The sequence below is a fragment of the Heteronotia binoei genome, chromosome 1, assembly GCF_032191835.1.
Source record: "Heteronotia binoei isolate CCM8104 ecotype False Entrance Well chromosome 1, APGP_CSIRO_Hbin_v1, whole genome shotgun sequence".
Classification (NCBI taxonomy): domain Eukaryota; kingdom Metazoa; phylum Chordata; class Lepidosauria; order Squamata; family Gekkonidae; genus Heteronotia; species Heteronotia binoei.
The window spans coordinates 197,360,473-197,466,747 of NC_083223.1; the positions used below are offsets into that span (position 1 = coordinate 197,360,473).

Below are 106,275 nucleotides of genomic sequence, written 5' to 3' on the forward strand. Positions count from 1 at the left end.
ACATAATAAGCAATAAACCTAGCACTCTAATCAGTGAGTGGAAAATCAACTGAGCACGCAGCTAAAATTTACTTTCCAGAAAACACTAACAGATCAAATAACCCCTGCTCTATTGTCTCAATTTAAGGTTTTGTGTACACCAACCTTGTCATGTTTAAGTGTTTTGGGCTGCAACTGTAAATCCCTTTAGAAAGAAATCTCATTGAACTCAATGGTATTTACTTCCGTGTAAATACGATTCAGATTAGAAATCGGGAGCATTTGCCAGATTGGATTTCTTTTTCTAACTCTTTTAATAGATGAGTCCTTCCTCAATCATAACCTTTATATTTGAATTACTGGTGGTTGCAATCGGGTTATTAATACTGATTAATTGAGGTCACCTTCCCAGGGATGTTTATTAGGATAGAGGCTTTCTTCTATAAATACTCTATTTACATCTTTGTGATTATGAATCCGAAAGCACCCCCTCTCCTGCTGTCAAATAAAAGATCTGCTAGGCATTGTGATTTTGTCCGAAGCTGGGAGCGTTCCCACTTAAAACTTTTTTTAAAAAGTAGATTATAACAGCAACAGTCAGGGCAAATTATCGAAAGCAACTCTTGTAAGAAGGAAGTAGGGAAATATACAAAGCGCTGAATTTCAACGCAAACAGTGGAATCAATTTTGGCCTATCGAAATCAGTTCCGTTTACTCCAGTGATTGCATTTCAGTTTTGTTTTGTTTTTAAAGAGCTAGTAGCCTACAGGATTATAGAAACAAGTAATAGCCAGGAAATGGATCGCAACCTGCTCTATTGTCCGGACAAGAAAATGGCTTTCGGTGTGCGTGTGGTGAAACAGTCGGAATACGGACCAGATATCTGAGAATCAAGGCGGTGGTACCTAAGAAGGGACGAAACAAAAAGACCGGACTTTCCCCGTAAGGCAGCTCTCCCTTTCCCATGCACCCATCCTACGAAGTTGTAGACGCTTCTAAACGCTTAGATTTTAAAGGGATTAAGGGCGCTGTTGCCTACACCGGATAGGGACTGCCCGCTGACCTCCAAGGCGGTCCCGCCGAGTAAACATCCACCCAGCAAGATTGGGCTGTATCAGTGGAAACAAAAAGATCAGAGAGGAGGGCAGATGGCTCAGGAAGGAGCACCACACTTTCCTTCTCATGTCACATCCGGCTTTCACTTACCTGAGACGGAGTAGCCTCCCTCCACTCCAGAGATCCAAAAGTAAAGGATCGCGAAGATTATATTTCCCCTTCCGCGAGCACGGATACTCCCCTGGACAACAGTAAACCACGTCCGAACCCCTGAACAGTCCTAGACACAAGTCACATGACCTCCATCGCCCAAGCAAGGAACAGGCAAGGAGGCGGAAGTGTTTCGACCAATCATAGGAACTGAAACAGCTTTTGCTTCGGTAGCAACGGTGCTTGGCGTCCAATACCCCGATCTTTCACAGCCGCATCTGGCACATCGAAACACAGTAAAATAAGTGGTTTGCACCAAATACCGTGTAAAATCTCGGTTGAACGAAGCCGATATCGAGACCCCGACGAGATCAAACAGCAACATAAATATATCTCACTTCCTGTTTTTATTTGAATACAGGCGGGGCCAAGAGCGTGATGTAAATAGAGGCGCTCTCCTTCCATCTCTATGGTGCTTATCCTGTCGTTTCATCCTCAATGTCTTCTCTCGGGATCCGGAAGCGTTGCCATAGTTTCAGTGCGCTTGTGATGAAAAAGAAGGGAGGCGGGACTAGTACAACCTAACCTGATTCTAGGGCGGCCAAGGCGGGGTGTTGCGAGGCGGCCGCCAAGCTCGGTTGCGATGGCAGATGGGCTTGGTCGGTGACTAGTGGCGCTGTCGCTGGCTGGGCTGGGCAGGGCACAGCGGGGGGTGGGGGGGGTTGCCGGCGCGAGCCCTTGTCCCTCTCCTCTCCCTCCTCCCCCGTGGTGAGCATGGTGCCCTAGCAGCGCTGGGACCATGTCGGAAGCGGCCCGGAGTCACCTGCAGCGCTGGGGCGCCAGTTTCAAGAAGGGGACCGACTTCGACTCTTGGGGGCAGCTGGTGGAGGCGATAGATGAGTATCAGATGTGAGTGCGGGGCGGGAGGCGGCGGCCGGAGCGCCAAGGGCTGGGCCGGGGCTGGCTGAGGGGGAAGCCGCGAGGAGGCAGCAGGCAAAGGGCGTGGTGTGGAGCGAGAAGTTGAGCAGCTGAGGGCGCGCGGCGTGAGATGGGGGGGGGGTGCTCTAAGGGCGGGGTCGGAGGCTCTGGGCGGAGCCCAAGGGGGCGACCTCTGGGTGAGGCAGAGGGATGAAGCGCCAAAGGCTGAAAGTGAACTACGGTAGAGCCTTGTTGTAAACTGACTCTTTGTATTGGCTCCCTCCCACTTAGCTTTTTCTGTTGCAAATATAAAGCAAAACACGGACTTAATAGCTTTGCAACTCCATGTACCTGATGAAGTAAGCTCTGGCTCACGCAAGTTTCTACTGGAATAAATGTTCAGTCTTTAAGGTGCCCCTGAACTCTTGTTTTATTTTGGGCGGGCTTGGTTTGGGGAGGCTCTGAAGGCGTTTTATGCCTGTCTCTGGGGTCCTAGTAGGGGGAGGGGCGTCTGTTTGTGTCTTGGTGCTAACGTCATGGAGGGGCCAGGGCTGCAAGGCGCTCGGGGGTGCAGTAGGGAACCCTGGAGGGGGCGCCTGATGGGATAGTTTCGTCATCGCACCGTCTTGACTCCTCTTGTTTGGCGGGATCGGTGCAAAAAACACTCGTCCTCAACCTTCCCCATTGCACAAGGGAGTGTGTGTGGGTGCTTCAAACGAAAAGCAATAGGGATGAAGCAAAGGGAACTAGACAGTTTAACGCCATCTCGCTTCCCATACGTATAGCCCCACTTGACAGAGCTGTGATATCCTACAGAAGTTTGCCTTTGGGAACTACCTGTTATTCCCACATTGCAATCTGGATATGTTTCATTCTGTGGTTCTCAGGACTGGAAGCCTTTGTGTACAGCTCAGTTCCTATAGTTCCAGTGGCCTGAGTAGAACAGACCTTGACAAATTTTCTTTGGCTCTAGAAGCCAGCCCCAAAATTTTGAAGCCAGGCTCATTTTGCAGCCTTCAGGGTTTTGCATTTTAATGACGACGTTTTCTAATTTTTACTACCACAAAACATAATCCTGACCTTTGCATTGCTTCTGATAATTTTATTACAACTATGATCAAAGTATTGTAGCACATAAATATTACCACTGCAAAAAAAAAACCTAATCTCGAACCAGAGCCTAATCTTTCTAAATTTCTCACAATTTCATTATTGTTTCTTGCTAAAGATCTCCATTTAACTAAATATTGGAGCTAGTGTAAAAAGCAGATGGCTAAAAAATGAATTCAACCTTGTGCACAAATAAACAGTGATAAGAACTTCACACGCATTTATTTTTCTCATACAGTTAGCTCCTGAATCATCCTCCTTATTACAGACTGCTGTTCAGCATGGCTTTTGACTGTGCAGGTCCCAAGAACTCAAACATATTCTTTTTTTATCAGTCAAAATGGAAAGCATGGTTGGATCCATTCTTTGTGCTTCCACTGTGGATTGCTAAGAGATACTACAATAAAATCATTGCTGAAAGTAGCAAGCACCACAGTGTAATTTCTTGGTGCCATGATGACTTGGTGCCTGGTATTTGTTAAACCATGTAGAAGCAGAACAATTTAAAACAGTTGGTGTTAATAACATTTTGGTGTTATTCAGTTACGATGACGTCAGTATGTCCTGGATTCCTCCTGCTGTTATAGGTCTCAAAGGTCAGCTGAAAGCAAGCCGGAAAAGTATGGTCTTACAGGCCTTGCGGAACTGGGTGAGGTCCCGGAAGGCCCTAACCTCTTCTGGTAGCTGGTTCCACCAGTGGGGGGCTGCTACTGAGACGGCGCGATCCCTGGTCAGTCTTGCCTCTCCCATCCCGGGGATCACTAAAAGATGTTGAGTTCCTGATCTTAGTACCCTCTGTGGAACGTGTGAGGACAGATGGTCCCTCACGTAGGCAGGTCCTCGGCCATAAAGGGCTATAATGCCAGTAGCTCACAAAGTAGAATTTTTGCTCTCAAGACTCTGCAGCATAGAGGGAACATTGATTATAACTGCTCTTGTCTTGCAAAAGGCTGGAATTCAAAGAGCTGTTTAGGCTTGCACAAAAGACAAAGCACTGATTTGTAAGAATGCTTTGTAAATGTGAAATATATAACTATGGGGAAATCCATTCCACACCTGGATTTTTCCAGCCAATTTTGGCAAAATCAGATGTCTGCTTTTCAAAAACCAAATTATATATGCATGAGTATCAGCTGTTTTTCTTGCTGTTAAGTAGATACCTGTTACGCTCTGGAAAGGTACATAAATCACTGTGGGACATCTGATCTTTATCAAAATCAGGTTGTATACAGTACATTTAACATAAAGACAAATACTGTTATTTGTAGGTGTTCATGCAGCTAAGATCCCCAACAATATTTTTTCCTCAACTGCATATTTTTCCAAACTTCTAGAATCTTCTCCTCTTCACCTTCCTTTCTTGTCTCTTATTGTCTTGTACGCAAGGCTATCAAAAAGCTTTTTTTGGAGCTTGGGATCTATTTCCAAGCCTGCCAACCTCACCCAGTAAAAGTAGCACCCCAGGCCAACTCAGTCTATATGGAGAAGTGAATTAGTATTCTTAGTACTTCAAGGACATGAGCCCAGATACACCCATTGCGTCTCTTGGTCTGTGTGCAGTGCTGGAAGAAGTGCAGAAGTACCATACATATGAGATTCTTCATTTAGCCACGTTGGAGTATGGACTAATCTCATAGGTTACAAAATAACAAAAAAAGCAGAAAATACTGAGTTTTGCTTTGGGGGCACATGTTCTGCAGGTAAAAATTTGTCCTGCAATTTTAGAAGATTTCTATGGAGGCATGTGCAGGAGCTAGAAGAGGTACAAGGTCTTCCTGATGTGTTAAGCCCAGTTCCCATCTGCATAATTGCTCCAGGTGTTTCCCTCCATCCCATTTGTCTTCTCTTACTGCATTGAATCCCTCTGCTGGAAAAATCCAAAGCTAACTTTCTTGGGTTTCCTTACTTTGAACTGTGGGGGGAAGACAGTGAAAGTTTTGTTAATGATCTTCCTGGTTCATGGCTTGAGATAAACATGAATGCTCAAGGTTGTCTTTGTCACTATCAAGCAATGGCAAGAACAACTATGCTTGGAGAAAACATGGCAGCTTGACAACTCTCTATGTAACACAGTAGAGGAATAATACTCTTCTGTGGCAGCAGTTTTCAGACTTTCAGTGAACCCTTTACACTGATTTATCAGATCAGGAATTTTTTTTTGCTTTTGTGAAAGCTATGGAGGTTTGTGGGATTTTTTAAGCTTACAGGTTACAGAGGAGGTTTTCCTTCAGTTCCTTACTGTTGATTTTTACAAATGAAGAATGTATCATAAAGTGCATCCATTTCCTGTTTGCAGCTACACATTGCAAGAAGAGCTCAGTAACTGGAAAAACAGTTCTTTCTTCTTTCACAGAAGCTGCTCTTCCATAAGTTGTCTTTTGTTTTGTGAATATCCAAAACTTAAAAGAACCCCAGATAACAATTTGAAAACAATTTGCATTATTTTCATATTGTTTGACTTTTTGAGAAATTATGTTGGCAATAGGTGTAACTATAAACTCAGAGTATAGAAATAAACGGTCCCCCCTTGATTGTTTTTATAGTTTCCCACATACTTGTGTTGGTGAAGGCACAAATCCTGATGTACAGCAAATGCAGACTGGGCAGTCTCCAGCTGAACAGCTGAACTTCTCTCGCTCCACTGCTTCTTCCCATTGCTGGAAGATGTTTGTGGAGCTTCCTAGGTATGGGGCTAGGGGGTGGGGTTGCTTCTGGGACGAAGATAGCTGTTTGCATCCTAGCCCTGTTTCACATGCTTGCCATCTGTATGATCTTGGATGAAGTTACCCATGGTCTGAATTATAAAAGAAAGAAAAGATATTTCTGCAATTTATAATATAGTCTGTAACTTTGATGTTCTCTTAGAAGGTGCTTTGACAATTATGTAGCTGCTTCAAGCTCTTCGTTCTCACCAATCACAATAGTTAAGGGTGATGAGCCTTAACTGAAGAGAATGATAGGGCTAGAAAGACTTTGCTTTGCAAGGTTTTTTATTCCCTGGTCACACATACTTCTTGCAGTTGCAGTGTCTGATGCAGGTGCTACTACTCTGCAAATGTAACTTTTTCTGATACTTCTCAGAACTTGGGTAGGGGAAGGGTTGCCTTCATTCTTGAAGAGCAATCTCTGTGCAAGATGCAATTAATATTCTCCCTTCCAATAGATAATTGGAATATCTAATGGAAATAAAAGCTATTTGTTGGTGGAAACCCTTATATAAGGTAGAATCTCTTAAATATGTGGATTTGTATTTTTGTCCCAGGTTTTATTGCTATACATAACTTAGTAAATCTGCTGTCCCCTTTAAGGTAGAAGGCTGCTGCGAATGTGAAGTATACAGGTACCAATCTAAAAAAGTTTTCAGAACTCTTAGATCCTTCAGTTAATTTGCAGTGAAGTAGAGGACTTCCATCAGCAGAGCAAAACTTCCTTGCCTCTTGCTGAAGCCCAACATTCTGCTACTGGGTGGGGGCAGTATGGGTTGAATTAGTAGAAATTATACCTCTTTCTGTCAGCAGAATTTTTTTCCACTGGATTAAATTCATAATGAGTATTGTATTATCTTGTACAATTCAAAACTCCACAAAGCATTCAAGTCTTCTCTTTTTTCCTCCTCTGTTCAGTTTGGCAAGACACCTACAAAAGGAGGTTCAATCTCAACCCAACAACTCAGAGTTCACAGAAGATCAAAAGGTATGTGATGTGTATCCATTTTTGTGGAAGAACAGTCTTTAAATACAAGTACAGCGTCATTTTACTTGGATGTGTTGAGGTATAACAGAATGGTTAAAATGCATTTGTGCTCCCCAAATTCTGAGAAAATTTGTTTGCTTGGACATTTGGGTTGGTCCTAATAAGATCCCATTACTGATTTAGACTTTTTTTTTGCTAATAGACCCACACTGATGCCTGCAGTCATTGTCTTTAAAATTCACTGCCCTTGAAGTCACTAGAAGTTTTATCTGTATTCCATGGAACTGGGCACTGCCCTGGAAGTTTAGTGTAATGCAAAAAGAGAAAATATTGTTGGTTGGTGGTTCATCAGCAGTTTATAAGTATACATGTGGCAGTAAACATGCTAGATTAGACTGTTGATTTAAGATAAAATATTTGATAGTTTTATTTTAAAATTCTGAGAAATTGGGTCACGACTTTGAAAAAATCAAGATGCATGATATCAATATTTTGCCTGTTGCATCCTCTTATATTAAGTGCTGCGCTTTGCTTGGTGTGAGATTTCTGCAGTCCTAACTTTATTACACTGCTTATTGGATATCACATCCTCTTGGTTGTATTGACTTACTGTGTGCAATCCACCTTGAGTCTCAATGAGAAAGGCAGGCTATAAATAATGTAAATAAATAATTTCATTTTCTAGCCAGTACTTTAGGTGCTACTTTGTAACTGAACAAGGTTATTAACCATAATGTCACTTAATGAAAACTGTTTATATTAGGAAAGAACATTTTCTATACAGTACAATAAATGAATGTATGACCTGGCTAACTTATTGGCCCTTGATAATGTGGTCGGGCTTTTCTGCTTATGATGATGTGGTCATCATCATTCTGTATCCTTTCCTTACAGTTTTTTGTCCTTCAGGCTGAATGTCAAATGCTTCAGAGGATAAACAGCTGCAAGAGACAAAATTTTTACTTTTTCAGTTCTCCCCATCAAAAAATCCTTTCAACAATCCCCATTTCCTTTTTTGCCCAGCAATTCTGAGTATTATGCTGCTGCTTCATTTCAACAGGCTGCCTTACCTTTTAAGCTTTGACTTTGGTCTTAGTGGAAGATTTGTCAGAAAGAAGGAAAAACCTGCCAGAGTGTGCCTGAAAGAGGGGATGGAGAATAGGGTACCATAGCACTGTCGCAGTCAAGTTGTTAAACTTACATTTCTGCAGATGAATATATGGTGTACAGGCACCAGACATATGTCCTTTATCTGAGCCCAAAAAAGGCAAAACTTCAGTGACTGAAAGCAACTGTATTGCTGTAGCTATTGAGGAATTATTAGGATGACAACATTCCAGTGTAGAGATGGTGGACTGTTACGTGCAGGTTGTAGTTTGGGAACAGAGAGCCCAGCAGATGCTTAGCCAGCACTATGTGTTACATTCTCAGGGTGCAGGCAGTCAGGAGTCCAAAGCCAGTCCAAGGTCAAAGTCCAGGAAGTCAAGCAGGAGCCAACTCACCAATGCAGAATCACAAACCGGAATCAGAAGTCAATGTCCAAAAGCCACAAGGTCAGGGTGCCAAGGAAATCAAGCAGGTCAGGATCAGGAAGGAGCATGGATGCAAGCCAGAGAATAGACTTTTGCTTCGGCAGGGTTACCCGGTCCTGGGTGGGAGCTATATGGGAATCTCAATCAGCCTGCTCCCTGGGTGGCAGTGACTCTGCTAGAACTCAGGGCTGAGAGATTTGAAGCATTGGTGTGCCTCATGTCTTTGCTCTGAAAGTTCTTTCCGGAGCCTGCTTCAAACTCGTGAGATGGGAGGAGAAGAACCTGGAGGAGATTGATCGTCAACAGCTGACACTGGTGCCTGGAGAGTGATTAAGAACATAAGAGAAGCCATGTTAGATCAGGCCAATGGCCCATCCAGTCCAACACTCTGTGTCACACAGTGGCAAATTTTTTTTATATATATACACACACACTGTGGCTAATAACCACTGATGGACCTCTGCTCCATATTTTTATCTAAACCCCTCTTGAAGCTGGCTATGCTTGTGGCCGCCACCACCTCCTGTGGCAGTGAATTCCACATGTTAATCACCCTTTGGGTGAAGAAGTACTTCCTTTTATCCGTTTTAACCTGTCTGCTCTGCAATTTCATTGAATGCCCACGAGTCCTTGTATTGTGAGAAAGGGAGAAAAGTACTTCTTTCTCTACTTCCTCCATTGATGGGCCAGCAGCTGTTTGTTCAGCTGAGGAACTGGCTGGCAACTCTTCCAGGTCTGTTAACCCTTCCAGCTTCTCCTCGTCAAGGCTCATGACACTGTGTATTCTGCAAAAAGTGTGTTTCCTGTAACTAGAATAAATTATATTTTATGAGTAAGTGTCCATACATTGATCCTGAATTGGAATCTTTTGAAAAGGGCTGTGGATGGCCCAGGCTAGCCCAATCTAGTCAGATCACAGAAGTTAAGCAGAGTCAGCCCTGTTTAGTACTTGGATGAGAGACCACCAAGGAAATCCAGGGTTGTGAAGCAGAGGCAGGCAATGGTAAGCCACTTCTGAATATCTCTGATCATGAAAACATTATAGGGTGCCCATGAGTCAGCTGTGATGGCAACACTTCCACCACCATAGATCAAGGCAAGAATATGGAAATCTATGACTGGAACCATCAGGAGAAATGGTTACTAGAAGTCCCCCCCCCAAAAAAACTTCTGAAATTTTGTCAGACATTGCCCATATATTCTTATTAGTGATTCTAAATCAACATTGTTGATTACCTCTGCTAAAGATTTGTAACTTGAACTACAGGACTAGAAATTGTTAGACTGTTTACCTAACCAAATAATGCTAGTAGAATCATAGAGTTGGAAGGGACCACTAGGGTCATCTAGTCCAACCCCCTGCATAATGCAGGAAACTCACAAACACCTCCCCCTAAATTCACAGGATCTTCATTGCTGTCAGATGGCCATCTAGCCTCTGTTTAAAAACCTTCAAGGAAGGAGAGCCCACCACCTCCTGAGGAACCCTGTTCCACTGAGGAACCGCTCTAACGGTCTGGAAATTCTTCCTAATGTTGAACCAGAAACTCTTTTGATTTAATTTCAACCGATTGGTTCTGGTCCTACCTTCTGGGGCCACAGAAAACAATTCCATACCATCCTCTATATGACAGCCCTTCAGGTACTTGAAGATGGTGATCATATCACCTCTCAGCCACCTGCTCTCCAGGCTAAACATCCCCAGCTCCTTCAACCTTTCCTCATGGGACTTTGTCTCCAGACCCCTCACCATCTTCATCGCCCTCTTCTGGACCCTGTTCCAGCTTGTCTATATCCTTCTTAAAATGTGGTGCCCAAAACTGAACACAATACTCCAGGTGAGGTCTTACCAGAGCAGAGTAAAGCAATATCACATCACGTGATCTGGAAACTATACTTCTGTTGATACAGCCCAAAATTGCATTTGCCTTTTTAGCCACTGCATCACACTGTTGACTCATGTTCAGCGTATGATCCACTAAGACCCCTAGATCCTTTTCCCACATACTACTGCTAAGACAAGTCTCCCCCATCCTATAACCATGCATTGCATTTTTCCTACCTAAATGCAGAACTTTACATTTATCCCTGTTAAAATTCATTTTATTGATTTTAGCCCAGTTTTCCAGCCTGTCAAGATAATCTTGTATCCTGTTTCTGTCTTCTTCTGTGTTTGCAACCCCTCCCAATTTAGTATCATCTGCAAATTTAATAAGCATTCCCTCTATTCCTTCATCCAAATCATTTTTAAAGATGTTTAACAAAACAGGTCCCAGGACAGATCCTTGAAGCACTCCACTTGTCACTCCTCTCCAAGAGGATGAGGAACCATTCACAGGCACTCTTTGGGTGCGATCTGTCAACCAGTTACAGATCCACCTAACGGTAAAAGGATCCAAACCACATTTTACCAACTAGTCAACAAGCATAGTACGTGGAATCAAAAGCCTTACTGAAATCAAGATAAACGATGTCTACAGCATTCCCCTGATCCAGCAAGGTAGTCACTTTCTCAAAAAAAAAGAGATCAGGTTAGTTTGACATGACTTGTTCTTGAGAAACCCATCTGGCTCTTAGTAATCACATCCATTCTATCTAAATGTTCCAGGACCGACTGTTTGATTATTTGTTCTAAAACTTTTCCAGGTATAGACATCAAGCTGACGGGTCGGTAGTTACCCGGATCGTCTTTTTTCCCCTTCTTGAAGATGGGGACAACATTCGCCCTCCTCCAATCTTCTAGCACGTCTCCTGTTCTCCAAGAATTCTTAAAAATAATAGCCAGAGGCTCAGAAATTACATCCGCAAGCTCTTTTAGAACCCTTGGATGCTATTCATCTGGCCCTGAGGACTTAGTTTCATTTAAAGAAACTAGGTGTTTATGTACTACCCCTATGCTGATCCTAGGTTGGAACTTCATACCCTCTTTATATGTTCTGTTTTTGCCATGTTGAGCACCGTTTCCCTCAGACGAGAAGACTAAGGAAAAGTAGGAATTGAGCAGTTCCGCCGTCTCTTCATTACCTGTTACAATTTCACTTTCTTGCCCTCGCTCGCGATGGGCTTACCATGTCCTTGCTCTTTTTCTTACTCTGAACATAAGAAAAGAACCCTTTTTTGTTGTTTTTAGCATCTTTGGGCAGCCTAAGCTCATACTGAGCTTTAGCTTTCCTAACTTTTTCTCTACAAGCACTGGTGATTTGTTTATATTCATCCTTGGTTATAAGGCCCTCCTTCCAATTCCTAAAGGAGTCTTTTTTATTTCTCAAGTCTATAGAGAACTGTTTATGGAGCCAACTTGGCTTTTTTAGGCTTTTTCCATTTTTTCTTATAGGAATTGTCTGTGATTGCACTTTCAGTATTTCACTTTTAAGAAACTCCCACCTCTCCTGAACCCCCTTCTTCCTAAGTATTTCTGACCATGGGATTTTACCCAGCATAGTTCTAAGTTTATCGAAGTTTGCCTTTCTGAAGTCCGTCCTATAAGACTGACTACGTATAGCTTTCCCCTTCCCTAAGACTGTAAATTCCAAAATCACATGGTCACTACTGCCCAGGGTGCCCACTATTTCCACTTCTTCAATCAATTCTTCCTTGTTGGTGAGAATCACATCCAAGATAGCAGATCCCCTTGTTTCCTTTACTTTCTGGAAATGGAAGTTGTCAGCAAGACAAGTCAGGAATCTATTTGACTTTTCATTTTTAGCAGAGTTGGACTTTCAACAGATGTCCTGGTAATTGAAATCTCCCATGATCACTGTATCTCTTCTCTTGGAGAACTTTGCAATCAGTTGTAGAAGTATCTCATCCCTGCCTGGCTTGGTGGTCTATAGCAGACCCCCAGAATAATATCACTTTTATTTCTTACTCCTTTTGTTTTTACCCAGAGACTCTCAACTGAGCTGCCATGCTCAGATAATAATAAGTAATAAGATAGTAATAAGTAGGCTGAGTACTCCTGCTCCCTTGTTTATAGGAAACACCAGAAAATAGAAATAGCAGGCAGGAGGCTTGTATATTAAGTGTTTTAAGATAAGATGAACTCATTTTGCTTGTATGGCTTGACAGCAGCAGTGGTGGAAGGAGAGCAAGAGGGTTCATTTTCACAGACAATTCAGCCCACAAGCAGAGGATCCAGATGGCAATATTATGTGGTGGGCACGTGAAGGATCAGTTGATGGGAACATTGTCCACTGAGATGTAAAACTTCAATTCCTGAGTTATGTGGGTGGATAAGATGCCAACTGAGGTACTTTAGTCTTGATCTAGGGAGAAAATGTATGCTAAATCAGTTGCCTGGGCTGGCTTGCATTGTATTCTGGAGGAGTAGAGGGGGAACAGAGCCCTGTGGCGCAGAGTGGTAAAGCTGCAGTACTGCAGTCAGAGCCCTCTGCTCTTGACCTGAGTTCGATTCCAGTGGAAGCTGGTTCAGGTAGCCTGCTCCAGGTTGACTCAGCCTTCCATCCTTCCAAGGTTGGTAAAATGAGTACCCAGCTTGATGGGGGAAAAGTGTAGATGACTGGGGAAGGCAATGGCAAACCACCCCATAAAAAGTCTGCCATGAAAACGTGAAAGCAACGTCACCCCAAAGTCAAAAATGACTGGTGCTTGCACAGGGGACTATCTTTACCTTTTTCAGGGGGGGAACAGATTACCTTACATTGACAGGGTGCAGAGTCCCAGAAATTGACATACTGTTACCAAAAGCTACTCCTGTGCGTCTCACAGCAACTTGAGCTTTTTTTTGTTGTTCAGTCGCACAGTTGAGTCCAACTCTTTGCGACCCCATGGACAAAGTCACACCAGGCCCCTCTGTCTTCCACCATCCTCCGAAGTCTACTCAAATTCATGTTTGTTACATTAGTAACACTGTCCAGCCGTCTCATCTTTTGCCATCCCCTTCTTCTTTTGCCTTCTGCCTTTCCCAGCATCAGGATCTTCTCCAGTGAGTGCTCCCTTCTCAATTGGTGGCCAAAGTATCTGAGCTTCAGCATCTGACCTTCCAGGGAACAGCCTGGGTTGATTTCCCTTAGGACTGACTAATTTGATCTTCTTGCAGTCCAAGGGACTCTCAAGATTTTTAAGCCAGTAATAAGTGCTTGTTCTGTTTTGTCAGAATTTCCCTTGCTGATTTCTATAGTGCAGGCTGCCACTAAAGGCACAGGTGCAAGCCAACTCTCTCTCTCTTGGTCAGCTAGCAGCCTTATCTGGCACTCCCACTCCTTTTTAGACACTGATCTTTTAACTGCCTGGAAACTTTTTTGTCTCCAGCATCACAATGTGAGTTTTAACAACCCTGCCCTCTCTATCATACTTTTCACTGGGGCATGAGATAATTGAGGTTCTCTCTCCTCTTCACCTCTTCCACTGGTTCCACCTAGAAGCTCATTTACCATTTACATCTCTGTTCTTGTGGTAGAGAAGTGTATCTATTTAGCTCAGGAAATGGGACAGCAAAAGGCTTTTTGCAAGGCAGATCATGCAAGGAGGAGGACAGATGAGGGACTGGCTGATGCCATGCCAATCATCATACTCAGGAGAAGGAGCACCATGTGCTGCCTTCCCAGCACACAGAATGTGAGGTGCAGGAAGGGGGCAGGCAGAGGAAATTGAGAACTCCCAGCATCTGTCTGTCTCTTACTCTTGCTCAGTTGGGGGGGGGGGCGGGGAAAGGGAGAGAGAGATGGCAGTAGAAAAAGCAGAACAGAGGCATTCCAAGGGAAGCTAAATTCTACTGAGTTGGCTGTCAGAGAGCCCCAGCTGGGGCCCTTCAAGCTGACATTGAGGCCCCCCATTTTGTCCCCCTCTCTGGCAGCCCTGTGTAAATGTCCCTTTTTCCATTAAATGTGTGTACAAATATGCTATAACTAATATATATCATGGATATGCATCATTCTTATGCATTCCTCTCTATTTCATGTCTTTGCAAAATGCTGAAGTTCTGTGGTTCTGACTTCTAAATGTCAGCAATCTTTCGCTGAAAAGTAATTCTCTTCCATTGCAATGAAAGCTAGCTAGAATAGCAAATTGGTACACAGCAAATAAGAATATTCTCATTGCACTTGAGCTGCAGGGACAAAGGAAGTATTGAGATCCTGATGTTCTGAGAAGGAAGGGCCAAGCAACTAGCAGGGAAAACCTAAAGCAGTGGGCAGATAAGAAATTCAGGACAAACTGGGCTTTATGTGCATGAACTACAAGGAGTAACAGGAAAGTTCTTTGCCTTGATACAATGGAGTTGCATGTGGAATTAGCCTAAGAACTCCACTTCAGCTGTATCTCCGCCTGCTTTGCATGCAGAACTATGTTTAAAGGTGTAGAGCGCTTTGAGATACACAGTGGTCTCTTGGCAAATAACTGAAGCTGATCCTGTTTGTCTTATTACACTAGCTGAATTTCTTCAGTTGGTTGACTCCTTCTAGGTGGTCACACCTGCTTCTCCACACTAAGGCTGTGACCTCTTAACACACTGGCTCCTGTACATGCCTTTTCTATTATGATATTATGAAGTGCATACAGATAACAATAAATGTGCAATAAACTACCTTGAGTCTACTGGCTGAAAATAATAATAAATATATTCAAACAGTATGTACGATAGAAGGTAATGTCAATTATTACTGCTTTCACAGAACATAATGAAATTCTGCTTGGGCTGTTAATGGCATGCAGTGTGAAATTTCCATTAGCACAGTCAGTACTTCCACAGCAGAGCTGGTGGACAGTGTATCCAGTAGTTGTTTCTGTAAGATCTCTGTAAGATCCGGTTACCATAAACTTTGGGACAAAGTGTTCTTTCTTGGAGTTTAATAACATTGAAGTTGTAATAATGAGGTATTTGGTTCATAGTTGAAAATTGAAGTTTCATGTTGAGAAAGCAACAGTTGGGAAAACACTAGCTCTGTTTAGCTGCAGTGTTTTGTGTGTGTTTTGTTCTCTTTTTACTTTCGGGTTGGGTGTGGCTCCTGAGAAATAGTTTATGAATAATGCCTGCTGGTGTCTTGCCACAATTCAGTAGATTTTTTTTTAACATTCCTTGAGATTTTAAATCTCTCCTGAGCAAATTTGTTCTGACTGTGCTTTTATTCTTCAACTCTCAAGTGCATTTTAACACATGTCAAAGATTTCTGCAACAAAAGGGCAGCTGGCAAGTTCAAGCAGCTGTAATGCTCTTGTTCAAGGGAGAGGAAATACTGTTCTAAGCATAGCTGTTAATTCAGGAAAGGAAAACAAGCTTTCCCTGGCGCAGGCTTGTGGGGGGTGGGAAGGGATGTGGTTGAGAAGAGATAAGCATCTTTACCTCTCTTGTTTACATGCCACTGTATGAGGGATGCTTGATTGTTCTGTAATTTCAGACTTGTATTCATACAGACATGTATGAAATGTTACAGTTTGGTCTGGAAACTGACTGTCATTCTACTTGCAACCAGAAGGACTGTTCAGTTGTACTTGTGTGACAAAATGTATGTGTCTACATGCACAAAGGTGAGCTTGCATTCATTGAGTAGAAATATGGAAAGCATCCAGGGATGGGCATGGAATGGTAGTTCATGTTGGTTTGTGTTTCATTTGATTGCCTGGACTGGAAGTTTTGTTTTGTGATTTGTATGGTTGCCCGAACCAGTTTGTTGGTTTGGGAGGTGTAAAACTCTCAAGGAGTCTTCAGCAGGCTCTCCTCCACCCACCTTCCAAATTTAGCAAAGATTGGATTTGATATGTTCCCCAAAGCAGGCGCCCCCAGGAAAGCTCAGCTTCAGCTCCCAGAACAACTAACTCTTCTCTCTTTGTGCTGCAAAGTGGAAGCAGCAAGTCAGGGTGTCTGCTCCCATAAAGTAGAATGGGAGCTATGGACAACTGCTATGGATGTTTCTAGGGCTCCCAGAAGTTTACCCCCAGCATTCCCTTGGAATTGATTGAATCAGTATCAGGCTGTCTGGGAAAACAAACTGCAAAAATAAACCAAATGACCCACCAAGAAAAAAAGATGGTACGTTTTCTAGTGCAAGCAAACAAACCGGTTCAAAATGAACCATGAATTGGCCCAATTCATGCACTAATCATGATATGTGGATCAGTTCGTGCCCATATCTTGAAGCATATTGTGGACATAGAATCACATTTCCTGTTTGCTTCTGCTTCCATAGATAGCATTCAGACTTTGCTGTCTTTTGCATATTTCCCCTACCAGGCTGAATTGCAACCACCTCCGTGCACATGTTGCAAAAGGTTATTTTTGTTCAAATGTAAAACTTACTCTAATAACACAACATCACAGTAATTTTGCTCTTTTCTTTATAGAAAATCTTAGCTAAGATTGCAACATGCTTGGAACTAAGGAGTGCAGCTTTGCAGGTATTGTTGTTTGGTTTCTCCCATCTGATTGTGTTTCTTCATGGCTTTTAGTGGAAGGCAGTATTTTTGAAGTCTGTGTGTAGATGTGTTATATTGAACTCTAGTTCAGTCCTTGGAGTGGTTTATTGTACTTGAAAAGTGAAATGAAGAAAATAACAATGTCTAAAAGGGAAAGGCTGAAAGCCTGCCTACATTTGGTGTGAATAAAACAGTCTTCCAACGGCTCAAGAAACCTGGAGATGCTTGCACTGATATCCTGCTGAGAAGGGAATAGATGGTTTTGATTGGCAGGCTTATCTGTAGATATCAGACTTTGTTCAACAGGTAGGGGAAGAGACTGAAAGAGAGCTAGAGGTGCCAGCTGGCAGCCCTTCTTTATCTCTCTGTATGAAACTTGAGGGCACCAGTAAACTTCCTTGACAGTTTGGAAGGAAGCATATTGAGAGAACTGAGTAGTTCTTTCATGGCAGGTGTTATGACTAGTTAAGCTATCAGCCTAATTTTTGAAGTAGGATCAGAAGTAACTCAGCAGGTAGTCTAAGATACTCCTATCCAATTATTGCCTGCTTTTAAAGTTACCTAAAAAAGTAATTAATGTATATGCTCACGTACCACTATATTTACCTTCAGCTGCACCATAATGTCTCTTTGGTATATTTCCAGCAGTTTACAATGCAACATAAATAATTCTGTACAATGAGAGATTTGTAAGACGTTCATAGCTGTTGCAGCCCTGTGTGTTTCTTCCAACCTTCATTTTTGCAGTGAACCTTGTGGCATATGCTCTACTTCATCCCAGTGCTACCTTGATCATTCATCTAGGTACTGTCTTGCAAGGTCTGGGTTTTTTCCCACCTTCAGACTTAGTCTTGGATCACACTAACACTTTATAGCTTGACCATACAGGGGTTGTTTCAGAACTGTTGTTCTGGTTCTAAGCTTGTATACCTTGTCCTGAGTCTCAGGAGTTTGTCCCTTGGCAAATTCTAACTAAAAAAGCACATTATTTGTATATATATGCTGGAAAATTGATGTAAGGTAGAAAAAAGTGTAAGGTAGGACTTTGGTCAGTCTGTGATACTTCCTTAGAGATGTCTCTGTTGTTGTTGTTTTTCTTTTAGTTATGGTGCAGACATTCAGAGAGTGAATTTAAGATGTATTTATTATTCAACAGAAGAACTTGCTTTTCCAGGTTTTGGGGAAAAACAGTCTATATGAACAGCAACTTGATTTTGCATCTAAATATCCTTTCTCCTTTAGGAAAATAATACAATTCAGAGGGATCCAAAGAACTAAAGATTCTTTGGAATGCAAGGCTCATTCAGAAAAGAACTCAAGAGCTGCAAATGCATCTTATCTCTCCCCTTTTTATCACAAATGTGACACTAAATCCAATGGGAAAAAATACTAAAACTGTTTTCCTCTTAGTCTACACAGTCCCAAGAAGGATTTAAACTAGAGGATGTGAAGAAACTAGAACCAAGTAAGTATGCTGCTTTGGAAACACATCTGCAGTCACACACTTACCAGCAATGACACCATTTAAAACTATTATTTAAGAGCGATTAATGCCCATGGGAATGGTTGAAGATGAACCAGTGTGGTTGTGCTGTCCCACAGGGGAGGCTGCCTGCTGCAGCTCTGCATGATTTAGTGGGAAGGGTCAGTAAGATTATGCTGGAAATGAGCAGTTCTGCTGTGTTGTTGGTATAAAGTGTGTTAAGATGAGCCCCTCTGCATGTGAAGATGCAACAAGATTCTTGGAGGATGCTACTAATTGCTTCTACATAAGTCGCTGCTCTGGGGCTGTCACCCTCTCTTCTGGTGCATCAACCCTGACTGATATACTCCCCATCTCAATCTAGCTTCCATTTGCTGTGATACTGGAATGCAGCCTTATGCCACCAGCATCTCTCTACAAAAGTTGCCCCTGAACTTCCCAATGCCCGGATGCAGGAAGTGTGAAAAACCATCTTGTGAAGCAAGGAGTCTGATGTCTTTTTAATGGCATACTTAATAAGCATAGAAACATTTGTAGTTCTGAGTTTCAGAATGCTTGAAAAGTTTTATTTCCTGGTTTTAAGTGGTAGGCCATCTCCATCAGTTACCTGTAACCAGGGTTATAGAAGATTGTGCTCTTTGAAGGTATAGTAGTTTATGTTAGGCTGGAAGATCTGGATTCAAATCCCTGCTTTACCAAGGAGCTTATTGGGACATTTTGGGGCCCTGTTCCCTGAATCTAGCCTGCAGGATAGATTGGGGAGGAAACAGTCATTTATATCATCTGGAGCTTCTTATCCTGGAGGGATAAAAACAAAATGAATAAGCATGTTCACAGTTTCCCCAATAGTAGTAACAGGGCTTTTAAACTTGTTCTGGCTATTTCATCTAATTCTGAAAAAGTTCCATGTACACAGTACCTCTTCCCCTTTTGAACCTCCAGATGGATGGTAATCGTCCAACAATTGCCATAAGGGGTTTTATTCTGTGGGGCTAAATGGCAAAAGTATTAACCGTTGTTTGCTCCTTCTGCAGAATTATTATCTAAAGCTCTATTGGTAATGCAAATGAGTACTATCATTTGATTGAATTCCAGTATTTTGATGATTGATGTTTTTCTAGCAATAGGACATACCAGGATGGAGGGTGGGGGTGGACAAGGCTCTCATTTTGCTAATTTACAGAGTTTCCTGAAAAATTTTCTACATCAGTCTCCCTTTTTTCTTGGGTGAATGTCCTTGGCCTACAAACAAAAATCACTTAGTTGATAGTTGAGGACATACTTCATGGTATACAAATGCTAACTTGCAAAATACACTATTGGTCACTTACATTAAGCTTAAGCTTTCAGGTCAGAGGCTGCATTGCCTCGATTTTGGTGCTCTGTGAAGGAAATCTTTTCTTTTTACCAAACATAGTTGCTGTTTTCCCTAGCCCAGATCTAGTGCCTCAGGTCTGGTACATTTTTGCATAGTACATGGTGATCCTTGTAGCTGCTTCAGTATGGAATATTGGAAGTTCAGGGCCTTGAGAAAGCTAAACAAAGGTGGTAGCACAGCTTTTCTTGTGTCTACCACTTCTTTTTTATTCTTGGGTTGCGTATGTGTTTCATAAAAGAGAACCAGATGAGGAGCATTTAGTTTATAAAGACATAACAAAATTGCCAATAAACATGTTTGCTGTTTTTCAGAGCTGCACAGGTTTCACGTGTATGTTAGCACATGGTCTTGGTTCTATAATAGACATGGTTTTGGTATTGGTTACTTTGTTTGGGTGGAAATGATAATTAGTGACCCTGACCCTGTCCTTTTATAGGAATGAGTTGCAAGATGTATATGAGACACTTGTCATTTCCAGTGAAGGCAAAAGAATGGGACTGTCTGACCCTTTTTTATGTTTATACACTGTTTTGTAGTTGATGCTTATTCTCTTCCTTTTGCAGTCCTGAAGAATATTCTCACTTATAATAAAGAATTCCCCTTTGATATTCAGCCTGTTCCACCAAGGTAAGAAATCATTTAAACTAAATAACCTGTGTGAAAAGATTTTAAACATCCATGAGACACCGGAATGCATCCCCCAATGAAGAACTGTTGGAAGTCTGTTGCGTGGTCTCTCTGACAGAGGAAATTTCAAGGATATAGAAGCTATAATGTCTGGAAGCCTTTACCATATACGTTATGCTGTAATGGCAAGGAGACTTTTCACAATTTTCCATGACTCGCAGCATCCAGTCTCTTTTCTAGTGCATTAATTAAAGACTAATTTCCATTCAGTAGCATTCTGTAAACTTTGCAATGTGTATATAGAGAACTAAATAGGCATGCAGCACAAACAGAAGGAAACTGAGATGAAAAACAGTTATGACTAATAATGATATTTAGTTTGATATATAATTCCTTAGTCACCAATCTAAAACGGTACTAAAGTCCAAGTATGTATAACTGCATTTGGTCACATAACCTCAAGTTACTTTTGTATCTTCTCCATTACTGTAACTTAGATTGTAAAAGACTTCGGGCACAGATCTTCTCTGTTCAACTTGATTTGTAGTGGTGCTGAATATGATAATGATTGGCACAGGATATAATTCACTCTAAAGCATAATTGGTAGATCACTATACTTTTATGTTATCCACCTTCATGTATAAATTATGGTTGTCAGTTGCAGATGTTGGTACTCTTTAGTTTGCAGATTTATAATGACCAGAATCCTGTACATGTTTACTCAAAAACAAATCCTTCTGAGTTCATGGTGCTTGCTTCCAAATAAGTGGACAGGATTGTAGCTTCAGGGCAAGTGCTCACATGCATTTTCATTGCTCAGTAATCTCAGCATAAGTGATAAACGTGCATGTGTGAAACAGCCTCTTCAGGTTAACCAGTATGCAGCTTTCATGGTCACTGATATTGTCTCAAGCAATATTTCTCAGTGCAGTGTTTTCAATTGAACCGGTAAAGGATTAATTTATATCAGTGAGTCAATTTGCTGTTTGTATGCACTTCTTAAAAAGGAAGATCTTAGCTCCTGGTGAAGAAGAAGACTTGGAATTTGAGGAAGATGATGATGAAGGTGGAGCTGGAGCAGGCTCTCCAGACACATTTCCTGCCAGAGTTCCAGGTAGGGGAAATAGTTATTTACCACATGGGGAAATAACACTGGATATTTACTGCTGAGGGGTTTGGGTGGAGACATGTATAGGTGGACCAGCTGGATGCTCATTAGCTGAAATGTGATTGACGGGAATGCCAAAGTGCCACAGTGCTTTTGGCCATTTTAAGTTAATGTTTACCTTTCTGTTTTATGGATTAGCAAATCTGGTAAAATGGAGAAACCTAGCTAAACTGTAGCTTGCTAGAGAACAAAAAGAAGTTAATGAGATCTGCTAAATCTAGTGATCACTGATTCTTTACTGATTTTCAGATGAGGTATGGTTCAAAGAGATCAGTAGTACAGACTTCATATTGGACAGTGCCATAATAAATTAGCATGTTCTATTAGGACATTCCTGAAATAAACTAGCTTGCTATAGAGTTGTTTATGTTGACCAAGAGAAAATCAGATGGATGGATGTCAAAGGATCTGCATATTTAGCCACACTCAGAACAAAAAAGTTTGTAGCAGTGTTTGATGCAACAGCATTCTTTTTTGTTTTTGATACACTTAAGTTATTTAATAAAATAATATGTGCATCTTCTGTCTTGTGCTTCCTGTTTCCCCTCACACTCATCATTACATCTAAATTGGTTCTTAGATCTTTACATCTTTCTTAGATCATTACATCTAAATTGGTTGTAAACATCAGTTTACAACAGGCTCAGAGCCAGAATTTTTTTTATTTGGGGGGGGGCAAATGAGTACAGTGGAGGTGAGTACATCATTATTCATTTACTTTATTATGTATTTATATTTTATAATTTATTTACCAGTTTTCTACTGGACACTCAAGGTGGATTACATGGCATAAAACAATGTAATGGAATAGCATGAGAGACTAAATATGGAATAAGGACATCTCCCAGAATTACAAGTGATCACCAGACTAGAGAGATCACTTCCCCTGGTGAAAATAGCTTCTTTAGAGCAGAGGTCCCCAACCCCCAGTCTGTGGACCGGTCCCAGTCTGTGGTCTGTTAGCAACTGGGCAGCAGAGTGAGGCAGAGCAGTCCTGCCAACCCTTTCACCAAAAGAGGCAGAGCAGCCTTGTTGCCCATCTGGAACCGGAGCAGACTAAAGAGGCAGTGTGGCTAGCTCTGAAGCATCACTTATTTCATCTGCCTGGGTCCTGGGTGGGTGGAAGGGGTATCGTGGCAGCGACTTTTGCCTACCCCTCATTTAAAGACCCCCATGGAAGGCAGGGACAGGGGGGCAGCCTGGGGTGGCAAAACCCCCAGCATACCCTTCCCACCATCCATGGAAAAATTGTCTTCCACAAAACTGGTTTCTGGTGCCAGAAAGGTTGGGAACCACTGCTTTAGACTGTATGGTATTAGAGCTGATTAATGTCCCTCCCCCACTTTCCCCAGGCTCCATCTCCCAAATCTACAGGAATTTCCCAACATGGAGTTGGCAGCTCTAGCAAGCATGTCCACACACACTCTTTCGTTACAGCCTGCCTGGCATGCGGAGGAAAGGTGGCTTTTTTGCTTCACACAGATGGGAAAGGAAGCTGAGGATGCTCCCCTCTACAGATACAGAGAGTGATTTCCCTGTATTTCGCTGGGCCTGGCTAAAGGAGAAGGCAAAATCAGGGGGGGTGAGCAGGAATGTAGTTCCATCTGGCTTGGAATCAGGGGTTTGTGGCCTAAAATGCAAATGAGTTCCTGCTGGGCTATTTTTGTTGCCAGCACCAATTCATTATCACCATTATACACTGGTATTAAAATGCTGTGATGCCCTCAATCCACTGAGGGCTTGTGGTGCAGAGCTCTTTCCTCCACTCACCCACTCTCAAAGGTTTTCAAGAGCCAAAATATCTATGTAACACACTGTAAAATGGTCATGAGTCTGTTTGTGAAAGGCAGAATATAGAGGCGGTGGCTGCCACAGGCCCGTAGCCACGGCAGGGGGACAGCCCCCCCACTCAACCCCCCTTGGGCCTTTATGGCCCCTCCATTCCCCAGCCCCGTTCTCTCCGCTCTGGTTTGGCGGCCCCCACCTCACTCCGTGGGTGCCTTCCCCCTCCCTCCCAACTCGCCAACATGTAGAAACAGTGAAAAGCGAGCTTCAGGGGCTATTTCAAGGCGCCCGCCACTGCTGATCACGTGACCAGCAAGAAAAATCGCTCCGAGGCTGGCAGTTTGTAAGCCAGCTTTTCAACACGCTCACCAAGTTCAGCACTGGGGCGGCCAGCGCTGAACTTGCTGGACACTCCGGAAAGCTGGTGTACGAATCGCCAGCCTTGGAGTGGTTTTTCTTGTCGGTCACGTGATCGACAGGGGCGAGGAGCCATCTTGAAATAGCCCCTGAAGCTCACTTTTCACTGTTTCCCCACCTTGGTGAGTTGGGAGGGAGGGGGAAGGCACCCACGGAGTGGTGTGGGGGCGGGGAATGGAGGGGCCATAAAGGTCCAGGGGGGGTTGGGTGGGGGGGTGTTTTTTCCACTGGTCATGTGATCAGCAGGGGCAGCTGCCTTGAAATAGCCACTGAAGCTCTCTTTTCACTGTTTCCCCATGTTGGTGAGTTGGGAGGGAGGGAGGAGGTGCCGTGCAGAGGGGGGCGGGGCCACCAGAGCGGCGTGGAGAGCAGGGCCAGAGTGGGGGCTGCCAGAGGGGGACTTCCTCCATCCACATTTTCCCATGCCTCCCCCCCAATTTGGAATTTTCTGGCTACGGGCCTAGGCTGCCACCCACCCCTTTTGATCCCAACCACCTTTGAACACTTCCATGCTAAAACAGAACCAAAAATAGAAAAAGGCTCCTACATTATCCACTACAGTGCTGCTGATCAGAGAATCCTTGACAGACATGAGCTTGCAAGTTAAGGTGCAAAAAGGACTGTGTCACATGCTTCAGAGAACAGCAGGAGTAACTACTTTGTGCAGGAAGCAAATGCAAAGGGAAATCTGGGTAGGGAGGCAAGAGGAGAGAAGGAGAACCTCTCCCTCATTGGCAAAGCCTGGGACGGAGGCAGGAGAAGGTAAGGAGATACCCTCTCTCATTGGTAGAAGACTTGTGACAGATTTAACACCAATTCCTAGTGTTAATTGGAGGGGCATGACAAATGATTGGTGGGACCCTGCCCCTTTGTGTACCGCTATGGCTAAGGGCCTGCTTTACAATCTTGTTTTAGCTTTCTAAATGGTTTTCTGAACTTGTAAGATAATTCATGTCTGTCTTGCTTTTGTGTGAGTATGTAAAAATGTCAGAACTATATTACAGAGGAGCTTATGGGTAAAGGCAAGAGGTGGCTTGTGCTTACCACCAGATTTTTTAAAGCATCAGCTCCTGCTGCTTTTGGTTTGGAGAGTCAGTTTGGTGTTGGAGAGCCAGTTTGGTGTAGTGGTTAAGTGTGCGGACTCTTATCTGGGAGAACCGGGTTTGATTCTCAACTCCTCCACTTGCACCTGCTAGCATGGCCTTGGGTCAGCCATAGCTCTGGCAGAGGTTGTCCTTGAAAGGGCAGCTGCTGTGAGGCCTCTCCAGCCCCACCCACTTCACAGGGTGTCTGTTGTGGGGGAGGAAGGTAAAGGAGATTGTGAGCCGCTCTGAGACTCTTCGGAGTGGAGGGCGGGATATAAATCCAATATCACCATCTTCTTCTTACTGCTCTGCTGAATTTGTAATCTCTGTGTATCTTGTCTTGCCCATACATCTCCTTGTTTACTTGAATTCTATACTGTGTTTTTGTGCTGCCTAATTGTACAATGGTCTTGTCTTCTACATGCATGGCTCCATCGTGTAACAATGTGCTACATCATTCATCTAACCCAGGAGCCAATGAAGGTATGGTAACATTTGAACATGAACAACTGTTAATTGTGAATGTGTTGTACTGCTGTGGCCGCACTCTTTCGCTTTAGATATGTCAATTGTTATGTACTAAGCTTGATCAGAACCCTTTTTATGTTTAATAAATGCTAGTTAGTCTACCTTCCTTCTATCCACATAAGTAAGTCTTTATGCTGAGAACCTTCAAGTGTATGCATTGCTTTACAGAAGTGTGTGAAATAATTTCACCTTCAAAAAACACAAATGGGAAGGAGAGAACCTGCAAAGATTATCTGGATTTATCTGTACTGGCCTCTGAAGTATTAACCATTAACATTTAAAAATCATAATCTGTGGGGGAGCTATATAGAAACATAATACAGAGTTGGCTGCTTTTTTTTATCAGAGAAGGTAAAAGAAATTGGTCCAAAGTCAGGGAAAATGTGATTAAGACATATTTTTGAGGACAGTCTGCACTTGTATTCTGTCACCTCTATCCAATTGCCACAAGTATATAATGATAAACACATATTCCATATTCCAACAAATGACATCAACTTGTAAAACAGCATTATTTTATGGAGTAGCTAACTGGCTTCTTGCAAATGTTTTGTATTAAAAAAAAACTGGAAACAGTTTCAGTTGATTTGAAGACAGGATAATTTGACAGGTCAATAAATTGTACATTATCTTAAGATGATGGAGAACTGATACAAACTCAGTGGTAAAATGTGTTTTTATAATGATGTGTGGAACCAAAAAAAGGGTAAAAATAGGACCATAGGAAGCTGTTTGGGACCCAAAGAAACAGATTCAGGGTGGCACTCTGAGTCAACCTGACTCAGTCTGGGACTTATTAAGAACATTCACTAGCTGCAGCACAAGACAATTACACAATTGCATGAACACAGAAATGAAGCTGCCTTATACTGAATCAGACCATTGACCCATCAAGGTCAGTATTGTCTACTCAGACTGGCAGCAGCTCTCCAGGGTCACAGGTAGAGGTCTTTCACATCACCTGCTGCCTGTCTTTGAACTGGAGATGCTAGGGATTGAACCTGAGATCTGCATGCAAAGCAGAGACTCTTCCACTGAGCCACAGGTGGGGCCTAGACATCCAAAGAGGTGGCTTGCTATTTATTGCCTTTCCTTGCATCCCAACCCTGGTATTCCTTGGAGGTCTCCCATCCAGGTATTTGCCAGGGTCAGCCCTGCTTAGCTTCCAAGATCTAATGAAACCAGGCTTGCCTGGGCTAGTGTTTTTGACAATGCCAAGAAGTACGTGGAAGAAGTAAAGCTCCCTAACAGTAAGCCTGGACGTTGCATAAAATCTGCAGTGTAAGATCCAAATTAGCTTTGTAGCAAAGAAGGTCTGAAAAAAAAACAAAACTAAGTGAATATCAAGAGGCCAAGTTTTACCCAAAATATTGAAACATGGTAGTAGCTGTTGTTGAAAAGTTGGCTTAGAGGAGGCCTTTGAAGTTCAAGATGGTTTGTGGTTTATCAACATTAGATCCCATTATTATTATATGCAAACCAAATGTTGGAACCACCAAAATAAGGTTGGTTATTGAACTTCTACATGTAGCAGATGAATCGAATGACTCAGCAACTGAAAATTCAAAGCAACAGTACTCCATTTTAACTGCAGCTACCCATAATGAATTCAGGGCTCAGTTTCAAGCATATATATGGTAAAACAAGATTATGAAGTTGGATTAGACACATTTTACATTGGTATTTTGGTGGCCAACAGCATTTCTTAGACCTGTGGGATGTTGTCAGGATGCGTTTTATCCTGTCTCATGGTAGTGCTTTAGCTGAAAGTGGATTTTTGGTTAATAATTCAATGTTAATAGAGAATTTGCATGAAGAAACTGTTGTCTATCAACACCAGGTTTATGGTGCTGTCATGAAGTTTGGAGGACTTTGCTATCGTTGATAGGATTATGTTGCAGTTGGTCAGACAGGCTCACACATGTTGCATGGAATACATGAAGGCTAACCACCGTAAACAACAAGAAGCAGCTCTGGGGGGAAAAAGAATTTCAGAAAAATTAAACACTTTGAAAATGCTAAAGGAAAGGCTGAGAAAAAAGCCAAAATGGAAAAAAACAGTTGAAAAACTAAGGGTGCTATAAAGCAAAACCAGGAAACTGTGTAAGCAATAAGTGTATATAGTTTTAATTTTTTTAAAAAGAATACTCTGATTTCTAACTCTAATTGTAATTTTATACTATAGCTTGTTAAGCCATTTTAAGCTTATATTGAAATTTATTTAATTTATTGAAATTTCTTTTATATTAACATTTAAAGAAGTTAGGCAAGCCTAACACAACAAATGGCAAACTAGAGAATCCATTGCAAACAAACTTGAGCAAAGAACACAGTGTTGCAACATGTAAGACCAGCACAATCAGTGAAAGACCAGCATAGAATCCAAGGCAAACCAAGCTGAGAGCTGATACCAAGCCCTGGCAAGAAGACAATAATATGGACCCACAATCAAATTAAAGAAAAAAACAATCCTGAGAGCCATAAAACACTGCCCCCAATATTCCCAGGACCCTAGATGCTATCTGAACACTTGAAATATACCAAGAAAATACTGATAAGCAGCGGTCATTATGTAGAAAAATAGGTGGTGGAGCTCATCAAGGGATTGTTATGCACCTGCACATACTATTCAATGGACAAGGAGGTGGAACTCTCAGAAAGGTGCAGGAGCTGCACTCCTGTGAGTTCTCACTGAATCTGAGGCCTGCTGATAAGGCATTTTTTAGATATATATTTGGACCAGACATATCTGAATGCACATCCTTACTTCTCTTTGCACAGTCAATGGAAGTTAATGTGTGTATTACTGAAAAATTGGCCTCCATTTTGTGACCTTTTTGCAAGTTTGGGGTGAACTAAATTAAAGACCAGAAGTCAGCAGAGCAGGAGCAGGCTCTAATTTAATTCAGTATAATCTCATCACACTTATGAAGAACAAAAGCAGCCCCCCAAAAGAAATCCTTCCCTTTACCTAGTCCCAGGCAATTAGTTGAAAGTAATCAAAACTGCAAGACTAATGCTGCAGCGTTAGCATCCAGCATAGGTCTTTAAGGCTAATATTAGGCATTGTCAGGTAACAAAATTTCCCTTTCACAGGGATCCAGTATGGGTGAGCTGGGATTTCATCTGAATGAAGCACACTTCATCCCCACACACTTTGCTTTGTTTACTCATCTGAATATACTCTCAGGTCCTGGAAGCTCTGTACTCCCTTCATTACTTGTTAGTGAACCTGGATCCTCCTTCCATATTTGAAACATATTTCTGTAGCTGCCATTTTCCAAAAAGGTGGTTTGGATCTATACCTCATCCTTCAATTGGAGTCTCAGAGTGGCTTACAATCTCCTTCTCTTTCTCTACCCACAACAAACACCCTGTGAGGTAGGTGGGGCTGAGAGAGCTCTGAGAGAACAGTGACTGACCCAAGGTCATCCAGCTGCTGCATGTGGAGGACTGGAGAATCAAACCTGGTTCTTCAGATTAGAGTCTGTCACTCAACCACTACACCAAACTGAAGACAGATACTGTTATTGTGATATTTAAAATTCATGTAGGATCAGCTCCGTAGTCAGGATGTGATGAATCAGGGGGCCATGAAATTTTTCAGGGGGCACATAGTGACCCCAACCCTCCCTCCCTCCCTCCTGATCACTCGAGGAGGAGTGGGCCATTGCCGCAGCAGAGCAGGGGCCCGGGAGGTGGGGAAAGCAGAAGGAAGCAGCAGCCAGGAACCCTCTGCCTCACGCCCTTTGGAGGTGCAGCTGAGAGCTGGGGCGAGGGGAAGGAGACAGCCTGGCCTGGCCAGTGAGCCAGGGGGAGTTGTGGTGGGGAGCCACTTCACAGCAGAGGGAGGGTGGCTGGGAGCTGGGTTCCTCCCCTGTGCAGGGCAGATGGGGCTTTCCAAGCAGTGGAGCTGGTGGCGCAGCCCCAGCAATGGGCCAGGCTGGCGGGGCAGCACAAAAGGTGGAGGGCTGCAAGGGGCTTGGCTGGGGTGAGAGGTGAGGCAAGGGGTGGAATGGTGAGGCGACGTACAGACATTGGGGGCGGTGGGGGAGTGAAGGGGTCTGTTGCGAGGCTTCCCCTCCACCCCCAAACCGGCAGGCTGGTGCTGGCAAGGCATGGTCCCGGCAGCCATGGGCACTGGGGATCGATAGGCAGTTGAGGCCTGTGGGGTTCTTCTGCCCTGGCCTGGGAGGTCACCCTCCATGTGTGATTTGAAGGCCCTGCCGACCAGCTGGAGATCGGCAGGCAGTTGAGGCCTGCGGGGTTCTTCTGCCCTGGCTTGGGTGGCCGCCTTCCATGTGCGATTTAAAGGCCCCACTGACCAACTGGGTATTGGTAGGCAGTTGAGTCTTGCAGGGTTCTTCTGCCCTGACCTGGGTGGCTGCCCTCCAAGTGCAATTTAAAGGCCCCATCAACCAGCTGATTGGCGGGCCCTTTAAATGGCGCAGGGAGGCTGGCAGCTCTTCCTGCTGCTTCTCCAGGCCAGATTTTAATGGGATGAAGGAGGATGCAGCAGAGGCCCTGGGGGCTAGTTGGGGGCCCAGAATCAGGGGGCCCACCCAGAAGTCTGGGGCTTTCCCCCCACAGGCCTCTTTGTAGCTAAGGGCCTGTATAGGATGTTCATCTTGGTGTCAAAGTAAGTTTTTGAGGCCAGTAAAGCCAAACACATTATTATATAAGTTGTAGAGATAGCCATTTTTCCTGTAGCGATAGCCTAATTTTTGCAAGATAGCATAATTTTTCTGGTTTTTGTAGGAAACTCTTATTGGTTTTAAGCCATATGTTTTTAGGGTCAGTACAACCAAAATATACTACTTATTTTGCTGTAAAAATAAAATAAAATATTATTTTGTAAATTGGTAATATTTGAGGGGGGGGGAGATAGAAGGCAAAAGATGAGATGGCTGGGCAGCATTACTGATAAAACGTATGAGCGGACTTCGGAGGATGGTGGAAGCCAGTAGGGCCTGGTGTGACTTAGTCCATGGGGTCACAAAGCATCGGACTCAACTGTGCAACAGAACAACAGCAACATAACTCTAGACAAGCTGTTATTTTTTTAATGTTTAATATGGAGACAAAATGTAGCAAGAGAATTGTTAAGGTGACAACTCAAAAAAGCACAGGGAATGATTTATTCTACTGCTTTTTAAAAAACAAGTGCAATGTCTTGTATGGGTGGAATCTCCTGTGGATAGTCTGTATTTTAGAGCTTCTTTTACAACAAGCCACTTGCACTCAAGTTTCTCATTCTATATTGCATGTCTTTCTGGCCTTTCTTGGCATTTAATGTATTTAAACTCAATATTAATTGCTGTGTGAAATTAATTAAATTTACATCTTGTATAGAGGTTACTGTGCTGGACTATAACCTTGGAGCTGTGAGTTCTGATTTCCACCCTGCCATGAAGCTTTTAGGGTTACGTTAGGGACAAAAGAAAAGCCCTGCTTGATCCAACGATTTTGGATAGCGAGTGACAACTGCAACCTTCGCTACAGGCTGGCAAATCACCATATGGTCAAAACAGTCTCTAAATTCCTAATGATTGAATCACCTAGTATCAAAAGCCTATCTTCCTCCAACCCCAAAGGGATGTAGTGTGTGGTATGAGACGTATCAGTTCGTCATACAAGGAAAGATGCCCACCTTCCTGAGTCTGATGCATTTGAACCCAGAGACCCTCAATTTCCATTAAAACTACTATTAAAACCATTAAAGTGCCCATTAAAATCATCTGACTTCTCCTGCTGCAGCTGGGGCTACCATCACTTCAGGCCCATATTTGCTTAAATCTTATGCAGTGGCACCAGAAAAACATGCTGTTTATTTTAATTGTGCTGTTTTAATGTGGGTTTTATTTAATTGTATCCATTTGTTGTTTTTAACTTGGTTGTAATCCACCCTGAGCCTGTTTGGGAAGGACGAAATATAAATTCAAATAATAAAATATGATTGTAGAGGAGCTCTCAGCACAGGAGTAGAACCATTCTAGCAGATCCTTAAAGGTTTTTTACTTTCCTACCTCTGCCTCTTAGCTTCTCCAGTTCTGCAGCCCGAGCCTCAAGGGGGAATGTACCTGTATTCTGAGAGCCAACAGAATAGAACAATTTCTGTTCAGTGGGCAGATCATCATACAAGTGGCACTGGATAGTCCACACACCCTGGTAGCTTTTTGCCTTCATGGCTAGTTTGACTGTTTAAAGGTGATAAGAGCTAAGAAAGGGTACTCAACTGAAACTATGTGGAATGCTGTACCAGTGAGGATAATGTAACCTCTAACCTGACCAAAATGCTGAACTTGCTCAGAAGTTTTATCCATGTGTCCTTGTTTAGGGAAACCTCCTCTCTTTTTTTGGTTGTCTTTTGCTCCCCTGCTTTAACTCCCATTATAGCAGTTCTGCTCCTGTGCTCTGGTCTGGTCACATGCTCCAGGAGCGGCTGTCTGACTTCTTAGAGCCTTGACCTCTTAAGGACTATCCTGCTGGTTTTGTTTGAATGCAGATAGCCAAACTGGAGCTATTGAATCCTAATTATACTACTGATCTATAATCATACAGTCATGCTTGCTTTCACACTAATGTTATTTCCAGAATTTTCATTGACTTAAAACTTTTCTAGCTTGGAAGGCTTTTCCTTCATCTTGGGTAATTCACACTTCCATTATCTGAAATGTTTTGATCCATGTGCTACTATGCTGTAAATTCTTGCTGTCATGACCTTGAAGCTATGACTTTTGTTACTCCAGAACTCAGTAATGACAGTTTTAAATGATAGCAACTAAAATGGGGTATTCATGTACCTTGTTCTTTGTGGTGTTTATACAATCATGCAGTGCATCTTATACTTGCAATCCAGGTGTGTGTTTTATCTATAGATGCTCACTATACATTTACTGATCCTATATGTGTGAATATTAGGAGTCCAAGCTTTGATGTGATATAAAGAAAGGCAGTCCTCCCTTTGAAACAGCCAGTAATGGTGGACTGAATTTTCCAGTCCCAGAATGCAAACAGAAGCTAGAAGCAGTCATGAAAACAGTGTCAAAGGTCTATGATTCCACATTTGACTTTCTGGTCTATTTTCTTGCCAGGTACTTTATTACCCAGATTGCCATCTGAACCTGGGATGACATTGCTTACTATCAAAATAGAGAAAATTGGTCTTAAGGATGCTGGACAGTGCATTGATCCCTATATTACAGTTAGTGTGAAAGGTAACATTTTCTATACTAATTGACGGGGCATTTCAGATTACTCTGTTATTAGCAAAGACAACTGTTTAATACAGTACCACCAAATATGGTCCTTGTCTCCCACCATACAAATATTTGCTGAAATTTTTCACATTTGTATTCTGATTTTCCTTACAAGTTAAGGGGTTCTGTGGCATGGTACAGACACGTGTACCAGTTACCCATGATGCTGAGCTAATATTGTTTTCTGCTTGAAAAAGATAAGGAAGTTCATCCTGTCTGAAGGATAACCCTTGGATCATTCACAAAACATAAACTACTTTGTGAGCAGTATACATTGTAGTTTTATTCAGTACCTAAAAATAATATTTTAATGAAATAAAGTTTTATGAAATGCAGTGTAGTTTACAGCTTTTCCCCCCTTAGATTAAACAATTAATTCTTCTCCCCACAGATCTGAATGGAATAGACCTTACTCCTGTGCAAGACACACCTGTTGCTTCAAGGAAGGAGGACACATATATTCATTTTAATGTAGATATTGAGATTCAGAAACATGTTGAAAAATTAACAAAAGGTGATTCTCATTGTAAAATCATACCAAAGTGTAACTAGATCAGTGTTTGAGGGTGGCAGGGCTTTTTTTGAGCAGGAACGCAGAGGAATGCAGTTCTGGTTGGCTTGGTGTCAGAGGGTGTGGCCTAATATGCACATGAGTTCCTGCTGGGCTTCTTCTGGTTTTTTTACACCTCCCCTCCCCGGAGGGTAGTTCACCAAGTGTACACTAAACAAAATGCCAGAATATGGATTGGTGATATTCTTTTGTTTTAATACGTCTTTCAACCTACCAGACTTTTCCTAGAATGCAGTGAAACAGCAGAAAAAGTTGCTTCCACAAATGACTTTCAGTCATCTTTCAAAGACCTCCAAAAACCTAATGTTGGAGAGTCACATGGCTTAGAGTTAGAAGGCCCACTGTGCAGAGTCTCCTCACATCATTCTTGTGGCTAGGGAAGCATCAGTGGAAGCTGAAAAAACAACCCAGTTGTTTGTTTATTTATTTATTTTTATTTATTTATTTATTTATTATTTATTTATATTTCGATTTATATCCCACCCTTCCCACCGAAGTGGCTCAGTTGTTCCTTTCATAAAGTAGGAAGGATCTGCTTTTTTTTTTGGTGTGTGTGTGTGTGAATAATATCAATTCCCTGTACATCAATCTCATTTATCTATACAACAAGTGATATAAGAGAAATGTGGGTGATACTAGAGAGATCTTTTGACAAATAGTTCTGCATATTATATATTTTTTCTATATACCAGTACCATGTGTTGTTTAGACTTTTTTTCCCACTTCAGGTGCAGCTATTTTCTTTGAATTCAAACACTATAAGCCTAAGAAAAGATTCACTAGCACCAAGTGTTTTGCCTTCATGGAAATGGATGAAATTAAACCTGGGCCAATGGTCATAGAACTGTAAGTGCATGTGCTACACACAATTTAAATGTGAGAACAAACAATGGAGGATGGGGGCACCTTCTTCTGGGGCCCATACAATTGGACCCCCTGGTCCAATCTTTTTGAAACAGGGGAGAGGGGGTTGAAGAGAGGCACCAGCAGCTATGCTGCATATTTGCTGCCTCTACCTCAGAAAGCAGCCCCCCCCCCCAGAGCCCCAGATATCCCTGGATCAATTATCCATTATAGCCTATGGGGACTATTGACTATAATAATATCAATAGGTTATAATGGAGTTGAAAATTTTTTGCAGTCCTGAATATCTCCTGAATCTCAATACTATAGCAATATTGCGATTCAGGAATATTAGTAAGTATAGATTTTTTTAGGTTCAGTATATGCGAACCCAAAAAATACTTATATTTTTGTGCACACCTTTAGTGAAGATCCTTGTGCTGTGGTGGCAACTGCTACCAAAGCAACAGATTAAAAAATCCACACAGTCAGAAGTTTTGCTGGGCAAAAACCCCAACTGGCCCTTCCCACTTCCTATAAAGATTTGACTTATGCCATGAAAGCTGTTGGTAGGCACCATGATACTATAACCAGTATTATGTGTATGTGGGATGGGTATGCCTGCAGTAGCTGCTCAGGGAGAGATGAACAACTGATAGAACATTAACTAGAAATAGTCTTGGCTCTGAACACAGATAAAAGATTGGCTAAATGCAACTAGTGTAGTTAATAAATTGGAGTTCACTTAGTTCCAATTGAATGTTCAGTTTTGTAACTTGATATCTCAGATGTTTAAATACACAGGTATTAAACAGACCTGATGTCAGAAGATGTAATGTGTTATTGGTATCAGTGTTTTTATATATGAGAGTGCTATCTCATATATAAGAAATGGCTATGTATTAAGGCATTTTCTTAGTAATAGTATAGGGTTCTAAATCTGAACTAGCTGTAAACTGTGATAAGACAGTTGTCACTGTTCTCTTTGGTTACAGGTACAAAAAACCCACTGACTTCAAAAGAAAGAAACTTCAGTTGTTGACCAAGAAGCAACTGTATCTTCACCTTCATCAAACACTACACAAAGAGTGACTCTCATGAACTGAACCACTTGCCACAAAACCACGGTAGCTGCCTGCATTCATCCTTCAGCAGGCAGGAAGAATTGGTGTGTTTTATCCTGCTGGCCCTATGTGCACATCATATGCTGCATGGCAATGCAACAGGATCAACAGCCCAGTCCTACCATCCAGGAAGTCCCAGGTCCTTTGGAACATATATTTTTATCACAGATATTCCAAAGTGTGTTGTGAGTTTGCTTCTGATTGGACTGGTTGTGTGTGTTCAGTTTTGTAACTTGGTTTCTGTACCTATACAAGAACTCTAAAGCTGGTGAAAAGTCCTCATCTGCTAAACCTGATACAGCAATAAAGATGTGCCAGTATCAACAAAATGTTACAATAATTGGTGCAAGTGTTCCAATCTGCATTACTCTTCTATCTGTGGATTAATTTGAGATGGCTAATCAAGAATGCCAAAGCTTAAATTATACAAGCTTGAATGGTCTGAAGATTTGTTGTTCAGTCACACAGTAGAGTCCTTACCTTAGTAACCCTACACTTAGCTGAAGTGGCAAAAAAATGACTAGGCTGTTCCTAGCATAACTGCACTGAATCCAGATAAATTGTATTATATCTCATTAGCGGTATGAGAACACTTAGCTGACGAAAAACGGGGACTTTCTATTCCGCTTTTAGAAGTTATTAGTTTAATGACTGCTTGGTGAGTTCTCTATTAAGGGAAATAAACAGGCTACTGGGGCATTAAAAGTTAACAGCTTTATTCCAACATAGGATTCTGTGGATTACTGCCCATTTAAGATGCAGTGAACTCTAGTTTAGAGTAGAGTAAAATTTAGTCTTTAACATGGTGCTAGATTCCTTTTTTAAATTACAACATGCATTCGTTAAGAGGAATGAAGCCATTATTGATTCTCATTAAGGGAATACTGGCCTTTAGGACAAAGTTACTGGTTTGTAAACAATGACTAGATCTTTTTTGTGGTCTCTGTGCTTCACACTCATGGGATGAAGCGCCAGAGCCAATCCCCAATCAGTAACTCCGAAGTCCAGGATTTTTTGCAGCCCGACCCCGGTAGGCATGCGCGACAGCCCCAGTGCACATGCTCACCCAGCGGGCGTGAATATCCCACCAGTTCCTTCTTTACTGTCGCGTCGGATAGACTCCAGTCGGTAGTTACTTACCCTTTTTCCTTCTCCAGGTTTCTTTTCATTTTTTTCCCTCATTCCTGTTATAAAAAAAGAGACTGTTAGTTTAGTTGTTTCAACCCTTTGGGGTTCCCCCTCCCCGCCCACCCTTCTCCCACCATCCCTGTCTGTGGAAAAGCGTTGAGGGTTTTTCAAACGGTGCCTTAAGTGCGGGAGCAAGATTCCTCCTCCAGACGGACATTCTCTTTGTCTGCTGTTCCTTGGAGAAGGTCATCAAGTGGAATCCTGTCATCACTGCTCAAAATTTTCCAAACAGACGAGGAAAAACCAAGCTGCAAGGCTTTCGGCGGCGCTGGTAAAATCGGCTTTCGCACCACAGATGTCGACATTGGCATCAATCAGCGCTTCGATGGCCACCCAGGCATCGACGTCGGTTCCAGCCTCATTATCGAGCCAACTGACCCAACCACTCCAGGGAGCCGACTGCCCCTACAAGCATGTGGGCTCGGCATCCTAGTCAGAACCATCGACCCCGGTCAAGAAGGCCAAAGGAGCCCGGGACTCTCGCTCTGCTGAGCCCAGGAAACATAAGGAGAAAAAGAGGCACCAAGATCGGCAGACCCCTTCTCCGCCACCGAAGGACCCGGCGATCGTTTCAGGGGAGCCTCCAGAAAAAATCCTTGCTTCACCAATTCGACCGAAGAGCCCCTCGGGTCCAATGGATGTTCCGCATACTCCCTTTCCAGCTCTGACCAGGAGGTTGACCCTACAGAACAGTTGGCAGACTTGAAGGCGGGTGGCGATCCTAGTTCAGCATCGAACGTAGATGTTTCGCAGCTGAGGAACCGCTCGACACTGAAGATGCCCTTGATGCTCCAGCCTGAGTGATTTGGGAAGCCTTCGGACCTTTTTAGACGTCCTCATCCTCTGCCCAACTGGGACCCGTGACCGTGAGCTTATCCGTTTGGGGGCTATCCCTATCATTCACCATACTCTTGGTACCCTCCTTAGAACCCAGACTGGGATCAGCGCTCTGAGACCTCACACCACTCCAGAGTCTCAGCACAATCTCCACCAGGTCACCGAGATTCATCGATGCCGACTTCAACCTAGAAGTTGGTCAGGAAGCCGGCACGTTCCAGTGGTCCCAACATCGAGCAAACCTCCTCGACTAGGATTGCCGTTGACGCCCCAGGCTTACCATCAGCTGAGAGCGCATCTTCATTGCCATCAACCTCCGATGACGATGAGAAGTCGGGCCATCAGCAGGAAGGATCGTCACCAGAACCCAGGATAGCTGAGGATCTTCCAATCTCTCCTTCCGAGGATTTGAAATCCTACGGGGAGCTAATTAAAAGAATGGCGCATTCCTTGTCTCTGCCAGTGGTCCAGCCTCAACCAGTCATTGACGACACAGTCTTTGACATTATGCGGAAGGACACTTCGACAGCTGTAGCCCTTCCCATAACTAAGGTCATCTTGCAAGCCATTAAAGATCCTTGGTCCAAGCCTGCCTCAACCCCTATCTCTTCCAAGCATATGGATCACATGTACAGAATCCAGGAACAAGGCGCAGAGTTTCTCTTTAACCATCCATGCCCAAACTCTGTGGTAGTGTCGTCCTCGTCCAAGGCTAAGAAGACCCACGCCTCACCTCCAGATAAAGAGGGGAAGAGGATTGATACTTTTGGCAGAGTTTTTATTCTGCGGGCACACTTGGAATTAAAATTTCTAATTATTCTGCCTGCATGGCAAGATACCGGTACTCCCTCTGGGAACAACTCTCACCGCTGCTAGCCTCTCTGCCTGAGGATTAACGCACTTTGGCCAAAAAGGCTCAGAGGAAGGGGATGCTCCTGGGAAAACAACAGTTGCAGGCTTCAGAACACATGGTGGACGCTGCAGCTAAGACACTTACCTCGGCCATTACGCTGCATTGTCACTCCTGGCTTCGTGCCACCGCTCTCCAGTTAGACACCAGATCCTGGATTGAGGATTTCCCCTTTGAAGGTGAGGGTCTATTCAGCTCCACTACGGATGCAGTCCTATAAGAAATGGACAAGAGCATTAAGACGTCACGTAATCTTCATTTTCCTCTTGCCCTGGCAAGCCTCGTCCATGGTCCAAGCAATGGCCTAAGAAGCCCTATCACACCAAATCCCCTGAGAGTTCGTGGAAGCCGTGCACGAGGCCAAGAGTTCCTTCGCTGCAGGAGGGAAAGCCAAGTTTTCTTCTTTGTCCTCTCACATGGAAAAGTCTAAGACTAGCAGGAATCCCAAGCAGGGACTTTGATTTTGGCATCCCCTCTTCTCCCCCCCCCCCTCCTCTGGGCCCAACCGCCTCCACAGATTTCTGCAAGCATGGCAGCAGATCACCACTGACAAGTGGGTCTTGACCATCATGCAGGAGGGTTATGCGATAGAATTTGTTCAGCCCCCTTCTCATCCCAGATTGGTGATCACACACCCTACAGCTGTTCTGCTGGAGGAAGTTCAAAATCTTCTCAGCAAGCAAGCAATAGAGCCTGTTCCCGATCATCTCAAGGGTCAGGGGTTCTACTCCAGATACTTCACGGTTCCCAAGCGGGATGGTGGACTTCGTCCAATCATGGATCTGAGGGGCCTGAACAAATTCATCGCTTATCAGAAGTTCAGAATGCTGACTCTACAAAGCATCCTTCCATTCATCAACAAGGGAGATTGGATGGCTACCTTGGACTTGAAGGATGCCTATTTCCACAGCAGCATCCTCCCCAGTCACAGGAGGTTTCTTCGTTTTGCCATTGGTTCGCACCATTTCCAATACCAGGTGCTCCCTTTTGGGCCCTCCACGGCCCCCAGGGTCTTCACAAAGACCATGGTTGTTGTGATGGCTTACCTTCATCTCCAGGGTATCATCCTTTTTCTCTACATAGACAATTGGTTGGTGATTGCTGTGTCCAAAGCTTCTCTCAGAGCGCATCTGCAAGTGATTCTCAGCCTTTTGAGCACACTAAGACTTCTGGTGAATGTGACAAAATCTCACCTGGTCCCAACGCAAAGAGTTCAGTTTATAGGAGCGATTTTGGACACCATGCAGCACCTAGCATTTCTTCCAGATTCCCGAGCATTGGATATCATCTCCCTGGTTCAACTTCTTCAGGCGGTGAGATGCGCTTCTGTTCTGCAGGTCCAACGTCTCTTGGGCCTCATGGTGGCTACTACCAATGTTCTGTGTTTCGCGAGGTTGAGGATGTGAATCCTTCAGCTCTGGTTCATCAGGAATTACAATCCGGTGAGAGATCTCCCGTCCAAGATTCTGCAAGTTCCTTCGCTGGTGCTATGCTCTCTAGATTGGTGGAGGATGAAGTCCAATCTTTGCGGAGGAGCTCCATTTCATCTCTCACTCCCCTCGGTCATGGTAACAACGGATGCCTCACTGTGGGGATGGGGAGCACACCTAGGAGATCTTTGCATAGGCGGCCCATGGCCCCTGTCAATGGCTCACCATCACATCAATTTCTTAAAGCTCATGGCAGTTCATCTGGCTTTAAGGTTGTTCCTACCCCTGATCAACGGTCAGACTGTAGCTGTGATGTCAGACAACATGACAGCTGTGAGTTATATAAATCATCAAGGGAGGACTGTGTCCAGAAAGCTATGTGCGTTGGTGATGCAGCTTTGGGAGACCTTCATAGCCTCCCAGACCTTTGTTGTAGCCACCTACCTTCCAGGGGAGCACAGTGTTCAAGCGGACTCCCTGAGCAGGGGGGACGTTTCCCATCACGAATGGGAGATGAATTGGAGATACCTCGAACCTTTGTTCCGGGATTGGGGTCATCCCAGAATAGACGTATTTGCCACGGCAAACAATTGAAAATGCGAACAATTCTGCTCCAGAGGAGGGATGGACCCAAGGTCCGTAGGGGATGATCTTCTACTTCCGTGGGCAGACAAGGTCCTCTACCTGTTTCCACCCTTGCCTCTTCTCACCAGAGTGCTTCACAAATTGGCCCAGGAGCATCCGGAGTGCATCCTAGTTGCTCCGTGGTGGCTGAGACAGAGCTGGTTTCCTGTCCTCCTAGCCATGGCAGGGGGGTGTCACAAGTTTCCGTCGGAACCGGACCTCCTTTTGGCTCAAGGAGGTCGCCTGTTTCACCACGACAACCCTCATCTCAAACTGACAGCTTGGAGGGTCAGCTTCTAGAATTCTCTGACACAGTGAAACGTGATGTTGAACAGTAGAAAGCTGTCAACTCGCCGCTCCTATGCGGGAAAGTGGTCTAAGTTCCTGTCCTTTCTGTGGGACAAGGGTATCAGTGCACGTTCTGCTGGTCGAGTTTGTGTTTGAGTTCTTATTGACTCTTGTTGATGCTGGGCTTAATCATTCCTCGATTCGAGTATATCTGGCTGCCATCTCGGCTCATCATGACCCTGTGGATGGCACATCGGTTTTCACACACCAGCATACAAAATGTTTTTGAAGGGTCTTCTACGGCTTCACCCACCATCTAAAGTTCCTTCTCCTGCTTGGGATCTGCCACTGGTCCTGGAACGGCTCTGAAGGCAGCCCTCTGAACCCTTGGCTACCTGCCCATTGCATCTTCCCGCCTGGAAGACTGCCTTCTTAGTGGCCAGGAGGGCAGGTGAGTTAGTGGCTCTGCAGTGTGATGCTCCATACATCTCTTTTCAGGACGATGGGGTGTCCTTGGCCCCGGACATCTCGTTCCTCCCTAAGGTGGTGTCTAGTTTCTACCTAAATTTGGAAGTGTTTCTGCGTACATTTTACCCTTCTCCTCCTTCTGCAGAAGAAAGATGTCTGCATGCCCTGGATGTTAAGAGGGCATTGTTGTTTTTTGTGCATCACACCAAGCCGTTTAAGAAGGATCCCAATCTATTCGTCTCCTATGTGGTCCCTAGGTTGGGTTTCAAGATCTCTGCACAGAGGCTTTCTAAGTGGATCACGGAAGCCATTAAACTTTGCTACCAGTTGGCTAAGTGTCTCTTGCCAGGGCCGCTCTGTGCGCATTCCACTAGGGCTATGGCTACTTCCACAGCGTTTCTGAAGGGTGCTTCCTTGGCGGACATCTGTTTGGCTGCAACCTGGGCATCTCATGTCTTCATGCGACATTATGCCCTGGATGTCTAGAAGCGTCACAGAGCACAGCTGGGTACCCTGGTATTTTAAGCTGCTACTTCTACATAACTGCCAGCTCCCTCCTAGCTTGCTAATCTCCCATGAGTGTGAAGCACAGAGACCATGAAGAAGATAAACAGGTTTCCTCCCTGTAACTGATGATCTTCGAGTGGTCATCTGTGCATTAGGGTTTGTAGAATCTTTCGGGCTCAAGTGCTGTGTTCTACTGGAGAAAGTTTTCCTTCCAGACGTTTCGTTCTCAGCTCATCTGTGCATTCACACTACCTGCCCTCCTTCCCCTCTGCTGCTCGATGGGTGGCGACGGGAAGGAACTGACAGGATATTTGCGCCCGCCAGGTGGGCATGCACACTGGGGCTGTCGCACATGCCTACCTGGGTCGGGCTGCAAAAAATCCCAGACTTTGGAGTTACTGATCGAGGATCGGCGCTGGCGCTTCATCCCATGAGTGTGAATGCACAGATGACCACTCGAAGATCATCAGTTACAGGTAGGAAACCTGTTTTTTTTTTTCAGTTTTTATATACATATGAAAATAAAGAGTCAATTTAGATAGGATTGTCACCTTTTAGAAGAGAGAATGGTAAAAGATTGAATGTGTTACTTAAAGACAGAAATCTAAAATTCTTTCCTGTACTAGAAAAGGATCAGATGAAAACTTTTGTTGAAACATCTGCTACAGTATATAGTAATAATACCTCTAATAATGTTCTCCTGTAGTACTCTGAATGCTTTATACACTATAGAAAGGGGACAGAGGGGTCTGGGCAGCAGTGCCACGACTTGTTAGGGGCAGTCAGAAAGTGAGCCAGAATCACTACTAGCGGGATGGCAATCTGTCCACTGAGGAACAGGGCTTCAGTAGGAGCTGTGGGGCTGACAGATGGGCCACCACAGCTCTCTCCCACAAGAGGAAGCCCTGTTGTGGAAGGTGACTTCAAGAAGCTTCCTGGGATGTTCCAGCACAGGAGCCTAAAGAGGCAGTCAGCTGGTGGTTGCCATCTCATAAGAAATGGCATTATAAAGGCATACCTATGAGAACTGGTCAGCATAACTGTAGAGTGAAAGAAGTTACTACCAGCTTCAGACGACCTTGAGCTGAATCGATTCCTGTTAACTTTAATAATAGTGGTGGGATATTGTACATAATGGTTTGTGATTAAAAGGTTGTGACTTGTAACTACAGTAAGATGCTTGATGTTGCCCACTATGATGGCTTCTGTAAAACAGAAGCAGAGCTTAGTTTAGTCACAATAACTCATCTGGTGTTTTTGTAGCTTTAGAATGCAAGAGCACTTTTTATTTATGAATTGGGTGGAATTATTATCAATATAACCTATACTACCAGCCAATTGCTTAGAATGCCTGACTTCTGAAGAGGGTGGGATTACTTCACTGATCCTGTTGACTTTCTAAACACTTTAGCATACCTGAAAGAATGGTTCATAGGCAGTCCCACGTGGGTTCATTCCTCATAAATGCTCAGTCAGACTTCTTGGTTTCTGGAAGTTTTATGTTCTATAACACTTCTTTATAATAGTACAATGATTATTCTCAATATTCCAAATGCAGCAGTGACAAATTCTTATAAAGATGTTAGGATACTGTCTGTTTTATTTTCAGTCCCTTTCCTGAAATTTGTTTTTTCACTGTGGCTACATTTAACATTAGAATTTCCACTGAGTTCTTATTCTTCTCCTCCATATTACTGATCCTCCCTGTCTTATCAGTGCAAGCAGAAGGCACTCACTAACAGGGATCTTTCCCAGCAACCCTCAAGATCTCTGAAGAGCTGAACCAGCCAGAACCATCCTCACCTTGCTGTTGTGCAAGTGAGCACCATTAGCGGAAGTGGAACATAGACCCAGTAGAGAAACAAGTTAAAAAGTACCTTATAAGCCCTGCTACTATTGGATTTATCCAAGGAGAAGGTATGAGCTATTAAAAGAGATGGTTGGAGTTATTGAACTATAAGCATAACACAGATTCATGCTGCCCTTTCCCCAAGAGGCTACAACTGGAGCTTCTGGGATACACCTCAACAAAACAAACAGTAGTAGTAAGCCAGTTATTCTTTAATTAGCTACTTATCCGTAAGATTTGCTCCCCTGTGTGCTGTTTACTGGGGATTCTTTGGTGAATGACTTGCACTCAGCATAGGGTTGCCAAGTAACACCAGAAATCATGCATGTCTCCTACAGAAGGAAGCTACAGCTGCATTGTCTTTCATTGTCATGGATGTGATCTTAGTCCCTGCTAACCCCAACCTAAGCCTGAAGGTCAGAAACCATTCTTGCTTCTTCAAAGCAGCTGCTGTTTTACTTACTTACGCTACTATAAACTATGCGTAAAAATAGTATCTCTCCCATCCCAATGGCTTGGGGGCTACAGTTCAGTGGTAAAGCATTTGCTTTGCATGTAAGACGCTCTTCCAGTTACTGTTCCTAGTATATCTGGCTAAAAGAATAAGGTAATAGGTGATACAACAGATTTCCATTCAGGAGCTGCTGCCAGTCAAACAGTACTGGCATTGGCAGATCAGTGGTCTGTCTCCTGAAAGTCTTTTCAGCTGATGTACTGTGCAAACATTCCAGTAGCCTTGCCCCAGTTACATGACATGCATCAAGGCATTAAAATGATCACATGGAAAAACTGCTGTTAAGCAATAACTTATACAACGACTCAGTTGCAAATAGCTCTATTTCAGCTTGTGGGTTTTTTGAGCATGGAAGTGAAAGAAACAAGCTTTTCAGTCTCTGCTTTGGTTATGGGGTCTTCCAAATTAACTTTGGCATGTTTTTAAATACCTGGTTTGCATTTCCCTGGGTAGTGAGGACTCTAAAGAGCTTTTTCTGCTTGGTGGAGGCATACCATGTGTTGATCCACCCTCCACTTAAAGAGACAGATTGCCCTGGCACACTAACACATTCCTTGATTAATCTGAAGTTATACATCTGTGGCCATAGAAGAAAATGTGTTACTGAACAGAATTCATTCTTCCAATTTAGCAAAAGGGACCTTGCTCTCTTTATTATTAGAATTGTCCTTCCAGTACAGTGTAGTTTGTGCCTCTGGTCTTTTACACCAGATGTTTTTAAAAGCTTAGAGTTAGAATTCACATGTAAACAACTGGTCTACAGTCACTGTAGGCTATAGCTGAAAGGGTAGCATTTCTTACATACAGTATTTCCACAGGAAATGTTCAGATTATATTTTGAATTATGAAATCATCCACCAGTTTGTTATATAGGCTACATTAATTAAAAACTAACCACACAGGTACTTTTCATATATTGCACGTCGAGAGCTGTGAGCCGACCACAGCTGTAAGAAGCAGGCTTCAGGTTCATCACAGAAAAATTACGTTTGCATCCCAGGAGGATGGACAAGTCCTCATTAAAGGTGATCAAAATGCACAATGCTAGAGATTGGAGACAACTTATTCTTCCATTTTTTAAAAAGCTACATTGAAACCAAATCTAAAAGTCAAAAGAGTTGGTTGTGCTGAAGCCACTGAAATTCTCACCACAAGAAACGTGGCAGAGTTCAGTCCAGAAATCTCAAATCATGGTTTCTGTTCAAGATGATGTGCTGAGTCCTGTGAGCTAGTTGGGGATGGAGGACGCTGAGGACCTTGGTAGTTATTGGGTCCTGAAGGCGGCAAGTCTCTGATTGGAGGAGGAGGATAGTCCCTTAATCCTTGTAGGGGTAGCCGTGGAGGATAATCTCTGGGGGTTGGAGGTCGGAAAGGAGGCGGTCCATGGAGATATCCTCTGTGCTCTGGGGGTGGCAGTGGGCCAGGTGGAAAGTCTCTCATTCCAAAGGGAGGACCAGGTGGATAGTCTCTTGGAATGGGTGGCGGAGGACCACCACGCACTGAAAGGAAAGGAAGAACCCTTTACGAACAATTTTGCTTTCAACAGCACTTTAGCAACACATATATGAGTAAATGTGACTTATCTCAACCTGACAGTGAACACAGAATCCCAAGACATCTGTGCTTTCACTTTAAGCAAGTATACTCCTGGTTTGCAAACCCACTCAAGGTCAGGGGGGAAAACCCCAGATCTTGTACATACATGATGGTGCATTTTGTGCCCTTCACAGCCTCCTTTCACTTCTCTGCTTTGTGGTGGAAAAAGATTTTTAAAGCCTAGGATCCCTTGCTAAACTGGCCTGGAGAAGAATTGCTGACTGATCCCCAAAGTGTCAATCAGCATCTCCCTGGGCACATAAGAAAAAGCCAGAAGAACAAAGCACTGATGCAACCCTTCCTGCCCTCCTCCTCATGACCTGCCTAATTCACAATCAGCATTGCTGTCAGATGGCCATCTAGCCTCTGTTTAAAAACCTCCAAGGAAGGACAGTCCACCACCTCCCGAGGAAGCCTGTTCCACTGAGGAACAGCTCTGTGTTTAGCAGGAAACTGTGATTTCATTTCAACCTATTGCTGGTCTGACCTGGGGCAAAAGAAAACTATTCTGCACCATCCTCTATATGACAGCCCTTCAACGTATTTAAGGATGATGGTCATATCACTTCTCAGCCGCCCTGAGCCACTTGGTGGGAAGGGCGGGATATAAATCATAAATAAACTAAAAACTGTCCAGGCTAAACATACTCAGTTCCTTCAACCTTTCCACAAAGGACTTGGTCTTCAGACCCCTCACCATCTTTGTTGCCCTCCTCTGGACACGTTCCAGCTTGTCTATATCCTTCTTGAATAGTAGTGGCCAGAACTGAACTGAACACATCACTTTAGCACTTCTGTTCAAACACTATACTTCAGCCCAAAATCACATTTGCCTTTTTAGCCACAACATCACATTGTTGACTGATGTTCAGTGTATGGTTCAGTAAGACCCTTAGATCCTTTTCACACATATTACTGCCCAGTCAAATCTTCCTTATCCTTTAATTATGCATTGGATTTTTCTTACCTAAATGCAGAACTTTACATTTATCCCCATTAAAATTCATTTTATTTGTTTTAGCCCAGTTTTCCAGCCTGTTAAGATCATCCTGTGTCCTGACTGTCTTCTACTGTATTGCGACCCCTCCCAATTTAGAATCATCTGCAAATTTAATAAGCATTCCCTCCATTCTGGCAAAAGATGCAATGGCTGGACAGCATTACTGATACAACCAACATGAATTTGAGCGGACTTTGGAGGGTGGTGGGGGACAGGAGGCCTGGCATGACTTCATCCATGGGGTCACAAAGAGTCAGACTCGATTGTGAGACTGAACAACTATTCCTTCATCCAAATCACTGATAAAGATATTAAACAAACAGGCCTCAAGACAGATCCTTGAGGCACTCCACTTGTCACTCCTCCAACAGGATGAGGAACCATTCACAAGCACTCTTTGGGTGCAATCTGTCAACATACAATGAGTATTACATCTTTTGGTTTCTGAAAAAGAAGACTGCATAAGAGGCATAACAGCCCTAGCCATGGCCATTTACACACTAATAGGTAGAAATGGACTACTCAATATGATTTATAGCCATGAAGGCACAATTGCTAGCTTCATGCATATGAGCCAGAAAGGTGAATTCTGGCAACAAAGGGACCTCCCCAACAGATATTGATTCAATCGCTCACTAAAGGCTGACTACTGTACTAGATGTATTTGGATTCTATCAAGGCATTTCTAAAATACAGTACTCTATTAGAAAGGAATACAAGACAAGAAAGAACTCCCAGTAAAACCAAGCCACAATAGATACAACCTTCTAACTGATACAATATGGCTATGCCACAGTACTGTGATGTCAGAAAGACTGTCTTTAACAAACCTACCTGCCTCAAAGTCTCTTTTCTTCCTCCTTTAGTTTCTTGACCAACTCGGCCTGCTCCATGGATTCCACTGTGTATCCTGGCCTGGTTTACTGGCTCACTTGCTATACCTAGTCCTACTCCATGTTCATCCTTCTCCAGATCTCCTTTAGATTACTGACAATCTCTGTTCAGATCCCCACTTGACTCCCCTACCCCAGCCTCTCTTCCTGGAACACCAAATCTGAACTGTGCAGGCCCAAGGCCCTCTTGGAATATCAGCTGTCTAGATCAGGGGTGACCAACGGTAGCTCTCCAGATGTTTTTTGCCTATAACTCCCATCAACCCCAGCCATTGGCCATGCTGGCTGGGGCTGATGGGAGTTGTAGGCAAAAAAAAACATCTGGAGAGCTACCATTGGCCACCCTTGGTCTAGAGACAGTTTGGTGAGTGGTTAAGTGTGCGGACTCTTATCTGGGAGAACCAGGTTTGATTCCCCACTCCTCCACTTGCACCTGCTGGAATGGCCTTGGGTCAGCCATAGTTCTGGCAGAGGTTGTCCTTGAAAGGGCAGCTGCTGTGAGAGCCCTCTCCAGCCCCACCCACCTCACAGGGTGTCTGTTGTGAGGGGAGAAGACATAGGAGATTGTAAGCCGCTCTGAGTCTCTGATTCAGGGAGAAGGGTGGGATATAAATCTGCAATTCTTCTTCTTCTAGATGCATGTTGTCTCTAGGTAATGCATTCCTTAGCTCTTTTTGTCATCTTACCTCTTCACCACAGCATTCTCCTTGAGTTAGACACTGCCCAGTGATTATGTATGAACATTTGGGACTATTTACCTATTCCGGACATTTTAGTGATTGATGCCACTCAATGCTTTTTTTGTAGCAGGAACTCCTTTGTATATTAGGCCGCACCCACCCTGATGTAGCCAATCCTCCTGGAGCTTACAATAGACCCTGTAACTAAGAGCCCTGTAAGCTCTTGGAGGATTGGCTACATCAGCGGTGTGTGGCCTAATATGCTAATGAGTTCCTGCTACAAAAAAAGCCCTGGTGCCATTGATAAATATTACTCTGAAGCATGAATTATTTTTTGTTCCTGCTCAGGCTGTTTGTGATTATCAGTATATTTGATTCTCAACATGGCCAAATCTACAGATACTTAAAGTGAGAGACTGAAGCCAGGAACAAACAAGAAGGATCTTTCTATGAAGTTCGCAGAAAAATCTGAAATCTAAAAAAGTATACTTTGGGGTTGAATGGCCCTCTGTGAACAGAAGTAGTGCCTGTAACTTTATGAAATCAGTTCCCTCATTGGCTGGTGCTAGGAAATTATTCCAGGCTCGGTTTCCATCAGTAAAGTGGGGCAGGGACCTTTCCAGGACTGTTTTGAGGCCAGGCCTCACAACAACCACCTTGATACCACATGACCTGCATTACTTTCCCAGGACTGGCTGCTCACTACCATTGAGCAGCTGCCAGCACAAGAAAGCCAGTGTACTAATAATGGCTCAAGTTTCAGACTAGTATTTGGGAGATCCAGGCTTGAATCCCCACTCTGGCATGAAATCTTGCTGGGTGACCTAGGAATAGTCATATTCTCACCATAATCTACCTCACAGAGTTGCTTGTGAAGATGAAAGGGAAGATAATAAGGTAAACTGCTTTGGTTTCACATTGTGAGAAAGCTGCACTATACATGTAGTAGATGAAGGGGGAGATAAAATGTAGGTTGGTTAGTTGATCGGGAAGAAAAGAAATTAGCATGGACAGGTGAGGATACAGAGGTTGCTGGGAGGAGGTAAAGAGGAAATACTGCAGGAATAGGACAGGGAAACGTGAACTGCCACTCACAAGTCTGTGTGGTTTCCCTATGGTGCAACTGGATGTGGCCCAGCAGCTGGCACAGTGCAACTCAGGCAGACTGTTCCCAGGTAAAAGAAAGGAGGAAAAACTGAAGACTGGGGGAAGGGGCAGATAAAAGCAGGTTGGCTGATGGGTGGAAAGAAGAGAAAGAAGAGGATAATGTAAGAGTCTATATGACTTTCAGGGAAGCAAAATAAAAAGGGGAGGGCAGGGAAAATGTTCTACTAAATTCCAAGCCTGCCACAGAACATTACCCATTTGTTTTAAAGATCACATAACAATGCGTGTCATTCCCCTCACAAACATACCCCCCCAACAAGAGAATAGAAGTGAGAGGAGACAGAAAAGATGCTTCTCTCTTATTTGGCTTTCCAGAATAAATACAGACCTATGTGGGAAATGGACGTCATTCACAGAGAACAATTCTCCACTAGCGTTATGCCGCTCTTACTCTCCTCTCCGTGGGGCTTCCGTCAGATTTCACACTAGCTACCCCAAGGCTGCAACTCACTTTGCCTCTTTCGTGCAGCAAACAAGATCCTCTAAAAACCAGTTTCTGTTTGCTGTTCAAAAGAGGCAAAGCAAGTTGCAGCCCCAGAACAGCTAGTGTAAAATCCAAGGGAAGCCCCACGGAGAAGAGGAGCATGAGAGTGGCATAAGGTCAGAGACTCTTGTCTAACCTACACACGCATTTCTGAGCACATGAAGTAAAAGAAGTATTCTTCTGCCAATGCATCATTTAACTTTAAGTATACACAGAAATGCCTGCCAAACACTTGTTATAAATGCTAGCGCAACCATGGCTGTGAATAGAAATCCATTATGTCAAAATAATATTCTGTACTTGAAGTATTTTAGTTACTGGTAATTAGCTCTCCAACTGGTATAACTATACCGGCTAGGCCCTGCCAATTCTGCACAAGACAGAACTGAATGCTCTTTTAAGTTGCATGTTGATAAGAGTTCCTGTTCTGCAACATGATGATAAAAATCAAATACATAAATAAATTCTGGAATTCATAAGGCTGTTCAATTTTAAGTAATCATTTCAGCACAACATACATCACAGCAAACATACCTAAAGAGAGAGGAAGAGGACGAGGTCCATAGGGCGCTCGTGGTGGAGGTCCAAATCGAACAGGAGGTGGCAAAGGTCCAGTTGTTGAAGGTGCCATAATGGGAGGACCAGGAAAAGGTGGTTGTCCTTTAGAACTTACGTTAACCTGTAAAAAATCACAATGTTAACCTTCTAGTAGATGGCCAATAAAATGGAAAACTGAGCTGCTCACCAAACAGTATTTTGAGACAGAGTCATGTAGCGGCAGGGTTTTTGAACTCCATTTATCTCCATATTGAGATTTTCTTTCTCTTAACAAACATATTCCAAAGAATGGACTCCCAATCATGTTCATGCTGTCTAAATCTCCTTCATGTGCAAATGACAGCAAGGCCAAACAGATTCCATTCTAACATAAAAATCTAGACACAAGGTTTATAAAAGCCTTAAGTATCAGGAACCACCACATCAGAAAGATTTCTGCAGAATAAGAGTTATGTTGTCCTTAAGAAGATTAAAAAACTTGGCTTTTCCAAATTCAATGTTAAAATGATATTAGTTGCTCCGAAGATGCAAGTAAGCTTAACACATCAAAAAGCCTACTAAGAGATGCAGCTCATGAGTGAGTTGAACTGAGTTCTGCAAAGAACCATTGTGTTATTCCACTACATAAAACAGCATGCTCCTATTCCATCTTTTCCATCAAAGCAACGGAAGCAACAGCACCATACCCAGCTTCTCAGTACTCACTGCAGTTGTTTCAGCAGATGAAGGTGGAACAGCATCAGCAGAGGGGGCTTCCTGCTCTTTGAGAGGATTTTGCTTTATTTTCCCCCAACAAAACAATGACAGTGAGAGGACAGACAAAATAGATGATACATAAGTAAGAAGCAATGCAACCTATATAACAGAGTAAGAACTAAGATTCTGCCTTGAGTGTCTCCAAAGCAGCAGAAAAAAAGACTCATCCCCATTTACTCACCATTCCATCCACTAGTGTAGAAGATGGAGAGGATGTTCTTGGCCCACAATTGATGAGGGGTGCTACAGCAGGACCAAGATCTGGAAAGAGGAGAAAAGATCGCCATACATTTATACTGCTTCTGAAAAAGATTACATAATTATTTAGCTGACTAGTAGTTGCATAGCTGCAGCCTCACCTGGAGCAGATATTCTTCCTGACAGCTCAGAATGCCTTCTTGGGACTGGAGGACCATCAGGAATAGGAGCACCTGCAGAAGATTGAACTCACAGGTCATCCATTTGCATGGTAAAACAGCTGCTCCTGCCATGGTATTCTTAGTGCTCTCCACTTAGACACACTTTTTCCCATTGTACATGGTACTAGTGCAATGATTAACACATTGCAAGCTCATCCTCCCAATCTTAAGAAGAAATAAGGGATACACTGGCACAGGAGTTCTAAAAAGTAAAACTAACCAGGCTCCCTGCTTTTAAAGCTAAATAATAATCCTTACTAAGTGGGGAACCTTATTAGTTTCAAGTGCAGTTAAAATTGGTGCCAACGTATCCCCTAACTATGGTAAGGTGGGAGGGGAAGCACATGATCCACTCTTGATCCGTTTAACCATGGTTGAGAGGCCCTTGCACTGTCTGAAATTGGAACAAGACATCTGAGACAAAGTATTTAATGAGAACTATCACAATTAACTTTTAGATAGCCTGGAATGTTCAAATACAATCACCACTGTTAACAACTGAATTAGAACAGTTATTCCCAAATCAAATACACAACTACCAGGAAGTACATTCTACTCATTTTAAATGGAACTATCTTAAGTTCATTGATTTATGTAGTGTGTGTGAGGCACGTGCAGCAGAGCTTTTTAGCATCCAGGATTATTCATTTGCAAGACTAAAGGCATACAAGCCAGCCAAAGGTAAACTATTTGAGTTCTACTGAGTTTAATAGAAGGAAATTTAAGCACATGGTTGGTTCACCAATTGGAATCAATCAGTCAAGAAGTGTTTAGCATGGGCTGGACTGTAGCCTAAATGCTTTAAAATATGGTGTTACAGAATACCATTATCCTGTTTAACTAGAAGCCATTTGTTACTTTCACTATTTTTTTTTTTTTGTTCTTAACATACATAAGACAGAAACCAGAAATTAGCTGCAAATCTAGTCATTTAGTAGTTGGATTTCAGTCTCAAAATAATTGGGAGGCTGCAGACCAATGCGTATCTTAAATGGGTTAACCCTTTTACTTTAAGGCTCATACTTCTGAATAAATTCAGGGCTGCCTTCCTGGATAAGAACAGTTGGCAAATCCTTAAACGACAAGGAAGAAGAGATTTTCCTAGCACTAACTGAAGTATGAGTTGTAAAGTCTTAATCACAAGCAGCTTGCATAGATTCTTCTGGCTGTTAGGAGCAGCCAATTTCCATTTCCATTCAACACTGATAAGACTCTAATAGGCTACTGAGAAAATGACAATGAGTTAAAAAGGCATGATGGCCATTTGGCATTAACACAAGATACAGAAAGTGTGATGTAGCAGTTAATAAGCAGTAACTCTTTAAAACAATTCGTTTACCAAAGTAACTTGAGGGGAAAAAAATGTGATTTCTTACTATGTTCACTTCTGGAGCCTTCCCTTGGATTGGCAGAAAGGGGCCGCACAGGAGGTTCCATCATTAGTGGTGGCGAAGGAGCCCCCCCACTCACAGGTGAAGGCCCAAAGGATCCATCTCGACTCACTGGACCTGTAATATGGTAGGAGTAATGTACTATCACTGGTGCAGAATATTTATCTGTTTTCAGAAGAGTGGCACTTCAGTTTACTGGCAACTGATAAGTGAAAAGGATATTTACCTCTGCGGGGAGGGACTTGATGGTCTGGTCGACCTGGAGTTGGTTTCACAATTAATGGTCTCTGAAGTGCAGCTATTTTTTTATTTACCTCTATTAACCTAGTAAAAATAAACTTAATTATTAAAAAGACACTTTCATAAAGAAGCTGCAGCCGGATGTGTATCAGCATTGTCTAATCCAGTGACAGACTGAGCTGACTTGTTTGTGTAGGAACATGCAGAGAACATGCTTACTTTTGCCTCAGGTTGGCAGCTTCCCTTTTCTCTTCAGCCAATAATCTCTCTGCAGAACGTGCTGTAAGCTATAAGGGAACAAATTGTGGAAATACATTTAATGAGCCAGGTACAAACAACAGTTTAGAATTCTAATATCATCCATTGTTTGTAAACCATGGATTAATAAACTCTGAATGTGAGATATGTGGGCATCTCACATTCAGAGTTTATTAATCCATGGTTTACAAACTATGGCTCAAAATGAAGCCTGAATGCAGGCAATATGTAATGCAGCAGCATTAAGTTTCTTACTTGGTGGAATAGAGTTTGCGATGAACCAATTTAATAATGATTTTGTAGGAGGGAAAAACCTTACCCAGTTGTCATGGGCTTTCTTCTCATGACTAGCAATCTGAAAACATTAAAAAAAATTAAATTAAATTGCACACTTCCCCAACATATTCCACATTCACATTCTCAAAATCCTCTCAGGACAGCATCATACCTGATTTTTGTAAGATCGCTCTGTTTTCTGCAATTCCTCTTCCATTTCCTGAATTCTCTGCCTAGCAAAAAAAAGTTAAAAGCTTAATTTTGTTCACCATTCTAAACCACAGGACATTAATACTTCAAATGTCTGGGAAGGGGCTGTGGCTCTCTGGAGTAGCCTCTGCTTTGCATACATAAGGTTCCAGGTTCAATCCCCAGCACCTCCAGTTAAAAGGGCCAGGTCTCTGCCTGAGACCTTGGAGAGCTACTGCCAGTCTGAATAGACAATACGGATTCTGATGGGCCAATGGTCAGATTCACTATAAAGCAGCTTCATGTGTTAATGTGTTCAATTACTTGTAAATTTTCACTTCCTCAACAGCCAAGATAGCTTTTTCATCTGCAGCAGAGAGCTTCTGCTCCTTCTCTTGTCGCTCATACTCTTCTTGTGTCAGCTTTCTGGGAGAGAATAGAAGAAAGCAAATTAAGCAAGACATAGATCTGCCCCACCTGGCAACAGTCACTTGAGCAGCCACATCAAAAGCAAGGACAGTTAAGGAACACCAGAAGACATAGGGCTCACAAAGTCAAAGTAGGTGAAAGGGAAATCAGAGCTCTGGCATCTAGGACTGCTAATAAAGATAGTGAGGTAAACACTCTCTGTTCATGGTTACAAAGTAGGTTGGGCATTCTGCCTCTACCTCAAACTATTAATGGATAAGGAAGGATCCCTCACCACACATGGATATCCCTGGAGGGAGCAGGGGGGGGGGGTTGCTTCTCTTGTCCCCACAAAAAAACATATATTCAAACGTATGTCCCTTCTCACCAACAAAGATCTAAGATGTCAAAGAATCTTTCTAGTCACATACACTGTTTTCCATGTGGACTGCTGCTATGGAAGATCAGGACCAGTTTACATGCAACTGCAAGCCTATGGAACTCCGTAGGGGCTTTTTTTCCTTCCAAAATGTCCAGCTGAAACCAGACTTCAGCTTTTAAGAGTAAAATGTAGACTGATAAACATAAATATGAAATTGCTGAGTATGCAAACCCAGGTGTCATGGCTGCGGTCAGATACAAATGATCATGTCACCCTCTCAGTGGCAAAATTCATAGGCACAATAATGAAGTTCAAGAGAAATAATACTAAGGTCTTTAAAAATAATTTTAACTTCTACTTAAAGCAATAACCATATAAGCACTACTTGATAGACTAACAAATTGACCACAAACGCTGCCTCTTCACAACTCAACAATTATTTTCTCTTTATAACAAAAGAATGGGTTTGTGTGTAATCAACATATACTAAAAATAGCAGAGGAAGAGTTGGGCTTTTAATTTGAAAGGTTTTCAAGCAAATATCCATGTGGTAGTATAATGTAAAAACATGAGGAAAGATGCTTACATTAAGAACTACTTTCCTTTAGTAGAAGAGAGGGGTGTAAATACTTTAAATAGAAATTCCTTTACAAAACTTCCAAATTTTAAAAATACGTCATGTTGTATCGAAAAGTTGCATTCCGCTAATGGCTGAGCCTCTTCCATTAGTACAGGAGACACCACTATTAGGGGAAAGGAACTTGGATCCAACACAAGAAAAAGATCCACCTTTGTGACAACCGGCCAGTTTTGTGGTGGTTTACTTGAGAATTTCTATGAGATGTTTTCATTCATGTAAGTATGTTTGGTGATAATATTCTTAACGAAACTTTCTGCCTCTCAGCCTAGCCCAATTCTGATATAAGAGCCAGACTGGGAGAAAAATTCTTCAAAGCACTGGCACAACAGCAAAGGTGAAGCATAAGGAGAAGTACAGTTTAGCTTATTTTGCTTAATTAGCCTTTTTTTGTTTAAAAATGCTAACCCCCCTACTTTATTTACATGAATCTACCTCTCCCCTTCACTCACAAATATACATGTCTCCCAGTCACCATTAGTTTGGCGGCCTTTTTCTCCTACTGGAGCTAACAGCAGCTTGAGAAAGGGGCAATAGAGAGAGGCATTTACTGCTCAGATTAGGGTACTTCAAACGAAATGTGTAGCACAGTGGTCCCTAACCACCGGGCCCCGGACTGATACTGGTCCGTGGCCCATCAGCAACCGGGCCGCCAGCTGAGCTGCCCACCCCCCCGCGGTGCCCCACAGCCTCCTGCCCCCCCCCCCCGTGCCGCCTCCTCCTCCTCCCGTGTCGCCTCCTCCTCCCTCTGTGTTTGTTATGTTAAGCTAGGGAAAGTGCCTTTCCGGCTCTTTAAAAGCTCACCTCTCTCCCCGCAGCAGCAGCTGATCCGCAGGAGAAACTGGCAGCAGTGGCGAGCAACCGCTGAACAAGCTGCCCTTGCCTCCGGAGGCAAAGGCAGCGCCGCTTGTTTAGCAGATTGCTCACCGCTGCCACGGGGGCGGGACACAGAGGCAAGCTTTTAAAGAACTGGGAAGATGCAGGAGGAGGAGGCGGGGCGGCTGCGCAGCACAGGGGACCAAATTCAGTCCCCAACCCCCCCTCCCCCCCCATGGTTCCCACACCCTGTCGGTCCTGGTGCCAAAAAGGTACTGACTAAAAATGAAGGCACTGCAGACTCACTGCTGAAGCTAAGAAGGGCAAAGGCCTGGCTTGAATAATGGATAAGAAACCACAAGGGAAACTCACACATGCTGCCAACAAGAGCTTTGAGGGAAGGAAAATTTTAAGATCTGACGTATCTAGTAAACAGACATCTACACCTCCCATCTTACTTATAATATATTTTAGATTTCTCTTTACTTTAAATTCCAGTACGTACTTTTGAAGTGCCATCTCCTTCTGTTGGTAAAGCTCAGTAAGAATCTCTACTTTCTGTTGCAGAGTTTTACACTCATTTTCTAGCTGAGATTTTGTTGTCTGCAAGGAACAGGAATCATGTTCCAGCTTCTTGATTTGCTCTGCAATAAAACATACATACATATAATAATAATAGATTTTATTTATATGTATGTTATATAGTATATCTGTGATGGTGAAGACTTCAATACAGATTAGCTGAGTTGGTGTGGCATCACAAAATGATTACATGCTTTGGGGGGAAATAGTCTGAAGTCCAGTTTCTCTGATGAAAAGGAACATGTCAGTTTGGTTGAGCCAACCTCACATAAGGGAAACCTGGCAGTACCGGAATGAGGACACTGTGATTCAGAAGTAGTTAAGGAACAAGGTGCCCAAAGAAGGACAGGTGGATAATGAGCATTTAAGGAAAGGAAGAGAAATGGCACACTGAAGCAAGATCAGCTATACGCATTGCAGGACTGTACAGAAATTTCTTAGCACTTAAGCTCAGGACTGATCAGTGCATTCTGGGGTAAGAGAAAAGTCAAAAGACAGGCTACCTAACAGAAATGGGGCAGATCAAGCAGTGTCCTGAAAAGCAGCCCCGATGGCATAGTAGGTTCTGATGCATTGTTAAAGGGTTGCATCCAGACAACATTTTCCAGTGACAAAATAAAACCTTCATGGTTCTCCCTCTCCCACACACAGTAGCTCATTGATTTCCACAAAATGCTGCTTATTGAGAATAGGAAACCCTGGGGAATGACATGAGGGCCATCTGCAGTGGGAAGGGGAAATAGTTAGAAATGGTCAATTTAGTCCAGATACAACCTGAAGGGAGGAGCCATGGACAATACACACTCTGGGGCAAACTACAAATGGAGGACGGTGTGTTAGTGGAAGGAAGGAAAACAGCAGTCAAAGGAGATCTTGCAAGTGTGGACAAAGATGTCAAGGGGCACATAGACCCATTTGACAGGGCAATTCTGAAAACATTGCTTCCACAGTCACTGAAACAATGTCACCTACCGTCCCTAAGGACGTCACTATTTACCAGGTGCTTTATTAGGTTTTAGGCACCAGGTGGAAACATTTTTTTATTTTTCCCGGCACTTCATAATTACTTTTTTTGTGTGTGTATGGAATCTGGCTGGACTTTTGCATTTTGCTTTAAAGCTATTCTGAAAACATTGCTTCCACAGTTTTATTAATATTGTTTTATTTCTTTTCTTATAGCTATATATATATAAATAATCCAATGTCTCTATTTGCTGCCAAAGCAAACTGCTTCTAAAAGAATTTTAACTGTTATTTTTATATTGGTTTAATACTGTTTCTGGTGTGTGGATATTTTAAATGATGATGATTTCATCATGCATACTGCCTTCAAGGTAGCATACATTTAAATAAACATGTAAATAAGTGAGCTGAAAAATCAGAGGATTGGGGAAGAGCGAGAACTTCATACTGATCTGAATTAGCCAGACAGTTTGGCTGCAGGTTTTTCATATACTAGTGGGAATGAGAATTACCTTGCTAGCTGAACTACTGCTGAAGTTTTTATTGAACACAATTACATGATCAACTGTTTGTTATACACACCTTCTAATTCATGTCTTGCTGTAATTTCATCATTTAGTTTGGACCGTAAGAGATCTCTGTCTTCTTCAATGATTGATAATGTCGTTTTTACCTGCAAAGGGTAACAAAATTACACATAAATTTCTGCTGCAATAGAAGCATAGATTAGGAAATATTGACTAGACAATGCTTCATACCCGTGAAACATCCATCATCTGCTTAATCTGATTCTTCATCATTTCATTTCTGGAATCTAGAAAGAAAAATAATTTTATTCCATTGTGTCAAATATTTAAGTAAAAATTTCCAAATTTAACATATTTTGGTGTATTTACTTGTATCCTTAAATACTTTTAAAAAATTTTATTTTAAGTGTAGGGCTCAATTAATCATTGATGGGATGTGTACTGAAAACATTTATAAACCCACTATGCACATCGACTTGAGACAGGAAAACATTACCGTATCAGTCATTTAAATCATTCTTAATGCATGACTGATGCTAGAAAGGAAGTGCCAGAACAGTCCAAACAAGTTATCTTGTGAACTGCCCACATTACTTACAATTCAGATTTTTAAAAGTTAATCTCTTACTAAGATATTTAGCATAACTTTTGAATGTGCCATTCTACTACTATCAACCCCAATTTTTAGAAAGCCCTACACTTTCAGTCAACAAAATGTCATTTCATGCCCTGACCTGGATAGCCCAGGCAAGTCTGATCTCATCAGATCTCAAAAGCTTAAGCAGGACCAACCCTGGCAAGTACTTGAATGGAAGACCACCTTGGAATACCAGGACCAGGAGGCAGAGGCAGGCTCTGTCAAGCCACTCCTCTAAACATCCTCCATGCCCAGTAGAGGTCATCAGAAATTTCCATGACATCCGAGCATGCGCGTGCGCACACACACAAAATACAAAGAAAAAAACAAAATGTTGATTTATGAAGTTAAACTATACTACTGTGCACTTCTCATTAAACTCATGATTACCATCGAATGCTTGAATCTCTTCCAACTTCTGCATCCTCAAAAGAGTATATATGAGGAGTTATTGCATTCACAAATCAGTCAGGTTATCTAATGCTTTAATACCTGAGTGTTCCCCATTAGCCACATCATTTCCTTCATCCTTCTTTCCATCCAGTTCAGAATCTGCATCAAGCTGTTTCAGCTGCATAATGCAGTTAGTCAAAACCTAAAGCAGTAGTGAAAAAAATCAATCCAATCAAAGGATCACAACATCTGATGCAGCAACTCAGTCACACAGCACATGGAATGCATAAGAAAGTTGTTCCTCAAGAGTTCTTACTTCAATTTCATTTTCCTTGTAGGCAAGTGTTTCTTCAATGTCTTTTTGAGACTTCTGATATGTCTTGATCTGTTCACTGAGCTCAGCATGCCTCTCAGTCCAGCCTTCTGCTTCTTGGAGCAGCTAAGAACACCAGAACAATAATATCAGTATTACTGGTACATGAAGAGCACCAGACCTGCTATACTCCAGGTTTTGAAATAATTCAGTCTAGCAGCTAAAGAATAAAAGGCTATTAAAGCTGTGCTCTGAATCACTACTGCTGTTTCCTTTTTGCTTACAATGGTTTCAAAATTGCAATTTATTTACTACTCTGGAGAGACACTTTGTAAAGACAATACTTTTGCTGCAGCAACTGATAACATGACCTACTTTCATGCACTGCTGCCATTCCTAGAGAAAAGAAGCCAAGCAAGAAGATGCAGACAGCACCAAGTATTACATGGAGACAAGAGAAAGGTAGTCAACAAACAAGCAAGGAATCCCTGCAGCAGTCTTTCTACTGCAAATTATTCCATTATAGTGCTCCAACTGTGCCAGCTTAGAGAAGAAACCTAGGAATAGATCAGTTTTGACAAAAGCTCACAAAGATAAAGAACATAAGCTCCTCCTATATTAGCTATGCATCTCCTCAAGCTCTCTATTTATATTCTAAATCTACTGCAAATTCCATCTTGTTCCAGTGTGATCAGTACCACTGATTCCCTCATTCTCCCTACTTCCATTCGAGGTGAGAACAGTCATGGCAAGGGTAATCACATGGCACCACAATTTGGGAACACCTTCATGGGCCTCTTACAAGTCTTCCTCAGCTCCTTCCCTCTTGTACTTTAGAGTCACCAACAGCTTTTTTCATCATCAGAACACATGGAAATGAAGCTCTCAAAAATTCTACCAGCATTTCAACAGTTTTCACCCTACCATCAAGCTGACCATGGAGCAATAAGTACATTGTCAGGACACCACTGCAGAACTATGCAAATGGCAAAAAAAATACCATAACAAAAAACCACCATCTGCCAAACACTCATATATTTCCAGTCACCATGACAAATACATAGAAAATCTGCAATCTAAAGGCAATCATTATGTTATAACTTTATTTGCTCCAATCTCTCAGAAAGGGATTCTCATCTAACCTAAGGCATTATAAACCCTACTTTCCACTGAATGAAGTAAATAAACTGATAAAGCCAGATTGTGTTTACCAGACATGAGCAGGATGAGGGGCACTGCACTCTCAGTTCTCTCCATACCATCACCAGAGACCTCAATAAACTGAAGTTTCAGAGAGATTACAGTGGGACAGGAGGGAAGGATGTGTGCCTGCACAGAAGACCACTCAATGAACAACAGCTACAGGTAAGTACAATCTTGTTTTCACTGTGGCTTCTGTCCAGTCCCAAACTTGGAGATTAACAAGTTCACTGAGTAGAGGAGGTGGGTGTGAAGTTCTCCAAGAAAGAGACCACGGAGGACTGTCTTCCCAACAGTTGTTTAACATTTCATATTGATCTTCACTCAGAATTGCCTTCTAAAGCAGCAGGGAACTCTCTACAAGTATACTACCCAAAATACAAGCAAGAATGTGGCAAAGAAAAACAGCATTCTTCTGGAGAGAGCAATGATACATAAAGTGGTATTGAACTGCCATGAACTCAAGACAGAGTATAATAGCTTTTGCCAACCCACAAGGATAGGTTGCGTGAGGACGCTGACCAATCCTTCTTGGAGCCTGACAGACCAACACAAAGTAGTGCTGGGTGCCTTGCAGACCAAAACCCAAGAAGTCACATTCAAAGAATGTAAGAAGTACACAAATGTCTGGAATCAGAAAACAGTGTAAGGATCGCATTGTGTGACATGAAAACTGATAGGTAATCTGGGGTAGGGGATCCTGGACAGGCCATCAGACATCCTAACTTTGTGAAATTTCATTAATGGAGAGGGCACAACAAGTTAGAATGCAGAATGTCCTCATTCCGCAGTTGAAACTGCTGCATATTAAAAAAATTATATTCTAAATGAAGCACCAGTGAAGGGCAAAATAAATTGAGCTAGGAGTTATGCCTTCATTTTGTAACATCTTTAAAAATCCAATAAAGATGACCTATAGCTCACAGTTCAAATCGACCTGTAGCCTCTCCTGCATAACAACATTTTTTACACAGGCCTTTTTTGCTTATAGACAGCCTAACTTAAGACAGCTTTTCATCACAAAAAAATGCCCAACAGACACACACAGGAACCAAACTCTGCAACAAACCTAGATGCCAAATTATGTCCCAATATAAAATGAAACAATACTATTATAGAGCCTAAGAACATCATCTTGAGCCTAACCACTTACTCATCATCCAATTTAATGTATGCAATCATGTGGCACGCCCTTCTACTATCTACACTGGACAAACAGGTCTCTATGTAAAAGAATAAATAGACACAAAATATGGCATCAAAAATCACAACATTCAGAAACTGGTGGTGAGAATATTTTAATTTTTCTGGACATATTACTGAAGATTTTATTCTTTATATATTACCCTCCTGGATTAGTCTTGACTTATCTCTAACTGCAACCAGTGTTCCTTCTGAGCTGAGTTAGTGTGAGCTAGCTCACAGTTTTTTAGCCTCTGGCTCACACATTTTTGTCTTAGCTCAGGAAGGACGGTCCCAAATCAAACTGATTTATGCAGTAGCCAAATCACAACTTTAATGCCAGTAGCTCATGAAACAGAATTTTTGCTCACAAGACTCCACAGCTTAGAGGGAGCACTGACTGCAACCCATGGAAGACTGGAACTTCTTACCTCTCTCATCATTCATTATGTGTAACAACCATGTTCATTCTAATCCCCTTACATCGGCACTCAAACTTGAATGATTTACATCTCTCTGCTGTAACTTTTCCTCTAACCCCCTCCCCCTTTGTGTGAGTTTATAAAAACTGTAAAATCGTTAACTGGCTAAGAGAGGGCAAACCAAAACTAAATCCTGAAAAGACAGAGGTAATGCTGATTTGGCAGATGGAAATCTTGAAGGATGTTGTTCTCCCCATTTTGATGGATTTCAGCTGACCATTACTGGATCAAACTTTATTAGAAGAAAGTTGATGCAGTTGCAAAAAACCAACACTTCCTACCAACTCAACCTAGCCTGTAAGATGGCACCTTACCTTGATACGAATCTGGATGGATATCATCTGTATCCACCCCACAACAACTTCAGGACTAGACTACTATAACACACTGTACATCAGTCTCCCCTCAGCCAATTCAAAAACTCCACCTGGTCCAGAATGCCCCATTAGCTATTATCAGGAGCTGAATGGAGCATACATATTACTCCTATTCTGCAGACACACTGCCTATCTGTCACCAGGCTCAGTTTAAGGTATTGGATATCACATATAAAATCCTTCAGGCCCTTGGTCTCTCTTATCTATGAAAACATCTCTCTGCTTATGCTCCACCATATCAGCTTCACACTTGTCAGGAGGGCCTTCTGTGGGTGCCAACCTGCAAATGGGCAATATAAACAGCTGTGCATACATGTGCTTTCTCCACTGTGACTCCCATGGAACATGTCTCATACAATAAACTCCTGTTTCATTTCAATACAATTTTGGGATATGAGAAATGCTGCAGGATATTGAGGACTGGGACTGAACAGAAATTGACCAGTGCTAAGAAAAGAAGTTAAGCAGTGCATGTTCCAAAGCTAAACATTTACTTTAGGAATAACAATATATAGCTGCTTCAAAAACCTGCTTAAGATGTGGCATGGAAATGCTTCAGATAATAAGTTCAATTTCATGAGCACTATACTCACCTGTTCCTTGCTCTTTTTCAATCTTGCATTCTCTTCTTGAACATGATGCAACTCAGATTTCACCTTTTCTTCACTTAGTTTAGCTTCATTGAGAGCTATCTGCACCTAAAATTGCCATGAATTATTTCCAGGTTGAGGCCACAGTCATATGAATTTAACAGATTATACCAAAACAAAGAATTGAAAAGAGAGAAAGCCCAGATCTCTGAAAATTTGCTAATTCTGAGGTGCAGGGATGCCATGCACTGGGGATCCACCTCCTCCTAGAAATTGAAGTATTCTGCAAAAACTTCAATGCAACCATGCCTGGCTTTCATCTGTTCTATAAGTTTATGGCTGGGGTAAGAGGACAATCCCGTTCACAAATACCCTCCCCTCCACTGGCAAGGCTTTTGGAATTCAGAGTCAGAGCGGTTTGTAAGCAATTTTTAGATGGTTTACCTCTGAAAGCTCTACAGAATGCAGCACAATGACTTCTTCAAGTTTCTCCAAAGATTTCTGGGTTTCTGTGATCTATGACAATAAGTATCAACACATGTGTTAGGTAGAAAATTGTGAAATTTCAGTTATTCCAACAACATACTCTACAAAGATTTCTTTAGGTGCTTTCACAGAAGGTCTCTAGAAAGGTAGCATATACATTTTCTGTGTTTTGCTACAATTATACAGTGATCAAATTCAGTTACAAGCTGCAAATGTAGCTTGCTTCAGAAGTCTGTTCCTTATAACCCAAAATGAACGAATTAGCTCACTGTTGATGATACTGAAACAAGCTACTTTCTCTCAGTTACCCCACCACAATTTAGGGATAAGACTGATTACCTTAGATTATTATTGTAAGGACTGAACTGAGTACACTCTATCGCTACTATGCTTCAAAATAAGTAGTTTTTGAACAGAATCATTGTACCTATGCACTATGCAAGGAAAGTAAGATCCAGATTCAGTTTATCTACTAACTTCCCCTGTAAAATTAAGATAGTTTACAGTGATTCAGTGAATGAACAAACCACTATAAAAGAGAATCAAACAATACTAACACACAAATTTCTCATGAACTGCAACAAACATTTCCCAATTAAGAGAAAAACGCAACAAAGTCACTTTGCCCCCCATCTGATCCTGAAATAAAGATGGCTTAGGTTCATTTTGGAGAAAATTCTAATGAAGTGGGATAACAACCAAAGAAGTCAAAGTCACTTCCCAAGAAGTGAAGACATTCATTACATAAAACGTGGTAAAACCCCACATTCAGTTGAAACTGAAGTTTCTTAAATGTTTGCTTACTTGTTCTTGTTTCTTCAGGTTCTGCTCTTTCTCCATTTCTAGCATAGCTTGTAAGTTTTTCACTTTATCATCCAAAAAGCTGTTTGTTTCTTTAAGCTTCTTGAGTGTGTCCTATAACAAAAAATCACAATTAGTAAATATATTCTGTTTGCATACTTTTAACATACCATGAATAAATAGTGTTTGTTTTTTACCTTAAGCCCTGCAGCTTCATCAGAGAGATGTATATTCTGTTTTTGGGTCTCTTTCACAGATTCCTTTGCTTCCCTTATCTAGTTACAAAGTAAAAAAAAAATAAACACAGGAAGTAGTTATTGACATTTATTACTCATGTTTAAATCAGAATCCCTGTCTTTATTACATTAACAGAAATAGAATAAAAAACAGACATACTTTACACTGTGTAAACAGTAAGTTTTTAAATTACAAAATAAGATGCATACATATAGCATAATACCTTTTGATCATATTGTGACATCTTTTCTAAGATTTCTGCCTTTTCTTTTACAAGAGTTTTAATTTTTTCAACAAGCTGATTTTCTGTCACTAGGAAAAAGAAAAATAAGAGTTAATGTGGACTGATTTACTACAGAGCTAAACTACAAAAACTAACTTTTGATAACTTTTGTAACTTTACAATTATAAGTCAAGAATGTCCAATGTGACCCCAGTGAAGAAGGATAAGTAACTTAGGTACTCAAGTCTGTATGCTACAGAAAGAGGTCAAATCAATGCCAGTTCTGATGCATGCAGGGTAAGAATGGGAGATAGTTTAAATAAAGGGCTTCAGGGCAGGAAAACAGCTATTTAAGACTCCTGAACGCATCATCTTCATAATGATACCACACCATGAGATGTCTGTTTGAGATAAGAAAGGCATTCGTTTTCTTGAAAGACACCTCCAGAGACTCCAGCAAAATGTATATTCAGGACCTGCCTAGGAAACTGTGAATCAGGCAGCACAACTAGAACTTAAGAGCTGGCTTTTGGAAGCTGCAAAGATACAAAGATTTGCACACACCCTAGCATTTTCAGGCTTCACTTTTCCATTGCAGCCCTAGAAAACCCTCTGCTGAAGGCAGGGAATAGTTCAGAGCTGGATCTAACAACACACAAAGTCCAACCTGCAGCTGGAAAGGACACCTAATTGCGTGCATGGATACACTTTAGGCCTGCACACAGGACTATCTGACTCTCAACCCTCATATGAATGTTAACACATCTGAAACTCACTATGTATAAAAGACTAAAAACTCACAAGAAAGAAAACCCCATTCCCCCACTGGCTCCCCCATCCCATAGTGCAAGCGGTTGACAGCACTGCCTTGAAGTCAGTTGTCATATCAAGGACCTATGGCAACCCAAAATACCCCCTGAAATTCATCTTTCCCCCCATGCCTGCACACGCATAGCAGCACTGTTAATGTTTCTTTAGCCTGTCCCTTAAACAAGGTAGATTTTTCTGCATGTGCATGCATGCGCACACAGACACACCACTCCAGATCTGCAGAATCACACAATGTAGTTAGCCAGCCCTCAGGTGGATAGCTGAAAGGTCTGAAGCAGCAAAACAAAGTTTGATTCCAGTAGCACCTTTAAGACCAATGAAGTTTTATTCTAGGTATAAGCTTCCATGTGCAATCACACTTCTGCATGCATACAAAAGCTTATACCCAGAATAAAACTTAGTTGGTCTTAAAGATGTCACTGGACTCTAACTTTGTCCTGTAGTTAAGCCCTGTTTTGCACATTTTTTGATTTTCACAGTGACTGGTCGTTAGATATCAAACACAAGAATGACATAGGAATACCATTTATTACGTACTTTATACCAAGCCCATTCTAAGAAACCTGAAAAATCAAAGCAGTTCACAGTAAAGGACAGAAAAGAGTCCTACCTTGATACATTCTACTCTTCACCTACAAATGTAAATGAAAAAGAACAGTGTTATGACAAATATTTAACCATTTATTGATGTCATTCAACAATGAAAAATAAGTATTTCTGGTAACAGAACAGCAACTTCTTTAGTTTCACTTCACACAAATATTCACACTTGTATTGCTTCCAATGTAAGTGTCAAATGACATTGCACAAGCAAGCTTAAAGCATATTCTAAAAACAGCTTCCAGGTCAATGGCTTACTTCAAAGTCAGGCTAAAGGTCTGATTACTCAACTGCTCTATGGCTGTAATTAAGTTAATTACATTTTATTTCAAATCTGTAAACAAAATTATAAGCATGTAAACTGAAATGAGATCAAAATTTATGCTTAATGTAATATTGCAGAAAAGTGTCGCTCCTCAATATACAAAGATTCCATATATGACTGATAGTTCTCCTTCCCTCTCACTCTGAGGTACAGCTGATCCTCAAATCATTATATTTCAGATTTTCATTTTCAGATTAAGTAGTGAACTCAATTACTTAAAAGGTAGGCTATATAGCGACTGCATTTAGCGAATTAGACCATTCCTACAGCTCATGTTTGTTTTATCAGCTGCTAGAGCAATCACTTATATTAAGTGACATTTTTTGTTTCAAGTGATGCCATACTCAATTTTCTATGCAACTAGTTCAATATATTTTAGATCTCTGGTTGGGATGCAGAATCCAGTTTATTTACAAGATGGCTAAATTAAGATGAGTACATGATACAAGATTACAGCTATGGAAGGAAGGGAACATGAAAAAAGCATACTGAGAAAGTAGCACACAACAACAACAACAACAAGAGGAGGAGATTGGATTTATATCCTGCCCTTCACTACCTGAAGGAGTCTCAGAGCGGCTTACAGTCTCCTCTCCCTTCCCATAACAGACACCCTATGAGCAGTGTTTCCTCTAAGCTAAGTTAGTGTGAGCTAGCTCACAGTTTTTTTGCCTCCAGCTTTCTGTAAACCAGCCTGTCAGATAATTCCCCAGAGCTTGCAACTGTGAACATTTTCTGATGCTTCATAAATTGATAGAACAACATTACTATGACATATTGTGAAAAGAGAGGGCTCTGGACATATATGTCTTATAAATGTCCAGCCCCCTCTCTTTTCAAAATAACACACCCCAGCAAGGTTTGAACTTCTTGCATTAATGAGAAAGGCCATTTTATCTGACCTGGCAGATAAAAAGAGGGAAAATGGCCCCAGAGCAAACTAATTTATGCACCAGTAACGCCAGTAACTTTAATGCCAGTAACTCATGATGCAGAATTTTTGCTCACAAGACTCCACAGCTTAGAGGGAACATTGGCTGTGAGGTAGGTGGTGTTGAGAGAGCTCTAACAAAAACTGCTCTTGAAAGGAACAGCTGTGAGAACTTGTGACTGACTCAAGGTCACATCAGCAGGTGCAGGAATGGGAAATCAAACTTGGTTCTCCCAGATAAGAGTCTGCATATATAACCACTACATCAAACTGGTTCTCAAGCAACATTCAATTCAATCAGACGAGGTTTGCCAAGTAAGACAGGACATAGTACAGTACAAAAAACAGAACTTGGAAGGGCACTGGCCTTTGTAGAATTGTACTTTGTCTCCTCATTCTAAAAAAATTCAGCATCAAGGAAATTATCTCAGTAGTCCTAGTGTTATTTATGTATTTTATCCTAGTTATTCTGAGAGATATCAATAATTTTACAGGATGACTTGGACAAACAGGGTGCATTTGTGTTGGGTATAGTGCAACTGGTGGATTCAGCTGTTTAAGGCACTTGCCACTGGATTTACCAATGTAAGTCCTTACACAGGTACCACACTTCCTCTGCCTTAAAAGTACTGTTTTCTATTACAGGTAAGCCTCAAAGTATGTTTCACAGCAGATCAGTAATAAACCCATGTGTATTATTAACAGCAAGATGTACTTTGAAAATACATTGTGCTATTCTACTTTCATATCTGAAGAACTCAAACAAGGCTTCAGCGTTCTAATTAATGTACAACCCAACCCAAACACTGAGGGTAGTTGTTGCAGCACAAGGCAATACCAGGCCACAGAGCGATGTAATGGGACAGCTCTCCAGCTTTGCATTGTTCTCTTAAGTAAAATACACTGAAAGCCACTGCATCCTTTATTTGTACGCTACAAATGTGCACTGAAATAAAGGATAGAAAGACAGGAACTGGTTGGCCCCTGTAAGAGAAAGGATTTTGGACCAGGTGGACTACTGGTCACACCCAGCAGCACTCTTCTTATATTCTTAATACAATAGCCCTAAAAAACATGCCTTTGCAGTGATATGGGCCCTGCAGCTTCCTGCATAAGAGTCCTGTACTTTCTATGGCTTTTTCATGACCAGAATAGCAGCATATCTGACTTCCAGTTCCAGAGCAAAAGGTTGAAGCGCTAGGAGTTTTCTGCCCAATACTGTGTTCATTTCTACTATGTAACAGGAGTCTGCAAGAATACAAAGATGACAACGTTCTTCACTATTTGTAATACAAGTATTTGAAATCAACAAATCTGCAAAGATTTCATCACCTGTGTTCAAGAGGAAACAACCAAATAATCAGTGTATATGAACATGGAAGTTAACTTACAGATAAGCAGGTTCTCCAGAAAAAAATAGCAATTGTAGCAATTCCCACCAAAGCAGTTAGGACAACTGGCTCCCAAGGAAGCCCATGGAAATCAGGTCCAGGCCGCATGTCTTCAGGAAGTGTTGAAACCAGCTAAGACAAAAAGATCACAAACATTTTTTTAAAACATTCTGGAGCCGACAGTTAAAGGGTCTCCCTAATCCTATACAAGCTTGAGACTTTTCTCAAGAGTCCACTGAACTCAACAAAGCTTCCAAGAGTGTTTAGGACTGCATCTGGCTAATGTATAGATCTATTCTGATCAAAAGGCAAGATAAAAATATTTTAATAACCAATATTTCTTTCCATTAAGCAAAAGCTCATAAATCAATCAAGTATGATCCTGAGCCTAACATGCACACAAAGAACATAATATCCAAAATAACAATCAATCTTACTGAAGAAAGATGTACAGCTAACGTAAATTAAACAGGAAGATTTCAATCAAATATTTTATAATTGCCATTTATACTGCTAAATCAAAATTCTTCAATTCAGTTCTTTCAACATTCTCAATGAGTTTTTTCCTAAACTGTAACACTTTGAATTTGGGAATATTATACTAATAGTAATATTTTGCGCTTTTTAAATTCCTGTTGACCCATTTTAATTTAAGTACACCTCAAATTATAATTTCAAAACAAAAATGAGATAATGTTTGAAATCAAGAAAATCAATCCTGGGTTCTGAAATATTTATTTTGCACAGAACTTTGGTTTCTCTGCAAAACCACTGCAACACTCAAGGCCGCTTTAAATATTTGATAGCTACTAACGTACTATGTATATGTTCACATTTCAATCAAAATAATACTATGACCAAGAACTTTTTTTCTACTCAATATAGAGAAAAGGCAAGCAGACATTAAAACTAACATTCTTTTCTATCAAGCAAGATACACAACTTATCTATAATAACCACCTATCTATAAGTTATGCCTTTATTCTGCTCTCCTCCAAAAAACATTAGATAGTGTACGTGTTTCTCCCCTCTCCACTTTATCCCATACAATCCTGTAAGGCAAGTTAGTCTGAGATACTGACTGACCAAGACAATTGAGTCAGCTTCATGGCTGACCTAGTCCCAGCACTCGAACCATTACACCAAGCTGACTATCTGACTTTCACAAACTATAGAAATGATTTATTTATTACCTTAAATTTCTATCCCGCCCTCTCTGCAAACGGACTCAGGGCAGCTGTTCAGATGCTTATATTTACAGCTTAAAGTCCTTTTTTTTACAGTATAAAGTCCTTTAGGACAAATAATGCATAGTTTTGGAGTTAACTGAAATCAATATGCTGACAACACCCAGCTCTATATATCTTTATCCAAACTTACAGATGATGTGGCAGAGATCCTAAATCACTGTCTGTTTGGTGCAGTTAAATAACTAAGTGTGAAAAAAATGAAACTGATTTTTAACAAGAAAAAGGTGATGCTGACTGGAAAGATCTTGAAGGACCCTGAGCTTCCCAAGTTCCCACCCTTTGGATAGGGTTCTGTTATCCCTTACTGACTTGATTAAGCTTCAATATTACTGCTGGAGAATCCAGCTGCAAAGAACATAAGAGAAGCCATGTTGGATCAGGCCAATGACCCATCCAGTCCAACACTCTGTGTCACACACTGGCCAAAAAAAAAAAGGAGGTTCACAAGTGGGGCTAGAAGCCCTTCCACTTTGCCCTCTCCCCAAGCACCAAGAATACAGAGCATCACTGCCCCAGACAGTATAAGAACATAAGAGAATGTGTTCTTCCTGCTAAGTAGTTTGGAAGAATGCCTTACTAACCTGATGTGGCTGATCTCACACTTGGATCCACGTCAGAGTAATATCAAGACTGGATTATTGTAATGCACTCAACATACGTCTCCCCTGGAAGTCAACTCAGAGACTCCACTTGCTACAGAATGCTGCAGCTCAGAAGCTAGGCACGCATGCATGTTACTCCCATTCTGCAGTCGCTCCACTAGCTTCCCATCCGTTACCAGGTTCAGCTTAAGGTATTGCTGTCACAACCAAAGCCCTTCATGGCCCTGGACTCTCATATCTGCAGAAGCACCTCACCTCCTATTTCTCACCATGACACACCATCACTCATCTGATCAGGGCATTCTGCAGATGCCACCCTGCAAATGGGCAAAATCAATAACTCCCTGTATATGCACATTCTCTGTGGCTCACACCATATGGAATGGCCTGCCTGATAAGGTCAGGAAGGTTCTGGTTCTCTTGACTTTCTGGAAACTGTACAAAACTGAATTATTCAGGAGAACTTTTTAACACAGGTCTGCAGTGTAACAAAACAGTTCAGGCCAAACATGGTTTAGTAAAGGAACAGAGGCGGTGGACATTACTACTAGTGCCCATTGTTGTGTAATCCTACTATGTAATTTCTGCACCATTCAACATGTCATATTAACATTTATGCTTTGTTTCCACTTATTTTTTCAGATTTCTGCAATCCAAATCCTGTTGCATTGTTTATTGGATGTCCTATCTGATTGACTGTATTGGCTTACACTATGTAATCCACCTTAAGTCTCAGTGAGTAAGGTGGACTATAAATAACACAAATAATAATTTTGGGCAAAACAACAACAAATGCAAGATGCAACACAGATTTCTAAATAAATCTGCCTTTGAATGAATAGCATTATTGAATCTTATGTATGTCAGTATCACCAAAGAGGAACTATTTCTCCTTTTTCCATTGCTCTATTTCATCGTTCCCAGACAGAATGTCATGCAGTATTAAAGTTTGCAGTATTGTGAAAATCAATAAAGCCCTGACAAGACAGTTTTACAGGAGGAAAAATACAAAAACCTGTTGTTCAAGTCAACACAGACACTTCCATTAATTGGACTACCATTCAGAAAACAATACTCCAAGCCTAGATGATCCCCCCAAAATGAAACCACCAACATAACTTTTCTAGAACTCTATCAGTATCTTGTTTCTAGTTTGTTTACAGGAGGCTTCTGGGGGGGGGGGGGGAGTATCCCTGAACTTCCCAGAAAATCTGCTTGCATAACAGAGAAACCAGAGACCAAAGACATAACAAATATTTACTTATATGAAGCAGCACCATAAGAACTCAATTAAAAAAACCTTTCTGCCTCTCGATTCAATACAGTCCACAAAACCTCCTTCAGTGTCCTTTAATTTTCCTTGCTCAAAAAGCTTTCGCCCCTTTCCCAGCACCATCAGAACAAGCCAACTATTTCCTAAATCTTGCTGCAGGTATCCTGAAGGGGGAGGGGCGGAGAAAACCAGAGAAAGGAAGGCTGAGACTCAAAATTGTTCCTCTGTGACGGAAGGGGGAGAAAGATCTCTCATTTCTACATTATAACCTAGTTTCTCCTCACAACTTCTCTATAGGCCTACCCGGAAAATCTCGCCCCTAGCCCCAGCTCTTTTGAGGGGGTGCTGTGGGGCCCGAAGGACAACTACTTCCTTTTAAATGTGCAATCTGGAGCCCTGGGAAGACAAGCCAGAGAAAGAAAGAAAGAACAGGGCTGCGAGCTCCCTGAAAAAGCACACATACGCGGCAGCTGAAGCTCCGGCGACTTTCCCAGCACCATCAGAACAAGCCAACTATTTCCTAAATCTTGTGGCAGGTATCCTGAAGGGGGCGGGGCAGAGAAAACCAGAGAAAGGAAGGCTGAGACTCAAAATTGTTCCTCTGTGACGGAAGGGGGAGAAAGATCTCTCATCTCTCTCATTTCTACATTATAACCTAGTTTCTCCTCACAACTTCTCTATAGGCCTACCCGGAAAATCTCGCCCCTAGCCCCAGCTCTTTTGAGGGGGTGCTGTGGGGCCCGAAGGACAACTACTTCCTTTTAAATGTGCAATCTGGAGCCCTGGGAAGACAAGCCAGAGAAAGAAAGAAAGAACAGGGCTGCGAGCTCCCTGAAAAAGCACACATATGCGGCAGCTGAAGCTCCGGCGACCGGGAATTTCCTCGCTTCGTTGTCCCCCTCCCCCACCTTTTTCTCACCTGCAAAAGGTGGCCCGTGAGAGAAGTGTAGCCCCGGGAGAGCGGGCCCAGGAATAGCGCCGTAGCGCCGGTGGGGCTGGAGGAAACGGCGGGCTCCATAGGGCGGCGGGGGGCGGGGGAGAGGGGCGAAAAGGCGACAGCGGTGAACTTTTGTCTCTTTCTTGACACCCGCTGCCCGCCCTCCCCCGCCTGCTCCCGCAAGGCCACGTCACCTCGCGCTGACACCTCGTGACATCAACGTCATCGCACCGTGCCGGCACTTCGGAGGCAGGATGCGGAATCCGGAAGAGAACTGGCCGTCGTGGTTCTTACGGGAAGCGGGGAGGGACATTTCGCTAGCGATTGAAGCCCGCTTGGAAAGGCTGGCCCCAGAAGCATCACGGTTTGCTTTTACCACGACCACCCTTAAATCCTTGAGAAACTCCAGTGAATGCAGGATAGTTTGTAGGTAGGAACCGGCACAACTGCTGCTCTATGGCAATACTATTATTAGATTAGATTTTTTTAAACTGCCTTTCCCTGCTTGTGTGGGACTTAGGGCTGTTTACAACAATCCAGTTAAATACAACATAAAACAAGTTAATTATAGCCTGCTGAAGTCCCTCCCCTTCCCAAATCCTGCCTTCCCCAGGCCCCAGCCTTCATATCTCCAGGAATTTCTCAACCTGGAACTGGCAACCCTAGCTGCAGTACACTGGACACATGTCCCCTTAATTTAATTGGTAGGCTGCATATTACAAGCAAGTGTGTTTAAGAAAATCTTACAGCAATCTCAGCAGGCTGCACTTCTCAATACATGTGTGAGTTTAAACCTTACCAAACACTCACATAACTTACTTCAAAAGTCAGGCTGCCATCCTGAGCATGCTTACTTATAAGTAAATGCTACTGAAATGTTTTGAATTTAACTACTCTGAAATTGAGCTATATATGTACCTGAGAATGCAGTTTAATCCTGTGAACATTTCCTTCGGAGTAAAATGTTATTGAACACTGCTGGATTTTTTTATACAAAGCTGATTTTGGAACACACAAACAAAAATTAGATAAAAAGTTTAAACAGATGAAATACTTACAATCTCTGTGATGGGTCGCATATTTTCTTTGGCTAAAAGGATTGCACCATCCAAGGCAGCTAGAATTTGTGGAGCAGCAGAGTCTGCTTCTGATGGATTACTGTGCTCTTCCATGACATTACTTTTAGCACTAGGTGTACCTTAGATTTAAAATAATTAATTCATTAATTATTTTGATAAAATTTTTGTATTTTGGCAGTGTGTTCTGAAGATCTGTCTAAGTTATTTTGATCAAACTCTTATTCCACTGCTAAGAGAAAAACCATACTTTCATTCTAGATCTAAAGAGGCATGTGAAGCAGAGGTCTTTCATCTGTAGAGGGTCCAGGTCTTTGAAAGTCTTTGGATGCACTGATTGGTTGATTTTGAGGAAGTAATGTAAAATCATCTTAGCTTGGCTTGTACTGCAGGATGCAGGGGCTTGATTTCTAGACACCAGTATGACTCAGTTCACAACCCTATGCATACTTCTGTGTGCATCTGTTATACATACATGCCTATGAAGAGATGCACTTTAAACAATCTCTTTCAGAAAAATGAAAGTGTACGAAACTGCTGGATTGGGATTTTAGCTTTTATCCCTTCATTAATAAGAATACTCAAAAATGTTTGCATATGTTTCCAACAATCACGACAATAATGCTGTTACCAAAAGATACAATTTTGAATATTGTGTGAATAATTTTTAGAAAATTAATTCTCCTTAACTATTTCAGTTGTCAGCCACCTTGATTTTAATTTTTTTAAAAAACTAAATAAGCAAGGACAAAAGTACCAGGAAAGTTACCTGTAATAAAATCTTCTTTAGTGTTTGACCTTAAATCTGTTGGTTCAGAAGTTGCATCCATGTGGGACAATTTCTTCCCACTGCCAAAAATATCCTTGCCTTCTGTTTCATCCTCAGTTCCAGACTCTGCCAAAGCATTCACATCTTCTTTTGGTTCATCTAGCTGAAGAACAGCTTGCTCTTTTGACATCTGCTCTGTATATGGTGGGAGGTTTTGATCTGTGTTCTCTGCTGAGCTTTGAATAACATGCCTGTCATCTTCAGTTTGTTTTGCATTAGCTGCAATGAATAGAAAAATTAGCTCTCATTTTAGTTTCTCAACTGGAACCTATGATTGTTAAAAAGTGTTAGCAAGTATTACCCTACAAGGTTACATAACAGCTTACCCTGCTGCCTACTTTGCTTGAAAATAGCTTAGGCCCACTTCACAGATACTAAATTAAGTATTTTTAGCAAAATGATCTAAAACATAAAATATTAGTAGTGTGAGACACTAACAGTACAGTCCTAAATAAATTTACACACTTCTAAGCCCAGTGACCTCAATGGACTCTGAATGGTCCAACGGTTTAGGATTGTCTTGGAAGTTTCTCTGCAAGTATGTAAAACAGCACCTGCAAGGCCCTGAGCCATCTTTGTGGGAAGGGCGGGATACAAATCATAAAATAAATAAATAAATAAGACTTGGGATCTTCTTAAAAGTAAAAGAATTCTTGTTTCTGTTTTAAAGAAAATAAGCTGCTAGTCCTTATCACTACAGAGAAGGATTTGAAAATATGGTTTGCTTACAGTACTGTTTTCAAGAGAAAATGTTTGTTAGTTTGTGTAAAGACTTTGAGTAGCTATCTTTTTTAAAAAAAATAATAACTGTTTCAGAATACATTTCCATTAGCAGGGAATTAACAATCAGAACCTTATGAAAATGATTTGGAAATTATGCAACTGAAAAGATGCCCATTCTTGTTTTATTAGAAAAACACAAAACATGATTGTCTGTCTACCTGGTGTCAACAGTCAGTTCTATCAAATTTATTCAATTTATGGTCATTTTCCCCCACTATCATAGTTAAGGAGAAAGGTTTTCATGGTGTACTAGATTTCAATACCCCACATTTTAATATTGTATTGTTGTTCTGATTTTACATGTAACAGGTATATAATAGATACATATACATATTATAATACTGTGCCTGAGAGCATATATTCTGTAATTGTGAAGCCCTTCCTGCCAGACAATGCTAACTAATCACACCCATAAAAGGATTCAGCTTGTCAGTAAAATATACTTCCAGATAATTTATGAAGGTCCATAGAGGACCACTGTCTGCCCTCAAGAACACTGAAGCTGGCAATCCTTATATAACCTTTTGAGGGGGTTTGAATGGCAGGCAAATGTTAAATTGGGGAGGGGGAAGAGATTTTGGGTTTCATATTTTTGGTTTTAACTGAAAATGTTTTAACTATTATTGTAACCCTCCTTGAACTATGAGGAAATGCTGTATATAAATGTTTTAATAAATAAACCTTATTACCATTTTGTACTGAACATCAATGAGGCTTTCAGTTCTTATATAAACAGGGTATTCTCAGACTTGGCCTTAATATGCTTTTTAAATAGGAGAAAAGTAGGTTATACTAGCTTTCTGTGGGTTCTGGAGGAGTATCCAGTAATGTAAACATATGCAACCTCCAGTTTGAAATATCTTAGGCAAATTATCCCAGTGAAAATGAAGGCCTAGGCCTCAACTACACCATTGGTCAACAAATGCCAGGTCACCATGCGACTAGAAATTTCATTGTGGTACCTAATATTGGCAGCAATTATTTTATGGGTCTGGGTAAAAGTCAGATCTACACGGATCTTCATGAATTCATATGATTTTTACATTGAAATGAAATCAAACCACTGTAATTCTATAGATCCTGTCTTAGACTATAGGCAGGACCACAAAAATCATGCCTCCACGAATTCGTGGAGCCTCAGCAGTGCAAAAACTGGGTTCCAAAGCACGGATCCTCATGAATTCATATGATTGTTATGGTGAAATGAAATCAAACCACCATCATGTTGTAGATCCTCTCTTAGACTATAGGCAGCACCAGAAAAATCATGCCTCCACGAATTCGTGTGCACCTCAGCAGTGAAAAAACATGTTTCCAAACCACGGATTCTCATGGATCCTCATGATTTTTACTTTGGGCCACCCCAAGATGACCAGCCAATCACATATCATGTCCATGGGCAGATGTTGCACCACAGAAATCGTGGATTCACGGCTTCGTGGCAGCGCCGGGGACTAAAAACTTGCTTTTGGATCATGGATCCACGTGATCTTTGCCTTGGATCCCCCCAAGCCTTCCATCCAATCACATATCATGTCCATGGGCAGAGTCTGCACCACAGAAATCGTCGATCCACAGCTTCGTGGCAGCGCCAGGGACCAAAAACTTGCTTTTGGACCACGGATCCTCATGGATCCACATCATTTTTGCTTCGGATCTCCCCAAGTCCTACATCCAGACACATATCATGTCCATGGGCAGAGTTTGCACCAAAGAAATCATGGACCCATGGCTTTGTGGCAGCGCCAGGGACCAAAAACTTGCTTTTGGACCACGGATCCTCATGGATCCATGTGGTTTTTGCCTTGGATCCCCTCAAACGCTCCATACAGTCACATATCATGTCCATGGGCAGAGTTTCCACCACAGAAATCATGAATCCACGGTTTCGTGGCAGCGCCAGAAATAAAAAACTTGGTTATGAACCACGGATCCTCATGGATCCACGTGATGTCTGCTTCAGATCCCCCCAAGCCCTACATCCAATCACATATCATGTCCATGGGCAAAGTTTGCACCACAGAAATCGTGGATCCACGGCTTTGTGGCAGCTTTAGGAACCAAAAACTTGCTTTTGGACACGGATCCTCATGGATCCACGTGATTTTTGCCTTGGATCCCCCCAAGCCCTCCATCCAATCACATATCATGTCCATGGGCAGAGTTTGCACCACAGAAATCGTGGATCCACGGCTTCGTGGCAGCGCCAGGGACCAAAAACTTGCTTTTGGACCATGGATCCTCATGGATCCACATGATTTTTGCTTCGGATCCCCCCAAGCCCTCCATACAGCCACATATCATGTCCATGGGCACAGTTTACACCACATAAATCATGGACCCACAGTTTTGTGGCAGTGCCAGGGACCAAAAACGTGGTTTTGAACCATGGATCCACATGATTTCTGCTTCGGATCCCCTCAAGCACTCAATCGAATCACATATCATGTCCATGAGCAGATGTTGCACCACAGAAATAGTGGATCCACGACTGCGTGGCAGCGCCAGGGACCAAAAACTTGCTTTTGGACCACGGATCCTCATGGATCCACGTGATTTCTGCTTCAGATCCCCCCAAGCCCTCCATACAGCCACATATCATGTCCATGAGCACAGTTTGCACTAAAGAAATCTTGGATCCACAGCTTCATGGCAGCGCCAGGAAACAAAAACTTGGTTTTCAACCGCGGATCCTCATGCATCCACATGATTTCTGCTTCGGATCCCCCCGAGCCCTCAATCGAATCACATATCATGTCCATGAGCAGAGTCTGCACCACAGAAATCGTGGATCCACGGCTTCGTGGCAGCGCCAGGGACCAAAAACTTGCTTTTGGACTACGGATCCTCATGAATCCTCATGATTTTTACTTTGGGCCATCCCAAGCTCACTATTTAATCACATGTCCATGGGTAGAGCTTGCACCACAGAAATCATAGATACACAGCTTCGTGGAAGCGCCAAAGATGACCTTGGAGGTCCTTTCCAACGCTATGATTCTATACAATTCTATGATTTTATTGTAGAAAAGGGGTGGCCAACGGTAGCTCTCCAGAAGTTTTTTGCCTACAACTCCCATCAGCCCAGCAAGCATGGCTGATGGCTGGGGCTGATGGGAGTTGTAGGCAAAAAACTTCTGGAGAGCTATCGTTGGCCACCCCTGGTGTAGAATGTCAGTTTGGGGACACTGCTAAACCAGGAATAAAGGTCTACTGTGAAATTGTTTTCCAAGATTCCTATCTTCTCATAAGAGGACCCATGAGGATCCGGGCCTCAAAATCATGTTCTGGATCCATGGTGCTGCCACGAAACCGTGGATCCATTATATCAGTGGAGCAAGCTCTTTCCATGGACGCAACATGAGATTGGATGGTGAGCTTGGGATGAGCCAATGCAGATATCATGAGGATCCATGAGGATATGTGCTTCAAAGCCATGTTTTCGCTCCATGATGTTGCCACGATGCCAAGGATCCATGATTTCTGGGGTGTAAACTCATGAGGATCCATGGTGCAAAACCAAGTTCTTCTTCCATGGTGCTGCCACGAAGCCGTGGATCCATGATTTTTGTGGTAGAAGCTCTGCCCATGGACATGATATGCGATTGTATGGTGAGGTTGGGGAGATCCGAAGCAAAAATCACGTGGATCCATGAGGATCCGTGGTCCAAAAGCAAGTTTTTGGTCCCTGGCGTTGCCACGAAGCTGTGAATCCATGATTTCTGTGCTGCAAACTCTGCCCATGGGGATGATATGTGACTGGATGGACGGCTTGGGGGGATCCAAAGCAAAAATCATGTGGAACCATGAGGATCCGTGGTCCAAAACCAAGTTTTTGCTCTTTGGCGCTTCCACGAAGCTGTGTATCTGATTTCTGTGGTGCAAGCTCTACCCATGGACATGATATGTGATTAAATAGTGAGCTTGGGGTGGCCCAAAGTAAAAATCATGAGGATTCATGAGGATCTGTAGTCCAAAACCAAGTTTTTGGTCCCTGGCGCTGCCACGAAGCCGTGGATCCACAATTTCTGTGGTGCGTACTCTGCCCATGGACAGGATATGTGACTGGATGGAGGGCTTGGGGAGATCCGAAGCAAAAATCACGTGGATCCATGAGGATCCGTGGTCCAAAAGCAAGTTTTTGGTCCCTGGCGCTGCCACGAAGCTGTGAATCCATGATTTCTGTGGTGCAGACTCTGCCCATGGACATGATATGTGATTGGATGTAGGGCTTGGGGGGATCCGAAGCAGAAATCATGTGGATCCATGAGGATACGTGGTTCAAAACCAAGTTTTTTATTTCTGGCGCTGCCACCAAACCATGGATCCATGATTTCTGTGGTGTAAACTGTGCCCATGGACATGATATGTGGCTATATGGAAGGCTTGGGGGGATCCGGAGCAAAAATCACGTGGATCCATGAGGATCCGTGGTCCAAAAGCAGGTTTTTGGTCCCTGGCGCTGCCATGAAGTTGTGGATCCACGATTTCTGTGGTGCAACATCTGCCCATGGACATATGTGATTCGATTCAGGGCTTGGGGGGATTCGAAGCAGAAATCATGTGGATCCATGAGGATCCGTGGTTCAAAACCAAGTTTTTGGTCCCTGGCGCTGCCACGAAACGTGGATCCATGATTTATGTGATGTAAACTGCGCCCATGGACAGGATATGTGACTGGATGGAGGGCTTGGGGGGATCCGAAGCAAAAATCACGTGGATCCATGAGGATCCGTGGTCCAAAAGCAAGTTTTTGGTCCCTGGCGCTGCCACGAAGCCATGGATCCACGATTTCTGTGGTGCAGACTCTGCCCATGGACATGTTATATGATTGGATTGAGGGCTTGGGGGGATCCGAAGAACAAATCATGTGGATCCATGAGGATCCGTGGTCCAAAAGGAAGTTTTTGGTCCCTGGCACTGCCACGAAACCGTGGATCCATGATTTATGTGGTGTAAACTGTGCCCATGGACATGATATGTGACTGTATGGAGGGCTTGGGGGGATCCGAAGAAAAAATCACATGGATCCATGGGGATCCGTGGTCCAAAAGCAAGTTTTTGGTCCCTGGCGCTGCCACGAAGCCGTGGATCCACGATTTCTGTGGTGCAGACTCTGCCCATGGACATGTTATATGATTGGATTGAGGGCTTGGGGGGATCCGAAGCAGAAATCATGTGGATCCATGAGGATCCGTGGTCCAAAGGCAAGTTTTTAGTCCCTGACGCTGCCACAAAGCCGTGGCTCCACGATTTCTGTGGTGCAACATCTGCCCATGGACATGATATGTGATTCGATTGAGGGCTTGGGGGGATTCGAAGCAGAAATCATGTGGATCCATGGTTCAAAACCAAGTTTTTGGTCCCTGGCGCTGCTATGAAGCCGTGGATCCACGATTTCTGTGGTGCAACATCTGCCCATGGACATGATATGTGATTGGCTGGTTATCTTGGGGTGGCTCAAAGCAAAAATCACGAGGATCCACGAGGATCCGTGGTTTGGAAACATGTTTTTTCAGTGCTGTAGCGCCACAAATTCGTGGAGGCATGATTTTTCTGGTGCTGCCTATAGTCTAAGAGAGGATCTACAACATGATGGTGGTTTGATTTCATTTCACCATAAAAATCATATGAATTCATGAGGATCCGTGCTTTGGAAGCCAGTTTTTGCATTGCTGAGGCGCCACGAATTCGTGGAGGCATGATTTTTGTGGTCCTGCCTATAGTCTAAGACAGGATCTATAGGATTAAAGTGATTTGCTTTCATTGCAATGTAAAAATCATATGAATTCATGAAGATCCGTGTAGATCCGACTTTTACCCTTTTCCTTATTTTACTGTAGTATGTTTCCATACCTGGTGGAAGTACAAAGCTCATTTATTGTGCATCTGAACATTGTGTTGTAAAAATAAATGTGCATTCCTGTCATTACATTTATGGGGAAAATTAACTTTATACTATTCAGTGGTGTTGAATGAATTAACTTCTTAACTGATTGCTTTCCCGATGACCTTCAAATACTCAATTATTTTGTAAGCAATGATGGAATTATTGAAAACTGGGAAGTTAGGTTTGGGTTTAGAGGTGAGCTTTTAGTTGTGGTGAAGACAACCAGGGATTACTCCAATATTTATTTATATATAACACTTCTGTCATAGCTTTAATAAAATTATAAGAAACAGTGAAGGGGCTAAAATTAGGTACTATGGCAGTAATAATTAGAAAATATGGTCATTAAAGTATAAAACCTTGAAGGTTAAAAAATTAATTTGGCTCCTAAAGGCACAGAGAGTTTATTAAGGCCTGAACTACATATTTATTTTTATTTATTTTATTTAGATTTATAGTCCGCCCTCTCCCACATAGGCGCAGGGCAGATTACAGGCATAAAAACAGTTAAAATACAACAATAAAATTAATACTCTACAATTAAACAACACCTCATAACTCAATAAAATGTAATACAGGTGGGATGGGCACATTTTGCAGATTAAACACCGTTATAGGCCCAAATATAATAGTTCAGGTGGTAAATCATTGCGGGCAAAGGCAGTAGATGGTTTGGACAATAAGAGAGGACTCCTGCCTGCCTCAACCAAAAGCCTGGTGGAACAGTTCCGTCTTATAGGCCCTATGGAATAGTAGCAGGTCCATTAGGGCCTGGCTTTCCATGGGGAGCTGATTCCACCAGTTCGGGGCCAGGGCTGAAAAAGCCCTGGCCCTGGTTGAGGCAAGATGGACATCCTTTGGGCCAGAGATGGCAAGATGTTGACTGGCAGATCGAAATAGTCTTCGGGGATCGTACGGGGAGAGGCAGTCCCACAGGTATGTTGGTCCCGGGCTGCGTAAGGCTTTAAATGTCAGTACTAGAACCTTGAAGCGGATCCGGTACTCAATTGGTAACCAGTGCAATTTGCACAGCATCAGCCGACCGCTTGCCCATACAGGCAATCCAGTTAACAGCCGTGCTGCCACATTTTGCACCAGTTGGAGTTTCCGCATGAACCCCAAGGGCAAGCCTACATAGAGCAAGTTACAGTAGTCCACCCTGGAAGTGACCATTGCATGGATTGCTGTAGCTAAGTCTTGGGGGGTCAGATAGGGTGCTAGTTGTTTGACTTGCTGAAGTTAGTAAAAGACAGATTGAGCAACTGCTGTGACCTGGGCCTCCATGGAAAGGGAGGCATCCAGTATCACTCCCAGACTTCTTATTTTAAACATATTTTCTTTCACAAATGTAGATCAGTTTGTACAGGAGGGGAGGCTTTCATTCCCTACCATTTTCTTGCTGGAAAAAGGCCACTCTGAGCATCCTTTACTTTGGCTGAAAAAAACTTTCATTAACCTGTACTTTTTCACCAGCAGAAGTAAAAGCAGCTTGAGGATAAGAATAAAAACAGCTTGAGTGAGAAAAAAGCACAGGAGGGCAGGGAGAAGGCTTATCATTTTCTTTGCTAAAGTAATCTCAGAGGCTGCATTTGCAAATGAAGTGCAACAGTAGGACTTCTGAAGGAAAGTATCATTATGTGGAATGATCTCATAGTCTTATTTTCCCCTCATTTTCAACACTGGGGATAATTGTGCTCTATGTGAAGTACTATGATCAAAGTGCAGTTCAGCAATAATAGCAGTGAGCAGCAAGGAAAGAATCACCTGAAATTTGGAGGTGGGAAGCTGAAGAAGCTAGAACGCTGGACTGAAGCACAAAAATGAGGTGGAGTTCTCTTCCCATGTTTTCAATCAGGAATTAGGGAATTAGTTGAAAGCACTAACTGGTTTATGCTTTCATTGTGATTTGGCATCCATCAGTTTCCTGAAAATGCCCCACCTGCAACTGTCCTAGACCAGTGTTTGAATTTGGAAAATCCTTTCCAGATGTCAGTGTTAGATTTGTAGAGTCCTATCTGACTACATATCTGGCCTTTTTAAAAAGCCGTGTTGTTAATTCGTTTTAAGATCTTACCTGTAATAAGCACACTGGAATCCATCTCTGATTCTAGGGTGGATGCAAGTGGAACACTCTCATTCAAGGGAGAATATTTGTGTCTTAGCGAATACATTAGTTCCTGAATATCATCCATTAAGGCAGCTTCTTCATCAAACAAATCAATTTCTTTCCCCACTTCTTCTTTATTTTCTGTTTCCCTTGAATCTAAAATCTTGTCCACAGCATCCAGAATATTTGATTCTGAAGATTCCAGGATCTGGTCCAAAGCATCTTCAATCTCCTCATGGTGGTTATTCTGTTTCTGAGCAAGCATTAACTCCAGCTCCATGTCATGAAACAAGGATTCTATCATGAAAACATGTTGCTGTCCAAGATATTTTTGTAAGCGTGCAACACGTTTTTCATCAAGAAATTCCTTCATTATAGTGAGTTCTCTCACTGACTCACTGTACTCTGGCTCTACAGCTTCCTTTTTGTTTTCTGAGATACTGCTAGGCATGGAGGGATCATGAGAATGCCGGTGTTTGTCTGCAAGTTCATTTTGTAGAATATTCTCAGCAAGATGTTCCTGTGTTTCATTAAAATCATCCTTGTCGTCTACTTCGGAAATATTTAAATGGCTTGACATATTGTCCTCTGTGTCCTGGAATAGATTTTTTTCTTCAACCACAGAATTTTCCACTTTGCATAACGTTGATTGCTCTACCTCTTTTTGCTCTTCTTTTTGGTCTTCTATCATTTCAGTCATTTGAGAAACTTCATGTAATTGCATGCTTTCATACTCTTCGTGCAAATGTTGCATGCTGTCATCCTTTTCACCCTGCTCAAGTGTTGTCATTGCTTCTTCTCCCATTTCATCAACAGGATTAGTAGCTCTTGAAATAGCATCATTTGGCATTTCCACTTGGGAGCTGCTACTTTGAACATCTAGTGAAAAACTCTGTTCCTCTGCAAGTCTCTCTTTAGATAGTTTTGCACTAATAGCATTTTCATCCTGTAACAGTTCCTCTTCCAATTCTTCTAAGTTATCTTCTTCAGCATCAGTCTCCACATACTGGACTGCTGGTATAGAGGATTTCTCTCTACCTGTATTTATACCAATAACTTTGTTCGTGCGTTCATCTTCACTGTGAACAGTTTTTTGCTGAGTAAAATTTCCATGCTGTGTGGAGCTGGATTTTTCAATAACAGATGTTTTCTCTTTTGTTTGCTTCTTAATATTTCCTGTAATGTCCTCATGGTCATTTAAATACTGGTCTTCAGTTTCCTGTTTGGATTGTTTGATAGTCAAGTCAGTATTTCCCTCAGTGGGAATATTTTCCACAGCAGAGGCATTTGTTTGTTTCTCCTTACTAATGATCTCTGTTAGTTCAAAATCTTCTTCACCTTGCTGTGTGTCATGGTTTGTTTTACCTGTGAAGAGACTGGTATCCTGGTCATGTTGATATTCATGCGTAAGTTCTTCCAGCACCTGCAGTACTGTATTCTTAGATTCTACATTCTCATCATCTTTTTCATCTAATTCTTCCCATACTATTTTGTGTTCTGTATCATTTTCCAAGCCATCCTCCAAAATGCTCTCACTTTCTTCATCTTGTATTATTTTATGAAGAGAAAGGCCTTCTGGATCATCTTTGATGTCACCCATAGGTGGTTTTACAGTTTCTTCCTTTGTTTCCATAGATACTTTAGATTCCAGGCCATCTCTGTAATTAGAAAAGGCACCAAAATTATGCATAGGTGTACTTTGCAATTGTTTCTGCATATCAGGTTCTGCCTCACTTTTTGAATGCTCTTCCTCATAGTCCTGGGTTTTATACCTTTGTTCCTTAGGATCTTGGACATCTCCATTTTGTATTTCCTTTGTAATGTGATTATGTGATGTCAAGGGGTCATTTTTTGATGAAGTCTCCTCTGAATGAATCTGCATATTTTCTTTCTTGTTGATTAGGACCACTTCATCATCCTCCTCCTCATCTTCCTCCTCCTCTAAATCAGCCCTCTTCCCATTTGTTTCATCAGTTGTTCTTTCACCTCCACTGACAATTGCAAAAATTGTATCCCCTAGATTTATTAATAAACCAGAGTCATCTTTTTTCTCAATAGATTTTTTGACAGCTTCCCCAGCGACATCAAGATCACTCATTTCTGAGCTATGGATGCCCTCAGGCAACATCTTTCCAGCCTTTGGGTCCTCAGAAGATGTAACTTCTTCTGTGAAAGATAGCAAAGGAATTTCTTCTGACTGCTCCTCAGATTCTTTCAGTTTCTCTGCATCATAAGAGTCATCCACGTCTTCCATCAGATTGCCATCAAGTGATGTAACAAGGCTAGTTGTCTCATCATCAGACACAAGCGCATCTGCAGTTGAGCCAAATTTTGTTTTCAGCTCCTCTGATACTTCTTGTGGTAGAAGTGTAAAAGCACCATCATCTTTGCTTCCATAATCTAATTGTTTAGCTTCACCCTGAGAAATACTAGAGGTTTTGGCACTTTCATGTTCTGGCACTTTTAAAGTTTCCTGCATTTCTTCCGAAAGTTGATGTGCACTTTGGTCTCCCTGAGGATTGTCTGTATTACTATTTACAGCAAGGTTCTCACTCTTGGAATCAAGAGCTCCCTCTACATTCTCATCCTTTTCAAAAAGAAGATTGTCCTGCTCATCCATTCTGACATGGTTGTCACTGCTTTCTTCTGAGTCCATGTCAATATCATCAGTCTGTGGATCAATGGATTCCACAGGATCAGCCCCTTCAGTCTCCTCTTCCTTTTCAGTTTCTAGCTTAGTTTCAGCATCACTAGCTATCATGTCCTCTGATAATATTAAAAGTTCATCAGCATTATAATTCTCAAAATCGTCTTTGCCTCCATCAAAACAAACAAAATCTGTTTCCTGCAAGAGGGAAAAATGACACTTTTAATTACATAAGGGATTTTTAAGGAATACATTTTTGTACCTTAGTTTTCTTTTAATATAGCTGAAATTATAGTCATTCCTATGAAAATCTGTAGATAGTTTATTAAATTAAAGGGGCCAATAAGAACCACCATAGAAATTTTCTAAGATTTACTGTGCTATTCAAGCAGATTTCCATCCTTCTAAGTCCACTAACTTTGATGGACTCAGAAGGGTATACCTCTGTTTAGGATTGTGCTGCCAGTCTGCAATCCTGTGTGTATTTAACTAACAATAAGCCCCACTGAACACAGATCAAATGGCCATAACATTGGCAGACTGAACGTCAAGATTTTTGTATTCTTCATATGACAATGCAATACAGGTTTCCAGTTACAATTTGGAAAATTTGCCTCCATACTCCAGAAACTGTAGAAATCAAAACTAACAGTTCCATGAAATAACCTGTATTTGTTCTAGCTGAGAACATTTTGCGAAAATCATAGACTATGTTCATAGTAAGTGGATAGGCTATCTATTAACTTACTAGGACTTGTGTATAGTGAATCATGAGTATTCATCAGTCTTGATTTTTTTCTGTTTTTTATTTTGCACCTCCCATACATCATCTGTACAAGGCACAACTGGTATAACTCTCCCGGAACTGAAATTATGCTGCTTCAGTATTACACCACATCCTAATGGTGTAGCCAACGGTAGCTCTCCAGATGTTTTTTGCCTACAGCTCCCATCAGCCCCAGCCAGCATGGCCAATGGCTGGGGCTGATGGGAGTTGTAGGCAAAAAAACATCTGGAGAGCTACCGTTGGCCACCCCTGGTGTAGACAAATGTTACACATGAAGAATTAGGAGGAATCTGGAGGAGACACCAAGGACACCACTGCATCCCTGCCCCATCAAGTTTCTACATCCCTGCCCTACCAAAACAGCCTTATAACTGCCCTATATAAAGTGACTTAGGCATACAGCATCTCCAACAGGCTTGTACATTGCAAACCATTAAAAAAAAATGCCTCCTGCCAACCATATTTTATCCTGTAAGGTATTTGACTGCCTATTTTAGAAGTCCCAGGCAAAAGCAGAAGGCTTATGAAGTCCCTCATGAACAGCTGATGGGATGCTTCTAGCTTGGTGATATCCCAGATTATGCAGGTTTGATATATAAGGTTTTGATTTTTATCTGATCAGCAGCTGCCTCATCTGCTGCTCCCCCATCCCCCTAATGTTGAAATGATACAGTTGTTTTCACATTTCCTCCCCCTCCCCCCTTTCCTGGTTGGGGTCATTTATACTTGTTTTTATTGTAAGCCCTTTAAGAGCCATGGACCTATAAAGTAGTAAATAGAATAAACTAAAAACTTACATCTGTTGGTAATTCTAGCTCATCATGGGTATAAATATGGTTTATTTCAAGTAAATCCTTTGGAAAATATCCAAATTCACTTCCGACCTGCCAGGAAAACAAAACAATATAAATACAACTTTTGAAGTCATATTTCTACTGCTGTTAATTGAGAGCTAGCAGTGACAGCAAAATGTACAGAAATGGTAAAATCCCTGTCAAGCAATGTTCCGTCTAAGCTGCGTTAGTGTGAGCTAGCTCACAGTTTTTTAGCCTCCGGCTCACATGTTTTTGTTTCAGCTCAAGAAAAATGGCCCCAAAGCAAACTAATTTATGCAGTAGCTCACAACTTGAATGCCAGTAGCTCATGAAGTAGAATGTTGCTCACAAGACTCCGCAGCTTAGGAGTATTGCTGTCAAGAGCACTTACATAGCATGTGTTTTAACTCACTTGATACTTCCTGCCAAGTGCGTTGTGTCAAATTACACAACATGTTTGGCAATGGTCACAAGTTGGACTGGTCCCAAGGCAATTTCTCTGCAGCCACATGGCAGCAAATGGGTCCAGTTTAGATGGCAAGTATAGTTTGGGAATGGGAAGAAAAAGCTTCATCCTTCCCCTGTGCCATTTTTCTCACTCAGAATAGCCCCAGGGAGTATTCTGCCCCATTGCAGGGCTGCATGTAGAATATTCAGTGCATGTGCAGCCCTGCAATGGGGCAAATAATTTCCTTTTAGCTGGGAACAAAAGGCGCAGGGTGAGGAGAAATTAGAGCCTCTCCTCCTCTACTGCAGTGGTCCTACTCAGAATCAAGTTCTTTGGGAATTCGACAAGTTCATTATGTGGCTGCAGGGAAAGCAAGCTGGATCAAGAGAACCCTGACCCAACTCGTAGCCGGGGTGGAATTCTAGCAGGAGCTCCTTTGAATATTAGGCCACACACCCCTGATGTAGCCAATCCTCCAAGAGCTTACCAAAAAGAGCTCCTGCTAGAATTCCACCCCTGCTCGTAGCTAAACATAACTCACACTTTGGGCTTTTAGTGCAAAGTTTAAACCTATTGTGTGACTCAAGAATGCCCAACTTCAACAAAACTACACTCTGCTCTCCAATATATTGTGTTTAATTTTGCATTTTTAGCAGCCATAGTCTTCACAATATAAAATGAAATATAAAGCCAGAAGGCAATACCAGAAATAAGGCAATTGCTCTTTTTTGCCTGAGTGACTGGCACAGATGAATTTAGTGAAGTAGTTTTTAATTTATTTCCCCCATGACAGTTTCAACATTTAAGGCAGTTGGCCTTTCCATTTTATTTTGCTATTTCCCTCCATTTTTTTTAGTGCTGCTTGCACAGAGTTTAATAATACAATTTTTGCAGTGTTTTTAAACTGACATATTTTCTATCAATTTTCTATCTAGGACTAGACCTAAATCTTTATAAAGTTTTATTTTCAGTGGAAGTTGACTTCATATTCCAATACTCCTCCTGTAAAATCTGTATTTTCATTCCTGATATATCAACAACACAGTACTATTTTAACTCCTTTATTGTTGCTTCAATTATTCATCTTCAGTATCTGTGTCAAAGAACCCCTATTTTGCTAAAGTGTGGATTTTCTTTAGAAGCCAGAGACAGGTGATCTGCTCCTGAGGTCAAATGCAAGCTATGGGAGACAAGTACCATTCTTAATGCCTTCCACACTAGGTTCTCACTTGCAACTTCAGATTACTGTTGTTAGGGAGTCAATATTAACAGTGGGGAATTGCTACAGAGATTAGATAACCAAGGCAGTTTAAAACTAGCAGAGCACACTAAAGATAAACACACACTCTGCTCTCCAATATATTGTGTTTACTTTTGCATTTTTAGCAGCCGTAGTCTTCACAATATAAAATGAAATATAAAACCAGAAGGCAATACCAGAAATAAGGCAATTGCTCTTTTTTGCCTAAGACTGAGTGACTGGCACAGATGAATTTAGTGAAGTAGTTTTTAATTGCCTAGGAAATTATAGATGTTTGTACGCAAATGCTAGAAGTCTTCGAAGTAAAAATGGTGAGTTTGAATGCTTAGTGTTGAGAGAAAACATAGACATTGTGGGAATTTCAGAAACTTGGTGGAATGAGGAGAATCAGTGGGACACAGTGATTCCTGGATATGTTATACTGGAAGGATAGGGAGGGAAGGGTTGGAGGTGGGGTGGCTCTGTATGTCAGAGAGGGCATACGGTCCAGTAAAACTGTCAGAGAATTAGACTCCCTTAAAGAAATGCTTTGGGTTGAAATAGAGGGTCCAAAAGGCAATTTAACTATGGGAGTTTGTTATTGTCCACCAAATCAAAAGACAGAGGACGACTATAATATGATGGAAGGCTTAAAGATGGTGGCTAGACAAAAAAACTGTGTCATCATAGGTGATTTTAACTACCCGCAGATTGATTGGGTCAATATGTGTTCTGGTCGAGAGAAAGAGACTGAGTTTCTAGTTGCTCTCAATGACTGTGCTGTGGAGCAGATGGTCACAGAACCTACCAGGGGTGGGGCGACCCTGGATTTGGTCCTAAGTAATGCCCAAGACCTGGTGAGAGATGTAAAAGTGACCGCACCACTTGGGAGTAGTGACCATAACGTTATTGATTTCACCATTTGTATAAATAGGGAGTTCCCCCAAAAGACCAGCACAACCACGTTTAACTTTAAAAGGGGTAAATTCTCTGAGATGCGGAGGCATGTGAAGAGGAAACTGAAAGGAAAGGTAAATACAGTCAAAACCCTTGGGGAAACTTGGAGGCTATTTAAAACTACAGTCCTAGAAGCACAGATAAAATATATACCACAAGTTAGGAAAGGTACAAACAGGTATAAGAGAAGGCCTGCATGGTTAACAAACAAAGTAATGGAAGCTGTAAAGGACTCCTTTAAGTGGTGGAAAGCTAGTCCAAGTGAAATTAATAAAAGGGAACACAGGCAATGGCAAATCAAATGCAAGACTGTGATCAGGCAGGCAAAAAGGGACTATGAGGAGCATATTGCAAAAAAACATAAAGACCAACAATAAAAATTTCTTCAAATACATTAGAAGCAGGAAACCAGCCAGGGAGGCAGTGGGGACCTTGGATGACCAAGGGGTCAAAGGATTACTGAAAGAGGATAGGGAAATGGCTGAGAAGCTAAATGAATTTTTTGCCTCCGTCTTCACTGTGGAAGATGAGAAGTGTTTGCCTGCTCCGGAACCACTTCTATTGGAAGGGGTGTTGAAAGACCTGAGCCAGATTGAGGTGACAAGAGAGGAGGTCCTACAACTGATGGACGAATTGAAAACTAATAAGTCACCAGGTCTGGATGGCATACATCCAAGAGTTCTGAAAGAACTCAAAGTTGAACTTGTGGATCTTCTGACAAAAATATATAATCTTACATTGACATCTGTCTCCATTCCTGAGGATTGGAAGGTAGCAAATGTTACCCCCATCTTTAAAAAGGGTTCCAGAGGAGATCCGGGTAACTTCAGTCAGTCAGTCTGACTTCAATACCGGGAAAGTTGGTAGAAATCATTATCAAGGACAGAATGAGTAGGCACATTGATGAACACGAGTTATTGAGGAAGACTCAGCATGGGTTCTATAAGGAAAGATCTTGCCTCACTAACCCGTTACAGTTCTTTGAGGGGGTGAACAAACATGTACACAAAGGAGACCCGATAGATATTGTCTACCTTGACTTCCAGAAAGCTTTTGATAAAGTTCCTCATCAAAGGCTCCTTAGTAAGCTCGAGAGTCATGGAGTAAAAGGACAGGTCCTCTTGTGGATCAAAAACTGGCTAATTAATAGGAAGCAGAGAGTGAGTATAAATGGGCAGTCTTCACAGTGGAGGATGGTAAGCAGTGGAGTGCCGCAGGGCTCAGTACTCTGTCCAATGCTCTTTAACTTGTTCATAAATGATTTGTAGTTGAGAGTAAGCAGTGAAGTGGCCAAGTTTGCGGATGACACTAAATTGTCCAGAGTGGTAAGAACCAGAGAGGATGGTGAGGAACTCCAAAGGGATCTGTTGAGGCTGAGTGAGTGGGCGTCAATGTGGCAGATGAGGTTCAATGTGGCCAAGCGCAAAGTAATGAACATTGGGGCCAAGAATCCCAGCTGCAAATACAAGTTGATGGGGTGTGAACTGGCAGAGACTGACCAAGAGAGAGATCTTGGGGTCGTGGTAGGTAACTCACTGAAAATGTTAAGACAGTGTGCGATAAAAAAGGCCAACGCCATGCTGGGAATTATTAGGAAGGGAATTGAAAACAAATCAGCCAGTATCATAATGCCCCTGTATAAATCGATGGTGCGGTCTCATTTGGAATACTCAAAAAGGATATTATAGCACTGGAAAAAGTGCAGAAAAGGGCAACTAGAATGATTATAGGTTTGGAACACTTTCCCTATGAAGAAAGGTTAAAACGCTTGGGACTCTTTAGCTTGAAGAAACGTCGACTGCGGGGTGACATGATAGAAGTTTACAAGATAATGCATGGGATGGAGAAGGTGGAGAAAGAAGTCCTTTTCTCCCTTTCTCACAATACAAGAACTCGTGGGCATTCAATGAAATTGCTGAGCAGTCGGGTTAGAATGGATAAAAGGAGGTACTTCTTCACCCAAAGGGTGATTAACATGTGGAATTCACTGCCACAGGAGGTGGTGGCGGCTTCAAGCATAGCCAGCTTCAAGAGGGGGTTAGATAAAAATATGGAGCAGAGGTCCATCAATGGCTATTAGCCACAGTGTGTGTGTGTATGTGTGTATATATATATAAATTTTTGGCCACTGTGTGATACAGAGTGTTGGACTGGATGGGCCATTGGCCTGATCCAACATGGATTCCCTTATGTTCTTATGTTCACTCTAGAGATACGGAGAAAGAAATGTGCTTCAGGAGCATACCCTGATTCCTGTATACCTTGATGCTTTTTGTAATCAGGAAAACAAAGGACTGTAATTTCTTGGACATTATTTCTGATGTTTAAAAGAGATTAGACTGATCAAATTTTAATTCTGATTTTCAGTGCAATTCTAAGTGCAATAACTGCAGTCTGAAGCCAGACTAGAGAAACCTCTGCATAAGATTGCGTTGTGAGTCTAGTAAAAATTGATAATGGCTTCTTAGGTTTCAGGTTTTAAAAAAAAAATTAAATCCCAAAATGAATATTTTTAGTACTCAATATCAAATTCTTAGATAGCAGTCCTGTGCAAGGATGGAAAAACAGTGCCCATAGCTCTTAGGTGCCAAACACCAGCATCACATTTTTGAATGATGGATTTTTCTGGAGTAAATTATTTGGGTTTACAAGAAGGTACAATAAAATGAATATCTAATGGATATTTTGCACATATAAACAGATGTAAGAATTAATGCTTTCTAGATGTTTCCCTTAGATATTTAAATAGTTGCACAAACATCCTACATCCAAAAACATGTTTACTCAACAGATGTTACCAAATATTAAAGGTAAGCAATTGCTATAGTATTAGAAGCTAATACTTAGAATTCTCAGTTTAATTTCCAATAAGAAGATCACCGTACACCAAAGAAGAAACAATTTAAAATGTGATCACAACTAAAATACAACTGCTTTGGCTTAAAGGGATACCACCTCTACCTTCTGACACGCTAAATGCAAAACAGAATAAGCTGACTCATACTAAAATTATCAATGACAAGCATAAAGATGACCATCAACAAACTGGCAAAAATAGGCTTTAATCCCTGCATTTGGGGAAAGGTTGCTAAAATTATAGCTGGAGGTGAAATACTCCACATCCAACTGGTTTGGACTAGGATTGCCAAATCATGCCTTAGCAGCTAGTGGGAGTTTGTGTGGCAGGGCCATGACATCCTGTCCACCACATGTCACTTCCATGTTCTGTGACGCCAGCCAACCACCACCTGCCACCTTCCTCTGATCAGGCTGGCTAGGTGCAGGGCAACTCCAAAAAAATGCATGCATGTGAGGCTGGCAACATATGCATGTGCAAGGAGGCGCTGCCTGGCCCCACCTCCTCAGCATCCTCATTTTTGCATGCTCTGTGCCAATCAGCAGCAGGCAGCAAGCAGAGCAGCATATGTCGCTGATGCCCAACACCTCTGCCCCTTTTTTGTCGCACCACCAGGCAGATCACCCAACTGCTTTCCTCCTCCTCCGTCCCTCAGACTGACAGCTGGGCACTGCCGCCGGCCCTAGTATTGAGTTGATGGCAGACTGGTAAGCAGCAAGCTCAGCAACATGCTGTGCCACAAGGAGGGCATGCAGGGGGAATTTGGCTGGGCAGGTCTTGGGGGCCAGGACTCTTGAGGCTGCTGAGCGTCATTCATTTTTTTCATTTTCATTTCATTTTATTCAATTTATATCCCACCCTCCCCACCGAGGATTCCACTTGCACAGAGGGAGTGGGAGGCAGCGAGGCAAGGCAAGTGCCAAGAGCCAGGACTACTGGGAGATAAGTGGGTCAAAGAGACGGAGGTGAGGCAGAAAGTGGGTGCCAGGTGGTCAGCCTCGTCAGTCACAGCAAGAGCTCTGCCCCTTTTCTCTAAGGCAACTAAAATGGCGTGTGCTGAACTGGTGCAAAATGAACCCCCTCCCTCACAGGTGTGGGGAGAAATCCTCCTATGAGTCACACTAAGTTGCAGCACAACTCTCCCAGGCAGGTTACCTCCTCAGCTCCCATTTACTTTTAATGATCTGAAAGAATACCACAGAGTATTTAGACATGTTTTCTAATTAGGTTTATTTTGGAGTAGCCACTTTTGGATGAGTGGCTGCAAAGTTGTAGTGCACCCAATCAAGGGCTAACCATACTGTGTTAAGCAGAGTCACACCCTAAACCCACTGACATCAATGAATTTAGAAGGATGAAACTCCATTTAGGATTGCACTGTTAACCTTCCCCCCCCCCACATGCTACTGACTATTCTGTCCTAATTTAATTAGCTTAAATTACATTCATTTTCACATCATTAATTAATGAATAAACAGAAACTTAACAGCAATAAACTATTATGTCTCTCACATAACTAGAAAGTAAATCAATTTTTTTTAAAAATAGGTTTTTTCCTCAAAGGTACCGTGATATGAAGAGCAAGGTCAAGGGTACTGCTACGTCAAAAAGGTTGGGAAACACTGGTTTCGCATACTTTGTTTAAGAACTTGTGCCTCTAATTATCCATCTCTGTGAGTAAAGGTTACTAGGCTTGGTCTACCAAATATTAATATGTTGTGTTTGTGAAGGGCTGGAAGCCCTAGAAACAGATACTGCCTAATTATCTAAGTTATTTGTGGCACTGTGGATATCAGAAGGGAATTACTAGGATGATACAATGATTTAATTCTGTTTCTTTCACTGTATGCAAAACATCTACTGTTTCTTTTGTAGAATAATTGGACACTATTCCTGCTAAGAGACTAAAGAACACAACACCTCCTGGCAGTTTATTTTATTAGCAGAGTTCACACTAGCACTGTTCCCTTTGGAAAGAAGAAATTCTGCTCACTGAGATGCATGGAGCCTTACCAATCAGAGTATCCACTCCTGAGGGCTTCTTTCCATGTTACTTAGTAGTGAGAAATCTCAGTAACCTAAGAGTCAATCTCATTTACTCCCTGACATCTCACTCCCAAGATAAAGTAGTTTGACCTAGGATGCACTGTATTTGTACAAACACAATTTCTTTAACAAAAACCCCAATCAAGAGAAAGTCACTTGCACCTAGATTGCACTAACATCAATGCATAGTTCCTCTCAACTAATTCCATTAATTTAAACAGGACTTGTGTGGTTGTCTTTACATCTTGGCTATTTTAATTTTTTCAGTATGATACATTTTTAAAAACTCAATTATTGTCCATTTATGACACAACAGCATCCTTTATCAAGCCTCAGGATATGACTTAAATACTGCTGCCTGGTGCATACTGCAGGTTCTTTCCTCCCCCTTCTACGCCTGATCATAACCCCCAAGGCAGCTGTTTAGAAAAATCTAAACTACTGGGGGAAAGAAATGTATAATTGTATGTGACATGTAATTTATATAATGTAGTTTGGTCCTCAAATTTCCTTCCAAAAGAAATGCTAGAACAATTTTTTTAAGGGCAATATGCTTAATGGAATGCATCATGCAAGAACAGCAATATTTTTACTGTATCATATCCAGTCTTTCTTCTACCATGGGACAGAAGCAGCATACACAGGATTCCCAGAAGGTCTCCTGTCCAGTCACTGGTCCTAGCCAGATCTGTTTGGCTTCAGCAAAGCTGTCACATCATTCTTCAACTGTACCCTGGACACTGATATTTCAGTGATAGCTCCTAGAGATCTGGACGTATCCTTTGGATGGTATAAGAAATGTACATCTTCCCATATGATCATATGAAACCAACATTAGCCTCATCACTAAATACTGTTTTTCCCAGAAAGGGGAAGGCAACATTTGCCTCAGATTGCAATAGAAAATGATGAGTGTGCCTTTTCTAGTAGTGCAAAACCACTGTTAGGGTCATACTGTTGGATGCTCATCCTTTGTTAAGCAAACCACTTTCTCATAAATGATCACTTGATGTTGGGGAAGAGGCTGAGACCAGAGTTCTGCCTGGAGGTGATGGTGGGGGAAGACAGCAGAAAGCAGTTAAGCAAAGAGAACATTGAATATAACTAGACTGAAAAGATGGCATAGAAGACTGCAGGGGTCTTCATTGTTGCTCTCCAGCAGCCTGAAACAGAAGTTTTACTGTCTGTTTGAGGAGTCTGTTCACTTCCAATAGGCTCTGCTTGTATATTTGGAAATGAAACAAATATTTCAAAAACACTTCATAACTTTATTATCTACAGGAAACTAAATCTACAGGAACTCTTGGACTTCTCAGGCAAGCCCTTAACGATACATAATGTGATGTAATACGATGTCATTGCATTAAAACTATCAACACAACGGACTTCCGGGGTTGGAAAATGGCGAGCTGAGTTGCTTTCCCTAACGAGGACAGGCTGGCACTTCTGTTCAGGGTAGTAAAAGGCAAATTAATGCCTTCTGCCTACATTTCTCAGCTAGAGAATTGTCCAAGATATGCACAGATACTTTGAGGAGACTTACCTTGGCTGAAAGGGAGTCCCAGGGGGGGCTCCTTTGAGGCTTTGAGGGATCTCTGGAGAAAAGTTGCATATTCATCGTCTGCAGAAGTTTCCAGAGTCATTAATTTGACATAAGCTTGACAGGATCCAAACCTTCTTTTACAATTTTAAACATCTAATCTACAAAGGACTGGTGTTGGTTTGGATAAACTATGGAAAAAAGGTACTGATTGCTATCTCTTCACTCCGGGACTAATTACAGTTAAACAAAACAAAAGTAAAAGGTGGGAGTTGGAAATACTGAAAGCCTGAAAGGAGAAAAAGATAAGAGGCTAAATTTGAACTTTGTAAACTTAAAATACAGTGTTAAAAGAAGAAAGGAATTTATTGTTTAGTCTATCTGTGGTTGAGGAGGCAGCCCCATCATCACAGATCTGCAGCGTTCAAAATGAAATTAAGAAAAAAGAAGGTGAATAAGAAAAAGGCCAGGAAAAAAGAAAATTATAAGGGAGATTACAATATTGCAAGCACAAATGAGACATCTGTTAAATAAAGAATTGGAATGGAATTTGAAAAAATTAAAACAGAAATCTTTCGAGGGAGCGAATAAACCTGGAAAATATTTGGCCTGGCAATTGAAGAAAAAGAGAGAAAGTAAAATTATTAATAAAATTGTGGCTGATGGAAGAGAGATGGTAGATCAAGAAGGAATAAAGAGAGAATTTTTTAAATATTATGCTAAACTATTTAAAGGTGTTAACGTAAAGAAGGAAAAGATGGAAGTGTATTTGCAGAAAATTAAAATAGCACCCTTAACTGATTATATGGAAAAAGTTTTGAATGATCCAATTGAAAAAATAGAAATTGAAGTAGTGATTAATGCAATGAAAATTGGAAAGGCACCTGGACCAGATGGATTTATGGCAAAAAAATTTAAAACGCTTAAAAAAGAATTAATATGGAAACTTCAAAAATTAATGAATGTGATAAGAATAAATGGGAAAATACCAAATACATGGAAGGAAGCAGTTATTTCGTTGATTCCAAAGGAAGATAGAGATGTCACTAATGTAAAGAATTATAGACCAATCTCATTATTAAACAGTGATTATAAGATATACACAAGAATCTTAGCAGAATGGCGTAAACAATATCTAATAAACTTTATAAAGGAAGACCAAGCGGGTTTTCTCCCTAAAAGGCAAATAAAAGACAATATTAGAACTGTTGTAAATACTGTAGAATACTATGAAAGACATCCAGAGAAGGAAGTCGCATTATTCTTTGCGGACGCAGAGAAAGCTTTTGATAATTTGAATTGGGACTTTATGATTGTAGTAATGGAGAAAATAAAGTTGGGGGAAAACATTATAAGAATGATAAAAGCAATTTATACTGAACAACATGCAAGGTTATGTATAAATGCAGATCTTACAAAAGAAATTATAATCAGCAAAGGTACAAGGCAAGGTTGTCCGCTTTCACCATTGTTGTTTATAATGACTCTTGAAATCTTATTGATGCAAATACAAGATGATGAAGAAATTGAAGGAATGAGAATGAAAGGATTTTCCTATAAATATAGAGCATTTGCAGATGATATAATGTTTATAAATGAAAATCCAATGCAAGTAACACCTTTGTTGTTAGCCAAAATACATGATTTTAGAGAATTGACAGGACTTTATGTTAATAAAGAAAAGTCAAAAATTTTGTGTAAAAATATGCAAGTAAGTAAACAAAAGAAATTGCAGAGATTAACGGGATGTGAAGATACCCCTAAAGTAAAATATTTGGGTGTGGAAATAACAATGAAGAATATTGATTTGTTTAAAAACAATTATGAAAAGTTATGGCGTAAAATGGACAAAGATATGATAAAATGGAACAAGCTTAATTTGTCATTGCTTGGTAGAATAGCTGCAATTAAGATGAACATTTTGCCTAGAATAATGTATTTGTTTCAAACTATTCCGATTGTGAAAGACAGTAAACAATTTAATAAATGGCAAAGAAATATTTCAGAATTTGTATGGGCCGAGAAAAAACCAAGGATTAAAATGAAAGTTTTAACAGATGCTAAAGAAAGAGGAGGATTTTAGCTACCAGATTTAAGATTATATCATGAAGCAGTTTGTCTAGTGTGGATAAAAGATTGGGTGACGCTATTGAATAAAAAACTTTTAACGTTGGAAGGTCATGGAAATAAATTCGGCTGGCACGCTTATATGTACTATGGAAAGAAAAAATTGGATGTTTTTTTTTCTCACCATTATATAAGAAATAATCTACTAAATATTTGGATGAAGTACAAGAAATATGGCGATGAGAGAAAACCACTATGGATAGTGCCAGCAGAAGTAATAAGAATAACAGCTGAGACAGGAGAGGAAAAAGGGATGTCATATAATCAATTACTAAAAATACAAAGCGGTAAAATAGAATTGAAAACTGCTGAAGAGTTGAATAATAAGTATGATTGGTTTCAAATGCAACAAATAAAAAGTTTGGTGGAAAGCGATGTTAAAACTGAAGGAATAAGACGAGAACATAAGAGAAGCCATGTTGGATCAGGCCAACGGCCCATCCAGTCCAACACTCTGTGTCACACAGTGGCAAAAAATTTTATATATACACATACACTGTGGCTAATAGCCACTGATGGACCTGTGCTCCATATTTTTATCTAACCCCCTCTTGAAGGTGGCTATACTTGTGGCCGCCACCACCTCCTGTGGCAGTGAATTCCACATGTTAATCACCCTTTGGGTGAAGAAGTACTTCCTTTTATCCGTTTTAACCTGTCTGTTCAGCAATTTCATCGAATGCCCACGAGTTCTTGTATTGTGAGAAAGGGAGAAAAGTACTTCTTTCTCTACTTTCTCCATCCCATGCATTATCTTGTAAACCTCTATCATGTCACCCCGCAGTCGACGTTTCTCCAAGCTAAAGAGCCCCAAGCGTTTCAACCTTTCTTCATAGGGAAAGTGCTCCAGCCCTTTAATCATTCTAGTTGCCCTTCTCTGGACTTTCTCCAATGCTATAATATCCTTTTTGAGGTGCGGCGACCAGAACTGCACACAGTACTCCAAATGAGACCGCACCATCGATTTATACAGGGGCATTATGATACTGGCTGATTTGTTTTCAATTCCCTTCCTAATAATTCCCAGCATGGCGTTGGCCTTTTTTATTGCAAACGCACACTGTCTTGACATTTTCAGTGAGTTATCTACCACGACCCCAAGATCTCTCTCTTGGTCAGTCTCTGCCAGTTCACACCCCATCAACTTGTATTTGTAGCTGGGATTCTTGGCCCCAATGTGCATTACTTTGCACTTGGCCACACTGAACCGCATCTGCCACGTTGACGCCCACTCACCCAGCCTCAACAGATCCCTTTGGAGTTCCTCACAATCCTCTCTGGTTCTCACCACCCTGAACAATTTAGTGTCATCTGCAAACTTGGCCACTTCACTGCTCACTCCCAACTCTAAATCATTTATGAACAAGTTAAAGAGCATGGGACCCAGTACCGAGCCCTGCGGCACCCCACTGCTTACCGTCCTCCACTGCGAAGACTGCCCATTTATACTCACTCTCTGCTTCCTATTACTCAGCCAGTTTTTGATCCACAAGAGGACCTGTCCTTTTACTCCATGACTCTCAAGCTTTCTAAGGAGCCTTTGATGAGGAACTTTATCAAAAGCTTTCTGGAAGTCAAGGTAAACAACATCTATCGGGTCTCCTTTGTCCACATGTTTGTTCACCCCCTCATACAGAAATGGAAAAAGTTCTGCTTGGAGATAATGAAAAATTAATTTCAAAAATCTATGTTACTTTTAAAATGATCTACGGAAGATGAAGTAGTGAAATCTCAAATAATTAAGTGGGCAATTAATGTAAATAAAAAAATACAGATGGACACATGGGAATATTTGTGGAAGAACTCTATGAAACTCTCAACATGTCAGAGTATTAAAGAAAATTGTTTTAAAATGATGTACAGATGGAATATGACTCCTAAAAAGTTGGCAAAGATGAACCATAAGATGCTAGATAGATGTTGGAAATGTAAAAAACATGAAGGTTCTTTCTACCATATGTGGTGGACTTGTGAAAGAGCAAAAAAGTACTGGCAGATGATTCAACAAGAGATTTCTAAGATCTTGGGATACGAATTTAACAAAGTTGCAGAGACTTTTCTGTTCGGATTACAAATGGAAAAATTTCCAAAAGAAGATAGAACTTTAATCTGGTACTTGCTCTCAGCTGCTAGGACATTGTATGCGCAGTTGTGTAAGCAAGAAAAAATACCAGAGAAATGGGATTGGATTGTAAAAGTTATGACATGGAGTGAAATGGACACGTTAACAAGAACCTTAAGAGACTATGATTTAGAAGTATTTAAGATGGAGTGGAAAAAGTTCAGAAGATATGTAGAAAAAAAGTGGAAAATAAAAGGACATTTGGACAATTTTTGATAATGACTAAGTACAAGAGGGAGGAGGATATTAATTTTGGTTCTTATTAATTAAGGGTACCTTTAATATTAAGATTTTAAGTATATAAAACCGGCGGGGGTCAAGTAGGGGTGGGTAGAAAGTAATAAATGGGATAGATTTAAAAAAGTAATTATTAATGATGTAAGAAATTGAAATTTATTACCATATGTTACTTGTTTGAAACGAAAAACTACCAACACAACAATTTATGCAAAAAGCCACAGAAAAGAATAAATATTAATGAAAATGTTCTTAGGGGGAAAATTAGTGTCAAGCACAATAACGTAAAAAACTTACACTTCCAGCCCAAAGCTCGTTGGTTCTTCCTGCTAATTTATAATACACATAAACGGATTCACCTTCTTTGAACTCTACAAAGCGACAATCTGGACCTTTAAAGTCTTTCACCGCTTTTCCTCTACACATTAACACTGTTGAAAGAAAGCACAAAAAGAATGGCAATGTAATTTTTAACAGTTGTCCAAATAAAAGAAATGTGTCCATCATGTGCCAGAGGCAGAATATGTGTACAAAAAAGAATGTGTCCCAGATATGAGAAATTAAGACTAGAGAAAAGATGGTGACAAAATAACTATATGTCTGAATAATCTGTTAAGATGATATAATAATATTATTGTCAATTCCAAATGAGTAGCTGCATTTATGCTGCAGCCGAAATATTCCTATGACATCTCAAACACTAGTGAATTTATTGTGGCATAACCTTTCCTGGGCCAAAGTTCACTTCATCAGATGCATGAACATACAGAGTGGGCAGATACACACAGTTACAGATATCAAAATAGCAGTAATATGTGTGTGTTGGGGAGACAGTATTATTAGGAGGGAAACCAGGCCTCCCTGTGTGGCTTTGGGTACATATATCTGCAATTGAATGTCTTCAAAACCTAACAAAAGGGGCCTGAGCTCATAGAAGTTTATGCCAAAATAAATAATTAGCCTTGAGGGGCTTTTGTAGCAATCTGTGTTTTATTCAAATAAATGACAAAACTTCCATTTACTTCAAATGGTCTAGGAATGGACCATACCCATCCAAATTGTATTTATATGTTATTTACAATCACTTTTAAAAGTCTGTATTTCCATTCATCAAGATGCCATGAGGTGCTCCTGAGCCGACTTCGACCCTGGCCCTAAACTCATTACATGAAAATAAATCCATTTAAACGATGTGAATGGTTTCTAAATTAAGTATCTTTAGGACTGAGGGGGGCAGAAAATGATTTCACACTTAGTTGTAAATGCTTTAATTCAGAGATATAATTTGCTTCTTGAATTATCGAACGGAGGTTTTTCCATATCCATAGCAAATTATGTGTAGATCTGCAGGATAAACTACATGTAGTGCCCCCAGATAGGTTTTAAAAGATAAGTTATGCTGTACAGTTTTGAAAGTTACTCTGTCTCAAGAATGCTTGGTTTAGTTGAGGTTTTTTAAAATGTAGTATACTAATAACATACTAAGGCGGCAATTCTATGCAACATCGCTTCAGAGAAACTTTATTGAATTCAGTAGGACATAACATGCAAAAGTTTAAAAGCCCAACAATAATTCAAAGTACATTTGCTGGCAATAAACATGTTTAGGAAATATCCCCCCTCCTAAAATGCATATCAAAAACACAGAATCTCTGTCTATAAATTCTGCAGTGTTTGAGACTTTCTTAGAGTAAACTGAATTCCAAGAATAAATCTCAAACACATGCTACTGGGTGGTTTAGAAACACCACTATTTGAAATTTTCCCAAGAAGTTATAGTTTATAGCTTAGGATTGATCAATTTAATATAGGACAGTGAAATGGATTGGAGGAAGGCAAAATGAGGTCAAGAACTGATTTCTCGGCAATCCAGATTCTTTGTAGCTAGAAGATGCAAATTTGTTTACAAGAGAGAGGCAGAGAAATGATGTTTGGTTCTTGACTGAGAACATGATAATATGAAGTCCATTACGATAAAAAGGTCTACCAAAAAGTTGTTTATTTAGCATCAGAGTCTCAGGGCTGGGCTGGCTCCACAAGCAACCCATGCAGTGGCAACATCATAAGGATATACCAATAAAAATGTGGGTGATCCAAGCAGTGTGCCCTAAGATCTTCCCTGACTATACAGGCAGTTTGGGTTTGTCCCTCCAAGACAACATGTAATAATACTGTAAATTTCTATCCTAACCGAGGACGGGATGGAAATAAAGACGCTGGAGACAACAGGTGTCTTGTTTCTTTGTAACCTTCTAAACATGTTTATTCAGAAGTAAACTTTCCTGAATGTAATTATTTTAACTTTTCTACTGGCAAGAGCTACGGACGGCTTTACTTTCATTGCTGCGTATAACAAGAAAGCAAAGTATTGCAAAAGTCTGAGCAGGAACATTAATTTCGGAGAGGAAGGGGCCCACCAGTGCGGCTGCCAAGGAGGGAGAAAGTTCCCCGCAGCAGCATCCTCCTCGCAACTTGGAAGGGGAAAAATAGAAAGGAATGAGAGAGGGCGCCTGCCACCGCCACCGCCCCCCCCCCCCGCCGCCCTTAGAAGCTAGGAGGGAAGAGAAGCTGCGGCGCAGGGCACGAGTACCATCCTCGCCCTCCTCAAGCACTGCGGGGCCAAGAGGCAGCCTCCTTTCCTGCGTGGCCTTGGAGATGCCAACAGGTCTTGGTTGCTGCTGAATCGGCAGACGCAGGGACCCGGCGGCTGGCTGGCTGGCTGGCCGGCCCGCGGGCATCCCTCCTCCGCCCCCCACCCCACTTACTGCTGCATTCGGGGTCGGCGCAGCGCTTGAACTCTGCAAACCGCCGGTCCAGTTCCCGACGGGCCTGGTAGGAGGGCGGCTGGGCGCATAGCAGCAGAGCGACCAGCGGGAGCGCCACTGAGAGCCGCGGTGGCGCCGCAGCCATGTTTCGTTAGCGAGGCTGCCGGGCTGGCTGCTGGCTGGGAGGGGGACGGAGACACGTCAGCAGAGCCGGGCTGGAAAAGGATACGGCGGAAGGAGGAGGAATCGTACCACACCCTGCGTGCGAGCCGCTGGCGGCAGAGGCCTCCACCAAGGAAGCAGCACTTCGCCAGCATCCAGCCGAGACCGGGGCGGGGGGGGGGCAGCTCCTTCCACCCCTCCCTTTTCTGCTGCCTTGCAGCTCCGACCTCCCCCCTCCGCCGCACATGTCTTTTGACAGCCGCATGACAGGCAGAGAAAGTCTCCGAAGTTTCACTTGTCGAACTTGCTCCTGACTCACAATTGTACAGCCTTTTGGCGTGAAGGCTGCAATCCTAGACACAGACTGCGACTAGGTCCACAAACGCGTTGTTGGATGTGGTGCTCTTAAAATCATTCATCTCGATTTTCCAGTCCACAAAGGAAAATCGAGCAGGTGAATGGTTACCATTGTGCCTCACCCAACGATGTGCATACCAAGGCTTTACCAATCTTGCTGGGATTTACACTGGAGCCCCGCTAGAGGAGATAAAAAGGGGAAAGAGGAGCATATGAAGCTGCCTTATACTAAGTCAGGCCACTGCTCCATCTAGCCCAAGACTGAGATTCAGACCGCCAGCCTTTCTCCATGCTCTTTCCAGCACCTGCTGTCTGAGATTTTTTAAGAGCAGGTGTCAGGGATGCAACTTGCAAGTTGTAAAGGTGCTCTGCTACTATACCACTATAAGGCTTAGTCTAACTTTTTAGCTAAGATATATTTATTTATTTTTACTAGCTTGCTTAAGGCTACACTGTGCATTCATAGTAAACAGATCGAGGTGGGAAGTCGTGTTGGTCTGAAGTAATAGAAGAAAGTTCGAGTCCAGTAACACCTTTAAGACCAAGGAAGTTTTATTGAGAATGTAAGCTTTCTTGTACTAGAATGGAATGAAATGTGGTACAGTTAGCAGTGCTACATGCAGGTTGTGGATAGGGTTAAGAATGCAAAATGGTACAAAGTTAGAACCCAATGGCAAATTAACAAATGGAAAGAATAACAGTTTGGTCTGGATAGTATAAGTTGTGCGGGAAAACAGCAAAAGGTAATAAACATGTCAGAACTGGAGAATGATGGTGACAATGGCAGTAAATGTGGAGTCTGTTAATTGCTCTATTTCTCCTCAAGCATGAGTCTTAAAGGTGCTACTGGACTCCAACTCTGTTCCATCCATAGTAAGTCCAGCTCTCAAATACACTTGGAAAATGAGAGTCTATAAAGACTGGGTCCTCCTGGCTGTCTATACAGAAGTGCTATACAGAAAGATGACAGAAGTGCTGCATTACTATTTTTAAGGGCCATCTAGGTGCACATTCTTTAACACAGAAGAAGTGATTCTTCTCTTATGGATTCAGTTGTTGAACTCCTGAACTACCCAAACTCCCGCCTTCACAAGTCTCAATACTCTCTTCTGCTCCTCCTCACCCCAAGCATTTGTCAGTTATTGACCTCTCATTCTCTTATATCCCTCCCATGTGACTAGCAAAGATTTGGTAACATCTGGATCTGTCCAAATCCAACCAAATGCACCTTGTTTTGGCCTGTGCAGTTCCTCACAACTCCCCATTTTTGTGGGTTGGGGCAGGCCAACAAAAAAAGGTGTCTTGAGCCCCTGGTGGGTTATGTGCTACTTGGTAGACTGCAACAAGTCTGATAAATTTTAGCCACTATCACTGTAAGATGGCCAGGCAACCTCCTGTCCATCTTCCTTGAAGCTCCCCTTAATCTTTTTTGGGTAACATCTGGACCTGTCCAAATCTAACATTGGGTAACATCTGGACCTGTCCAAATCTAATCCAATGCAACCATG

The 106,275-nt window shown here is 41.9% G+C and overlaps 2 protein-coding genes across 6 annotated transcripts; one reads left to right on the top strand and one right to left on the bottom strand.

The window, feature by feature from the left end:
* The first annotated feature begins 1,711 nt into the window (after window positions 1–1,711).
* On the top strand, window positions 1,712–35,406 carry AIDA (axin interactor, dorsalization associated). Of its 3 annotated transcripts, XM_060246125.1 has the most exons (11): window positions 1,712–2,094; window positions 6,837–6,906; window positions 16,737–16,790; window positions 18,219–18,273; window positions 20,233–20,296; window positions 21,305–21,411; window positions 25,224–25,235; window positions 32,375–32,497; window positions 32,931–33,053; window positions 33,839–33,956; window positions 34,949–35,406. In XM_060246125.1, exons 1-11 carry the CDS (start codon window positions 1,985–1,987, stop codon window positions 35,043–35,045), a joined length of 933 nt encoding a protein of 310 aa, XP_060102108.1. In that variant the 5' UTR covers window positions 1,712–1,984; the 3' UTR covers window positions 35,046–35,406. The 3 variants fall into 3 exon arrangements, with proteins under 3 accessions (XP_060102108.1, XP_060102117.1, XP_060102099.1); XM_060246134.1 differs by lacking the exon at window positions 25,224–25,235; XM_060246116.1 differs by lacking the exon at window positions 25,224–25,235 and having other exon boundaries at window positions 1,764–2,094; window positions 21,305–21,423.
* Window positions 35,407–44,318: 8,912 nt separating this feature from the next.
* On the bottom strand, window positions 44,319–104,467 carry MIA3 (MIA SH3 domain ER export factor 3). 3 transcript variants are annotated; one of them, XM_060246148.1, is made up of 29 exons: window positions 104,249–104,467; window positions 101,781–101,914; window positions 87,892–87,978; window positions 83,628–86,505; window positions 74,821–75,099; window positions 74,034–74,173; window positions 68,914–69,045; window positions 66,277–66,298; window positions 64,836–64,924; window positions 64,573–64,650; window positions 64,379–64,489; window positions 63,533–63,604; window positions 63,092–63,196; window positions 59,261–59,383; window positions 59,044–59,146; window positions 58,146–58,201; window positions 57,970–58,060; window positions 56,348–56,486; window positions 53,924–54,025; window positions 53,583–53,643; window positions 53,454–53,489; window positions 53,096–53,163; window positions 52,863–52,960; window positions 52,622–52,753; window positions 51,186–51,257; window positions 51,008–51,087; window positions 50,776–50,847; window positions 50,047–50,191; window positions 44,319–45,191 (listed from the first exon to the last, which is right to left on the bottom strand). In XM_060246148.1, exons 1-29 carry the CDS (start codon window positions 104,391–104,393, stop codon window positions 44,881–44,883), a joined length of 5,961 nt encoding a protein of 1,986 aa, XP_060102131.1. In that variant the 5' UTR covers window positions 104,394–104,467; the 3' UTR covers window positions 44,319–44,880. The 3 variants fall into 3 exon arrangements, with proteins under 3 accessions (XP_060102131.1, XP_060102141.1, XP_060102149.1); XM_060246158.1 differs by having other exon boundaries at window positions 53,924–54,021; window positions 56,344–56,486; XM_060246166.1 differs by lacking the exon at window positions 50,776–50,847.
* Between the last annotated feature and the right edge of the window lie 1,808 nt (window positions 104,468–106,275).

Bases quoted from the DNA above. Each gene is read 5' to 3' on its own strand.
- AIDA (XM_060246125.1), top strand. From the start codon at position 1,985: ATGTCGGAAGCGGCCCGGAGTCACCTGCAGCGCTGGGGCGCCAGTTTC. The intron at 2,095-6,836 runs GTGAGTGCGGGG...TCCTCTGTTCAG, and splicing joins GCGATAGATGAGTATCAGAT to TTTGGCAAGACACCTACAAA. The intron at 32,498-32,930 runs GTAACATTTTCT...TTCTCCCCACAG, and splicing joins TATTACAGTTAGTGTGAAAG to ATCTGAATGGAATAGACCTT.
- MIA3 (XM_060246148.1), bottom strand. From the start codon at position 104,393: ATGGCTGCGGCGCCACCGCGGCTCTCAGTGGCGCTCCCGCTGGTCGCT. The intron at 69,046-74,033 runs GTAAGTATTTCA...TTTTTGTCTTAG, and splicing joins TGCGACCCATCACAGAGATT to CTGGTTTCAACACTTCCTGA. The intron at 64,490-64,572 runs GTAAAAAACAAA...TTTTTGTTATAG, and splicing joins ATGAAGCTGCAGGGCTTAAG to GACACACTCAAGAAGCTTAA.